The sequence below is a fragment of the Periplaneta americana genome, chromosome 4 (assembly GCF_040183065.1).
Source record: "Periplaneta americana isolate PAMFEO1 chromosome 4, P.americana_PAMFEO1_priV1, whole genome shotgun sequence".
Taxonomy (NCBI): Eukaryota; Metazoa; Arthropoda; class Insecta; order Blattodea; family Blattidae; genus Periplaneta; species Periplaneta americana.
Window position 1 is genome coordinate 73,503,244 of NC_091120.1, and position 144,179 is coordinate 73,647,422.

The 144,179-nt window shown below is 33.9% G+C and overlaps 4 protein-coding genes across 6 annotated transcripts; 2 read left to right on the forward strand and 2 right to left on the reverse strand.

The window, feature by feature from the left end:
- Positions 1 to 813: 813 nt before the first annotated feature.
- LOC138697931 (E3 ubiquitin-protein ligase COP1-like) lies at positions 814 to 71,357 on the reverse strand. Of its 2 annotated transcripts, XM_069823542.1 has the most exons (11): positions 71,218 to 71,357; positions 71,009 to 71,124; positions 26,314 to 26,474; positions 25,934 to 26,114; positions 21,851 to 21,953; positions 10,615 to 10,795; positions 6,584 to 6,730; positions 4,882 to 5,073; positions 2,867 to 3,016; positions 1,247 to 1,323; positions 814 to 1,122 (listed from the first exon to the last, which is right to left on the reverse strand). In XM_069823542.1, exons 1-11 carry the CDS (start codon positions 71,314 to 71,316, stop codon positions 964 to 966), a joined length of 1,566 nt encoding a protein of 521 aa, XP_069679643.1. In that variant the 5' UTR covers positions 71,317 to 71,357; the 3' UTR covers positions 814 to 963. The 2 variants fall into 2 exon arrangements, with proteins under 2 accessions (XP_069679643.1, XP_069679642.1); XM_069823541.1 differs by lacking the exons at positions 814 to 1,122; positions 1,247 to 1,323; positions 2,867 to 3,016; ... (4 more) ...; positions 25,934 to 26,114; positions 26,314 to 26,474 and adding an exon at positions 62,661 to 69,475.
- A 132-nt stretch (positions 71,358 to 71,489) lies between these two features.
- LOC138697934 (cytosol aminopeptidase-like) lies at positions 71,490 to 99,107 on the forward strand. Its single transcript, XM_069823546.1, has 11 exons — positions 71,490 to 71,647; positions 73,914 to 74,029; positions 78,909 to 79,069; positions 81,569 to 81,743; positions 83,323 to 83,425; positions 84,282 to 84,462; positions 87,222 to 87,368; positions 92,194 to 92,385; positions 94,844 to 94,993; positions 95,206 to 95,279; positions 97,526 to 99,107. The coding sequence occupies exons 1-11, from the start codon at positions 71,543 to 71,545 to the stop codon at positions 97,670 to 97,672; spliced, it is 1,551 nt and encodes a 516-aa protein (XP_069679647.1). The 5' UTR covers positions 71,490 to 71,542; the 3' UTR covers positions 97,673 to 99,107.
- Positions 99,108 to 102,310: 3,203 nt separating this feature from the next.
- On the reverse strand, positions 102,311 to 120,063 carry MED28 (mediator complex subunit 28). 2 transcript variants are annotated; one of them, XM_069823547.1, is made up of 5 exons: positions 119,940 to 120,063; positions 119,647 to 119,826; positions 113,205 to 113,570; positions 113,031 to 113,093; positions 102,311 to 112,016 (listed from the first exon to the last, which is right to left on the reverse strand). In XM_069823547.1, the coding sequence occupies exons 1-5, from the start codon at positions 119,997 to 119,999 to the stop codon at positions 111,810 to 111,812; spliced, it is 876 nt and encodes a 291-aa protein (XP_069679648.1). In that variant the 5' UTR covers positions 120,000 to 120,063; the 3' UTR covers positions 102,311 to 111,809. The 2 variants fall into 2 exon arrangements, with proteins under 2 accessions (XP_069679648.1, XP_069679649.1); XM_069823548.1 differs by lacking the exon at positions 113,031 to 113,093.
- Positions 120,028 to 129,629, forward strand: LOC138697937 (uncharacterized). The gene is made up of 6 exons (XM_069823549.1): positions 120,028 to 120,120; positions 124,804 to 125,163; positions 125,266 to 125,388; positions 126,030 to 126,270; positions 126,808 to 126,943; positions 129,474 to 129,629. The coding sequence occupies exons 2-6, from the start codon at positions 124,902 to 124,904 to the stop codon at positions 129,504 to 129,506; spliced, it is 795 nt and encodes a 264-aa protein (XP_069679650.1). The 5' UTR covers positions 120,028 to 120,120; positions 124,804 to 124,901; the 3' UTR covers positions 129,507 to 129,629.
- The last annotated feature ends 14,550 nt before the right edge of the window (positions 129,630 to 144,179 follow it).

Consider the following 144,179-nt stretch of genomic DNA (forward strand, 5'->3'; position numbering starts at 1 on the left):
CAAATGAAAGCCCTAAGTTTATGGTGGTTAGCAATTTATGGGGTTTTTGGGCAATTTCAAAAAAGTCATTATCATAAAAATGGGTTGTTGGAATTAAAAAAAATAATATTTAAAAATTATTATCTTATGGTATGGTATAAATATACAAGAAACTAATGAATTCCATGTTGTCACATACCAAAATAAATTCTTCAGTGGTTGATTTGATGTGGAATGACCCTAAAAGGTAAATTTGATTTGAAGTTACATTTATAACATTTAACCAACCAGTATTCAAATGTAAAGATTTTCAGTTGCTATATTTGTATTACTCCTTATAATTCAAAGTTACAGAATCTTCATTTAGATGTACGTACAATTTAATATTTCATTTTGATCCCTTGTAAAAAGTTTCAATCTATGTAACTTCCTTGTGATTTCCAGGTATCTAAACGTGTTTAATTTTTCATTGTTCTATACTATATTTTAGGAGTATTTGAATTTATTGAATATGTGCATTAAGTGAGGTTAGTATAAGAAAATGAAATGTGTAAGGAACAGATTTCTGTATGACCAATGAATGTTGTCATACTCATTCCATTTTTTAATTATAAATGATACGCATTTTTCGTGACAATGGATGAATGGAATTGTGGAAAACAAAGTCAACCTTTAATGCTTGCACTGTGGAGATAAATGACGGAAGTTTTTGGAACTCTTTTTTTATTTTCAATATCAGAGAATGTTGATAGCTAATGTGACTCCTGCATATTATGATATTCTCACAGGGACATAATTAACAGAATTATTTCAACACATTTAAAGAAAAGCACATTTATGCAATGCTGAATATTCTTTATTATTTGATCATTTTATACCAACCCCTGATTTCAGTTACAAAATATAATTTTCTACATTTATGGCATAGATACGGCAGTATGACTTCACATGAAAGTCTTTTGGTATTAGTTCGCAATAGTAAGACTAACAACTCTTTGACCCTTCTTCAAGATTAGAAATAAACTCTATCAGTGTTCGTGCTGGGCGTCCTGTCATTCCTTTAGACAAGTATGGCAACTTGTTTGATGTCGACATTACACCTGCAATGTCCATATGAATCCAGTTTCCACTTGGAATGAATTCCTGAGAAAAAGAGATAAGCTTAGAATTACACGACATAGCATCAGTACTCCGTGTATAAAATAGTGAGTAAAGAAAAATATCCTGTTAAGAAAGTGTGATGATTTTATACTATACTAAGTCATACCTTAAGAAAAGCAGCTGCAGTACATGACCCTGCACCAGCGACTTTGGAAACATTAAGCAAGTCTGCTGATTGAGTATCTGAAAACAGTTCAAGAAAGATTTGTATTAAATTATGTGTCTTAAAAGTGGACAGGAATTAAAAGAAATAAGTTTCCATATCTGACTTATTTTGTTGGAGTAATTTAAGTTACTTATTTGATATTGATTTAATTTCCTTTGGTTTATTTTATTGAGATTATGAATTTGTGTATTAATAGTTACAGCAAGAGAATCTATTTTTCGTTATGGTTATTATGAGAATGTATTATATAACAAAATTGCTTCTTCTGCTTTTTAGTTTATTGTTGTTTAGTAGGTTATTTTACGACGCTCTATCAACATCTTAGGTTATTTAGCCTCTGAATGAGATGATGGTAATAATGTCGGTGAAATGAGTCTGGGGTACAGCACCGATAGTTACCCAGCATTTGCTCATATTGGATTGAGGAAAAACTCCGGAAAAAACCTCAATCAGGTAACTCGCTCCGACCAGGATTCGATCCCGGGCCACCTCGTTTCGCGGCCAGGCTTGCTAGCCATTACTTCACAGTTGTGGACTTTTTAGTTTATACATCGTATTATATTGAAATATAGATTTTAAAATATTCGAGTAACTTTCACTGAATTCTGAAATTAAAATTCGCAAATAATTATTACAAAATTGAAACTTAATCACTCTGCAACTAGGAAATATTTAATACAATGCTATGCTTCAAAATGCCTCCCATTCATTATGTAGTGAAATTCGAAAATATGTATATAATAGAATTTAAACCACTCGTACACATCCAATTATGTGAAAACTGCTATTATCATCCTAATATTGAAACAGAATAAAGATAATAAAGATTGCATATCATACAGATACAGATGCAGATGGTAGAGGGGCAGAGAAGGCCTGATGACCTTATCTCTACCAGGTTAAATAAATACTACTAAATACAGATGAGTTTCACTAACATCTTGTCTTTCAAAACTCCTAGAACTCATAGTGAATCCCAGAATGGTCTAGTACCTCTAATAAAACCACTTTATAAGCTCATACCAATTTGGATTCCAATCAGCGCACATTACAACTGATACTCTACTCTATTTCACGGAACACATTTATGAGGTTTTAAGAACAATAAAATAATAGTACCAGTCATGATTGACTTTGAAGCAGCTTTTCATAATGTCCCTTCTTCTTCCTCAGTTTAGACTGCTAGCAAAGCGCTTAGGCATTAATGGCCCATTGTAAGCCGCATACATCAGAAATCAACTGAGGAGACCACAGTAGGTGACAAGCTTCATGATGCTACTAGATTTTATTTGATAATGCCCCACTAATTGTACAAGTACATGAGCGCAGCTCTGGATCAGCAGACAACTGTGCCTTCCACCTGAGCTATGCAGGTGGCTTTAACAGATAATGAAGATGAATAAAGAGATGAGAAGAAAAATTGCACTTCTGTCTGATTACCTATTTATTGAAATGTCAGGCATATTATTTATGTTAATTTAGTTTTAATTATATGTATTAAAATAGCAGAGAATTTGATGAACCTTATAAAACAGTATGTTTAATTATATTAATACATACCAGTCATGGCCTTAGTGTAATGTTGCCACAGTGGCATTCTCCAAACCCTGTCTCCCGTTAATGCACCTGCTTGTTGCAGCTTTTGGAAAAGTGGTGTAGAATTACTATACACACCAGCAGCTGCAGACCCAAGTGCAATTCGTATAGCACCTGTAACATGATTATCATTTTCAAGTCATCCGTCAACAACTCTTCATTTCTCGAAATATGTAATGTTTTTTTAACTGTGAAGAAAGTTATAAACATGTTAAAAAACAATGTCGCAATATAAGTGTATACCCTTCTTTATAATTTATTAATGAAATATTTGTAATTTTAATATTAGGAAAGTAAAGAACATTTCTTTCTTTCTTTCTTTCGTTTAACAACTCCCGTTTAGGTTCATTTATATGACCCATCCCACACGGGCCTTACAGGGCTGCGACATTTTTTTTTTATTGTCAGGAGAGGAATTAATCTATTGGGTCACATACATACTTTTTTGACCACACAAGGACATGGAGGGCCTCCTCAGATGTGGGATCAGTGCAATGCCAGGGCCACCTCTGATACAACACAAACATTTAAGACATTACACACCATTTACTCACATATATGAAAGGATTAAGGGAAGGATCACTATCCTTGGCCGGACTTTCAAGAGTTACAATCCCAGCATTTGCCTGAAAATGACTGACGAAACCATGAAAAATCTCAGGATTGCCAGTCCCTGGGATCGAACACACTACCACTTTGCTAGCCCACTCGGTCAAAGTAAAGATCATACAAAATATACAGATCATTTTGTACAGTTCAATGAGTGTCAAATTTTTCATCTGAACAAAAACTATACTGCTAAATTCTTGTGAGAGGGAGGTAGAGACTGAATTTCAAATTATACGGCACCAAATTTTTTAAGCGAAAACTCAATAGGGTGATCGTTACCCACTGCACTTGACTTTCACGATACAGTAAAATCTCAATATAACTCTGTTAAGGACGAGACGAAAATCATGCTATAAGCGGGAAAATTGTTATATGCGGGAATTTTTATTTAACATACGTTTTCAACATACAACACATAATGAAAATGGTAGTATAGGTATTCATGTTATTATTTCCAGTCCATGCGCATGTCATTCTCAATGTGGCAGAGATTACGAAATGAATCATCCTCCAGCACAGCTGACTTCGTTGGCAGAGACAGCAGTAACAGAATTTCACATTTATCCGGCGCTGAAAACATCTTTCTTTTCATTGCTGGCACCATAATGAAAGAAAAGCAGACAAACAAACAAAACCACTATGAACACAAACAGGTAGACTGGACTAATAAGCTGGCACCTAACAGTGGAATGCTGACGTCACTACTCTTGACACTACTACATTTACCAGACGTCCAGAAAATTCTGGACATGCCTTACATTTTAACCTTCTGTCCGGTGTCCGGTGGGAATTTCAGAGAAATCTTGAATGTCCTACACTTTGAGAAACAAGCATTCATCAGTTTTAAAATGGATTAATGACTTGGGAAAGAAAGGAATATTAGCCCCAACTCACCACTGCAACATGGCTGTCATCAAAAATCATAGTCATTCTTCCTTATACTGTGGTCATTCAGTAATCTTTGTCATATGGCAGTGGACACCAATACAAACACTACATTGGTTCATTGTTTTCTGGCTGTCTCAGACTGCTGAAGCACGAAACTTGTGAATAGTGGTTCAGTTGTAACAAGTGCGTCAAGATGTCGAAAATGTAAATTCATTGATGCATTAGTAAAATAGTATACATGTTCACAGCAAAGAGAAATGAACACGAAACATAGTATCTTATTTGTCCTCCAGCAACATAATTAGGCCTATGATCTTATTATGAAGCTTATCTCTAAATTATGTTTATGTTTTGGTGTTAATCGAGCCACATGGGCTGCCGCATTACCCACACGCACAGACACAGAGGGAGGAAGGGAGAGAGAGAGAGAGAAAACCTTTAATTATACATTTATAACACTGACACCTTCTCTTAACTCTTACCTGTGAGTGTAGCAATATCAACAGTCAACTGGGGATTAAATTCCTGGGCATAGCAAAGAGCATCTGCTAGTATCAATCTTCCCTCAGCATCAGTGTTGTCGACGATGATGGATTTGCCATTCATAGCATGCACAACATCCCCAGGCTTCGTGGCAGATCCACTTGGCAAATTCTCTGTTAGAGGTATCAGTCCTAATAAAAGACAGGAATGGGGAAAAATTAAGATTTCACCAATTTTTTCATTCCCACTCACCCTCCATGTAAAAACAACTTACGGTACTGAGAAGTCCACCATTGTGGAGTAACGGTTAGCATATGTCTGACCATGAAACGAGCAGGACTGGGTTCAAATCCTGGTTGGAGTTTTTTCCGAGGTTTTCGCTCAACCAATTGCAGCAGAATTGCTGGATAACTTTCAGCATTGGGCCTTGGATTTATTTTGCCATCATTAATTAAAATGTCATTATTATCATTACCATAGCCTGGGTTAAGTTCATGGAGGAGTATGTTGTATACATACATTAGTGCATCTGTTCAGTGACAAACTCATTCACATAACAGGAATGGTAAGCACAATAAGCCTCAGGCTGCAATGCAAGCCTTTGGGCCCTTCCTCCATAGAAAAGTACTGAGAACACACACAAGGTTGTCTGCAGTTAAATGCAGTTATTCAAAAATAAATAGTTTTAACACTTAAAAATTTGTTAGCTTTGCTTTCCTTTTAAATGAAACTTGTGTATCGGTAATATTCTGATTTGATGCGTCCCGCTAACATAATCACGTTAATTTTCATTATCATGCTTTGCAGTTTTAACTTGTCACAAATGAATTAATTTCTTTGATGAAAGTAATGAATGACTATTATTGATATCAGATCTCAGTGGTCATTTCTGATATTTATAATCTTTTCAGCTTGGAACATTTAGTGTGTTCATGTTTCTGATCTGTATAATAAATCTGGTATGAACAGTTTTTGTAAAATTTAAAAAACGTTTGCTCTGACTTTCTTCAGAAGAGTTCTTATGGTCGTGTTTAGCAATTTTTAACATTTGATTTACTTTAAAAATCTTTAGGGAAAACGTGAGTAAAACTGCATCCTATGTAAAATGTCATTTATTACAATTTTTCTTTTGAGGGAATTTATCCCCACGAAAGTCAAGACCTTAGTTTCTTCGAATCCTGCTTGGGTTTTTTCCCCTGCATTTTCAACTGTAAGGTGAATGTCAGGTAATTCAAACCAAATCTTCAGTCTCATCTCGCTATTAGCAATTCCACCAATGCTAGACAATGTTAAAGTTCATACAGAGTTGTTAAATAAACGATAAAACACTATAGACAAATTTATAAATAAATGGGCACAAACTCTGTACAATAATCGTGTGTGACAAAGAGTATGTAAGCCTATGTGAATATGTATGTATGAGTACTCTCTAATTCTATGTATGTAAACAAATTTTGGTCACATTTCGTACACACATAATGATATAGGATACCTCTGTGCCAATGGAACCTTAAATCTAAAAATGTGAAAAAATATTTCGTTTTCATCTTTTCTTTTTAGCATATTCAATTATGAAAATCAGGTTGTTAATTTTTTCAGATTGCTTTAATAATTAATCTAAATTTAATTTCTGTCTAGGTTGTTATATATTTTTACAGTGTTCCCTCTATTTCATATTGGTCTTTGTTTGCCATAACTCACCTATAAGATTAACTTTGAGTTTGAGGCGAGCAGCAGCATAAATAGCTGCCACAACACAAGCTCCTCCTCCCATGTCAGCCCTCATCTCATCCATTTTAGCTGGTGGTTTCAAGCTAATGCCACCACTGTCGAAAGTTACACCTTTACCTATATGGAGAATATGAAACACAGAGCACAAGAACTCGTGTATTATTTTGAACATGATTAACATATGAATTTGAGTTTGTAAATAATAAATGAAAGATTCAACATTTATAAAAAATATATACAGTCAACTCTGGATATAGTGAACCTTAAAAATTGAAGTTACAAGAGTTGTATCATGAAAAATTCTTATTTGAAGTCAGACGTTGAAAGAATGTGTTGAAAACAACATTTTAAGTTTCTTACTCCTTTAGTCAAAGGACAAAGGTAGGATTAGTGATTCCTAGACAATGAGCTGTACTGTAAATCCAGGCAACATGTGACATTTTTGCCTCACTCCACTGTCGAAGGGTTGCCATTCTGTTCTCAGGCACACTACTGTACTGTTATTTCTAATCCTCCACTGTCAAAGTATTGCCTTTGTTCTCAGAAAAATTTACATTATGATGGATAGCATTGAAATAACGGAAAATGAAACTCCTTTTATTAAAAGGGGATGAACATTATGTCCAGAGCGTAAATTTAAGTAAGATTCTGATGGCTTTCAAACTCCATCAATCCCCTCTCAGTTTCCATTAAGTGACCTGGGAAATTCCAAGGCAGAGTATGCAGTTATACCATAACAGCATTTGTCATTTCTACCTGATCAGCTTGTTTCTAGTGTTCGAACAGTGAATGTAGGTCTACTGTATAAAAATGTCGAAGCGTAAAGTGTTTTCTTTTGAAGATAAGGCGAATATTATAAGTGACAATGAACGTGGTCTTTCGCAAGTGGATGTGGGTCGACAGCACAGTTTAAGTAAATCAATTACGAGTAACAGTATACAATGTAATCCATTCCACAAAAATGAAATATTTTAATTACTGTATAGTATTTTATTTTCTTGTTCACAATTTCATTCATTCGTCATTTAAGGTTAGGGAGAGTCACTTCGGATTTAGTGAACCTCGGATATAGTGAACGAAATATGCAAGTCTGCAGAGGTTCACTATACCCAGAGTTGACTGTATTACTTAACAGCCTTCATTAAAAATATGACCGCGAAAATTAAAAGTACCTAATGTGAAAGCAACATACATTTTGAATCTATATAAAGATTATAATTTATGAACTGTTCCATTACAGAAAGGAAAGAAAGAGGATATTGTACTCCAAAATAAAAACGTTTCTTTTCCTGCTATTAATGGAAACTAAATGTAAAGTGTAACGCTTATATTTTCGTGTATTTCACTTTTTTTGCTCCTAGTGATAAATTCAATTTCCTTCGTTTTAATCCTTTAATGTTTTCAAAATAACCATAGTTATTAAATTAGTTATAATAATAAAGACATCCCTACCATCATAGCACAGACATCCCACAGACCAAATGTACAAGATCATAAGCATCAGTAAGACCTCTGACAAAGAAGCACAACAGCTTCAAAATGGCCATTGACACATTTAAGGTACAGTACATTACCTATTTTTTTTCTAACAGGCTTACTTTAACACTCTGAGATGTTAAAGTTGTTATCATATTTTATATCAAATGAAGGACGCAAGCTTAATTTTTCTTCTGTTTTTATATCCGTACCATGGTTCAAAATGGGTGGGTGTCCATTTTTGCCATTTTCTGATTTTTACACATTTGACACATAAAAATTACAGCTTTATCAGCTCTCTAATGGCAGTAGTCCAGTTCCTAATCCTTCTCGAGAAACACAGTTCTGCATGAGCTTATGTCCATTATATGGTTGAAGCACATATGACACAAATGGACTCCAGCCCTAATATCTTACTACCTTATGGACTCCCGCCTATTTATGATATAAATTTGTGGACTCCGTCTCTTGTGATCTAATATTTTGGTATTAATATAACATGCCCTCAACAATAGCTCAAACTTACGTTAGTTCAGCCGCTAACAATGGAATTCTCTTATATTTAATTTCTTTCAATGCAGAAGTGTGTCATATTCCATTCAGAACAAAAGTGCAACCAACTGAGAACCCATTATCATCAATGTCTTCAGAAATTAGTGCTGGGAAGGAGAAAATCATATCTGAGAACAGAATAGGCGAACATTTTCGTAATGAGTCCAACTATGAAGATTTTAAAGATTACTATTTGTTTGATGATGATAATATAGAGGACCAGAATAAGAGCCAAGTGATTCCACATCATTTGCTGACGATGGTAGTAATGGTTTGCTGATTCCTTTGGAAGACAAAACTAGAAAGACAACTGTCAGAAAGAGGAAAAAAGTCCACAAATATTGATGAAGAGGGAATGTTGTAAAGGAAAGAGATTTCAAGATGTTCACGAATCGTCCATGAATTATTTTGGAATATAATGCCCGTAGCCTCATATATCTCACTCTGAAAATTCGTCCGTCATTGGAAACCATCAATCACAAGTATCTTTTATGTCGCATTTGGAAGCTGATTCAGTCTATGCCATGAAATGGAAACTCAAGATTTTAATGATTTCACGTTCCTGATAAAAGTCATGTAAATCATCCTTTGCCTTAAGGAAAAAGAATGTTAATGGTGGAGCTATTCTTCTCACAGAGGTAGTGTATCTGCAAGTTGAAAAACAAGATCTTGGAATGCTGAAGTTCGAAACTGACTGAGGAGAATTTCAAAATAGCTGATCTTCGTAGGTCCCCTAGGAAGATATTTGTTTTAACCAGAATGCCTTCCTTAAGTGAGAGACGACTTGAGAGCAATAAGATGTATGAAGTACAAGGACCTTATGACTGCCCTTCAGTGGATCTCAAGAAGTTTCCACAATCACTACAGAAACCTTCCACACTCGAGAGACATTTCGGATATCCAGGAGGTGATGACTAAGTAAAATAATACAGTTTAAAATGTGTTTGGAGAGACATAATAATATTATTAATTCTTAGCGGACAACCGCCTTGTAATCTTAAAGTTATTGTAGGGCAGAAGTACATTTTTTTTCCTTTTAAGTAAATTTAAATAATTTTTTTCAGCATTAACTGAAAGGTGAATGTTGGTTTGTAAGTATACTGCATGAAAAGTTATTACTGTTTTAAATTAAACTAATAAAACTGCATTGATTTGTATGTTCGTTCCTTTTTTGCCTTCTGAAAACTTATAAAAGTAACACCTGCCCATTGTGAACTATGGTATGGATATCTTCTTCCATGGCGCTACATCTCATGGCTGAGACCCGGCTTCCTCAAGAATCTTACTCCATCCTCATCTGTCCATCGATACGGTCCACAGTTTTGAATTTCCAGAATTTTAGCATCTCCATCCACTCCATCAATCCATCTTCCTTTTGGTCGTCCCACTTTTCTACATCCTTCTGGTTGTGTTACTCGTATTCTTTTTGGAATAATCAGGCATTCTTTGTATATGGCCAGCCCATCTTAATCGACCAAGCTTCATAAATTTGACAATATCAGGTTCTTTAAACAATCTCCGTAACTCATCATTATGTCGTATTCTCCAAAGGTTTCCATCCCGTATTGGTCCAAATATCTTTCTCAAAACCTTCCTCTCAAATATCAGTAATTGACGCTTCAAATCCTTGGTCAAAGTCCATGTCTCCAATCCTTAGGTTACGACTGGTCTAATTAGCATTCTACAGAGATGGCATTTAGTTGCTCTACTTATTTCTTTATTTTTCATGTGTTTACTAAGTCCATAATAACATCTATTACCTGCTAAAATTCTTTGATGTACCTAAGGTACCATACTATTATCTGGTGTAACTATGGAGCCCAAATATTTAAACATATGCACGCTTTCGAAAATGTACTCACCAATACTTATATTAGTCATATCCGATACGGTATGGATATACAAACTCAAATTTTAAAAGTGCGATATACAACAAAGACAAAAAAAAACTACAATATGTTTATAAAACTTACCAACTAAAGCAATTGGTTTGTACTGGCTAGAGGCTCCTGTGTAAGAAATTTCAAGAAAAACTGGTGGCTCAGTAGAACCACGAGCTACACTAAGGAATGATCCCATTTTCTTACTTTCTGCCCAGCTCTTATCTCGAACAGTCACCTTTACATCATGTGCTGTCAACAACTCTGTGGCATTCTGGAAGGAAAAAAAAAAGTGCAAGAGTATATGAACTTGTGTACCAGGACTTTCTTATTCTGAATTGAAATCTGAGTGCTTAACTTTATGTGAACTGTAAAAGAGTTATAATTTACTACATAACCACTTTTTGTCCTTGATGGTATAGATGTACCTTGTTTGCCATTGGAGCAGAATTCTGTATAGTCAGAATTTCTTCCTTGTCACAAATAATTTAAAAACCTGGCAAGACTGCATACACAGCATGGACTGTTCTTTTAAAAATCTTACTTTTGGGATTATAAAAGTACCTTTTATGTGCAAAACAGAAAATAAGGTTTTCTTATTTGCAAGCAAAGTAATTTATTTCATTTCCATATATCTTATCAAGAGGCAAGAAAGGCTGTGGGTCACGGCGTGGCAACCACTGAATTCGTTTTTATGTGCCATTCAGAAAACGAAAATGTGTCTTCTCTTAGTGCACAGTAAATGACTTCACTGTATGCTTTTCAAATTATAGCCTAGTTTAAGCAAATAAACTATTAACAGTAATATTATCATTTATAACAAGATAAAAGAACTGAATTGTTGCGAAACCTTATAAGAAACTTTGGTTTTTTAACAGTGCTGTATCAGTTATTTTTATTTATGGGGAACACTAAAAGGTAGGGTTTATAGGAAAAATCCTCATTCTATAGATGAACTAAAAGACTATAGACGAGAAGAAATAGAGGCTATCAATGATATAGAACTTCAGAGTGTTGTTCATTCGTTTATCAGAAGATGTCAGTTGTATGTGACGGCAAATGGGGACCTTTTCAGCAACGACTGTGAACATGGTAAGTTCAAATTATTGAACATTTATTATTAGTACTGTTATGTATTGTAGAAATGCCAGAGAAATGGTTAAAGAACTCGCCAGAAACCATGCTAGCAGTGGGCTATGAGTCACCTGCCGTTTTCTCACCTCACGTCATAATAACATCTCTAGAACAGGTAATGAAAATGGGGTGCTCTCACAGCACAGCCTATATAAACGTAATTGGACCATGCCCCTTCAATTTATATTCCACTCCCTCCCTAAAAATCTTAGAGAACCCCATTCCCCCCGTACACTGGGTGTATTATAATAATCTCTGATTGAGATTCTGGCTGATATGTACAATAAATTCCATTAATGCCGTCACATTCTGAAATTGTGTTTACAGTCAGTACTCCACTGCTATGCTAGCCATTCCTATGAGCAGTGGCATGCTGCTGCACCTCTGAAATGTTGACATATCGACCCTCACAAGTATTAACATTGTAACTCACTTTCTTCCATTTTTCAGGAAAAGCAAATGAAGTTTTAAAATGATCATGTAAATCAGTGTATACAGATAGTAACAATAAGAGTTTACATACGATTGGGAAGGTTTACAGCTACAATGATAGTACTGGAAGAAAAAGAAACAATTTAAGACCATATTAACTAGCATAACTCAAAACCATAAAAAATTGAGTTACAATGTTAGTATTTGGGAGGGTCGATATATCGCAAGTGAATTCTAATTGTGTAGCTACTATTCTAGCATTAACACTAATGAAAACTGGAATAGGCCTACACAAGACAGACGAGTCAGCTACAATTCCACGGTAGGGGTTGGGGTGGAATACGGAGTTCTATTGTCAATATATAACTAAGGAATGAGACGCTATTAATGGAATTCAGTGTACATCTATTATAAGGCAGTAGGTACATCTCACTTGACGATGTGTGTTAGAGGAAGAACAATAATTCGTCACTAAAAAGACGAAGTGGCGTAAGCGACAAATGTGTAATTTTACAGGAGAGCAGTTGAAAGAAACGTGTGTTTATATGCGGACCTACAACTCAAAGTAATAAATTGACACGTCAAAGATAATACATTGATTCAGTTCGTTTATTGTTTCTCTTAATAAGGACTAATGGCAAACTCTAAAATTTTGATACCTTATAGGCCAAGAAGGCCTTAATTGGAGATACGTCTGTTCGAAAGATTTCACTCATAATAGGAAGGCACTTACACCATACACATGACTGATCGTATAATACTAATTTATGCTATTGCTTTGAGTTGTATTATTCTTTATTTATTTTTTGACTAATTTTATTTATTTTTTATTTTTATTATGCATTATAATTATTTGAAAGCCTAGGAAATAAAGAGGATTATAAACTTATTTTAATAAAGCAAAATCAAGAATTTTTTAAAATTACATAAAATTAATTAATGATGTATTTATTTGTTTACAAACAATTTTAAGAAACACAAACAACTATTGAAAATGTTCATGGGTTAATAATAATAATAATAATAATAATAATAATAATAATAATAATAATAATAATTGTACCCTAGAATTAATGTGGGAGTTCCTTGTAGAACGTTTTATAAACAACATCTCTTATTGCTGGTGTTGTCCCTTTGCGTAGCTGCTGCAAATCGTTGTACTTTTCAACCGAAATATTTGGAGAGGTAACATTAAGAAGAGGCAGAGGAAGCTTCAAAATTTCAGAAATATTCCGTGATTTCAGAGATAGCTGCTCATAATGTTCGTCCAAATGACTGGTTTTTACAAAAACGCAGTTAGGGTCGTCTTTGGTCACTCTGACTTCTCTGACTGTAGTCCAATCAATCTTATTTCCAGACTGAAATTCTCTCAGAGATCGGATCCGAAGGCTCTCTGAAATACTTTTGTAGTCAAAGAAATCTTCTACCCTCATAGAATGTACTTCATACGGAGCAGCACGTCGAGCAAGTCGCACAATAGGTACCAGCTGGCAAGGTATGAATATGTCTCCTGCCTGAGCCAGAGCTGTTGAGATAGTGCTGTGTGCTGAATCACCTTCGTTTTGACCATGGTTAGGTTCAAAGAAGCACAAATTGATAGACAGTAAATTCTTAGAGTTGCTTAGAATGTACAAAAGCATGGTCACTACAATGGTATTCTCATTCTGGCCACTGGAACTATCAGCAAACAGCCTGACATTCTTTACACTTTTGGCATCTAGTTCTTGGAGGTAGATTCCCATACAGGTTCCAATCTCAGAAGATCCCCTCTTGCTGATAGTCTCGTTCCACAGGAAGTAATGGCAGTCTTTGTTGGCAATGTTGTACACTGTGAAGTTATACACTGACAAACCCCATCGATAGAAGACTGCACTTTCTTTGGAAATAGGCAGTTGAATGACTTGCTGAAGATCAAATACCGCAGATGCAAATTCTATAGGATTTTCTTTGGCAGCCATTTTTGCATCGTTTTTCTTCTGTATGTTTATCGTACATACCCTGCAACTCAATTTTCTTTACATCATCAGCATCACGGTAAGTTGCACACAAACTGCACTGGTCCTTCTTAGGATGCTGGAACAATAGATTCATTGATTTGAAAATTCTGTAATAAGTCTGATAACTAGCCTTGGGCTGTGAGATGGTTTCTTCATTATACATAGCATGCATTTTAGACAGTGTCAGGTCTGGGTGTAAGTATTCACGAGACGTGGACTTGCGGCAATAATGGGATTCCATTCGTGGAAACTTATTTATATGAGCGACAACAGAATCTCTAAGCAGCTTATCTTGTAGTTTGAGTCTTTCATTTCGGCCTCCGCGGTTGTCGGGAGCAATCATACCTTCGGGAGTCTTCTTTTCAAGTGACGTGCGCATTGTCCTCTCTGAAATACCCAGAGAGTTTAGAAACATTGTTTTTCATACGTTAACAGTATCATTATTGTGAGGTAGACTGTAGATCAATGTACTAGACCTCCTAGAGTTTTCAGCATCTGTTCTCTTCCGTTTTACGGATTTGACTTTCACATGCCGCACAATGAACTCTCGTTGCAACTGTAGGCTTTTCGTTCCGTAGAAACTTGAATATTTACTCTCTCATCATCTGTTACTTGCTTACATTGCTTACTACACTTTTCATTGCACCGAGATTTTAATTGGCGAGCTGATACGAGTTTCTTTGTTTTAGTACTGGTGTATGCTTCACCTACAGTTCTTTTCTTGTGTGCCACATTCTTCTTGTTTTCACGACGAATCTTCTTTATGGAACTTCTCTCCTTTCACCCTCCACTGCATAGAGATTTGAAAGATGTGGTGACATAGATGTACTTGGAAGTTCACTATTCTTAACTACATTAAACACTTCTTTACGTGATAACTGTTGAAGTTGTTGTTCTTCAGAATATTGTGGATCACAGTCACTGCATCATAGTCACTAATTGGCAAGTCCAGCACGCGTCTTTTATTTTCTTCATGACAACACTGCTCCTTTGTAATAGTACTATCAGCAGTTTTAGCTTCTACATCGGCTTCAAAATTGTTTTGTGTGTGGCTTTTCAAAATACTGAGAGGAGCATCCATAGACTCCGATTCTGATTCTTCGTTCGCAGAATTTTCTTCTGAATAATCCACCAGAATCACTTTTCCGTAATAATATTTTTTCTCCGGTAACCAGCACATTTTAATTTCAGCTCCTACCTTCAATGTGTCACAATCAATACTTTCAATCTCATTAGATGATACCACATTAGTAGATCCATCTCTCCATTTTACTATTACGTCCATGTTTGATATAATGCAATGCCACTTTAATGAGATTGATATACACTATTGCTTTGCAGAGACTGTTTCTTTTTGTGCCAATTTCATACTCCAGACAGCTTAATAATGTTGAAATAGTTTGTTTGCTTGAATTTATAAATAAATTTTCGTTGTTGGCATCACGTGGCAATCCATGGATTATAGGGAGCCTAGCAATACACTGAACACATAGACGTAACGATCAATTTTAAAAATGGTAATACCTAACGAAGAGACGTAAGCGACTTGCGAGTCTGATACGCCAGTTTGTCTGAAAAAGAATGAAACAGCAATGGCGTTTACGACGATAACACGATGTTCATTGCCAAGTAATCATTAGAGATGGATGTACGCCAGTTCGTCAGAATATAGATATGGTCCAACGAAGTGTGCTGGCGAAGTATCTCCAAATTTTTGGTTTTGGCGCTTACGTCACTTCGTCAGATAAGCGACGAATTGTTTGTATAAATCTTACGTCTGATTAGTGAAATAGTACCGGCATGCTACTAGTCAGAGATGTATGCAATGGAGTGGGAAAGGAGCCGGCCACCCTACCCCATTATCTCTTGACTTAGTTGCCTTATTGTTTACACTTACTGAGGTTCCAACCTGTCTCCGGACAGTTGACTACACTGTTCTGATAGGCTAGTCTTTCGAGTTGAAATATAAAATCAAAATATTACGGAATTACCGGTATTTTTAGCACATTGAAAGGGAATTGTATCATAATAGGCGTGCTTTCGGAAAAAGATGAACAAAAAGTGAAACAATTTTGAGTTCCAAAATATATTTTTTGGGGGTCACTCAGGGTTCTAATAAAAAAAATCTCGGGAGAAAACGGGATGAATGAAAATCCTATCTTTTACACACATTTTGCTTACTAACATATTGTTTAATAAATAATCATTGCTTCAAGATCATTGTAATTACTTCTATATTATTTTCCGCCGTTATATTATATAAAATTGTGTACATCTTAATTGACGAAAGAACAACCCACAACATAACCTATTTTCAGACAATGACTTGACTTACGTAGTACGGTACTTTAACAACGACTGAATTGACCGCCGCGATATTCAAGTGTTTTCTTATGTTAGGAAGGATTGCTTGTTGATTCACTCGTTATTAATAAAATTATTTGTATTGAAATTTGTGTGGTGCCGTGTAAAATTATGTTACAAGAACATCGACTGCTTTACCGTATTCATGTCTTCAGTTTTTTTGTGTATAAATAAGGTATGTTGTCATACTATATATAGCTTTTTACTATTGAATTGTCTGAATTTAATAATTTAATAGAGGGCCCTCGACACATTCAACAGTGTATATTTAGCAAACTTACATTTGAAGTCATATTTGACGCATTAGAAATTACAACTACAGTCAGCATAAGAGACCATTGCCGAAAAAATAAACGCATATCCCATATTTTGTAATATCTTACCAGGTTAGAATGAATCTGTAGAATATAGCTAAATAACATTTGATTTGTCTGCATTGTACTGATATCGAATTTGAAAGAATATGTCATCTATGGTTTATTCTTTAGTTAAACATTTATTTTTAATCATTCCTTATAATAAATTGGAATAAGCGTGAGTGTTGTAATTGTAGAAGCATATGGGAGGGAAGGATAAACAATGAGGATGAGTGACTAGATTTGCATATATATACGTCACTGTGTACGTTAACAGAAAACCACAATTCCAAGTCACACAGAGATCGTGTGCACTCGATGTGGGTCTCTGGCGTTTCGTCAGCCGACGTGAGTTGTGTGGATATAAAGGGAAAAGTTGAGATGGTGTAGGGTGGAGTTCCTGGGTAGCTCAGTTGGTAGAGCGCTGGCACATTCAACGAGAGGTCCCGGGATCGATACCCGGCCCCGGAACAATTTTTCCCTTGAAATTATTCAAATCTGCTTTACAGGGAGCTTTACCTGAAAGACTAGATTTGCATAATATATACGTCACTGTGTACGTTAACAGAAAACCACAATTCCAAGTCACACAGAGATTGTGTGCACTCGATGTGGGTCTCTGGCATTTCGTCAGCCCACGCAAGTTGTGTGGATATAAAGGGAAAAGTTGAGACGGTGTCGGGTGGACTTCCCAAGTAGCTCAGTTGGTAGAGTGCTGGTACGTTCAACCAGAGGTCCCGGGATCGATACCCGGTCCCGGAACAATTTTTCTCTTGAAATTATTGAAATTATTCAGGATGAGTGAAGTTTAAGTCATAGAATGTCTTTTCCTATGGTAGGCCTACTGGAATGACCAGCATTTCCATTTAGGTATTACAACTATTATAGTGATGTTTTGAATGAATGAGCAAAGTCAAGTGCCATTGGATAAATTATATTATTATTGTTAATTATTTACTTTAGCTGATGCTTCGGCGTATTTACTAAACATTTTATTTAGAACTCTTCGATTTGGGGAATACATACAATTCGTACAAACTACTAAAACCAAGCGAAAAGCAATAACTTACTAAATAGATAACTCTACCCTTGTCGCAGTCCTCGGCCTCCTGTCACTTATGTATCCCACAATCTAATTCACTCTCATCTTGTCATAGTCCTCAGTCTTCTGTCACTTATTTACTCCCTCAACTAACCTCGATTCCTGGTCAGGGCAAGTTACTTGATTGAGGTTTTTTTCGAGGTTTTCCCTCAATCCAATATGAGCAAATGCTGGGTAATTTTTGGTGCTGGACCCCAGACTCATTTCACCGGCATTATCAAATTCATTTCATTCAGACACTAAATAACCTAAGCTGTTGATAAAGCATTGTAAAATAACCTAAAATAAAATAAAACTACACTATGGCATGCCTTTATTCCGTGTATGAACTTAACTTGAGCAAATGTGTTTTCGAGTTCATTCTCATCTTCCATATTAGATAGCGGTAATACACGAGCAGTTAACTTTATAATCGTTTTGAAAAAAGTCTTGTACCAATTTTTTAATCTCTTCTGATATGGAGTACAGCTGTTCACTCTCTTAGTTTTTGTTTGTTCTTCATTTTCCACACAATTAGCTTTTTCAGGACAACCTTTCTTTTGCATGGACTTGCTGGAAGTGAAGTGTGAACTCGTCTTACAGTTTTCTCAAATGTTTGTGATTTGTATGGGAAATGAAGAGCTATGGACATCTGCTTTCTAATTAGCTTTTTTTTCTTTTTTATATTACACACACAGATGTTTTCTACTTCTGCTTTCTCCTTGTTGAACTCATTATTTCTTTCTCTTTTTCTGCATCGTCTCATACCTTTCTTCGGCTATTTTATGTGCAGTCCTGAGTTAACAACTGTCTTGCCTTCTCCCCTTGGAAATCTTTGCCATGCTCTAACGACATCTGTTAGTTTATAACTTCTCAATATGAGGCGTGACTAACGTAACAAAATTTTAATGTTACATGAGTCACATTTGGATGTTACGTTAGTCACAGTAATATTTAAAAACTGTTTTTAAATTTAAAATTAATTTATGGCTGATGGCAGTCAGGATATGTAGTACTAAGAGAATGTTGCATTTTAGTTTAATAAATATTATACATATTTCAGAAAATGAGAAATATTTCATTTTTGTGACTAACATAACCCAAGATTTAGTTTGTATTCAATATGTTACAAGTACTTACGGATTCAGAGTAGTATGCAAACAGAACCACATACTACAACTAGAATACCTGTACTAACAGTAAACAGCATAGTTATGCAGACACGATCAAGTCATGTGGTTTTTATCGTGCAGTTAGCAAGGTTATCATCAGTTATGGTGCAAAACGTATTCATAACTCACTCCACTCTCCCAGAGGAATGAAGCGTCACAGAGTGTTTCTTTCACGCAGTATTATCAAATTAATGAAGTTCTAGTAACATATTTTATTATTAATAATGTTCAGTTGATGGGACTAGCACTTCAATTTTTTTATATTTATGTCTGCTTTATCGTGAAATGTCCCTATAGCAGGACAAAGTACAACTTACGAAAGAAACTGCAATGTTGCTTTTATTCTGTGAGATGGAACTTAATATGCCAGGTACAGAGGATGAAAACAGCTGCTATTATAAATGCCGAGTCTTTGTTAGCACTTTAAATTACCTCACTGTATGATCGAGAACACCTTAACATAACTTTTTAAATAATTAATTTATACACACATTTTCAGAGATGCTTTAATTTTATGCCAGACAACCAATTAGTATTTAATTAGCAAATTACTATGTCCTGAAAGTTTTTCGGGTGAGGTGAATGGTATTGTAGTTGAAATAATAAGATAAATTACTTGAATTCTATTGTTATTTTACACGTGTATAAAGTAAATTTAAATATCATTGGTATTGCAGCCAAATTGAACAAAAAACTATGAGCTAAGCACATTGTTACTTTATATTTCATACACAATGGACAAAAGATTTGCTGATAAAATTTGAGTACCTACATAATGAGATTATAAGCCTTTGAGGACTGAAGTTAAGTTCAAAATTTTACAAACTTCATATTGACAACAAAAATAATTCGTAAATAATTTTTGTTTTAATATTGAGAGACTCCTTGACATTTAATAATACCTCGCATTACCGTATAAAATGTTAGGCAAACATAATTACCTTTAGCTTAACAACTATGTACAGTAGTTTCCACTTTCAATGGAGAACTAAATTCGAATTATGTTATATCCATGCGGAATTTGTGATGAATGAAGATGATGTTGGGTAATTTAGCAGAGTGACTGGCAGGGTTGATGTGGTCAGGCCAAAAGTGGCCCGTAAGTGCACAGTCTATGGACTAATATTTGTGACATCATGCACTTGCCTGCTACAAAAGTCAACATTAATTTTCTAAAAATGTTCAGTTCTACACCTTGTAAAATGTTTGCTATGGCAAATCTGCAAATATCGTTTAATATTGTTACCAACTGAGGTTCCATCTTTTGATGTATGTAAGGGGGGGGGTGATGGGTGAAATTTCTATTTTACAGAATTTTTTAATTAGAGATTTTATATTTTATACACTTCATCCCCTTGCTATAAGTATTCTTGCATATAAGTTTCATTATGATGGGTGAATGGTTTTTGAGTTAAAAAAAAAAAAAAAAAAAAAAAAAAAAAAAAAAAAAAAAAAAAAAAAAAAAAAAAGGCAATTTCAAAATCTATCACCTCTCACAAAATTTAAGTTTCATACAATATTTCTGATATGGTTAGAAAATAACAAAGTATTCGGAATTTTAATTTAATTTACAAAACTTAGTACCAGAGTGGTCTGCCTAAATGACAAAGTATTCCTAAAAAATGTAACAATTTGAAATAATAAAAGAAGAACATAAACATGAATTTAGAGAACATATAATAAAAGTATAAATAATTGAAATTAGCTATGTGTCTTTATATAAATTATATTTAAAATTTTGAATAAAGGCCATAAAGCCAATTCTTTACAGATTGTCATTGGTAAACTGAAATGCCCACAAAAGTTTAAAAACAATTTGTTACTGTTCCTGGCTTACATCTATAAATGGAGAGAATTTTTCTTTTAAATATGAAACTTCAAAATTTAAATTTTTAGGCCACTAACTTAAATAAGTTTTATTTTTTTTAATTTCGAAAGTATTTAGTTTATAAAAAAAACCGTATTGTGTTTTGTTAATCACATTATATAGAACATACAGCAAAATTTCATATTCCTAACATCAAAATTATTAGAGCCTTTACACTTTGAACATGAAATGTGTTGAAAAATAAAGTGTGATAAATCAACTTGTAAAGTTAGCATGGAATTGAAATCCAAGGATGCAGCCATTAAAATATGACGTAATTTTTAAGCTTCCAAGACCTCAGAGCACTGAAACTTGCATAAGACATAAATCAGATCATCAGAACTTGCTGATTCAGGGGAGGGGGGACCGTTAATTGATTTTTTTCTACTGAAAATAACCACAATTTCACCTGTCTCTCCCTTAATTTATTTAAATAACAAATTTAGAAAAGAAAACATGTTGTTTTGAAGAGAAGTATAATGTTAATTTTCTAAAAAATGTACAAGAATTTGCCTTAGTTACTCAATTTGTAAAAGTTTTCTATGGCAGATCTGTAAATACCGTTTAATATTGTTATCAGTGTCTTATGTTCATTCTTTATTTATTTATTTATTTATTTATTTATTTATTAATATATTAAGGCCCTTCATCAGTAACATATTCACGTTACTGGCACTGATGCACCGAAGCTAAAGCAAGAGTCCTGTGTACACCTCATGCTAAAAGTACCCAATTAATAAAAAATAATATAGACGTAATCCAAATGGAACCAGACAGATATTCTTAGATGAGACACTCACAAAATGCCAAAGATTAGACAGGGATGCTGGAAACAATCTTAAAATTGATATTTGCATTATCACATTACTTTTTTATACTTTTTACAACATCAATTGTAATAGGTATATCAGGTGTATAACACTCACCTGAGCAAATATCCTTGGTGTCATATAATTAGCAGGGGTGTCCATTAGATTGCGAGCCACATTCTGTGCCTGAGCCTTGATCACACCTCTTTCCCATGCAGTCCTAGACAGTAACAGCACTTTAACATTCATATTCTCATAAAAAAGAGAAAAAGAAACTGTCTTAAGGCAATACTTGACCAGTAAATAACATACACTATTTGATGATTTTTGTGATGGCTGAGAGCACTGTTGGAGTGCTTTTACATCCCTTACTTGGATTGTCCCTATTGCCAGAGCCAAGAAAGATATCCTGACTGAATGTTTCATTTTCTTCAAAAGACTATTTTATTTTTAATTATTAGCAAATTTTTAAACTTCAATTTTTTTATTTCAATATTACGGTATTTCTGCTATTTGTATGTAGTTTTGCTCAAGACACGTCAAATCACAACCAGACAAAATGGTTCAGTACTTTTTCTGCATTAGAGAGAATTCTTTTCCTATTTAAGGTGTTGAAATTTATTATTCAATACTGTACTTTTTCTGCTGTAGAGGAAATTCTTCTCCTATTTCTAGGAGTTGAAATTTATTGTATCAATGGAGTACTGCCCTAAAATTTGTATTATTTTTGAACTCCCTTTGCCCCCTTTTAAACATCCATGCACATTTGTTTCAAAGAGCGATTCAGGAAAAAGAGTGAGACAAATACAGAGGAGAAAGAATGTGTGTTTATATCATATCTATACATGATATTTCTAAGTCCTAAATTCACTTATACAAATTTTACAGAAAGGAAATAGTAAGAGTTTCTTCCCATTAAGGCAAAGAAATGTTAAAAAGAAATTGATGAAAATAAGACGACAAGTTCCCTGATATTGAGATGAGTAAATTTTATGCTGCATATGTAAAATATCTTGAATGTTTCAATTGAATTTAATTGGAAAAATGTAAAATTTGAAGTGAAATTCAGATAAGATTGAGTATATTTGTTACAAACTTGACACATTCAACCAATAATGGTAATTTTCTTGAGCAAAATTTCCTCTCAAGCATTAGAACACAATCGTAATAAATTTAATTAAGATTAAGTGCTTGAAAAATGACTTACATTTTTTAATTCATGTAAAAATTCGGAACAAAATATTGCAAATTGTTATTACTCGCACAATTTTATTTATTTTTGCCTGATCATAATGATTAGTCTATATCGAGTTTGTCTTAAATGAATACACAATGGACAGATAAAAGACACAGGCTAAAATGACTAGTGTAATGTCAGTTTTAATGCAACATAATTTTCAGGATTATAAGTTACATAGAAATTCACGAGTATGTAATTAAATTCAGTAAAAAACTTATTTGCTTTGGGATTATTTAACCATTCTCAAATTGACTATGCTAATTATTATAAACATAATTATACAAAAGGGGGTAAGAAAAAAAAAACAGATGCGTTATATCAAGGTGTTCTTAACTTTTAGTTACTTGTACAGACCCAGAAACAAATTTGAGCAACCTGCTTACTGAGCATGTGCAGTATGTTATAACTGGAACTTGGAAAATTCAGGTGGCCCAAATTTTGTTTCTGTGTCTGTGTGACAATCCTACTCTTGCCATGCTTTGATGGTTTCCTTACAATATACAGAGTGGGCGAAAAGTTCCACTACACCTGTTTACTTTTCCTGCAAAACAAATCTGTTCATGAAAAATATGTTGGTGTACTCGTATGACATCTGGCAGATGTATTTTGAGGTGTAATCATGCAGAATTTCAGGGCTGTTTTGATAAGGTGCCACCAAGCAACGCTAACTTGTTTAAATGTGAGAGAAAAGCTTTCAGCACAGGATGTGTTAAAGATGTGATGCAAAGTGAGAGACCTTTCACTCGGCAAGAAACTGTTGCTATTGCTGCGGAGTCATGATGAACAATGTGTAACCATATGAAGAAAGACTTGAAAATGAAATATTTTCGCCTTGTGACTGTCAATGAATTAACATGCAGAAATTTGGACAGATGCATGACATATGACTGTATCACGTTATTCATGGTTTTTTTTGGTATGTGATCACTCGTGGACCCACACAAAAGCCACAAGTCTCTCCTCCACACTGAAAACTCTCCTATTCACCTCGTCATCTTACACTCTTGAAATGGCTGGGAATTTCTGTGTTATGATTTCTCTTAGGTCCTCCAGATGTCTTCTGCCATGACTACATCTCGAAATAAATCCACCAGATATTATACAAGTATCACAGACACACTCTGCATGCACAGATTTGTTTTGCAGGAAAATAAACAGATGTAATTGGGCTTTTCACCCACTCTGTACTATCATCTTCATCATGAGTTAGCGGAAACTAATGCACTTCATAACAACCGAAAGAAACCAATTCCACAAAATTACTATGGTGAAGTGTTTTCTGCACAAGAAACCACAGTTATTTCCTGCAATCTGAATCAACATCAGAGTTTTTATGTATATTATTCGTAAGAATAAACAAGCACACACAAGTTTTTATCGAGTTTCCAATGTCATGATAACTGAATCATGAATTACAGAAACCTCACATGTCCATGTGAGTAATTTTTTTCAACTGACTTTCTTAAAAAGAGTTGGTATTTTAAAGTGACTATTTTTTTTATTAAAGCATAATAATAAGTCCTAGTGTTTGACATACATGAACTTTTTTTTTAGTATTTTCTAAAAAAAAAAAAAAAATGCATTGCCTGGACATGTTTCTTTAAAACAACTTTTAGGTCAAGAAGACGAAGGAGGACAAGTTTCTTTATCTTATAAAGAACTTTAAGTTTATACTAATGCATTATGTGAGGTGAGAATTGGCACTGTCTGCGATTTTGTTGATTTGTCTATTTTACATAGTGATACATGGCTGTCATAATTTGAGGTGCTGTGTTCATTGATTTCAATGGTTTAATGCTGTAAAATTTTAGAATGTACTGCAGAAATCAAGTTTCATGAGCATATACATAATTCTCAAAGTTGTTGTAAAACTACCTCTTAAAAGGTCATGTACACCAATGAGGGTGAAAAAAATGTATATATTTTTTTTAAATTCTTTAAATGGCATTCGTTTTTAGTTTAGTTAACATGATGTATTGATATATAATTTTTTTAAATATCACCAATACTTCTCTACTTATGGCCTAAACTTGAGGATGTGTCATTAAGCAATACACATCTTCCATAAGTTTGTAGCTCATTTCCTATAACTAATATTTTTTTAAACGAATGACTTTGTGTCAAATGCCCGGGCATTAAATAAAATAAATAAAAAAATACTTTTTGAAATTGTTTCCCTGATAACTCCTACAATTTTCGAGATAGTTTAATGAAATTTTGCACGCATGTGAACGATAAACATAAATAACAACAATAAAAGAACAATAAAAATTGACCTTTATCACTGTTATAATTTTACTAGTTCTTATTTTATAAAATTTTTATGCACCAAAAAAAAAAGTGAAAATTCTTATTTCATTAAGGAAAAAGTAGAAGAAATATTTTTCATTCATGTATTGAAATGATACAGGTCAGTTTTGTTAAGACATTAATTACGAATAAACTGAAGTAAAAAAACATTTTTAAATATTGAAAATTATATTACATATTTGAGAAATGGTTTTTCCTAACACAGACTGCACCCACCAATTTAATGAACCGTACACTGTTAAAGATAAATTTATTTTTAATTCTAAACGTTGTATAATGATGTAGAATAATTGTGTAAACACTACACCGCAAGAAGTTCAAGTTAGGAAGTAATATATTTTTTAATATTACTAAATTTAGACAGGCTAGTGGTATATAGCTTTTCTCTCTGAACTTGGAGCGCAATGAATCTTATGTGTGGACATTTAAATCAGCTTGTTGTTTTCCCAGTAGAGTTGGCAACATCACAACTAGGCCACGTGGTACAATAACAAAACTTTCAGAACTGACTCGTTCTTTTAAAAACAGTACATGTAATGCTACAATATAGTTAGTTTTAGGATTTGGCTATTTCTTTTTATTACCATAAATTTATAATTATGTCATTTTTTTTATTGATTAGCTTCATAAGGTGAAAAAAAGGGATATACCTTTCTGCTTCATTTTCACTACACAACTGTATCTGTGGAGCTACTTTTTGTTTCTGTTTGTCTTTGAAACCCTGATACAACCACAGTCCCAATGTAGCTCCTTCAGCAGCTGCTTCTGGGTTGCCCATTCCATCCAATACAACTTTTGTGACACCAACTTCCTGTAATTTCTTGCAACCTTCTGTAAATTAATAAAATGACATAAACAACTTAGAGAATTAAGTTATTACCGTAGTTACGAAATATTTTATCATTACTTTTGGGAATATTAAGTCTCGCTAGTGTTTCATGAAATGCATGCCTACCATAATTGAAGTGTTATGTTAGCTATATGTTACATGACATTTAAATTTATTGTACATGTTTACTCAATAGTGTACCTGATGCTGCAATTCTAATATTTTCTAGTTTTTCATCAATTTCTTCTTGTTCATTGTATCCTGCATCTTCAGTTCCAAGACCCACAACAGCAGTGACAGGGAATTCTGAATCTTGGTTATAAAACACTTGGCCTTTTCCTTTCTTTATACTCGGTCCAGCTCTAGAACAAATAAAGATTTTGTTTTACATATCAATAGCTCATGATAAATGTGGCGGGAATGAACTACAAATTACAGAGTGATTCAAATAAAACTCATGCTTTTCTTTATTCATTAATTTGAAAAGGAATACATAATAGAGATGAGCAGAGGCTGGGCTTGGGCTGAGTTAATGCTTTACGCAGGTCAGATAAGTTGCATCATCATATCATGCAGGCTTGTACTATTCATGGTTGTTGCTCCGTGGGCTACAAGTAAAGCATACCTAAAAGGAGTAGCTTAATGATGTAGAGCTGTAGTTTCTGTTGTCAGTTCAGTAGTATCGACCATAGCAGGTAGAAGGAATGCAAACTATCTGCTCTTTCTTCACAGTAATTTGAAGTAAACGAGAAAGGTACATACATTAAAGAGCCTACAGTAAAATCCCTCGTATCCGGGACCCAAATAACCGGCAATAACGGCACTTTTGGTAGGCCAAAAAAGGTCATTTATGTGAAAGGGGAGAGTTGGACAAAGCTGTGAGTGGTTTTCGTGGATCGCACATGACACATACTGTGTTTACTCTTTACATTGTTCATGCGTGAAAACAGACAGAAAACCACGTTATGTTCCTTGGGTAGATCGAGTAGCGTTGATAAGTAAGAGAGAGCTAGAGTGATACTGGTGTGGAGGATTATAATAATAAAAATATAATAATGATGAGGAGAAATGTTCATTACCATGAGTAATAACTTAAATAAAGCTGCAGTGAATATTTGATGTTATCCAATTCATTATGCGATTTAGACATTCCATTGTAAGAAATTCATACTATGAATGTTAGTAGTGCCAGAAAATTGCCATTTCATTTATTCATTAACTTTCTATTGAAGAACTGATGTAATATGACATAAAATAAATGTTTTCTCTATATTTTAATTTTAATATTTGCATGTCATGTGAACATTTAATGTGATAATGCTAGTATATTATTTTCAAAATAATCAGAGTAACATTATTTATAGAAATATATTATGTTATGAATAAAGTAAAGGAATTTATTGTGTTGTTCTGCATTATTTGGAAGAAGATGGTTAATGTTGTACAAGCGAATCTTTTGACATAGTAATAGATCTATTGATGAAAGAGGAACAGAAAGAGGAAGCTATGCCATCTTTCGAGTTCAAACTGTGTGTGAAGGAATCGTTGAGAACTGCAGTCAGGCTTTGTGGCTCTGTGGGCTCTCCGTGTTCTCCCATCATTTCCTCCTCTTTATCGCAAAGAGGACAATTTGAATCATCTAGAATTCCTATTTTATTTATTTAACTAGCTAGCTAGTGAGTACAAATTTCATTTATAAAACAAAAATGTTTCTATGTTTTATTTTATTAAAATGTTTCCCTAAAAAATCATATCTCATTATTAGCCTGAATTTTGCTACAGCGGACTTCTGTGGAGCTTGAGGGATGGCTCAGTGGCACTTGATATACCTATTACATTCATTCACGACCAAATTATTTTGTGAGGCACAACTTAAAACACTAATACTGGATTAACTGATCCCATAGGTTCCTTATTGCACGAACATAGGCTTGTCATACTGAATAAATGCTAAAAATACAAATAATAAAAAGTAATGATAAAGAATGCATTCCTACACGAAACTTTCTATTTACAAATGAAGTCCATTCTTCGATCCTTTGCTCGAACAAATACTTTGACAACTCACTGGTTGAAGCTTGTTGAAATTCCTGCTGTATAATGGCCATATCAGGCTGGGATGGGCCTAAGTTCTTGGCACAAACTCTTGTCATGATTTAATTGTTTCCAAGCACACAACGAACACTAATATAGCTAATTTCACACTTAGAAAAAAAACAGCAAGAGAAAATTATTAATAATAATCCGTGGCGCTACAGCCAACGGAGGGCCAAGACCAACCAGCTGGCTGCTGGCCTCACGGCCACATGCCGAAGCAGAGGTGGAAGATCATCCAGCCAGAATGGAGGTATCATGTGGTTAGCATGATGAGTCTCCCAGCCATTATAGCTGGTTTGCGTAACCAGATTTCACTATCTATCAAGTGCATCACGATGCTGGGTGGGCACTGGTCCCATAAATTGGCCGAAATTTCATGAGAAAATTTCTTCCCCCATGAGGACTCGAACCAGTGCGCATTCCGTAATGCGAGTCCCAGGCAGAATGCCTTAGACCACGAAGCCACGGCATGGGACGAAAATTATTAATATCACTCAGAATTATTACCAACTGATATGAATAGCAACATGAGAACATGTATTTCGTATTGTTGTTCCGTCTACAGCAGTGTTACCAACATTATTTTTCCAGTGATTTAAATCAAACTTTAGTTTTTGCAGGTTACATGCTATGTGCATGTGCAGAAAATTGACACAGAGGCTTTTGTGCTGTAACGGTAGCTTCTCCTCTCATTCTCTCATCCTCCACAGCCAACACACAGCACTCTGCATGCACTTAAAACCATGAGTTATCTGCATGTACAAAAGATGGACGCGAAAATTACGGTGACCAGGCAAATGACTAGACAACTTACACCTCCTTCCCTCTCAGTTAAACCTCAGCCATTTGCTCACTATTGCATATAGAACTGTTCATACTGAAAGCATTCACATTTCGCAGTAAGTTTATACCTGTATGAAAACTCGTAAAACATTACGTTTTGAGCCAATAATTTCAAGCAGAAATGCTTTATTATTTTTTGTGGGTAAATAAAACTGAACAGAGGGCACATGTCCATGTGTTCCTTAATGCGAGCCACAACTGAAATGGCTTGTGGTCTGATGATAGCATTCTATTTTTTGTCTTTGGTCTTGTTTTACAGTTCCTGTTTAGTTAGGTCTTTATATAGGGTCCTTAATATATATGGCTGCTTAGCACGGGATCTGACTTTTGGGCAACAGATCATCAGCCAGTAAAATGCTGTCTACAAGGGCAGAAACAGAAATGGATTATGAAACCTACTTACAGTAGATGTTGAAAGTGTCCTCCTTTCGCTCGTATACAAGCTTAATCGCGAGAATATGCTGTCACTCATTTGTCTAAGCTTATCAACTAAAATTTTTCTTATTTATCTTCAATATTAACCTGGAGTTCCTCTAATGTGTGTGGATTCGTGCGAAGCATTTTGTCTTTCAAACTACTCCATAAATAAAAATCACAACTGGTTACATCAGGAAAGCGCGATAGTCACAAAACAACAACAATTACTCTATCATCGAATACCTCATTTATTTTATGTAATGATTCTTGAGCTGGAGTCCTGCTGAAACCAATCATACAATTTTTCCTCTTCAGTCAACTGTTGAAGAAATGGCATTCAGATTAGCATTTCATACCAATCTGCATTTATTGTCTCATGATAAAATATTGAACCTATTATTTTCCTTGCACTTATTGCACACAACATACAAATTTTCTGGTCATAATGGGGGGTGGGGGGGGGTTTCATGCAAAATTACAGGTTTTTCGAAAGACCAATACCGACAATTTTGTGAGTTCACACACCCATGTAGAAGAAACCAAGATTCGTCTGAGAAGAAAGGGAGCTGAGATCAGTTTCACCACTCTGAACTAAATTCAGAAACCAACTGAGGGGGTCAGCGCAACAGTGGTCTAGCCCTCCTCAATGCGAAAAATTAAATATTGAGCCTTCTGTGGATTTTGAAGTGAAATATCTTCCTACGAAGTGGAATAGACCAATCCACCATTATATAGCTTGTTAAGAAGCATGTAATTTTTCCCCCGAAAAATATCACTCATATATACTGTACATATAACTTTAACTACATTAAAGGAAAATGGCTTAGACCACTGTTGCGCTGACCCCCTCAAGTGCAATAAAGCGCTTTTTGAACTGGATCACCTTCTCGCAAAGCATTAACACATATATAGGTACTTGTATGATTTAATTTTTAGTAACTTTGTTGCATGTCTTGCAGAACTGAGAAACGTTTGTGTTGTACAAATTTAGCTATTGATTTTGGTGGTGAACACTCTAGACTGGCTCTGATTTCATCCAGTTTTTCCTCTGCTAAAACTGTTCTTGTTCGGAAATGTTTTTTGTCCAACACTGAATTTGTGGTTTCATATTTATCATTAGTCTTTGTGTAGCACTTCTTCAAGGGGGCATTCCATTGAGATAACTTTCAATCAATTCTCTTTGAACAGAAAGAGCAGAACTGATTTTACTGTAAAGTAACTTTCATAAAGAAAAATTCGTTCTACGGTACTAGATGCACCATTTTCAATACATGTCTTACTACCACAACAACTCTTTCCACTATTGCATGCATGCCAGTGAGTGCCAGTGTGTCCTAGAATGATCCTAAGATTACAGATTTTAATGTGAAGGAGAGTAGAGTAGGGAAGAAAGTGTAATGTGACTAAGGCCAGTGTCATTTCCCCAGGACACATATACCGTATATGCAGCAGCTATATATATTTTAATGATTCTGTATTTCTGTGTTATTAGTAGTTTTATGGATGTGAAGAGTAGTTGTTTGTTTTTGTTTTGAATTATATTGCAGCCTATTTTTTTTTTTTGTGTATGTGTGAAAAGCAACAAACTCGATTACAGTAGTGACACAAAGAGCATACCAGAGGAAATTTGGTGTTCGTGACTGTCCAGACAGGAACACAATATTAGAGTTGGTGTGCAGTCACTCGTAAAACATTAAGGCATCTGTCGCAAGAGACAGGTCTGAACTTCGGGGATTTACAATTAATTATTGAAAAGCTGAATCATATCTTTCAAGTTAGTTAACTGCAGCCAGAGTGGTGGTATCATTTTACGCAAAATGAATTACTGATCTCTTTTATAGCTGTAAGTGTGAAAACAGTAAAGAAATATATGTTAGTTTTATTGCTTGCAGTTATAATGTAAATCTTTTGTTTGGTTACAAGCTTTTTATTTTTGTACATATGACATTTTGTAGGCATTCAAGAGCGTAATATCTCTTAATTTTATCACATTCAGTAAACAAACATGGTGTCTCACAGAAACACTCTACTAAGTGTTTTTTTTATTTTACAACATTTATTAAGGTTTCTGTTACAGCAATGTAAAAAATGTAATGGATTTAATCACTTTTTATTAGTTTAATTCAATATAAACTGTAAGGGATGATGATATTCGTTATAATACATAACTATGTTCAAAGTTACAACCTAAATGACAGATGTTTGTAGGTGGCTAGGTTTGTTCTGGGTTTAAATGGTTCAATCATTGTATACACCGAAAGTTTCGATAATCGTCGCAGTGGAAAGGATTAATAATAATAACCGAAGCTCCAGTGTTCAAGAACATGACTGTGAATGTATAGGATTGCATAACTTCGTATAAAAAAGGCTCTGGTTATTTATCTGTGTGCGTGCGTGTGTGCGTGTTTTTTTTCTGAATTCGTGCATAGCTTTTTATTAATGTGTATTTTCTAAATTTTTTAAAACTCACGACGTTGAATTAGCTAACATATTACTTCTTTAAAATACGGATGTCTCAGTCTAATGTAATCTACTCACACGTCAGCTTTTATATGCACAGCAACATACAGCTATCAGTCATGTGGTGCGCTGAGTTGGTACCAGTAATATGTTATGTAATCACTCAATTTAACCAAAAACATACTGAGACTACCAGCCATCCTGTTCTATACATTTTTTGACTTGACATGTTCTCCATCACTCACTCAAGTTCCTGCCAAGAAAGAGAAGCAATTTCTTGAGGATATTATGTTTGAGATATACTTTAGTGCGTGGTTTTATCGTATACACTTTATTTTTTAGTGAACTCCCCCCCCCCCCTAAAAAACTAAAGGGGTGAGGTCGGCTGATCTAGAGGCCGCAGATTAACACTAATGATTCTGTCCTGGAATACTTGATTAATTTCCTGGAAGGAAGCATTAGCTATATGCTGTGGCAAAATACTGCTGAAAGAATACATACTTTCGTTCCATCTCAGTTAACTCTTGAAAAAAAGGGATGTAAAATCAGATTCACATACCTCCTTGTTAATTGTTTTTCGAAAAAAGAAATAGTCTGACATTTCTTTCTCCACTCATAGCACACCATACACCAACTTTCTCATCATGTAGGAGAGCCTTGTGAACAGTGTCTGGTGTTTCAGTGGACCAGTAGTAGTAATTTTGTAAATTTATGTAGCCATGAAGATGGAACTAAGTCTCATCAGAGAAGAAAATAAGACATGGGTCTATTTCTCCATCATGCACGTTATTCACAACCCATTTACAAAATGTACGCCCTTTTCCAGGATCACCTTGGTTAAAGCTCGTAACACACAATAATTCTGTTGATTTACTTTTAACAACTTGTAGCTCTATGCAGGAAAGAACGAGAAATTCCCGCTTGTTGAGCAAACCACCTAATGCATTTTTTGAGGAATTTTCCAAGCACCAATGCAGTTTAGTATATCTGCTGCAAGTTCATAGCTGAATCTTTTCTGCAGAGAACACATTTTGGTACTGTATACATTCCAATTCTGAATAGATGCGCTGCCAGACAGCCATATCCAGTTACCAGTCTGAAGAGCCACTACTGTTCTTTTTTGGAGAATTAGGAATTAAATTTGTTATTCATTTATCTTTGTTGTTCACTTTAACACTTATATAAAAATATAAAACTTTCTTAAAATTAAAATGTTAAAAGTGTAGCAGCCCTTTAATGGACCTCATTAAAGTACAAGTATTCATTAAAGTTCAGGTGTTCCACCAATCAGAAAGCACAACTGTAGCAATATGAAAGCGCAAGTATCGATTATTCTCAGATATGCAATCAAAAGACAACTAGCGAAACGTCACAGAGGCTGGAAATCCAATACTGTCGCAGAAGGTTATGTTCTGTTACTATAATAATCAGCGTTAATTGTCAATAATATTCAAATAAATTCAATTTGTCATCTCGTTTTTCAATGTCTAAACCAATTTCAAGGTTATATCAAGGTTAATGTTTATTTTACTCTCTAGATTATATCAAGGTCAATGTGGACATTTGTTCCTCAGAAAAAATCAATACTTTCGCGTCTGCGCACATCTCACAATTTACGAGCTATTGCACAAGGTCAGTTCCACTCCTCAGTCAGATAAGAATAAAATGAATACTTCTGAATAATTTCAAGTTAGAAATATGGTCGAGCATAAAAAGTCGTATGAAACTTGACTGTAATGGTAATTAAGACGCTCGTATGAAAATTATGAAACTCGCTTGCGCTCATTTCATAAACATACTCGCGTCTTTATTACTACCATTATAGGCTCGTTGCATAATGTACTAATTTAATATTGCTTGTTTATCATCTTTATTAATAGTTCTGCTGTGAATAATATGAAATCTCAGAATGAAATCTCTGTTGGATTGAGTTCCCTTTCTTTGTCAAAAAGTCCTGCATTTTCATTTTCTCTTAATCCATTTTTAAGCAACTATTTTTGTAGAAACTTAATTTTGGTATAGATTTCTCTCTCTCGCTCTCATCTTCTGATGTTAATGAAACAATAGCCTGAATTGCAGACCACTAATCATAAAATATAGCTGAAATGAAGACAAATTGGGAAGAACACTTCATGTCATGTCTGTGGTGTTGAAGTAATGCCTGGTATTATGTGGACATAAAGCATCCTTCTTTTCTGGCAGCCAACTTTCAAACAGGCTTTTCTTATGACTCGGATCGTTTTGTCGTTTCATGCATTAGGCACATGACAGTGTTCATGCTAAGTTCTTAGATGGCAGCATCAGCTCCTTTAGCACAGAAAGTGAACCTCAAGCATTTTTCTGCTTGGTCTCCAATTGTTGTCAATCTATCGACAAATCCATCAATTAGCTGTCATTAAGTTAGTTAGTCGTCAATTAGTCTATATATATGTGAATGAATGAATGAATCACGATAATTAAAGTAATTTTCATTAAGTTTCTTGGTTTCATCACTATAATATACTAGTAATCTTAAATAAATTTTAAGGTAAATGAGTGGGTATATTATAATAACAACCTCTATTATATTCATCACATAATTTTATACATATTTATACACACAGCTCACAAAATACATTTACAGGACACTGACAACTCACAAAAGGCTCTGAACACAATTCTGGGGATATAACTTACAAACACTTTGACAAATTAGCAAAATATCACCATCATGAGATGATTTAATCACAATCACATTACATTAAATTAATATGCCTCTAGTATATGTTATGATACGAACTTTGGAAAGATTAAAGTATTAAATGCTTAGAGAAATTTCATTTCATATTATAAACCTTGTATGATTTTATTATAAATTTAGTAAGATAATTCATGTTCTTGAATTTGGCACAATTCATGTACTACTAAATGTAAAATAATCTTACACTAATAGAAATATAAAAGCCGAAATCGATGTATAAAGTTTCCAGAAATGTCTTTATCACAATTTTCTTTCCACACACAATAGTATTCAGTCATATAGCTAGAGATATCAGTTTTTTTATTTAATTGTGATTTTGCGAAATGGAAGATATATGGAAGAAAGAAATAATTATCTATTTAAAGATTAATCTGTGGCACCACAGCCTTTGAATGGCCCAGACCGACCAGTCGACTGCTAGCCTCATGTTCACATGCCAAAGCAGAGGTGGATGATCATCCAACCAGAATGCAGATATCATATGGTTAGCACGATGATCCCTCCAGCCATTATAGCTGGCTTTTGCAACCGAATTTCGCTACCTATCGTAGCTCCCCAAGTGCATCACGATGCTGGGTGGGCACTGGTCCCATACACTGGCCGAAATTCATGAGAAACTTTCTTCCCCTTGAGGACTCGAATCAATGCACATTCCATAACGCGAATCATAGACAGGAAGCCTTAGATCACGACGCCACGGCATGGGACTCTATTTAAAGATACCATGCCAATAAAGTAAGGAAAACCACAACAGTTACGGCACCGACATTTTTAATCTGGGAAGGAGGCAGAACTTAGTTAAGGTGGACAACTGTTTCTCCTTTTGTTCCAACACCACTGAAATTGTTTTTGGGACTAAACTGGATATTTTAAATAACAAAGGTGCAAAGTGCCATCGTCTGTTTTCTAAGAACTAATACTGACTATACATGTTCATAAATATGAAACAGAAAAACTTAAAATTGTTATGCAGATGACTGCCTACTTTACTGTTTATTACTATCCCATTAGCAAAGATTTCGATAGGTAACTTTGCAAGAAGAACGATTAAAAAAAATCTAGATGTTAGTGTACTTTTATACTATTGTGTATAGTAAAGTAGAATCATATACAATTTTAAGTTCTTAAAATTAATTTCTTCCACTTTCTTCTTAAAGAGATCGTGAATGCCAGGACATTGCTATAGCACAGTAGATTCAGTTCATTTATCTTTTGATTTTTTATGCCTTACAATATGTTTAAAAAAAATATAACCATATAATACAAACTGTTCATACACAATTATGCACTGTCCATTAATGACACAACTAACTACAATAATTGATAATTAGGAAAAATGAAATAGTACTAATACAAAGTATAAACTTTGTTCCTGTTTATTAAATACACGACTTACTAAATTTGCATACTGTATCTCTTATACAAGTATAGGAACAAATTGATTATGAAATATTTATTGTGATGAGTAAGAAAATATATTTTGTATTAATTCATTCTTGTAACATATGTAAAATACATTTTTTTAAGTACCTGCACACTAACTCCCAAACATTTCTTTGTTATAATTTCCATATAACTTCTACCCCCCAGAATGCAACTATCACAATTCAGAACAGATACCAGTAATGATTTCTGTCTCTTATTACGACCATTTGTGGGTAGAGAGGTACCATATTTTTACTGGTACATCAAAATGAGGATGCCTAAAGTATTTCGACCATCAAAAATGAGAATACCCAAGCTACAATAGGCTATACACTCACTTCTGGATATGGAGAAGAAATGGACAGACAATAAGAAATAAAGCAGTGTTGGAAGAAGTGAGTGAAGAAAGAATGATGCTCGAACTGATCAGGAAGAGGAAAAGAAATTGGCTGGGTCACTGGTCGAGAAGAAACTGCCTTCTGAAGGATGCACTGGAAGGAATGGTGAATGGGAGAAGAGTTCGGGACAGAAGAAGATATCAGATAATAGACGACATTCAGATATATGGATCATATGCTAAGACTAAGAGGAAGGCAGAAAATAGGAAAGACTGGAGAATGCTGGGTTTGCAGTGAAAGACCTGCCCTTGGGCAGAACACTATGAATGAATGAATTTAAGTATTTTTTTAAAAAGGCATCACTTTGCTCCATGGTTCACAATATCTGTTTATCCAGTTTAATATTTCCATATTGTTAATACACAAATTATACAAGTAGTTTAGGTTAGTTCAAGTGCTCCTTTGAATCGACATAATTCTAAAATCAAATGAGTTAATTAGAGCAAAAACTATGCAAACTGCTGTCCACTAAAAAAAAGAAGTGCTTATTACATTTTCGAGACCTGACTTTTTTGTGTGAAAGAATACTTGTTACTAACAAACAAGAGAAAGTCAAGTGTTCCTAATAAACAGCATATATATATATATATATATATATATATATATATATATATGTGAAATAAATGTGCATCATACCAAAACTTTCAAATATATCAATCATAGTACTCTTAAAAAATTAATTGTGTGATACCAATTATTAATTAAAAAGCATTAATGGATCGTAAAGTAATGTGTCAACTAAATGCAATATTGTGAAATGTGAAACTATATATATATATATATATATATATATATCTGAGAATGCAAATTACATACATTCTATCAGCTAAAAGTAAATTCCGAAAAAGTCACTTTTCTGCTATATTGACATATTTTTCTTACTCATCAGAAAGAAAATTCTGGTGGAAAAAACTTAAAATATTGATTAATTAATTAACAGATTATAGATTCAAATTGAACAAAACATTTCAGATAACTATACAATTTATGTCTAAACAATGACACTGAACTACAGAAAGTTTTTAGACATGTATCTAAATGAATTTCTAATCACATCACAGGGTGGCCCCACATTCATTGTTGTATGACATCACATAACATTACAGATGGGAGCAACAAAAAATGAATTTAAAACCCAAATGTCTTTAAAATGAAGTTCACATACAGTATATTACCAATGTGTAAAAAAATATATATGATTATTATTATTAGCATTATATTATTATCAGCATTTTATTTAAATTGGCACCAAACTAGCTACGCTGTTGGTGTCTATAACAGATATGCACACATTAACACACATGAAGGACCAATTTCATAAGTTTAATTTATAATTACCTGTTCAATAGTTTCCTAACATTATTGAGGGAAAGTATAACTCGTGTGTATTAAAGAGAGTTATGTGAAACTGATGAGAAAATGTATTTTCGGAGGTTAAAGAAAATGCCTTTCTAATACACTGGATTGTCATATATTCAAAACAACTTTAACATGAAGCAACCCTTGATCACTGATTTTCCACTAATGAATTGTACACAGCATTAAATAACTACACTCCTGGGTAAAAATTTAGCTTTGCTTCATTATGTGATATCAGTGCTTCATTGTATGATAGTTGATAGTATGTATAGTGTAATAAAATATGATGTAGCTACTTTTATCATATAGCTACATGTAAATTTGTGCATAAATATCAGTTATACACAGAGTCTCTAAGATGCGCAGAAACTAACAATGTATGCTGCCTCAGCCGAAGATGGCATTCTCTCTTGTTAAATCAGTCCTGAAACCATGGCAAATGAAAACATACTTACCATATTTATTTACTGATTTTCATACATAAGATGCTGGAAATGCCTTCTTTTGTGTGCGATTCACAAGTGCACTCTCTGGAACTAATTTCCATTCACACGTCGAATATTTATTTACTGATTTTTTGGGTCACTTATGTTTTGTATACTCTGTGAGCTACACATTTTAAAGATTCTTGCAGATTGTTCAAGCTGGGCACCTATTTCATCTACTTTATTTAAGTCAGAATGCGAGGACTACCAGATTTTTCTTTATTCAGAACGGGACCTGTTTCTTCAAACTTTTCCACTGATCTACGGATTTTGGTTCTGTTAGGAATTTTTTCACCTGGAAACTCACGTTGATATAATTGACACGTTTGTATAGGAAGGTATCTTTAATACTTCTTCACAAGAAACACTTTCCCAAAAACTGTACATTCAGTATATGACTACCAGTTTGTATAACCAATCGTCTGCTCATCCTCCCTTCCTCCCACCCACAGGTGATAGTGAATGAATCATTCCGAGTTCAGTGCGAGTTATAAGCAGTGCATCACATTAGAGACTCCTTGTATATCCTGAAATAAAGGTACTCTTAAAAAACCGAAATTAATTTTACGCATGTGATGTGATATGGTATGTATGTATGTACAATATGCACATATACATACATGAACATAATTTTATCACACGTGTGTATCTGTGACAAATTTTGCTCAATGTTTAGCATATTTATCTAATCTGCTAGATGTCACATTTTATTTCAGAGGGATATATGAAAGGTCCTTCCTAGAGCGTACAAGAGGAATGGTGAATACATACTGCCACACAAATTTCAGCAAAATATAGCATATTAGAAGGAGAAAAAATAGTTTTATTCAGACTCAAATCACTAGTCTCCACCTTATAAGCTATAAACTATAAAGTGATTCATAACATGTTTATAATTTTCTTCGGAAAATAATATTATATTCATTTAGTACATTATTTTTATCAGAAATATTTTAATTTGACTTCTCAAGACTGCATCCAAAGTGACCCGAAATAATTTTTTGTGAAAAAAATATATTAAATTATTATACACAATTTCCAACTTTAACCTTACATTTTTCAAAATTTTCTTGATGGTATTAAAGATAAACACAATTTCTAATGTTTAAGTATACCATAAGAGATTTTCATTTAGAATTTTTGGAATAATCACAGTAAACAAACTTAAGGATGCAACAATTTAATAAAAATATTTAATTAATTCTTAAGTAAGCAGATTTCACACAATATAGTTTATGTAGAGATGGAGTCCATGATGTAATCTATTTGTGCTTATGTACAACTTATTGAGCCTTTTAACTATTTGAACAACGGGAAATATTTACATATTTGGCACAATATATAGATAGACTGATGAACAGTAATAAACCAACACTACAACTAGATTTTAACATGTAACAGTGAAACATACATTGAACATGATAAATGGAAGTAATTAATAATACGTCACATATAGGAAATATATTTCATTAAAGTATATTTATAAATGTAGTTAATCACAATCGTTAGGGTTGCCAGGCCATTGCATATGAAACTAAAAATTTTCTAATTAAAAGTTTGATTTCGTCTTGGTGTCTTATATATCACAATTTGGGGTGAAGAAACAAGATTTCCACCAATTCATAATATAATATAAGCATTTAACATTAAACAACAATTACAGACAAAGCCTACACATTAAATAATTTACAGTAAATGCGTCAATACTGTATATAAATTGTAAGATAGTATTCTTTGAACTGACAAATGCTAATGTATTATATTGCATAACAATTTAAAAGTTTTGTAATTATTGATGCTAGCTGGAGAGATTCAGCATTTTGTATTCTGTAGCTATGTTGACAGTGAACAATTATAGACTTACTAAATAAGGAAGACTAGGCAGAGAGAGGAATGGAGCATACATCACAACTTTGTACTCACAATTCCACTGCATGAATATACAAATGATCTGAGATATTGGAGATATTTTTAAAAATCTTATTACATTATGTGGACATTTTTTAAAATAGTGAATAACTAATAATATCTCCTTTATTTCTCCTTACTAAATTAATTATTCATCCTCGTTACAAAACGATGTTGTCCTTAATGGAAGAACTAGATTCGTGGTCTTGGTGTTATCAGTCTTGTTCATTCTTTTACATTGACATTTTGAAGTTAAGTACATTTATTTATATTCAGTTTAAAACATTTTTCTTTTGGTGGTGGCAAAAACAGACAGGCATCTGTAAATGATATTTTGTATATTTTATTGAAAGGAACAAGTTCATTAGAAAATAATGAATCCACTCAGCATTTATCTTCTTCATATGAAAATTTACCTGTGATGCAATGGATTGGAGAGTGTTTATTTCAATTATTTTGTTTTCTCTCTTAATCTTTATTTAGCTCAAGCTGCTAGTGAAATATCATATCCTTTGGCACAAAGTAGGAACTTACATCTCACCAGGCACTGGAGCTGGAAATATATTACGAGAGAAATAGAAAAAACTGTCAGATATAATACCCTACTCTGTGCCTATGGAGATGTTATGCTAGTTTAAGAATTGGTGAAATGGTTCTATGGGAAGTGTGCCCAAAGTAACCTTTTCCATCACGAATTCCAACTCTTGACTTCCGAATTTTACCAACTTGTAAAATTAACACACTAACCATTCATCTGTGAGCCACAGTCTTTTTACAGAAACTAATTAAAAATATAAGCATAACTTGTACGTCTATGATATAGTTTCGTGTTCACAAGACATAAAGAATTTGAGGATGATGGAATGGTTAAATATAACTCCATAAATTATAGACAATAGTTTGTATATTTTACTGTTCACGAATGTAATTCTAATGCATTTACTTAACTGTATACAATTTTCAAACATCAGGATAGTTTTAAACATTACTTAATGTAAAGTTACTACTAAATCTCAGTATGTTTATTCATTAAAGTGATTCTAATGACTGCTGGTGTGAAGATTTCGAAATGATGTTACTGACATGCTGATCAATTTAATAGAGTTTATTCTACAGAATAATTGATATTTACAACCAGTTTCTGAATTGATTTTATAACATATACTGATATTTACAAAACAAAGCTCGGAGTTATAAATGTTTAATATCAGTTTACTTTAAGATTACCTCATTAATTTCAATGTGCATGCAGTTCACAATGCAACTATTTGAAGCCAAAGTAAAATTAAAGAAGAACGAATAAAACATTTTTTCGGTTTCCTAACTGTGGCATGTGGGCCCTTTAATCTATACTGTGTCAATTTTTGCAATGTTCTATAACAGCTCCAGGTTAAGAAAATCATGTTTCTTCCCCAAAACACACGTTACTTAGTGGACACAATTACATTGTCTGGCAACCTTAATACCATCTCAATATAACGAACAATTTGTCAAGAATATCCTGTTGTTCAGCTATGGACAGAAAAACATACTTTATTGGATTAATAACAAAATATTGTACACATATATTTTCTTGCCTTTTCGAATATGCTGGTTCACTCAAATTTAGATATAGTTGCAGTTTAAAATGTATGAATAAACTCCTAGATGGAATAAGTGTGATCTTCAAAGTTCTTGCAGATTTTATGAAATGAAGTGACAAACTAAAGCTGACAGACAGGAATTTTTATTCGAACTTATTTCGTATTTTTAAGATGAGGAATAGCACCCCATAGACTAGTATTCAATGCTTTTATTACAATAGAAAGCTCTAAAATAATAATACATATTTCAAATTTCATTCTGTACAATTCCATAAAATTGTGAAGGTCACCAGTACATTTTACAATTGAATTGATTTTAATGCAATTTCGGGTAATTTGATAATTTGTCCTACCCAATTTCGTATATTCATGTTCTCCAAAAATATCTTACTCAATTCTAGTTCCATAATTCTTAAACCTTTATACTGTAAATCTGTTGATGCTTCATGATGAATATCTGATTAAAGTATAAGCTAATATTTGGGCAATGTTTTGTGATTACTTGAATTTCATATTCTCCAAGAAGAACATTAATTTTTTTCCAGTCACTATATATAGACTACAGTAGTAAAAGTGAGAGTTTATACAAATTATTGGCATCGAGATATTTCCTTTTCTTCAGTTGTAGTTTTCCTTCCTATCATGTCATAAAAGCTTCTTTACAGATCCTGTTAAGTAAACTGTTTCGAAACTGAATTGCTGTTTATTCCATATTATGAAGAAAGCAACATCTGACAGCTTAAAAAATATTTATTGGTATTAGTCTTCATCATGTTTTATAAATACTCCAAAAACTCTAGCAAATAAACTGGCAATCAATGACATTGCAGATAAACATTAAAATTTATTAAAGACTTTCCACTTTGACATATACTGAAGGATAGCTGCTTTTACCTTTCCATTAGTAGAGAAATTATTGTAATGTTGCAAATTTTTCTGAGAAATGCATGTATCCCTGATACATCGAAAAGTCATTTTGGACATGCTGTCTCTCTATGCACAGTGATTTCTCCTAAACTATTTGTCAGATTTTGTTCATATTCAGTACCATGAGTCAATTTATTTGGGAATGATGCACATAAAATATATAATAATTTTCAGTAAAAATTAATACGCCTTTATTTCAATTAAAAACAAAATGGCAATGAACTTGAAATCCACCCAATTTTTTCTTTAAATTTTGCGTCTTGTATAAATGAAGATATAAATAAATGGGCTGCCCAGAATGTCCGCACACTCCCATGTTTCAAAGAAATTAATTGTTATATGCAGAATAATTTTTGTAGACCTCAATGATAAAAATGTTTTGCCATGTTGTAAAAGTATTTGTTACATATCTGTGAACAATACTGAAATGTTTAGAATGAAAAGGGAGGGATTTCTTTGTATCTTACCATAAATCACTAATATACTTTCGACATTTAAATACTGATTTTCATAAATAGGTAAATAATTAGGAGATATTATAATACTTTTATGACTGACAGTGAATCTGCTGTGCAACTCCCTTGAAAGCTGTGTTAATAAATTATGGTTTAACAACATTGTAATCAAATGATTGATAGCATAGTGAGCTTGATCAAATTTAAGATAACAAACAGGACATTTATATGCAGTCATTTCTAATGCAAAACATTTCGAACTGCAGTATTGAAAACCTGTTAATATACATGTATGCTGTCAATCATCTGTTTTATATTTTAAATTTTCCTTCCTTCACCACAGCCATAAATAGAACAATTTCCCGACAATCATAACCTCAGCACATTTGTGGACTTCGGTCCTACGTTCATAGACATCTATGACGTAGTGCAGAGGGCGGCCACTAGAGGGAACCCAAGAGTTGGAGCTTAATCTGAGACGATTCTATCCGACGCCGGGGTTGTATCCGGTGTGGCTTAGTGGATAAAGCATCAGCACGTAGAGCTGAAAACCCGGGTTCAAATCCCGGCACCGGAGAGAATTTTTCTCCGTTCCATTACTCTTTCATCGTATAATCATAACTGTGTTCTCTGGTGACACAAAGACACATTTGGATAAATGTGGGATGGAGACTGAGATCACCTCACATTTTGCTGGATTGCCCTGGTCTAAGCCAAATCAGGCATCACTTTGCCTTCCAAGCAATTTCAAGAAATTAAACCCAGTAACATGCATAGCTGGTAACACATTGCTATCTTCTGGGTTGATTTACAGTTTATGGGGTGCACAATGGGCCTAAGTGCTACAGTAATAGTCTACACCCTTAATTTAGATGAAGATGACACAAAGACACAGGCAGATTTATCTATATCAATAGAATACATGAGTAAATGTGAGTCTTGATGATTGAGAAAATCCAAAATTAAATATGAAATAAAAATACGAGAACACAAAGAAACCAAGAAATAATTAGTACATTCTAAATTCATTGCGTGTAAAAGTATGGAAGTCTTCCATACTTCATTGTCACAATTTTCACAAGAATATTAAATTTGAAGCTAACTGGCTTATTCTGAGTTTGTTTACAAACAACTGTTTAAATAGTAGTAGTAGCAGGCAGAACCAGAGACAACATAAATAACTACCGACCAATCAGCTTGTCCTCAAACCTCTACAAACTATTTATGAAGATTCTAAGTAAAAGGTTAGAAAAAATACTGGATGACAACCAACCAACAAAACAAGCCGGTTTCAGGTCCGGTTACAGCACCATCGACCACCTCCAAACTATGTGTCAACTAACAGAAAAGATACAGAAGTTCCAACAGCCAATCTACATCGCCTTCATAGATTATAACAAAGCCTTTGACTCCGTGGAGCATGGAAGTGTGTTACAGGCTTTAAAACAACAAGGCATCCCCATCAAGTACATAAGATTGCTAGGGAAAATATACAAAACCAGCTCAGCAAAAGTAAGAACAGAAAGAGATGGTGAATGGTTCCAAATAAAAAGAGGTGTGAAGCAAGGAGACCCTCTATCAGCAAAACTATTTACAAGCGTGCTGGAACACCAATTTAGAAAACTGAAATGGGAAAACACACACAAGGACTAAATATAGATGGGCGGAAACTGACACACCTCAGATTTGCAGATGACATAACTCTGATAGCAAGATCAGCAAAAATGCTAGAGGAAATGATCATTGAAGTGGACAAAGTAAGCAGCACAGTAGGACTCACAATTAATCCCACAAAAACAAAAGTTATGACCAACGGAACACAAGACCCTATTCAAATTCAACAATCACCACTTGAGTATGTGCAGCAGTACGTGTACCTCGGGCAAAGCATCTCCCTAAACAAGAACAGAGAGAATGAAATCAAACGCAGACTAGGACTGGCATGGAACAAATTTTGGTCGCTCAAATTCCTACTCATGGACAAATGGCAAAAAGCAAGTACGAAAGCTGAAATCCTAGACAAATGTGTCATGCTGACATTACTCTATGGCCGTCAAACGTGGTCCTTGACAGAAAAACAGCTACAGGTTTGTCAAAGGAGAATGGAAAGGAAGATCCTAAATGTTTCACTAAGAGACAGACTCAGAAACGAGGAAATAAGGACAAAAATGCGCGATGTGGTAGAAAGGGCAAAAAACCTAAAATGGAAATGGGGCAGCCACGTAGCACGCATGGATCACCAGAAATGGAAGAATCGCATCACAATGTGGGACCCGAGAGAAGGACGACGGCATGTGGGACGACAAAAAACCAGATGGGCGGACTATTTCAGAACCAGAGCGGGAAGTCAATGGTCGAGAGTGGCATAAGACAGAGAAGTATGGAGGGAGCTGGCACCAAACATGAATCAACAAGCACCAGATAGGACAGAAAGTCAACGACAGTGAGTGTAATTCGTGTGAAGTGATATGAGGAAGTGTGGGAGATGATTATAGTAGAAATGATCGAAGAGGGAAGTCAGGAACAGTGAAACGAAGAAATATCAGTAATATGACCAAGCTCCCAAGGACTCGCTCACCTTAGGAGCCTACTTATGAGCAATTCCCTGTGACAACAGGAGGCCCTTGCCCTTACGGGATATGTACGGGCTAAATTTATATAAATTTATAGTAGCAGGCTAATGCTCGGGACACTTGACTTAGTGTCATTCATTGTTGGGCTTTCCAATATAATGCTGTTACATATGTTATTGTGGGAGACACATCTATCAATTCCTTGCACTGAAGGAGATGGTCCTTATTCATAGTTGTGGATAATTCGTTATATAAGACGCAATAGGGCAATCCAGTAAAGATAGCCTTTGCAAGTGTGCTGCCAAACAGTCATGCCCAGTCTCTATTAGAAAAACTGCTATGTACTGCACCTCTTTTTGGTTCATCTGGAATGGCATTTGGGTTGGTGTAAAGGTGAGGGTTTCCGAAGGTTTTTACTACATATGCGAAAATCTTCGGTTATAACTTGCCTTTGTTTTTTATGTGTAAAATGATTGTGTGCTATGGTACATTAATTGTATTCCTCTGAAGTACTGTGGTAATCTTCTCTGCAAGGAGTCTGCTTCTGTGCAGGGATCCACTGGAGGACCATCTTTTTTCCAAGTTTCTGTAAGGCTCTTATTGTCGTTTTGAATTCTAGAATTCAATTCTAGGGGAGATCATGTTATGATGGATATTTTACATTAAAATTATTGATGGAAAAACACAGGGAATTCAACTTAGAAACATATACTGCTTTCATTGATTTGGAAAAAGCATTCGATAGGGTGAACAGAAATAAATTATTAAATGTATTAGCCACAGACCATGTTCCACAACAACTTATAGCAACATATTTAATATCTATAAAACAAGTCTTATTGCAGTAAGGTGTGACAAATTATCGCAATGGACAGAAATTCATACAGGAGTAAGACAAGGTTGCAGCCTTTCATATATATATATATATATATATATATATATATATATATATATGAATCAAATAATTAGAGAATGGAAACAATTACCTCACGGATATATACAACTCAATAGACATTTACAACTAGATTCATTACTTTCTGCAGACGATTTGGTGGCATCCTCAGAAGATGAATTACGATGTTCAATTTTTAATTTTAACAAAATTGGAATTAAATATGATATGAAAATCAATAAAGAAAAAAAATAAAATTACCCTGTGCCTAGCAAAATATATTTAGATTAAAAAATATTAGAAAGAGTATATTATTTTACATATCTCGGATACACATTATCTTTTTTCGATGAAGTAGACATTTCACAGAAAACTTCTAAATACACCAAAACAATAGGAATAATTAACAATAAAAGGCACAGAAAATGCAACATTTAGTTTAACTGACAAAATTCTGGAGGCAGTAAATAAAAAATTACAAGTTGGAGGGATTTTCTGTGATTTATCCAAAGCATTTGACTGTATAAATCATAAAATGCTGCTAGATAAATTAGATTATTATGGAATTAAAGGTGTTGCACACCAATGGTTTCATTCATATCTCATAGATAGGAAACAGAAAGTTGAAATCAATACAACTATGAAATCTACATCGACATGGGGAACTATTAATAATGGAATTCCTCAAGGATCAATATTAGGTCCCCTACTTTTTCTAGTGTTTATAAATGATCTTGCCCCCCTTATAAAAGATGTAGGTCATCCCATATTATTTGCAGATGACACAAGTATAGTAATTACAGCCAATAACTCCAACACATTCCAATCTTCAACAGAGAAAATTCTCTTCAAAATATGTGACTGGTTCTCAGTCAATAAATTAGTATTAAATTGTAACAAAACTAACATAATTCAATTTAAATCCTGTCCAAATTCAACGTCGCAAATTTCTAGCGCAATAATTAACAATAGATCCCTATTAGAAACAACAACAACAACCAAATTTCTTGGCTTAAAAATCGATAATGTGTTAAATTGGAAAAATCATATTAAAGAAATTGCCCCCAAACTAAATTCAGCTTGTTTTGCTATTAGATCTATGCAAAAGATAGTAAATATCAATACCTTAAAAACAATATACTTTGCATACTTCCACTCGGTAATGAGTTTTGGAATAATATTCTGGGGAAATTCCACAGATAGTAACAATATATTTCTATTACAAAAAAGAGTAATTAGAATAATAGTAGGTGCGAAATCTAGGGAGTCGTGTAGGACTGTTTTCAAAAAACTACAAATAATGCCCATGGCTTGTCAGTATATCTTTCCATTAATAGTCTTCCTCGTATGTAATCGTGAAAACTTTGTAACTAATTCAACAGTTCATAGCATAAATACACGTCAAAAAAATGACTTTCATACTCCATCGGCAAGTCTATCGTGCTATCAAAAAGGAGTGCGTTATATGGTAGTAAAAATTTTTAATAGCCTCCCTATCGATATAAAAAATGAAACTCAAAACATAAAATTATTTAGGGCCAAATTAAAGAAGTACCTAATTTCTCACGCCTTCTATTCTGTAGGTGAATTCATGACATTCAATAACACTTCATGAAATTGATACTAAAACTATGTGTTGTACTAGTAGACTATATTGTAAATCTCGTCTGTATATATTTCATCTAGACTGTGACTATAAATTAAGATTTTATAATAGTATTAAGTTTTTTGACTTGTTCCATATTCTAGCTGTAAGCATGTATGAATACCATGGAATGTTAATAAATACAATACAATACAATACAATACAACAACTTTATGAAACCTTCCCTATTACAAAGGCATACTAGAATTCGCCTATACAATACCTTGGTGAGACCTGTACTTTGTTATGGCAGTGAGGCATGGACATTGAGGAAGAAAGACGAAAGCAGAATAACAGCCAATGAAATTAAATTTATGAGATACACAGTGGAATATATGAAATGGGATCACAAATGCAATAAAGATGGAATGGAAGAAATACAACTAGAATCTGTGATTAATCACGTAAAACATTATCAGAACTGGATAAATCATCTGCATTGCATCCATAGAGATAGAATCCCAAAAGTCATGCTCCACTATCGTCCAAACGGGAAGAGATCTCTCAGTTGTTCAAAGAAGCGCTGGATTGAAAATTCAACTGTGAGATCGTAACAGGCCATATGGCCTAATACTTGAAGGGAAGAAGAAAAAGAAGAAGAGGAATTCTAGAATTTTCTTATTTTCTCGGGTTATATGGAAGAAGAGGCCGAAGAAGAAGAAGAATTCTAGAATTTTCTTATTTTCTCGGGTTATATGATTTACTGTGGCTTGTATGGAAGATGTAGACTCTAATAAAATAACAGTGTTATGAAAGGAATTGATGTGTGATACGAGTTGTTGAGCAGCAGTATATATGTCTTGAAGTTCTTCGTCATAATGGGTCACATGTTTACTTACTGGGATATAATGTGAAAATGATTTGCATGTGACTCCTGCTCCTGCTGAGCCTTCTTTATCAGTAAGAGACCCATCGATGTAGATGTGAAACTTGTGAGGTTCTGGTTAGAAACTGTGAATGACAAGATTATTTGTTTCATTTCACCAATGGATGACTTGTGATTTGCTGATTGGTTTAGTTCCAAGTTTTGAAATTGGTTTGTTTAGTTTCAAGTTGTAACTTATGTATTAAAATTTCAGTGAATTCAGTAGATGCTAGACTTATGCTTCAGTTGATTTATTTTTTGGACAAATTCTATCCGAGTTGTAAGTTTCTTGGTAGAAGTTTTGTGGGTATTTTAGAAGTTTCTAAATGGGAATCTTCTTAATTTCTCATATGGGAGGAGGCCTGTTTCTTCAATTCTATACTGTATTGGGGTGTTGTCTGTCAACATTCCCATAGTTGCTAATGGTATGCTACTCACTCCCCAACATTAATCTTAGGACTTGGGTTTGTGATTTTTCCAGTTTGTCGAGGTGAGATTTATGGGTCGTTAGTAAAACTTCGGTTCTGTATTCCAGTAATGGCTTTATACAGGTTTTGTATGTAGTGTTTAATGTGGATCTTGCACAACCTTATTTAGTTTGGATAACTTTTTCAGAAGTTTGAACTGTTTTCGGTTGTTAGTTTTTTTCTATATGTGTTTCCTAGTTTAATTTTTGGTTCAGCATAACTCCCAAATATTTTGTTTTCTGGTTATGAGCAATATTCTGGCTCTTGAAGTGAATGCTAACTTCTGATAGTTTGTGTCAGTGCTCATTGTTTAATAAAATCTATTAATGTTAGCTCAGCTTTATTTGGTAAAGCACTACTAAAATGTGCATGCAATATAAAAGTAAAGCATTCTTTATAATGAATGGTATTGCCATTATGAAAGTTTACTGGTTAATTTGGTACCGTTGAAAGAAAATTTATAAATTAAGTTCATATTTCGACACGAAACACTGTACTATCAGTGGAGAAACTGTTTTTTTTTTCTTTCAGTATCATCATAATCAGGTACAAAACATTCACCTATTTCGATGGCAACAGGTGACAGACAGTAATAATATAATTGTCACATGCTATTATGAATGTCTGTAATCAAGCAGCAAACATGTTACCATATCTGCTGACACAAGATTCGTAAAATCATTACACTAAAATTACAATTGACCTTATCACATCTGCAAGTTTTTTCACAATTTGTTGTAAGACATCCAGATGTTTATGTTGGGTAAAGTATAGACTGACTTCAGTAGTTGTTACATAATTTATGTTTAGCAGTATAAGTAAAACGTGTTTAATACAGATGTTTTATAGCCTATGCAATGCAAGAATTGCCTCTGCAGTTCAGAAGAAAAAGGATTTGCAGAAAAGTACAATTTTCTGTGTAATAACAGAGGTTCATTATCCGACATTAGTGCAGAAATGGCAAGAAAATATGTGTGTATATTTTTAGTTTCAAACCAATGAAAGTAGTAGTCAATTATTATATTGTTATTTGCATAAGTTTACTATTCAAAATATAAGATGATCTCTCAGAATTTAAAAATTGTTTTTATAAAGCTATAAATTTAATAATGTTAAAAACAGCTTAATTGTGTAGAATTTCTAATATATGCTTTTAAGATATGGTTGATACTACTCAGGACATAAAACATGCATTACACATAGGTATACAGACAGACATCCATTGACTAGAAAACTTGGGAAAATCCATCAATGTAAATTACTTTCACATTTAATACAGAAATGTTATTGCTAAATGTTCCAGTGCTAATTTCTTCATATTGTATTACTTCCATGTGAAGTAGCTTTTCTTAGGACCAATTACCAACCTGTATACCTAGGAACAACCACAGTACTATCAGTACTTCAACATTAATATCCACTAAAACAAAGCATGAAGTCAGACAGCAGTAATAAAATGAAAATACTATTAATGGTAATTTACAAAAAATTCTTTCAACCCATAATTCAGAACAAAAGCATCCAACTCACATTTCTAACAATTCTATTTGCAGCATACTACAAATATCGTCTCATGATATTGTTTCTATTTTCCAATGTGAAATGTTACTTCATTAGTTAATTCTTCAGTAATGTATTGGGGATCTTCATAGACTATTAGCACATTCACTTTATTACTTTCTCCAAATGCAATGAACTAATGATTATAAATATAAATTCCTGTAACATAGTTGAATATATTTCAATGACTTCGCTTATCAAATTCCTTATTCTACCATGAAAAGGTAAATTATCGGTAAGTTTCGGATTCCATGTACTTTTTGTACAGTTTTCACCCACAGCATGGGAACAAAGCCAATAGCATTATTAAACCTGCATACAGTCAAATCTCGTTAATCTTTGCACTTTGTCAACTTCTTACAACTTTGAAAAGTCAAACTAACTAATTCCTTAAAGCGATGAGAATGTAGCGCAGAAATTGAATAGAATAAGTTCACTATGTATTAATTTATGCATACTTCCAAACAAGTTATTACATAATGACGCTGTTTTCTACCGAACATATTTTTCATGAATTTAAGTAAAAGTTTATGTGTAGAAAAAAATCGTTCCCAAATTATAACTTGATTGTCTGTCTAGTAATATTTCAATAAACATGATTAAGGTATTGCAATTTCTGTACGAAGTTACGTAAAACCTTTGATTTAAAATATAGTATTATAAAAATATATGTAATTTTTATCCTTTAATCGAAAGTCAAATAGAAAAGAATATCTTCATTCTTGATTACACTCTTTAACACTTATATAATCTCTGATGAACTATTAAGTTATTTAAATTTAATAAATAACGACTTCACTGTGTTAACTTAAATCATGGTGTTATTTTACCTGATTGACCAGTTTCGATGTTATTTCCATCATCTTCTGAATCTTAGTGAGTTACAGCATTATCTTCAGGTTTCCTGTTATGGTGGGGTGTGTTCATAATTGTATAAAAAAGTGTGTTTTCTGAAACCTGAAGATAGAGCTAGAACTCACTGGATTCAGAAGATGATGGAAATAACATCGAAACTAGTCAATCAGGTAAAATAACACCATTATTTAAAATGTTAACACAGTGAAGTCGTTATTTATTTAATTTAAATAACTTAATAGTTCATCAGTGAGAAAAGAATAATGCAACACAAAGACAATGTACACTTATTGTTTGTTATTTCCTCTTACAGTAATCCATGTAGGAATATAAACACTTTTAGTGAGATAATATATTGTAGAAGTCATTAATAGTTCTCCATGGGGAAACTTAGAGTGGATTCACATTCAGATAGGATATATCAAGCGATTCATTGGCACAGAAAGTTTATGACCAGTCTTACTTTTATGGAATATGATTCATCTTCACAAATCCCAACAACAGATATATCCTGATGGATGACAATTCTGTTTTCACTCTCGCAAGTTCATGCTTGTACAATCTAACCCGATCTTTTGATATTTCTGTGAGAGAGAGGGAGGATGTGGAAGCATTGTGAGAGTAAAACAAAGATAAAAATATATACTTTTTTTAAAATAAATGGTATCAACTCCGTTAATTTCTTTTGCAATTTATCATCTCTCTGTTGAAATACAAAATTTAAATAAATTTGACTACAAGTTCTTATGCTCTTCAAGTAATAAGGATTGATCTACTTATTATACCCATTACCAGTGTTCTTGTGTTGGCAACCAGTGTAAATGCACCACTTAATTTCGAAAATTAAAAATGTGCACATATTTGCTTCTGTCATGTAACTATGTAACATAATGATTTGTAAAAGTATCACTGCTGTACATGTATTACAAAACTTAAATTTTCAAATTATTTTTCTCCCGAACATTGTTGGTATAATTTCAGGTTAAGAATTTTTTTTTCTATACTCAATTTTGTACTAGGTTCCAAAACAATTGCCTAAATATGTGAATAATTTGCTACCATAACCTTTTGGGGCTTTGACGGAATACATTTTTGTGAAGTGTATATACATTTGATGTTGCATTACAGTCTAGTACATAGTCACAAAGCTTGAGGTGATTTTCTGCATTTCTCACGACACAGCACTCCAAGCGGCTAGTGACTAGGAGATACTAGGAACAATAGATTGTGCTGTATTTCACATTGTTGTGAAGAAAAGGAAAAGTTGTGTAAACTGTGAAATTTTCGTTACTAGTTGTAATAAATGTTAATGGCTAAAATACAATAATTGGAATAATAATATGGGACAAGGTGGAGACGTTTGTAGTGCTATAAATTGTAAGAAAAAGAGGCCAGAGTTATCCTTCTTCCGAAAGATTCAGCAAGGTGAGTTTATAAAACATACTATATATTTCATGGAAATAATAAATAAACCTTATGTATTTAATATTTCAGTAATGGAAGGAAGGTGTTAATTAAAAAAAAAACACGATAACGAAAGTATAATACATTCTGTTGTCTGCTAGGGGAGGAGTCTGTGATGAGGCGATAGTAACAATTCTAGTGGCTAGCAACTAAAGTTCAACTGTCAATGGATGCATATTTCCTACATATTGAGCTTCATGACTGTATGTACTAGACTGTGGTTGCATTGTGACACAGTAAATGTGACAGTCATGAAATGATGTATACATGTTAAGTAAATGTAATAATTAGTGGATTCACATTTTAACTAAATGTTGTTGTTGTTTTCTAATGCCAGGCATTTGACAATAAAGTCATTTGACCTCTTGCACTCCAATATTTTTCAAAGATATTATCATGGCCAGCCACTGAAGCACAGATTTTGAGGTGTTCCGAATCCATTTCTTGGTTTGAGTTGCACAATGGGCAGTTAGGGGACTGATATATTCCAAATTATAACTAAATGTTCTGTCCTAATTCACTGATTGAGAAGTAAGTATTGTACACTGTAGTTCAGTAATTTCTCATTGATAAGTTTGTGCAAAATTTTAGCATTCTGCATGTCAATCTTGGCATTTGCATCAAAGCAAATTTATTCTGGAATATTTCCTGATATAGTACAAAGTGACAAATTATACAATTTAGACTGTATGTTTCCAAAACTGTGTGTGAAATGTACCTGTTTTATGCGTATATACGTATATATTTACAGAACCTATGTAGTACTCATAATTTCTGTATCTTTCCTGGATTGCAAACAAGGTTTTGGATGCTGGGTACAAACAAGTAATGCTTTACAGTGATCGTGCAACAAATAATTTTACTGTATTGCTTCGAGGGTGCTATCTCACTGTATAACTTAAAGAAAATTGCAAATCATTACTGTGTAGATAAACAATTACGAATTTAAGATCGGTTAAACTTGAATACACAACTACATAAAAGTGTTTTTCGTTTACATTATCATACAGAGAAATATGTTTGTTTTCATGTACCTAAGTTATTTATTGTGTTAATGATTACTTCTGCTGACTATAGCAACTTGGTACATTTCTCCACATTTGCGAAATAAAAAATGCTGATAAATAAAGAAATAAGATCTGAGAGTTATTATTTTATTAATACTTTACAGAGATTCCTAAAATTCTAAAAATTTAAGAGAATACTTTCAGAAGCAGATTAGAAATACGGAAACTTCATATGCCATTTACTACACCTTAAATATTTATTTCAGTACAAATCTAACCATATGTTTTGAAAAGATGTAGTAGTATACTGTTAAAAAACATGTTCCATTAGAATTTAAGTTTCAAGATATAATTTCTACATACTGCACAGTCTGCCGAAAAGAATGACTTAATTGTACTGAACAGTCTAATAATGAAAAATCATATTTACTAAAAGATATTCTAATTATCATAAATGACTTCTTTAAAGGAATATTAAAACTAGACACTGCTTTATGTTTCAATAGCATAGTTTGTGCTACATAAGGTTGATCATAATCTTCATATGTTTAAAGGTGTATGACTGTCCTATATTTTTATTCAGTGTATATCTCTAAATTAATCCAATGACGATTCAATTTGTGTAGCTTTACACTCTGAATGAACTTACATTGCATAAGCTGTACCAAATTTCTATTAACTACCTACTAATGAAAAGATTCCACATTAACAAAGAAAGCTGAATCGCCATACTTTCTATCACTCCTGTATGACTACAGCATATTATAGTTTATTCCAACAGTTTCCATCAATATCTTGCTATCTGATAAATCTGATATCTATTGCTGACTTTGAAAAGCTACATTATTTCACCGGAAAATAACTGTAATCCATAGTACACCCTACATTGACACACAAAGCTTAGAGTAATAAACTAAGCATTAAAAAATAAGATTGACTGTAAACTGGAAAAAGCTGAGCAATACAATGCGAGTCTACTTTATACTTACCATCTTTTTTTTAATATTTTGACATTTTTTTTGGTAGAATGGGCAGAGTTAAAATGGCTGGGTATCTATTAAATTTGACATTTATGCATATATGTAAGTTTAAATTGTATATTACCCGTGCCAGAAACACTACAATATATTTATTATACCCGTACATTGCATTAGTTCCCACTTTTTATACATCCGGCATATTGGATGTAAATGAATACATTTTATGAGTAATAGAAAGATAACATTACAATGGTGAATCTATTTCCACAATGAAAATTACTTGTTCTGTTTATATTCTCGTTTCATGTCAAATACCGCAATCATTTATAATTAATTTAACTTGAATGACTGAAGACAGTTTAATAGCATATTATTACAAAGACTTGTAAATAATTTTTCTTCATATACAATATGTTAATAATGTAAGTTCATAGCTGATCTGACATACCGAGTTTGTATATTACTGCTGGGTATGATAATGCAACAGTATTTTCATTCAATTAATGTTCATGTTACAGTACAATTTCTAATGCAAAATTAAAATAATGGTGAACTCTATTTTATTGAGAAAATGTTTCTTTCATTATCACTAATAACGAACAAAACCATAGTAGGGTACAAGTAAAGGAACTGAAAGAAAAATCTTCTTGATATATGTCTTTTGTTATAATTGAATATTACAATTTCGAAATAGAAAAGCTGTTTTAGTAAATGTGAATTGTTTGAAGTTTGTCAGTTTTTTGAACAGGCCGAATCTTGAGTAATATTCATGAATTATGAGGAGTAAGAATGAATCTGAGAATTTCAGTGGTCATGTTGATGATGTAGTTTTGTAAGAATTACATAATTACGATGCTATGGTTTAACAATTTTTTTCATACCATCAGAGTTACTATTATATGGGATAACATCAAGAAAGGAAATTTTCCACAAATATTTTCGAGCAGTCAAGAGACAAGCTTATGTAAGATCGTGATTGAAGGAAAGGGTCTTAACAGGGTTTAATTATATTAAAATATAAAATAACAAAAATTTGACCAATTATGACTTTTTATATAACAAATAGCTTCATCTATGTAAATATCATTAAAGGAAACCATATCATGATATGAATTCGAAAGCTGATGTATTATTTTTAAGTGGCCATTCTGTTCTCAGAACATGTAACTTTATAAATGTTTTCTCTCATTTTTGCAGAACAAAATTTTCTACATTTTTTTAATTTTCAAAATGCAATAAATCTGACACTATTAAGGATATTCACTTAGTTTGTATGATATGTATAACATAACTTAATGAACAATTCCAAGTGGAGAAATGTTTATATCTTAATTTTTGTATGAAATAGAAATTTTTGAAATTAAAGAAAAAAATTAGACATTAAAGTGATATTTAATAATTTTTAAAAATTCTCAATGAAGCGTTTTCCAAATTTCCTCACTTAAATTTGTTACACGATTCATAAGCTTTCATTTGAGCTGTAGTACATGCATTTGTGTCAAAGGATGATGTAGTTAGCTCGTTTTATATCAATACCTCGCTTTTCTTTTGTGTTTATGACCCCTGGTTTGTCCAAAAATTCAAGAGCTAACATTTTAATCTTAATTTCCAAGACCTGACATCATTTCTAGCCTTTTACATCATTTATAGGTGCAAAAAAAAAAAAAAAAAAAAAAAAAAAAAAAAAAAAAAAAAAAAAGTCTTCACAGATCCTGCCCCTTAAAATATAACCAGGGAACTGTAATTGAGCTTATGTTAAAGCCTCTCCTCAAACTGTGCACAGTTAATCGCAACAGCAGGCAAGACAAATATAAAAAGTTGTCCATGTTAACTGTAAAGATGAGAAAAATGTACTGGCAATGTTGCATTAAAAAACAATGACCCATAGTTGGAAAGAGTAATTGAATATTGCACTGAGGATCATTAAAAAACCAACAGTCTGCAGCCCAACAACCAAATTATATGAGGAGTTTTGTCTTATAGCAACAGTTACTAAATTCACAATCACTACTTTAATAAAACAATTAACACTTACACACTAGCATTGTTTGCCAGTTAATATACCTGTACTACAAATGACTGCATTCAATCGCAAGATTAAACAAAAAATATTATTTTTGCACCATGCACACAGAACCAAAACACTTGGCTGCATTCAACTTGTTCACAATGTTCATCTTTTTTTTTTTTGCCCGTAAAAAAAAACACTCCTCTGTGTTAGGAACTCTGTCAGCCATTTTAATGTGTAATTCGTAGCAAACCACGAACATTTTTATCATGTCACAATATTCTGAAGAACAAAATTGGAAATAATAAAGAACTGCAATTTTAGAAAACTATCTTTCTTAAAAGGTCAAAATGTAGGTTTTACTTGCAATCAATAGTTCAGTCAAATACCAGTGAAGGGATTTCCATTGACAAGATTATCGAGAAGTTGAATTTTGTATAATTTTGTATACTGTGCCAGAAAGAATTTGAAGAAGTTCACTGTCCTTTCAGGAAGGGATACCTTCGTCGTTGGGGTCGTTGTATGCAGTCTAAGAATCCAAAAGTAGGACGCACTTATTTCGTAGAAATGAATAAAATGCTTCTTGATGCCACATTTAAAATTCTTTCTTGCCCATTTTTACAGATTTTGAACCCTTGATAATTAATGTCTTCTGCTTTGGAACTATTTTGCTAACTGTAAGACCAAAGGTTCCTGTTGGTTCTTGCACTACAATGAATAGTTTGGGAAGAAAAAAATCCATAATAATGTTGGGCATTGTGTTTAACTGTAACTAAGGAAGTCTGTCTCCCACCTTCATTAAGCCAAAATTTTACTACTTTTACTGCAGTTATTTCTGTGGGCTTGGTTCGTAACTTGCAGAAAATTACATATAGCCTACAGTGATTTACTTACAATAGCACTAAATTCCACCGATTCTTTATACAAAGTGCTCATATCACTTTCTTTACCAGATGATTCTTCATCTTGAACATCTAGAGACGTTTCAACAGACAGACTTGCTCCTAAAAAGTGATCCTCTGTAAGCTATAATATATGCATTTCTTTCTTACTGATTTCACTTCAAGCAGAAAATATATATATATAATATTTTTTTTCGTAGAAACAGTTTGTGTTGAACAACAGAATGTTCACAGGAATCTGTGCTTGAGTAACCTACCTACAGTGTCATGCATAATTATGCATTCAGCATGCAATGTCAGCTGTACTACTCAAGGTCAGGGCTACTCAATGTTTAGATAAATTTTTATTCAAGCTTTAATTTTTGCAATCATAAAGTTGGTATGGGCAGCTAATTTTTTTATATTTGTCTGTGTAGAAATAAAACAATGTCTGTAGTTTGAGGGAGATTTTGACACGAGCTCATTCACAGTTCCCCTGTAAGAAATTATATCCATGATTTCCTTATATGTAGCTTATAAAATAATTCACAAGTTGTTATACTGGAAATTTCTGTATATGTATATCCAGGTTATCCGAGAATGAATGTATGTTTTCATGAGGTTACTGTGAAATATATATTATGTGTAATGGATTGTAAGTGTTTTTATTTAATTCAGTAACTCAAGAAGATTGACAAATCAATCAGGATAGTAGACGTGTTTTTGTGATGTTTACCATACAAGAAAAAGCTGTGCATGTCTATCACTAATCTGTGATTCTGGTACAATGATGATTCAAATCCACAAGAGAACAATATTCGGTGATGACACAAACAGTTTCAGGAGAACAATATTCGGTGATGACACAAACAATTTCAGAAGACCGACAGTGAGCAAAAGGGAAAAATTGCAGGAAGACCTAGAATATCAGAAGAAAATGTGGAAAGAATCCGACAGTCCTATGTTCGGAGTTCTTTAAAGTCCATTGCATGCTATGGTCAAGTAGGTCTTCCTAAATCGACTGTGTATGATAATGTGCAGAAGAGACTGAAGTTACATGCCTATGAAATTCAACTACTGCATGCAATCAAGCCACATGACAAGGTTTGTAGTGTTGAATTCAATGTTAACATGTTACTGTACAAAGAAATGACAATAAACCAGGATTTCTAGGTAAGATTCTCTTCTTGCATGGAGCAATATTCCACATCAGAAGTTGTGTAAACTAGCACAATTGCTGCATTTGGGGTTCTGAAAAGCCATACCTCACACAAACACATTCGAGATTATCCTAAGGTCAGTGTTCAATGCAGCCTAATGCATAACCAGATTTTTGGACTCTTTTTCTTTGCTGAAATCAATATCAACCACACTGCATATATGAAAATGCTAGTGAACTTTGTTTCCTCAGATCGAGGAAATGAAAGACGACAGGTTTCAGATCATTTTTCAGTAAGATGGAACACCACCTCACTTTGTGAATTGTGTGCAAGAAGAGTTGAATCGTCAATTTCCAGAACAGTGGATAGGCAGAAATGCACCCATCCTGTGATTTGCAAGTTTGAATCATGTTGCCCTCAAGGAAATAATCAGACAAGCAATTGCAAGCATTACTTCAGACGTTATTGTCAGTGTGTGGACTGAAAATGAGTATCGTTATAACATGTATTGTGATATTAATGGAGCACATATATTGAAACTTACAAGTTCGGAATCTTTTTGAGTTACTGAATTAAATCAACGGACTTTGATCCATTACACATAACAAGTACTTCAAAATAGTCACATGAAACCCACAATTCAATGTTAGAGACCATTTATACTCTATATACAAAACAGTCCTTGGTGCAAGAGTCTGTGAAGGATCAAGGACGACCAGCCAAATGCTGTATTCACGTCTACATGCCTCAGCAGATGTGAAGAACATAATATATATTTATAAAATTATTAACTTTGAACTGAAGGAAAATACTTAATGTAACTTCTTTTAATTGAAGAAGATGAGTAAACTTATTCTGCAAACACTAATGTTCTTGAAGTCTCGTGCCGTAGCATTGTGGTCTAAGACATCAAGCCTAGGACTCACATTACAGAATGCGTGCTGGTTTGAGTCCTCATGGAGAAGGAATTTTCTCATGAAATTTCGGTCAATATATGGGACCAGTATCCACCCAGCATCATGATGAATTTTGGGAGCTATGATAGGTAGCAAAATCTGGTTATGGAAACCAGTTATAATGGCTGGGAGAATCACATGATACCTCCATTCTGGTTGGAGAATTGTTTACCTCTCCTGAGGAATGTGGACATGAGGCCAGCAGCTGCCTGGTAGACCTTGACCCTTCAGTGCTGTTTTCCCAAAGATAAAAAAAGTAATGTTCTTAACTCAGTATTTGTATTTGTAGATGTAAAAGTATTTTTGTATAGGTTTTGCAAATATAACTTCCAATTAGAAAAAAAAAAGATATCATAAGTATTATACAGTCAGAATTATTTTAATAAGTTCATATTATATTTTAGGAACATCGTCATTCAGCTATATGAAGCCAGTTGTTTGTGTGGACCAATTTACTAACAAAGTTGTTGCCCAAGGTGAGCTGTAAGAGCCTGGTCTATGCTACACCTGCGATGAGATGATGATTGTTGGGATGCCAAAGGGGAACCGGAGTTCCCAGAGAAAACCCTTGCATTATTTGGATCACATATAGCTATACATTTGGAGGAAATTGTAAACATTTACTTTCTTTAAATTTGCTGTCTGTCAAATACTAGGCCTAATTGGTGTATTACTTGACTAAAATGAATCTCAATACATCATTAAATAATGCACTAAATTGAACACAATTACGAGCTTCATAATTAGGGAAAACTTTAATGAAAATAAATTCAAGTTCACTGAGAAAGAATGCCACTTATATTTTGAACCAGTCTGTCTCTACAGACAATATAGGCCTTCGAATTTATTTAAATAGTTTTAATTATGAATTGTTTTCAGAATAGATTTTTAACATTTTCAAATTACATTTTATATAATGGCAGGAATTTTAAAATTCAGGATTGTGCAATAAGACCAATGTGCATAGACGATATAGTTTAAAGGGACTTGTTAAGGCTCTGTGATGGTTTCAGTTGATTATATTATTATCTTTGGAAAGAAGGATAGACAACACAATTTCCGAGCAGGTTGTTATGAATGCTTGAATTTCCCTTCCTAATACCACTCATCTAAAAAGAGAAAATTTGTTACATCATGGTACATTACTATAGATCTGAAAGTCTGTATTTTTTTTACCGAGACTAAAATTCTGTAACAGTCTCATTGAATATTAGAAAATTAATTTTAATGTGAAGGTGGCTTTTACTTATTACTGTTATTAGGTATCTGAACTGTTCCAATTACACAGAACATTATTCAATACCCGGCCCCGGAACAATTTTTCCCTCGAAATTATTCATTATTAACATTGCCCAAAATGGTCGAAAGTAAGAGGACTGTACACGGAATTAAATAAGTTGAATCAAATTCAAGTAATGCATCAAATTCTTTCCAGATCTCTGATTGTACCGTTGACTGCATTTCATTTTTCTTACAATCACAAAGAGTTCTGTCTTATGCATTTCTTACATTTACTACCAAGACATATATTAAATTATTTTAATGTAATTCTAACAATAAAATAGGTTTCCTTTTCCAATTTCTTATCAAGAAATCTATTTCTTTTGAACACTTTTTCAAATTAATGACTTTTCATCTGCAAAAATTATGTTGAATAAAATGTAGTTTTAATTTATTTAATTTGCAAGATAAATATTAGGTTTATTTCCAATAAATGAAAAAGCTAATTAATTTTCTCAGTTTTAAGCATCAAACAAAAATGTGTTCGCGTAGGCTTCCGCGGCTGGTGTAGATGGTCTGTGGATAAGCTTCGGGGCTTCTACCGCGTTGTCCTTATCCAACTGCTCTGAAGATGACCACAACACAGCAGTCAAAACATCAGCCACCAACAACAAGACAACGCGGTAGAAGCCCTGAAGCTTATCCACAGACCATCAAACAAATATGTTTATTATGCACTGTTGTATTTCATACCCTGGCATCAAAATAACGCTATTTCAAAGTATATAATAAAAAATACACGTTTATATAGAGACTTTGGAAAACCTTTTACCATTTTGTACAATCAATGAACGTAATTTCTTTACAAACAGTAGTACTCTTTGGAAAGTAACAAGTTACACAACAATAAGACAATATTAAACTCAACAGATATATTTGTTCGTCAATCATTTAACAAAAAATTACAACAAACAACAATACTAAAAATAATGTCTTTTCTAACATACAGCATATAAACATCATGTTTTATTGTGAAGTTACCATTCACAGACCATTTCAGCACAAAAAAATGGATGAAATAGCTACACATTACTCGCAACTGTATAGGAAACAAATAATGTTAAATAATAGGTACATTGTAATGGACTCAGTAGTTTCTGAATACAAATATTCTTTCCTTAATATGTAAAAAATTTAATGCACATTTTATAATCTCCAGAATTATAAGAACAAAACCCTAACAAAGCAGTTCTTCAATGTGCACCATACTTCTTAGAATTAGGAATGGAGATATTTGTACAAATCTTTTAGTCTTCAAATGAAATTATTGACATATTGTTATAGGCTGAAGTGTGATGTATTAAGGCTTCAGGACAACATTCAACAGTTAAGCTTGAGTACAAATAGTACATAATTGAAATGATGCTACTGTAATGTTCTATGACAGGTAACTTCGTAATTGCCACAACATGATCAAGTGTAACAAATTCTTTAAGATATCATTTTATATTTAAATCCAAAGTAATTTTTGGAAATACCATAAAATTAAACTTTTCTTTAAAAGAAATTTCATTTATACAATGAAATGAATAGACGGATACAAATTTCTTTTGCAAATATTTTCTCAAACCAATTCTCTTGATGTACTAATATTTCATCAGTCATGGAATAGCAATTTTGTTCCTCCTCACTTTATTACAACAAAAAATGTATATTCACTAGAAATCCATTCATTTTTTATCAATTATGTTTGTTATCTTTTGTACACTATACACATACTACTAATCTGGGTAGTACGATCTTACACAAAACTAAGTCTGTGATCACCCTGCAAGTCAAGAATGACATTCCTATCACGTGAATGTTATATTCATTAAATTAAATATTTACTTAAAAGGTTTAAAACTTCTTCCACTGCTGGGAGCATGTGTATAATGTATTATACAAACAATAAAAATTCAATTTCACCTATCTTTAATAATTAAAATCACAACTTTGAGCCAATTATCCAAAACTCTATTGGGATCCAAAAGACAGTAGAAACAGGTTGCTGAAGTCTGGACTTGTTAATCTCTAATTCCAAGTACTTAATAATCTTAACAACTAAGTCAATGGTCTTAGCTTAAATTATACCCATTTTCAATTTGTGTGTACCTTGTCTACGTCCATATTATTTGAGTGCATAGAGCAGGCAAGAGAGTTATTTTTGTGATGCAATCTTAAACAAGTATGGACTTCATAAACAGAATACACCATTAATTGCTAATGAGTCACATTATTGAGATGTTTCCATTGTATGTGTGTGTGTTTTTCTTTCACTAATGGCAGGTACTTGACCATAATTCATACATATGAATTCAGCTGTATACACCAATTTACTGATAGTCATCCAGGGTGCCATAGGAAGCTGGTCTACTCTACACCCATGATGAGATGACGTAATTTTGTTGGGATGCCATAGGGGAACTAGAGCTCCCAGAGAAAACCTCTGTGCTACCTGGACAATGGACTTGCCAAACACAAATCATAAATCAGTGACATGCAGAGGATCGAACCCGAGTCCACAAGATTATGAGTCCAGCACTCTAACCACTGCTGTGGTAGCCAGAGGCACTCAGATAATGGCCAACTAGCATATCAGCACAGTCATTACCTAGATGGCCAGGGATCAGCAAAATTATAAAGTAACATGTTCCAACTTTTTCCCATTGATGTCTCTACAATTATTTACACATGTTACCAAGAACTGAGAATGGACCAATAACATGCCTGAATGTAGAATTTTTTTGTATTTATGAAATGGTTCTTTCACATGCAGTAAATCTACATGGGGCCAAAGACTTTACTTTCTTACTAGATGGAAGTCACACTTGATATTCTCTGCTTAAGAGTCCATTAATGGAATCAAATCTACAAACCCTGGATCCAAAGGTGAGAAGAGCAACCACTAGACCACCAAAAACATCTAAATATCCATCCAAAGAAAACAAATATAACTAATGGTAATGCATCCAATGCAATAATAAAATGCACTTTAGAGAGAAAATACTCCTTAGTATATACAATCAATAAACCGTACAACTATAAAGCAAACAGCACTTTGCAACAAATAACCGATTTGTCAAGTTTCATACTAAATACTTCATGAAATTCTAGAAGTTTTCATAGAGATGACACATTGAAGTATTTTTTAGATATCTTTGTAAAAAAAGTCGCACTGTGGTATGACCATGAAAATTCGACATATTGTAAATATATCTACATACTGTAAGTGAAAACTCTCTGGTATGTACTTGAAATGCTTGAATTGTGTATACACACAGAATGTCAGAAATAACGTTTTTTGCTTGAACGAAACTAGAACACGAACTTTCAAAACCACACAATTTCCTTCATAATGCTGTAAATACAAGACAGAGAAATGGGACGGAGAGAATCTCTTAAATAATGGCGCATATAACTTATTATAATTATTCCAGATGTCAAAATTACAAAATTGAAAATTTCACCTTTCATAAATAGAAGGGATTATTTCTCAGAGAAATCCTCAATTCTATGAGTGACAATAATATTCAAATCAACATTTCAGTGACCAATTGAAAATCTCTTGAGATTTCTATGGATTTTACGTCCAAATATTGGGAAGCAAGAAAGAAGATAACTTCATTGTTAAATCCTAAGCATTAGATACACATACACTTCAGTGACCTTACAGGATACTAAGCTTGAGATATGAAAATAAATACTGAAACAGGTGCCAAAGGATCTTCATCATCCATTCAAAATATTCATATGACAATATGAATTTTATTACTTCCAAACTTTAGTTTACCAGTCATTTTTATCAAATGGAATCTGTGAAATACGAGAAATCACGAATACTGTAATTTAGTCTAATATGTTACACTTGATCGTAAGACTAGGTTTAAGTACAACAAATTATTTTACTCTTTCCTGTTATGAAAGAGTAAATAAGCAAACACATTAAACAATGTTACAAATTAATATATGACTTACTAAAAGGTTAGATAAATTAGCTTCACAAAAGAATTACCAAAAATAATCATTGATTGTTGCGATGCTTGACTTCAATGGCAACTTTTAATCTTATTTTAACATAATTTTTATATAATACTTTTTGTTCCTATCATGCCATGATGAAACCTATTCAGATCACAAAGGCAAAATTGAAGTGAAAGTCTCTGTAGTGTAACTCTGAACTCTTCCATTCGGGAAAATGATTTTATTTTCTTACGATTATTTACAGGGTGGAAGAGGACCAATGCACCAAAATTTAAGAGGTGATTCTACATGTTAAATATAACAACATTTTTATTACAGTGTTCCTTCGATGAAGCACAGTTAGGCAGGAAAAAAATAGTCTTTGCCCAATGTTTGCAACGCTCTATTGTTTTAACAGCCCGACAGAAATGGCTGATTGCTATACAAGCAGATAGGTAAAAATAATCTGAATAGTTAGTGTCTGGAGCCTTTTTTGCAAATTAAACTGTTCAGCCATGAATTTAAATTGAATAATTGTGAAAATCGTTAAAATAAATCTTGCAACGTAGTGCAGTGTCGTATACATGTGGCAGTCCAGCAGAGGTGGAATGTGTGCTTGAAGATGCACACAAAACCACTCAAAATGGAGTACTGAGAAGGGTCAATTAGAGTTTACGACATTGTCAATCATGTGTCACTGCCAATAGAGGACACTTTCAGTATCTCCTGTAACTGCGTGTAATGTTTTTGAGAAAGATTTTTTTATTATTTGTTTTCCCTTTTCTCATTTGGCCTAGATGTAGAACATTAACTTTGACTTCCAGTTTCCACGTTTTGTTTTCAATTTGGTACATCATTTAAACAGGAAACATTTATGTTATGTTAACATTTTTCAGTCTAAAATTACATGTAAATAATACTGTGTGTTGTAATAATTTATTTTCAGGAGTATTAATTTGGTGTAAGACAAATCATGTCAGTAAAAATTATTAAAATTTATTTCTGATAACACAAGATGCATATTTCCGTTTAAAATTGAGATCATTAAATCACGAGTGCATTACCTCATTCCTTTCCTACTCTGAAGAGTGAACTATTCACTCAGCCACTAGCGTAGCTCTGTCAGCTAAGGCACCTGCCTGCCGATCTGGAGTTTCGTTCGGGCACGGGTTCGATTCCCGCTTGGGCTAATTACCTGGTTGGGTTTTTTCCGAGGTTTTCCCCAACTGTAAGGCAAATATCAGGTAATCTATGGCAATCCTCGGCCTCATATCGCCAAATACCATCTCACTATCACCAATCCCATCGACGCTAAATAACCTCATAGTTGATAAAGCGTCAGTAAATAACCAAGTAAAATAAAAAATAAAACTACTCACTCTGCCCTGCCACAAGCAGGCTGCACTTGCTAATTATTGCAGTAACAATGATGTTGCCAAATATTTCATAGAAACATAACAATTTCCTCTAAAATGGTGAATGTTAGGAAAAAAAAAACTTATTTAGATTTTTCAAACGTCTGCTCAAGATTTATTACCAGTTTCATTTTGGTGCAGTGGTTATCTCCCACCCTGTATAGTTATTACAAAGGCTTTCACTAGGTCTTGCCTGGAACCACCATAATTTTTGGTAATATCGCAACTCACACCAATTCCAAAACTTTAATAATTCCTTGACTGTTGGCTGCTACAACAACACTTGAGTGCTGTCTCCAGCAAACAGCTGAAACAAATTCATTTACATCGTCCTCCTTTCTCTCCTTCTCGAGAACACTTCGCACTGCATCAAACTTGAAGCTGAATAACTGTTTGGTAAGTCCCTTATAGTACACATACAGAGCATTGTTTTCTGAGCCACATGCCACATAATCACCATCGGTTGCCAACCCAACAAAATTCTTCTCGTTTATGTGACCAACAAATGATCGTAAGCAATGTGGGTTATTAATATTCCACATCTTCAACTGACTATCTGTAGAGGCTGAAACAATCTCTTCTTTGTTTAGAAATTTTACATAGGAAACTGCTTTGCGGTGACCTTTGAAAATTGAAAGAGCCTCTTTCATGTTTCTTAGGTCATAATAATGTACACAATGGTCTGCTGAACCGAAAGCCAGATGACAAGAACTGCGTGGATTAAATTTAACGCAACACACATTTGCTTTGGCTTCAAGTGATGCTACAGAGTGGTCGATGTTGAGAGACCACAATTTGACTCTTGCGTCATCTGACCCCGATGCTATTAATCTAGTGTCAACATCATTAAAATCGACACTCCAGCATCGTTTCTCATGTTCCTGAAATGTCTTTGTCCTTTGTCCTGTAACAGCATCCCACACAGTCACTGTTCCTTCATAGTCACTGCTAGCAAGAATACCTTTATGGTAAGAGTTCCAACTAACACATGAAATTTTTGAGCTCGAGATCATTTCTACACACGGATAATGGATATCTACTGTGTCTCTGATCACAGCTCCATAGTCAAAAACCTTTATTCGCTTAGTAACACCAGCTATTGCAAAGAATTCATTATCTTTATCAAATTCAATACTAGAAACAATAGTCGAATTGTTGAATATGTCACTAGAGTAGTTTAGTGTTGCCAAAGGTCGTAGAGTATTATATCGGGAAAATTTAACTAAGTTTTCACGGAAAACATCTAAACCAGAGCTACTACCTATTGAGCTGTCAGTTGATGGTGTTTTGTCAGTACTACCAAACATCATTTCTTTTGCTCGTGAAGTGAAGTAGCACTGCACAAAGTCATCAAAATGGGCATGCATTCTTTTGCGTCTCATAGTAAGTGTTGTCACTGAATTATCAGAGGTCTTCTGGCTCCCATTAAATCCATCACTACCACCAGTACCATCTCCAACTGTGTTTCCTGATTCCTTCTTCTGTGGTGTCCCAGTAACATTGTCAGCATTTTGACTGTCTTTCTTTGATGAACTCGAAGCCACAATACCAGAATCGGCCTGACTCTCCTTTTCCAATTTTGGACATTTGTTCTGAACATCTTTAAGGATGTTCTCCACTTCATCCATGTCTTTCTTTATAAGTGACACTTCTTTCGTCAACTGACTCAACTGCTCTTCTTTCTGTTGCAAAAGATGCTTAAGAAATTCATACAAAAGTTTGTTCTGAGCAACACAAGATTCAGCTTCTAACAAGTGCTTTCTCTGAGTAAGAACCTCCAAAATTACATTCACATCAGGCAGTGTCAGGTTTTGAGACTCAGTAGCTACAAAATCCCGAAGACCATCTGCAGGACCATGAAGGTTGTCACTAGAGCCATCACGAGATAATCCCAGGTCTCCTGATCCCATTACACGAGATTTGTATTTCGATACGAGTTCATTGAGCAGAAAATTTGGGAATACATTTTCATGTCCTCCCAAAGCAAAACTACATTTTGGACATCGGCCACTTGATTCCAGAGACTTGGAGATGCAGCGGTAACAAAATGTGTGACCACAGCGTGTAATATGAGCTTCTTCGATCAATTCAAAACAAATAGGGCATAAGAAGTCATTATTTTTGTCCTCAAAAGATCCTCCAATACCATTCAGCACTGCTGGATGTTGACGCTTCATTGGACGAACTCTCTGTGGTGTTGTTGAAGATGATGCACTGCCACTACTACGGCTGGAGGCCATTATGTCAACTTGGGTATTGGACAAATTTGAGATGTTGTAGTTGCAAAACGATATTAATGATCAGGACAGCTTGGCCTGAAACAATAAAATAATGCCAGTAAGCCAACAAAATAATTTCAAACTCTGTGTAAATAGTTTCTACGTGTTTTCATCACATAACAAAATTAATAAACCTACACAATAGCTAAGAAATTGTTGGCAGCATTATTATAATTGTTTCAGGTCAATTTCTGCCATCTTTTTCACGTAAGAATGTTAGCTCTTCAACTCAATATGGTGTAATATTACTCTACCCTTCAATTAACACATTATAAAATAAATAGCGTATGTTGTGGTCTCAAGATAACTAAAATAAGTAGGCTCTATTATTTTTAACTAATACTAGGCGAATGTAGTTTTAGTTGACAGGCTACTTTTTATTCCTTCTTTCCTTCCCCCTCTCACATTCAAAGGACAGTTTCTCGTAATACTTCTCATTAGTGTTACTTTTTTTTTTAATTATACCGAATTGTATAAGTTCAAAAATATTCTAAAGACTTATAAGATGTTTTAGGTCTGAGACATCTGCAGAAGGCATTAATATTCTTGCTCTAATTTGGAATGTTTAAAACATGATTAAGCAGTATCATTCAAGACTTTTTAATAGGCCTACTACGCAAAAATATTGTCATTTTTTGCAGTATTTCAAATATCAAAATCGAGTAAAATTAAGTTGTCTGTTTCATGAGATATTTAATAATAATTTATGGCAAAAATTGACTATTACTGCAGGAGTTAAAGCAATGTACAGTCATTCCAAGGAAATAAAAACAACACGTAAACTAAAAATAGTCTATTTGGTATTTTGTATTCTTGAAATGTAGTAAACTCATAAAATTCTGTATTCAATCTCTTTATCTGTTTCAAAAGACGAATTTGTGACAATGAAGACAAGTGTACGATAAAGATACTCAATTGTGGATTCGGAAAGTTTAGTTTTGAACTAATTAACTGAAGACAGATAAGAAGTTAACGATTTAAATTAAAATAACAAGAAAAATAATTATTTGTTTGGATTTTCAATAATCTGCCTTTATTGGGGAAAATTTCAGAATACGGATTCCTCACTTACAATTATATCTTAAAAAAAAACAGGGATAAACTCCAGACGATGGATTGCACCCTTCCCCGAATGCTCATCATCATGCTTACGAAAAGGCACTTTTCAGTCCCAATAATTTATTTTGTGTTCACAAGGTTGGAAGTAGGAGCACAGTCTGTACACAGTCACGAAGCTCAATACGTATGGAATATGCATCCATAGATAGTTGCTAACCACTAGGATCGCTACTATCGTCTCATCACAGACAATGCGAAATAGTACTGGCACAGTCTATTGTTCCTAGTACCCTCGCAACCCAAGCTTCGTGGCTGTATATACTGGACTGTGGTAAGAGGGAAAGGAAGGAATCCGTGTTCTGAAATTTATTCAACTTATTGTATCGTAAGAAAATAGATGCATTACAGCAAATACTGTACTAGTATTGTAAGCTGCGAATAATCTAAGTTATCTGCGCGTAAAAACCGGATGGTGTCCTGGTATTTTATTTCGAATAAATAAATACTCACAGCTTAATATGTTGTATTAGTTGTCCATTTGCTTTCTCGTTGAACGTCTGTGCCGTCGATGTAAGTTTCATTTGCCCAGTTGTATCGGCTGTGTATACTCCAAGCACCAAACCAGCCTATATAGGAGAAACATAATGCAAATTAGTAATTCACTAATCACCAAGTACTGGACAAATATATCATTTACGGACTATAAACTAAGTACTTACCTTTTCTTTAAGTTGCTCACTTGAAAACATTCTGAAATAAAAGAATTTGTAAGGCTTACATTTACTCAAAACTCTGTATGTTGCCATGAATTTCGTCATCAATACTGCATCCGCTTAATATACTCTGCTGCTGCTCTCAGTATCCGGCTTTCGTGCATGAAAACATTTATTTCAATTTATAAATTTAGATTGTGTGCTCACACTTTGCGTACCACCATAAATATTTAATATTAAAAATAATAACAATTAATTCATAATGAACTTACACTGCAAATATACCTTCAATACTACTTTATTTTTTGCTTAGCGGCGTGATTTGAGCAAGATGGCGTTGTATAGAAGAACGCAAGTATACTGTAAACACATTTATTCTCAGAAATATAAATGTGCAAGGACTTTCAGCTATAGCAAAAAGATTTTAAATGAAAAGGTATTGAGTGGAGACTATTTAAAACAGCAAGCAGTTACAAAATAGTTGGTGTCGAGCTGTACAAATAGTATCAAAGATGGGTAGGCCTAATTGTAAGATGACGTGTCTGTAGGTCTTATTTAATTGAAAGTAATTTGTATACTGTTAATGAGTAGCCTACTGTACTTAATCCAGTTATAGGGATATTAATTTATCCTAATTTGACGAAACTGTAGACCTTTTATCGAGGGAAGAGAGCTTTAGGAGAAACTTTTAAGGTTAAAGTAAGTCTCGGTGGCGGGCTGTCATTTTGACAGGGCTGCGTTGTGATGTTTACAAACTTAGAAAAGCAAAATAGCATTGACAATTTGCCAGAAGAGTTAATGCCGCAGGACCCACTCTTCGGGTGAGGAGAATCACATGTCACACATGTAAGGTGACCATATTTTTGGAACAAGAAAACGGGACATTTTAAATTTTTTTCCCAATGAAACAAGGGACAAAAGAGGATGCTTAAAATTGTTTCGTCATAAATACGAAGGTTTGGAAACTAATAACAAGTAAATAATGTGTAACTTACATCATATAGTAGCACTGAATTCGCTCCAGCCAAACAATTCTGTAGAATTATTGGGCAGGAGTTATTTCTCATTGATAGGCCTATTTTGCTGATGAATGGATCTTCTTCAGTAAGTTCACTTTATACCACACTACACTGTATAATAATTTACGCAAGTGTGGTTAAAGTTTACCTTATTAGCCTAATCATAGTTTTCAAAGTCTGTACTGAAAGAGCGTTCTTATCATTTGTCCAGAAACCATTCATATGAGAAAACTCTCGTTCAGTGGGGGCATTAATTCCAGATAAAGGAGAAATTCGAATATTTTAAGAAAATTGGTATAAGGCACATTGTTCATATTAAAATGTGAAATAATTTCTACCCAACAGTAGCTAGGTGATGTTTTTTCTAGTTTCCATTTTTCCAATATTTTCGGTGATATGTACTGTTTAATATGTATACTCATCATACAGACCAGTATCGTATATTATAGTCGAAGGAGCCATTTCCCTTATGAAATCTTCAGTCTTTTGTAGGCCTATATCCTTCTATTGCGGTACTCCTGCCTGTCACCCAACTGCAGTCCCATAAACTCACAATGGTTTCAAGCCATTTATTTAAATATTCAGGTCCAGTTTGATAAAATGTATGGGCATACTGTTTAAATTTTGCAATCTCTGATGATAAACCCTCATTTTCCAATTTACCAAGAATTGATCTGATAGCTGATATTATGAAACAGGCTTCACCCTTGGAAACTAAATTAGCTTTTAAATCATGTAATACAGGAATTACTTCAAAAACAGTGAAGGTAATTGCTTGACCTTCTACTCTTTGAACTGCAGTATGAAAAGTTTATGCTCGGTTGTGAAGAAAGTATACAGCCAAACTTCTGATAAAGGATTTTCAAAGAATGATTTGATAACAAATGGACATTTATTTTGAGATTCAAAATATGATTTCAGAGGAACAAACATAGTCAGAAGACATTCGACTGCAGGGAGTAAAGCAAGCCACTTTGTTTTGCTATACCCTATAACTTGTTTGTACTCCTGGTCAACAAATTCACAAAATTCTTTAAGGTTTTTAACCCTTACAGTATACACATAGAAATAAGAATATATTTTAGAAACAATGGCTTCAACATCAATAGGAATTTGTGAGGTTCAGATCTGTCTTCGGACAGTTGACTAAACAAGAACAATAATAATTTTATTTTTTTAATTAAAAAAAAGTTCCTTTTTTGTGCAATCCAGAAGACGGAGTTTATCTTCTTATTTAAGGATCTTAGTGAATTATGTATGAAACATGAAAGAATTGAATTGTTGCAAAAATGTGTAATAAAAAAGTATTATCTTCATAACACTTTTTTATTGCATGTGTGGATCTGGAGCAGATATAGGTCTATTATCATTTAATGTTAATAGCCTATATCTCTACTGTTAGCTGAATAACTAGCACATCAAGTTTTCATACTGAAGATGTGAGTTCAATTACCCTGACAAATTTGCTGATAAAAAAGCCAAACCGTTTTTTAAACAACCATCTTTTAGTAAATCTTGAAGGATATCGGTTGATAAAACGTTGTTTTTGCCCAGTTCATTTACAACATTGCTTGCAAAGAGTACAACGGCCTTATAAAATTACTGTTTAAGTGATTTGTTAATGTAAAGCCTTTTATAAGAAATCTATAATGTAGAAAATAAATTGAGTTAATAATGTTCCAGAAAGGATTGGTGGTTGGAGTATATGTTACTGATAATGAAGACGATCTGAAATTTACACCAGCATTCAAAAAGATTAATGAAAAATGTGGTGGGAAACTACTGGAATGTACTAAGTTGTAAGTTTTGCTCATGCATTAATACAGAATGTTTGCCAGGAAACAGGTTTCTCTCAGGTAAATGCTGCAGGCCTTTTACTGCTACAGATGAATGCAACTGGCAAGAAAATAGTGTGAACATTTCCCTTGGGTTGAGCATGGGAAGTTTTTTTGTTGCATAGTATGGGTAAATATTACAGACTGAAAGGACGTCAATGCTAGAGCAATAGTATACAGCTGATTTCCATTCAGTGTAGTTAAGTTTTGTTCGTAGCAGTACAAATTAGAACAAGAATCTTGTGTAGGCATTAAGAAGAAATCGTATAAGTTAAAGGGTAGGCCTGTTGTTGTGCTATATCTCTAGTAATTGACAATTCCATCACTTACTACTTTATAATATACGCCAGTAAATTAGCTACATCTGTAATGTAATGTATAAATCGCTTGCTTCTATTGCCAAAAACTGACACACTGAATCACTGCTAGTTATTACTTGTCCCTGTCATGTTTGAATGGTGCCATACTCAGAGAAACTGTTTCCACGCCTGCACCTGTTTTTTGTTCAGTATAGCAAAGTTTATGAATAAACATCTTGATTACATAGGCCTAGGTCTACATTAACATTTGTGTCACTAATGATTTGTTAACTTCGTTAAACAAACAATTTTTTTTAATTTCCCTGTGTTTGAAACTGTTAAGGTGTTTTACCTTAATTAATGACTAGTTTTAGCTTATTTCCATCATCTTCAGATTTCTAGTTCTTGTTTATTTAACAAATTTGACAAATCATTATTTATGGGTTGACGGACTATATGTAATTCCTAGCACCTGTCAGTTGTTAATAATATGATGTGTCTTACCTGTTATTTTGTGTATTACAGCATGCACTTCAGTGAAATTTCTGTCACTGCTTTTCCAAAGGGTTTCAAAATGAAGCTGCTTGCTGAAGCTTAATTGGGGTTGCTATTATTTGAGTTGTGGGAGTGCACAGCTATTCCTTCAGACTTTGCGGTATGTGACATCTACTTCTGCTTTGCATTTCAGGTGTGGGATTCTTTCATAGATAGGGGTGTGATTTTTTGGTGATTATTTTTACCGTGATTTCAATGATTGAAATGATTTAATTTTGGTGAATATTTCGTAAAAAAAAACAAGGAATTTCGTGCATATTTCGCACCCCAAAAGAAACTTAAACAATTATTTAATAAATCAGTTTTCAAATTATTATTGAAATAATCCCATTGAAACTAACAGAAAATTGTTTGCATCATTAATTAAATTTATAATTCAATTTCATTCTACTGTGAAGAGGTTATGACATGAGTTCATCTCATGAAGACAATTGTTGCAGGAAGGAGAAATCACTTTGTCTGCTTGTGCTGCTCCCTAAAAATAGTCCCTGACTATGCATGCATTGTTACCAGATGTCACACGCTTGCTGAATGATCAGATATGTAGAAATGTTCATGTATATTTTATAACAAAGAACATTTTCACGTTTTATTTGAAAGAAAGAGTAATTTTTCGTGCGAATTCTCCATGAAACCTGTTTTTTGTTGAACATATCATGATTATAAAGTAATTTCGTGGATTTCCACCAATTTCGCGAAAATATGCGGATTTATTTCACTTAATTTTGGATTTATTTAGGGATTTCCATTTCCCATGTGTAAAATTAAATTTTAACATTTTTTACGTATATCATTAATACTAGTGTTTAAAGCATCGTAAAATAACCTACTAAAAATACTAGTGTTGTGGGATTTAATCGATTAATCTAATAGATTAATCGATCAATTTCTGTTGTAAGATTAATCGATCAAAAATATTTAATCGAATAATCTAATCAATTAAAATTATTCGGTTGTAGTTTATATTAATTATTATTTTGTTAATACAAACTCGTACTAAAAATTCCGACAATATTCCTCTCTCGGAAAATGCTTGCTTAAAAGCACAATAGTACTGTTATTTTCTAACTCCTAAGCAAGTAGCGTAGGGAAAATCTTTGCATAAACACTTCAGAAAGAGATGGAGATATGAGGACAGTGACCTAGTCTATCTTTATTGAAAGTTGAAACACAATGCGAAACTCTTATTAAGTTTCATGGTTTTCCAAGAAAACTTCCACCTTATTGTCAGCTCATCTTCCTAGCATATGAAATACATACTTTTCTGGGATTCATCCCCCTCATCCCTTATGAAATAGCCATGTCTACACTGTGTGCAAGTGAAAGCGTAACTATCTTCTTCTTTTTCTAAAATCTGGTAATTCGATTATAATAGGGGCCAATCTTCTGTTTCGAACACAGTACTTTTGCAGTTGCAGTTTCTGTACTGAGTTTGTATATGAAGGTTGTGTGTTTAGTTTGCTAAAGAAAAAAAAAAAATCAGTTTTCTGTGGTCTGTGAAAAGTGTAAATTCCATTACGTCACATGAGAAGTTGAGAGGTAAACTCGGTGAACCATTTGGATTTAAATTGAACGATCGTGGAGAAATGCTTGACAGAAAAAAGTTTTTTCGTGTTTAGTGATGCAGGAAACATTGTTACTAAACATAGAGGAGTACTTAATTCGGAGCATGTGAATGCACTTGTTTAAAATCATGGATGAAGCAGTGTTAACTAGGTGAGTCTTCAAACTTTTTGTTATTTATGTTTGTCTCAAAAATTCCCGGAGAAATTGATACAATAAATTATAAGCCTCATAATAAATATATTAGTAAATAAATAAATTAAAATAGTTGTTTTGTAATATAACGATACAATATATACAGACATACAACATTTAATACTTATGCTTATCACCGTACACAAGTTAAATTTAACAGTAATTGTGTATTATAGTATAACAACATTTTTTCAAATCGATTAAAACTCGATTAATCGATTAAATTCAAATAGTTAATTGATTAAATATTTTGATCGATCAACAACAATTCCAAAAACTTACACCCCTGATCATAGCTAAAAATTACATTGACTTGTCTTTTTCCTCTTCTCTTCATATCTTAAAATTTCAAAATAATTATCTTTATAAGAAAGACATTTAATTTTATTAGTCACTGGAGAAACAATTAATTGTATGTGTGTGGGTGTGTGAGAGTGAGTGTGCCTATAAGTACTTTGCTACATTTTAAAACCATTGAACATATATTGCATTTAACATGGTGTAGGAAGGCTTTCAAATTAAAACTCTTTCAACTAATGTTTCAGCTGACATCATTTCTTCGAAATAATGTGAATTTTTTTAGAAAGTCAAGGTCTTGGACTGATTCAGCTATGAAAATAATGATTGACTACGTGTATTGGTAATTTATGTGTTGGAAACTTTAATTGATGGATGAAATACACAGAGTGAACCAAAAGAATTTTATACTTTTAAAATGATATAGAAATTATGTGATGCTAAATTAAAAACTTAGCCTGCATTTTCATCAGTCAGTAGAGTAACTCTCAAATTTTTGTTAAGATAGTTTTGGTTATTATTGCTGTAATTATTTTAATGGTATATAAAATGGTTGGTTAATGAAAAAAGTTACAGAGTGTTTGCTTACATAGAGTAAGTCAACCAGATGGTGTGCTACTAGCACGAAGCCCATTCAACATGCTGCACCAGTGGTGGACTACCAGCACAAAGCCCATGCAACACGCGGCAAACTGTCTTTCGCATGCTTGGCAGTCCAGTTCAGTCTCTCTGTAGTCGTGGTTATGTTGACTTAGATTGCGTGTTATTCTTCTTTCTTATTGACCTCGTCCGCTTGTGAGAGGTTTTTCTCAAAGCAGATGGTTGGATCTAATACCGTGGCCTTATTCTTAACCCTGTTGATGGCTAGGATGTCCGCGTGCCTGTTGGAATCTGCATCCGAAATGCAAAGAATCTCTTCATGAACTTCCCAACCAAGGTGTCTTAGGACTTTTGCAATACTTGTCCTCACTCTATGATGTCTGTTGTTCCACAGTAGCTCGCTTTTCCTGCAGAATCCCAATACGTGACCAATAGTTTTTGTCTCGTTGCAGCCAGTATGCCTACAATGGGTTGTATTAAAGGACCTGTCAGGAACAGATCTTACAGGAATAAGATTGCAAGAAAGCTTCACCGCATTGACATATTCAGATGTTGAAAGAAGTTTTTTGCTGGACATCCATGAATTAGCTATAGGACACTCAGCATACATAGTCACTCCTTTCCCTTTATGTGGCAGTTGATATACACGCGCACGCACGCACGCACGCACACACACACACACACACACACACACACACACACACACACCATATGTGTCTGGAAGTCCACACCTGTGGAGTAACGGGTTGCGCGTATGGGCATGAAACAAGGTGGCCCGGGTTCGATTCCCAGTCAGGGAAGTTACCTGGTTGAGGTTTTGCCCAGGGTTTTCTCTCAACACAATATGAGCAAATGCTGGGTAACTATCGGTACTGGACCTGGACTCATTTCACCAGCATTATCACCATCTCATTCAGATGCTAAATAACCTAAGATGTTAATAAAGCATCGTAAAATAACCTACTACTGTGTGTCTGGGGAAATGACATTGCACTCGCCTGTAGTCACATGAGATCTGGAATAAGAAAACAATTTTTCCATCTTAAAATGACAAAAGATTGTGTGTATGTTGAATGTATTATGAATTTCTTAACCTTTACAAAAGGCTGTTATCTGTGAATAATAAATGATTTTTCTTAATTATATATTACAGCTCATTTAACGTGTGGCTGTCTATGATAGTTACTTCATTACCTTTATGCCCAGTGGTGTACATAGTTATTGTATTACATACTTTAGAAATACAGGCTAATAGTATTAAACTATATAATTATACTGTTATTTTAAGAACGTATGTAGGATACCACTTTAAAACTTTTTTATTACTGTTTTAGAGCCATATCAGGTGTGAAAGTAGGTAAAGGTCAGTTGTTTTACAATCTTGACCCACAGTTTCCAGTTGTCTCTGTTGTGGGACTCGGAAAAGAAGGTACTGGTTACAATGAACAGGAAAATATTCACGAGGGAAGAGAAAATGCCAGAATTGCAGCATCAGGTATGATTACAAATTACAGTGTGTGTTAAAAGTGCATACTTTCCATAATTAAAAATTACATGTAAGACACTGAAGAATAAATTGTACAGTTTTTCTGTTTACTGCCTGGAAATGTAGATGAGTAGTCAGAGAAGGAAAGAAGGTTGGAAAATATGATTGCAAAAATGGAGAAAACTTGGCTATTAATTGTTTTTGCCAGATTGTGTAACAGTGGATTTCTTCTGGATTACTAACATTTGCATACTTTCGAGTATCCAGTCACTTGCCTGAGTGTTTTGTAATGTTGTGAGTCACATGGCCAAATCTGGACTTCGGGGAATTCCAGTCTTGAACTAATTATTAAAAAGTTGGAACATAGCTGTCAATAAAGTTTGTTTACTGCAGCTAGAATGGTAGTTTTATTTTACGAAAAATGGCTTTAAATGTGAAAATAGTAAAGAGATCCAGAAAGGTTACTCCTTCACAAGTCCAATGAAATACTGTTAGTCAGTACACACACTATTTGACTCCACTTTTCAACACTTTTCAACAATCAAACGCACCCACACAACAGGCAGAGAAGTACGAGATGACGCCGAGATCTAGTAGGCTCTGAGGATGGTGTGATGAAGCACCGAAACAGCTGTAAGCCGCACAGACTTACATAATTAACACGAGTAATTCCGCTATTTAATCAATTACTATTAGTGTTTTAGAGACAAGTAAACGAATTGTGGACATGAGCTGTGCATACAGAATTCCATGTACAGCCGTAAAAAAAGAGAAAAAGAGAGAGACCACACTCGTGAACAGCAAATATATTCTAAGTCCACTTCGGATCATGGTGATGTTACACAATGCATGTGCTTGTAGATGCGTACTTGAAGCAGTTTTGAAACTATGGTGTTTAAGCAGGAGTCATTCGATATCTGCATCTCGTAGAGCAGCAGTAGAGTGCTCATTTAATAATTCGAAGGTTGTGAGTTCGATTCAAGTTATAATTTTATTTTGTTATTGTTCATTAGCATTGTAAATAATATTCAAGTTATCATTTGTATTCTGTTATTGTTCTTTAGTGATATGAATAATATTCAAGTTATCATTTATATTTTGTTATCATTCTTTAGCAATGTAAATAATATTCATGTTATTGTTTTTAGTGATATAATAATATAAAGTTAATGTTGGGTTTGGAACAATACAGCTGCATAATACGAGTGTTAGTATTGTCTTCTGTTATTATTACATTATACTATCCTGTAACACAATAAAATGACAAGGACTGACGAGGATTTGAACCTGAGACGTTGATATCTAAATTCCGACGTTCTTCCAACTGAGCTACGGCATTTACTTGGTACCGGTACTGGTGTAATGCAATACATTTTCAGAAACACTACAATGTAACATTCATTTAGATTATATTCTGAATATTTAATAATGATATAAAAAGGGTACATTTATGACAGTAATATTTATAGTCTTTCGAAAACAAATTACTGCTCTGAGGTCGAGATTATGAACTATATTTCGTTTTAATTCTGTGGAATTTATGTTTATTCAATGCCAGTGCCAGGCACAACTAATCGATATAAACATATGAAGACTTTGTCAGCTATGGATGATCTATAATTTATTTCCTACAATTTATAATGCTAAGATGCCATAAAGTGTTGTATCCAACTCGTGGATAATCTTATTATGACACCCGTGAAAATTGTCGCACATATGATAGTGAGTGCGACAAACATTCACTCATTCCATAATCATCAAGATTATCCACTTGTTGCATAAATAACTATTATGATCCTTAAATAGGAGGGAAGTTACATGCTTTGATTAAGGTATAATTTTATTTCAGAAAATTATATATATTATATATGTTTTAGTGGGATATCTGAAAATGGATGTGAATAGTATGTTCTAGTACCTACATATCTATATATCATGCAGAGATTCATTGTCATTTAGTTTGCTATGATTTTTTTCTCATGTCTTAACTATAACATTATAGTTGTTGGAGGATTCAAGAAGGGATAATCCGTTAATTTACTACATGTCAATTTATATGTCAAGGGCATCATGCCAGAAGGGTATAAGTGCAAGTTTACAGTAGAGTCATATAAATATGGAATGATTTTTCATATCCTTGTCTATGTAACAAGATATTTTCTTTGATTCTTTCTCATGTCAACTGTAATTCTCACATGACTGTTTTGAAACATAAATAGGTTCTATTAAATTTTTTCTCATTATTGCAAAATTTGTTGATATGACCTTCTGGCATGATGTCCTCAATATGAAAATTATTTATATAAAAGAAAGTGACTGCTTTGCGTCTACCAGTGCAAATGTAGCACTGGTAGTATAGGCTCTTCCTGAACTGTTGATTTCGGTTATTGATATGGGATTTATTTAAATATTTATTTCCCTCTAATAGTGAACACTATTGGTAGAGGATATTATTTGGAGAATTATATTTCCTGTTAGCATTTTAATTTTTTTTTTCTTTCCCTTCAGTGGGCTGTAGACAACTGCGTGACATTGGTATTACCAACATTGTATTGGAGGGTTTGGGTCATCCAGAAGCAGCTGCTGAAGGTGCTACTCTTGGAGTATGGCAATATGAAGAATTCAAAAATGAAAAGAAGCAGATGAAGATACCACAGTTAGAGTTACTTGAGAACGAAGACAAGTGAGTATTTTCTTTTTTTAAACATACATTTATTTAATTTTATTCAATAAATTAGGGAAAATGTTCCAAAACTGATATGGCCATGTTTATGAGTAGTTTTATTTTAGTCCTGCTCAGAATCTTAAAATTTTATGATTCTGTGAAGCCTACCTTTTTTTTTTTTTTTTTTTTGTATAAAAGTAAAGTTTTCTCTCATGTGTGTTAATGTATGTACGTGCTTGATGTTTGTGTGTGCACCATGCTGTGGTGGCACTGAGATAGGGATTTATATATCTAGAACTTCAGTGTGAGATGAAGGTGAACGGCTATAGTGCTTTCAGAATAAGAAGGCATATGACCTAAGCCAATAGTGTTCTGGCAGCAGTAGATTACAGTGTTCACACATAGTGCATAAGCTAAGGACAGGGACAGCAGTTATATGTGGAACAAAGACGAAAGTAATCATCTTTGCAGTGTATGTCATAAGAGACCTGTTTCGTTAATAATTAATTAATGTTATTTTCACTTTCTGTCCTATAGTTAATTTCTTTCATTTAGTCGCCCTTATAGCAATGCATAAACAGCATAAATTAAAAAAAAAAAAAAAACTTTGAAACGGGATCCACACAACTCACAAGAACAAAGCAGCCACTCTCGGAAAGCAATGCAAAGCAGAATCATAAAGAATAATGTTGCCATATGGCGCCACGTTACTATCAATTGAAATTAACTATTGTGCATGCCAGTTATTGATTATTGAAAGTCAAGTCGATATTTTGGACTTGGTTATCACAAAATCCACTTGAAAATTATTCCTTAAAAGCGGGAATTAATTACATTATTCTTATGGTAATTTGGCTGGCACTTAACAGATTATTCTTTTAAAATGGAAACGTTAAAATGGGGTTTTACTGTATGTAGTAAGAATTTTTGTAACCTTATTTTTGTGTACTGCAGAATTAATACCATTTAATTGGACTTGTGTTGGTTTAGCTATATAGATATAAAAACTTAAATTGACGTTTTCATTTTTAGTATCAGCTTTCATTATGATGAAGACTTTAACATGTATGCATGTATGTTACAAAATTAATCAAAAAATCTTTTCTCCATAACATTGTATAAATGAATTCAAATTACTTCTTATTGGTAGATTAATTTAATTTATTGACAAATTTGTGACCATTCGTGTTCAATTGCATTTGTAATGTTTTTTTTTTTCTCGTTGTTTGGTTGTAAATGCATAGAATTGGCTGTTAAAGATTACTGTCCTTCATGTACCCCACTTTCTCGAGGATGATCTTGAGACTTCAGGGTCAGGCACATAAATATAGATGAAATTAATTTTTTCACAATATGCTGTTGGCATACAGTCCAGTACGAAACATGTTTGATTCCTTTCTTGTGTATTAATTTGCTAGGATGAGTTCAGTGGGTAGTCTGAATTTTGCTACAAATTGCTTCTCAGAAAAGTTCCAGAATTAGGTCTGATGTTTTTATTACATTGCAATACGCAGTATGTGCTTGTAATGTATTTACCTATTGCAATTTATATATCTGTTATAAATGTATATTACTCTAATTAAAGATTGTTCTTCAGATGTTCTTGGGAAAGAGGCGTAATAAAGGCTGAGGGCCAGAATCTGTCTAGAAGACTGATGGATACACCAGCAAATTGGAAGACTCCAAAAATTTTTTCTCAGGTATTAACTGTGGGAAAAGTCTCCATATATAATTTTAGCAGGTTTACCAAATATTACAAGAGTCCCTGTTGGCTTATTTTATTTTTTTTTTCTGATTGCCATCCCTTCATCCTTTTCCCCTTTAAGGGGGGAGATCCACCATTGGCCTGCAGAAATTTAGTGACATTCATTTTTTTTTATATCTCAGCTACTATAAAAGCTAAATGAACAAAACTTTTCATGCTTAATATACATACATTATATTTTATAAAACACTATTCAGAATATTTTTACTAATGTTGCTCATGTTTGCTCTAACTGTTAATCTAACACTGTTCAACAATAAGCACGAACAGAAGGAAATGCGTACATAACCTCGTGCATGCAGACAAATGAGAAACGAGGCTAGCAAACAGTAAAAATAAAATTATCCCCCTGACATTGGCACTCTAAATACCGCCGAATGGATGCTGTGCTCGTGATCATAACCTTGAACACCAGAGTCGCTAATATACAACGCCTGCTTTATTGTGCGAAATTGGGTTGGACAGGCCTTGGTCTGTGTGATAGTTTTGCACTTACATATGTAATTAATGAGGTGATTCCAAGCATATTGGGAATTCAGTCAATTGGCTTTCCCAAAACAAGCTATGAAATGTTTCATATAAAACATTTTTATCTGGAAAAGGAAGCACAAACAGGCGACATTGTATTAAACTTTTTTGTTTGGAATATCTCAAAGAATAACACCCTAAAATTAATGACATTACTTACTGTTCACTCTGTATACAGATCATACTTGTAGTATCTTTTTCCATCATTGGTGATTATAAACAAAACATGTTATACCAACAATAACTTTTTTTTTTTTTTTCAGATTGTTACAGAGACACTGAATATAGGTGGTGTTGATGTGATAGTGAGAGATAAATCTTGGGCAGAAAATAAGAAAATGGGAGCTTTTTTGAGTGTAGCAAAAGGTTCTTTAGAGCCACCAGCTTTCCTTGAAATTAAATATATGGGTGATCCTAACAATAGTAAACCTATTGCCCTTGTAGGTAAGTACAAGAGTTGAACTAGTATTTTATTGTAGAACGTCTCTTGAGTCGAGAACCTTCTTCATTCGAGCAATATTAAAAATATTAATGCAAAAATTTTAGCACATAGTGAGCTAAGCAGTTTTCAGAAAGTCAACAAGTCATGTTAATTTTCTTGCTTTTTTTTTACTGAGTTTATTAAATAAATATTAGTCTTTTAATATGTGCATTAAAACCTAAATTTAATGACTCTCTTACTCTAAAAGGAGATATTTCAAGAATTATCAATTTATTAAAACGAGTTCCACTATTATAGTGATATTTATCAATTTCATTTGCTTTACTTTTTCACTTAATGTTTCTAGATTTTTTTTATCAAGATCATCATCATCATCAACCTCCTCCTTCTCCTCCCCCTCTTCATCATCACCATCATCATTGTCGAAAACATTTTAACTTTGTTAGTAGAATTTCATATTTCTGAGTTAAACTAAATCCTTCATAAAATATATTTTGTGTTTGAAGTAATGCTAATACCGAATTAGTACAAGGGTGATCCAGGAAATAGCTATTGTTTGGCAGGTCAATCAAGCTCTATTCAAAGTTGACTGGTTCAACCAATACCTTTTCTCAATATTCTGTGAGTGCAGGTTGTAACAAGTTATGGTGCATTTTATCATCATCATCAACAATACGATTTGGGCCCATTGGCCCGTTTCGTCTCCATAGCAATATTAAAATTGGTCTTTCCAGCGTTTTCTAGGGCGTCCGATTCGTCTTCTCCCTTGGGGTTTATAATGGTGTAGTCGGTATGGAATGCGAGTTGGTTCCATCCTACATATATGTTCATGCCATTTATTCCTATATTCTGTGATAGTGTGGTGCATTTTATGAGTGTTCAAAATGAATTGTATTATACAAAATCCCGCCAACTGTGGGGTGGCAAGTGTTATTCGATTCTTGAATGCTCAGAAGTTGAAACCTGCAGAAACTGATATATGGCTGTCTTATATGACCCCAAAGAGCAAGTTGCAATCACTTGAGTGGCATCATCCCTGCTTATTACTGAAAAAACCACGAAAATTCAGACATATTCTGTCAGCGACTGTTTTTTGGGGTTGTAAGGTTTAATATTTGAGGAGAAAAATTCGCTCCGGCGCCGGGGATCGAACCCAGGTCCTTGGTTCTACATACAAAGCGCTCTGACCACTGAGCTACACCGAATTCAATCCACAGCACCGGATCGAATCTTCCTCCTTCAGTATTTCCCTTTGTGGCCTGACTCCAGGTTAGGCATATATGTTGACGTATATGTCTAGTGTCAACTGCCATTATACTAGGAGCGCACTTAGTTGAGTGACTTATTTGGCCGGGATTCCGCAGTTATGATGCACTGCTAGCTATGAGAATATTATGGATTTATCAATTTGTCCTACAGAATAATCTCTGTAATATTGACAATTAATATTTGAGGAGAAAAATTCGCTCCGGCGCTGGGGATCGAACCTGGGTCCTTGATTCTACGCACCAAGCGCTCTGACCACTGAGCTACGCCGAATTCAATCCACAGCACCGGATCGAATCTTCCTCCTTCAGTGTTTCCAAATAAGTCACTCAACTGAGTGCACTCCTAGTATAATGGCAGTTGACACTAAACACATATGTCAACATATATGCCTAACCTGGAGTCAGGCCACAAAGGGAAACACTGAAGGAGGAAGATTCGATCCAATGCTGTGGATTGAATTCAGCGTAGTTCAATGGTCAGAGCGCTTGGTACGTAGAACCAAGGACCCGGGTTCGATCCCCTGCGCCAGAGCGAATTTTTCTCCTCAAATATTAATTGTCAACATTACAGAGATTATTCTGTAGGACAAATTAATAAATCCATAATATTGTAAGGGTGTTCTTTTGGTGGATTTCATGCCAAAGAGCACTACAATGAATGCAGAATGGTATTGTGAGACACTTAGAAAACTGCGATGAACCATCAAAAACAGATGGCGTGGAGTGCTTTCTCATTGTATTGTGCTTCTCTATGATAATGCCCGCCTTCACACTTCTACTAAAACCCAACACTTGCTGGATCAGTTTGGATGTGAGGTTTTTAATCATCCACCCTACAGTCCAGACCTTCTAGCGATTTTCACTAAGCTCAAAGAGTTTCTATGCAGAAAACATTTTGGAAATGATAACATGTTGAGGAATGCAGTGAATAGACTCCAACTTAATAGATTGGAGATAGCCAAGTACGACAAAGGGTTTCTGATGCTCGTGGATTGGTATGACAAATGCTTAAATGAAGGAGATGATTATGTGGAAAAGTAAGATAAGCTTCTTTTGTGTAAGAGAAATCATTTTTTAAAGAAACATTTGTTTGTAAAGTTATTACAGCCAAATGGTCGTTACTTCTCACCCTCGTGTAAGCTTCAGTTTCGTATGGACATTTGCAGTTTTGCTGAGTATGGCTGAATCTACGAAAAATCATCTTAAAAATATTGCTACACACTAATAAAATTACTGTAATCCCTATTATCTCTTCATGTTATTTAGAAAAAACAATTTTTAATCTATTTTTTACTTCTCTCTTGGATACTAATGTTCCAATGCAGTGACTTTGGATCTTCTTCAGTGAAGAAAAGAACTTCTGAGTTAATATTACAGGAAACAATACCTATAGCGATTCACACTTGTGCATGGTGTATGTGTGTTTTCAGATGAACGTTTGATCAAGTTTTTATTATCCCATTATATATACTTTTTTTTGTTGCTGCATATAGGTAAAGGTGTGACTTTCGATAGTGGTGGCCTCAGTCTGAAGAAGGCTGAAAATATGGATCTAATGCGAGGGGATGTTGGAGGAGGTTCATGTGTTGTGGGAACAATATATGCAGCAGCTCGTTTAAAACTACCTGTCAATATTGTTGGTAAGCTGTTGATTACAATGTTAATTGTACATTTTATTATAGAAAATTATACTTCACCACATTTAAGGTAAAATAATGCTCCAATGTTTACAGGATTTTCATAAGGTTGAATTAATATACATTTAATATAGCACATATTTATAACTCTCAACTTGCTTATATATTGTGGAAACAAATTTCCCTTGCCTTCATAATCACAGCATAGAATGAAGCTAAACTGATTAGAGAAATCATCTGTCATGATACTTATGGGCGAATTTCCCAGAACTGTAAAAAATATAAATTTTAGCATATTCTGATTTTGAGATGCATATTTTTTTTTCTGTCTATATGTTCGTGTCACATTAGTGTTATTAATTAAGGTATTGGCAAACTCGTTTGTGATATTTGTGGATTTTATGAATTATTTAAAATTTGTACAATACTTGATATTGGCGTCTAGAATTTAGTAATGACTCAGTGCTCCTAGGAAAAACTTCAGTTAGGTTCAGGAAATTTCAGTTGGGAATAATAAAAAAAATGGAATATAAATAAAATACTTTGATGTCTCATCAAACAGCTAAAACATTTTTTTTCGAATTATACATTTAAATTACTCACCATGCCAAAAATATCAGTTAATATAGATCTAAATATTTAGGACATCCAAATGTTACATGACACAGGTCAAAATATGAGTTCAATGTGCTAAGCTTATTCTGTATGTTGCCAGCCAGATCCTTTACAACTTGGTAATGATGGAAAGTGAGGTTTTAGCATAATGACATGGAGAGAGTTGTAACTGAAGGTACGGTCACATGTCGCTACTTTTGCAGTGCTGCAGTACAAAAAACTGCTACATGTGAACAACGGTGCAACCTGAAAAGTAATGGCTGCTGAACCTGCTGGTTGCTACTTTTTCATGCTGCTTGCACCTCAAAAGTAGCGATATGTGAATAGGATTCTCAGGGTTGCAGCCGCAGCATTTTTTATATCGGTTTTGTTGAAACTTTGCAGCATTTGCGACCAGTGTTGCCACCGAAATGTGCCAGTGATACTTTTATTGTTTGGCTATATTTTAATGTTAGTTGTGATGAAAATGAATGATTTGTAACAGTTACTAAATGTACAATACAATCAGAGTATGATATGATTACTTTTTTTAATTTTTCTTAGCGTAGTTTCAAACAGGAGGGTTGCCAACATTGCTTACATGAATATGCTATTGGTTATCATTTAAGTATATAGGCGTTTTTTAATAGTTTTATAGTAAAAATAATGCCAATTTCTGAATACTAGTTAGAACAGAAAAGCAAATAATAGATAAGTAAGCTATCACATGAGTTTCATAATCTGAAACTCAAATGCGAACATAACCACAAAATGTATATTAAAAAGTCAACATGGAAATGGAAAACTACAGCTAGACTGCAGCTGCAAAAGTAGCATCTTATGTGTGAACAAACTCGCAACCTCCAGTTGCAACTTTTGCAGCACTCGGGTTGTGCTGAGCACTACTTTTGGCTTATGTGTGAACATCGACACACAACTTTTGCATCTGCAGTACAAAAGTAGCAACGTGTGACCGTACCTTAAGGCTAAAATTTAATAATTCTTAGAATATGAAATTATCAACAAACTACATCCATACAAATAACATATTATAGGTACAGCTGATGTAGATTTTTTAATAAAATGTCTCATGAACTTGGTAATGATGTCAAAGTAGGTGACGAAACTAAATGATGTTATAAATATGGATAAGCTTAAAATTGCATAAAAATTCCTGAAAATCAATACAATATCATTTTTACTAGTAATGTGATGACTAACTTAATTAGTAATAAAATAATGTGTGTTTAGTTTACGAAGAGAATTGTAAATGAAGTGAGTCTAGGACACAACTTGATAATGACATTTCACCTATAAGGATCTCAATAAATGCTAAAATAAAATGTAACATTTAATAAAGTTTTAGAGATGTGATAATTTCGAATACTGTGGTGGTGTAGATTTAAAAAAAAAAAAATACAATTTATATTTGTTTAAATTTCATCAGGACTGAGATTTGATACGTTTGAGAAAATGATGTTGTTGTTTTCTAATGCCAGGCGTTTGACAATAAAGTAATTTGACCTCTTGCACTCCAATATTTTTCAAAGATATTATCATGACCAGCCACTGAAGCACAGATTTTGAGGTGTTCCGAATCCATTTCTTGGTTTGACTTGCACAATGGGCAGTTAGGGGACTGATATATTCCAATTCTATGCAGGTGTTTGGCCAAACAATCATGGCCTGTTGCCAATCTAAATGCAGCTACAGACGATTTTCGTGGTAAATCGGGAATTAACTGTGGATTTTGATGCAGAGAGTTCCATTTTTTCCCTTGGGATTGAGTTATCAAATTTTGTTTGTTGAAGTCTAAGTATGTAGATTTAATAAATCTCTTCGCAGAGTAATATGTAGATTTAGTAACAGGTCTGTAAGTAGCAGTGCTGCCCTTCTTTGCTAAAGCATCCGCATTCTTGTTTCCCAGGATTTCACAATGGGATGGTATCCATTGGAATACAATTCTTTTATTGAGTGATATTAATTGAGAGAGCATTTTAGTTATTTCTGCTGTTTGAGATGAAGATGTGTGTTTAGAGACTATTGATAGAATAGCTGCTTTGGAGTCTGACAATATAACTGCATTCTTAAATTTATTGACGTGGCATAGAAGATTCCTGAGACATTCACTTATTGCAATGATTTCACCATCAAAACTTGTTGTTCCATATCCAAGAGATCTATAAAGTGAGAAGAGACAGCACGTGACACCTGCACCTTGTTCTCTGAAGATCAAGAATCCGTCGGTGTATAAATGAAGCCAGTTTTGTGGAGGGTACCTAATATTAATTGTCTCTAAAGACAATTGTTTCAGTATTTCAGTGTTTACTTCTGATTTCAGTATTTCTTCTGTTATATTTAGATTATATTCTATATTTAATAGGGTTAAAGGGTTTGGTTTAATTTGTAAGTTTTCTTTTAAATTCGGGATATTGATTTTCTGTGTTAATTCTTGAACAATGGATATGAAACTTTTTTGAGTTTTCAATCTACAGAGAGGACTGTATGAATGCCAATTGTTTCCTGGTAATCTGATAAGTTTTTCATATTGAATCAGTGCTTTTTCTTCTATTGTCATTTTGATGCTGTTAATATTAGTGAGGAATCTCATAGAATCTATTGGCGTTGTTTTGATTCCACCAATAATGAGTCTGAGAGCTTGGTTTTGAACATATTCTATGTCGTTTATGAAAGGTGAAGTAATTAAAATTTCTCCGCAGTATGTCAGCACTGGCTGTATAAACATTTTGTATGTAGTGTTCAAAGTATTCCTAGAGCATCCCCATTTCTTTCCTGCTAGTCTTTTTAGAAGGGAGAATCTTTTACGAGCTTTTTCAGAAATGTATTTCAAATGGTTGCTCCATGTTAACTTACTATCGAAAATAACTCCAAGATAGCCTATTTGGATTCATAAGTCCTGGGAAGGTGTTGGCCATTGTATTGGATATTGAATTCTCTTTCTTTTTTACCGAGTGAAAATATTTGGTAGTTACTTTTGCTTAAATTGAGTGTCATCAAATTTGATGTATTCCATTCATGTAGTTGATTTAGAGCTTTAAGAGCAGAATTTTGAATTTTGTCTCTATGTCTGTAAGATCCGGAAGTCCACAGAACTATATCGTCTGCAAATAGTGCTGTTTTCATGTTTGATTCCTCTAACAGGGAGGGTAAGTCATTTATATAAATATTGAATAAAGTTGTGCTGAGGACAGTGCCCTGAGGTAGACCTCGATATGTTTGTCTGTAACTAGAAAGTGAGTTATTGAATTTAGTGGCAATGAATCTTTGACTAAGGAATTCTTATATCCATCTGAACATATTGCTGGAGATACCTAATTTCTGGAGTTTTAGTAATAATTTATTTCTCCAAACAAAGTCATATGCTAACTGAAAGTCAATAAATATTGCCAAGGTATCTTCTTTCTTGTTAAAACTGTCTTTTATTTCTTGGCCGAGGCATATGACTTGTTCATTGGTAGAGTGTAGTTGTCGAAAACCGGCTTGTCTTGGTGATAAAAGATTTTGGGATTCTAAATACAAGTTAAATGTTTTTTTATTAATTAATAGGCTGAATGATTTCCAGAGATATTCAAGAAATTTTATGAAGGAGGCTTTCTCCCTTCTTTTTGACAGGAATGGAATTCAATATTTGTTAGTTCATAGCTATGATAAACTAATATTGTTGCCTTCTAAGGCATAGCTATTATCATCCTTGTTTCTGGATACAAGTATCGTCAGTTCAAACCCAGTTGATATTTCGAACAAAACATTTCAAAGTATGACTTTCCCCAGGAGGGAAGTAAAACTGTGGGTTTTGTGACACACCAAGTTTGTGGTAAATAATAAACTTTAAGACAATAAAAAAGTGAGGAGGGGGGCAATTTTTGCCTATCTACCACAGTTCTTACTGTTAGTTGAAATGGATCTAGTGACTAACCCTTGATTATGATTTCTGGATCAAAATGTAAAAATAATGTAAAAATTCTTAGCAATACCTCTTGCTGAGATATGAATAATCCTACGAATCTCTTGCATACCATGTGATCTGTTAATAATAAGCAAACTTACTTAGACATATCAAGCACCAGTAAAAAGCTAGTATTGTTATTAGTATTATTATAATGTACAGGAGAAAAATTAATAAATAAAAAAAAAAAATTGCAGTGTAAAAAAATACTTTTTATAAATGAGATGTCATGTCAGTAGCTCTTCCAGTTACATTTTCTTTTTCCAGGTCTTGTTCCATTGACAGAGAACATGCCAAGTGGTTCAGCCAACAAACCTGGAGATGTGGTATATGCCATGAATGGGAAATCCATTACTATCATTGATACAGACTACGAGGGACGGTTGATTCTTGCTGATGCTCTTTGCTATGCACAAGAATTTAAACCTAGATTTGTAATAAATATGGCTACATTAACACGTATGTTTAATAACAAAATATATTTAAGTTGAATAAAATTGTTTTTATGTTCATAAAAGTATATAGAAGTAATAACTTAAATATTTCACTTCTATCACTATTTCTTTATCATCACTATTACTATCGGCCCCATGTTCACTCACCTGATTGTTATTGGACAATATGCAATCCTGCCAGACCCATTGTTACATTATTTTATACATTAAAACTGTTAGAAAAATAAATTCACCTAATGAAAAATGTGTAAAGGTTGGCTCTTGAATACAATTTAAAATAAATTGTGTGCAGTACAATGAATTTTATAGTCTTATTTTTAATATACAGAAGAATTCCTCATATCTGGCAACTGTGGGCAAAACCAATGCCAGATAACTGATTTTGCCGGATAATTGGAAAATACGTTTATAACTTACATAAAGACACACTATACTGCACAAACATTTTTTTCCATGTTTAAATTTAGTAATTTTCATATAGATATTTAAAAATAATGTTTTTGAACTGAATCAAGATTTGTTGGAACATGGGACTTTGTATAGGACATGTAATGGCCAAGGTTGCTTGCGCATCTTACAATTTTTCTGCCATTTGGCCCATAATACAAGCATTCCTCGTAAAATGAACCATCTGTATAATTGAGCCACACTTTGCAAAACTGACATCCACAACATGGACAACCTTATAGAAAAAATAATAAAACTGGCTTATTTTTCACAGTAAAGACACGTTTCAACATAAAATAACTTTGTATTTGTGTATTTTCAGATTATATTCAAAACTGAAACTAAATTTTTATGTCACTGTCAACGTATTAAGGATGCTTAATTCACTATATAATCCAAATATTAAATATTTAAAGTGTGTAATATGTCATAGGCCTAAATTATGCAGAACATTTTTGGGAGTCTGGAAAAATGAAGCATAAGCTTTAAGGGGTCCGTGATATTCAAAATGTTTGGAACCACTGTAGTAGTCGTTTGTCAAGCTATATTTCAGTATATTGTATGAAAGGAAAATTAGAAATAGGTAAGAAATCTTGGAAGGTTAATATAAACCTTATTTACGACTTTTAAGAAACCTGCAGGTTCATTGCCACCCTCACATAAGCCAGCCATCAGTCCCTATCCTGTGCAAGATTAATCCAGTCTCTATCATTGTATCCCACCTCCCTCAAATCCATTTTTATATTATCCTTCCATCTACGTCTCAGCTGATATCAACCTTATTGTTATTAATTTAGTTATTTTAAATGCTAATTATTTTAATTATGTTACTTGGAGAATCTTACCCCAGATACTTTATCTTGTGCTTTTGTACCTTAATCTGAAACAGTAGTATTGTAATGTCTTCCTTTTCAACAGAATTTACTTATTTCTACTTATAAGCAAAATGCTAACTTTCATATGATTAGCCACGACTGGTTAGTCATAATCTTGTTATACAGGACAGGCCACAAAGCTGTTACAATTTATATGATATGTCGAAGTTACGGTTATATATTTTTAGGTATTTATTTTCACGTAGTTTCTCAAAGATGCAGTAGTTCCACTCAGTTCAGTCAGTAAAGACCTTCACCATTCTCAATGCACACATGCATCTGTCGAATCATGCTCTCCATGACTTGGTGACACATAAAGACAGGCACGAACTGAAGGTCGTGCAGATCTCTTGGTTTCACAGCATAAACACGATCCTTCACCATCCCCCATAACCAAAAGTCACATGGTGTGATGTCGGGAGATTATGCTGTCCATAGCAAGGGCACAACTCTTTCAAACCATTGTTTTCCAAATATGTGTCTTTCACGTACCAGTGAACCACCAGAGCACAGTGAGCTGGTGCACCAACCTTTTAGAAGTAACCTGACTGCAAGATTTCAGTAGGATGTTTCGTTCCATGAAAGTGCACAGCATGGCAAGGTATCCTTCGCTGGTAATGGTATCTTGATCAGAAAAGAATAGGCCCACAATGCCCAGTTTAGAGATACCATGTTTACTTTTGGTGCATCACATACATTTTTCCGGAGTTCATGCTGATGTTCCCTACATATAACATGTCTCCATATAAAATATGTTGTTGTTGTTTTCTAATGCCAGGCATTTGACAATAAAGTCATTTGACCTCTTGCACTCCAATATTTTTCAAAGATATTATCATGACCAGCCACTGAAGCACAGATTTTGAGGTGTTCCGAATCCATTTCTTGGTTTGAGTTGCACAATGGGCAGTTGGGGACTGATATATTCCTATTCTATGCAGGTGTTTGGCCAAACAATCATGGCCTGTTGCCAATCTAAATCTAATTATATATAAAATATATAACTCAACCTCCATATAAGTGGTAACACCTCTTAATTTAAAATTCTTTTTAAATTAGAGACAAGTAAGTCTGTGTTAATCTTAAAATTAAGCATTATATCTATGCTAAATGTAGGTGAATTTTTTATTTTATATGAAGTGGAGATACTAATTGCACTTGGAGCATCAGCGTCTGGTGCTTACAGCAATTCGACACCCCTTGTTGAGAGCCTGTGTCAGGCAGGAGCGCTCTCTGGAGACAGAGTCTGGAGAATGCCATTGTGGCGTTATTTCAGTCAACAGGTGACAAGTATGTAAAGTCTGTGTAATTGGTTTAACTATTATGTTATAAACTTGATATGAATATGAAAACTTAATTATTTTTTATATTGTATTTATAGCTTTAATTATCAAATCTGAAGTATGTGATGTACTTTCATTTTAAAAGAAACATGGAAACAGATTTATATCGGTTTAGTAAAGAATGTCTTTCTCGATATGACACGTTTTCTTTTCTTCCAGATTCTCAGTATTCTGACCTTATCAATTTGGCAGGACCTATGGGAGGATCCTGCACTGCAGCTGCTTTTCTGCAGGTAATACACTGTAGTTAATGTTTACTATCATGAATTTGATACATGCTGCCATAGTGGACAAATTGTATCATGAGTACTTAAGATTAGGGTATTTTGCATGTAAACTAATGTAATCGTATTAGTCTTTCAAATAGCATTGTGCGAAGAACAATGAAAAGCATGTAATAAACAACATATGTATTGAGCATGTTCTTTCCCATGACATGTTTAAATAAAACATAATATTATATTATTGTTTGGAATATTTTTAGCTGACACTTGTGAAAAAGTAATCTAAGCATAGTTATTATGTGTATTGTTTTGTGTACACTTTCTGATCATTCTGCTGTGTGCATTAGACTGTGCAAAAGTTCGAACAATATGTATTCTGATTTCCATATTTTAAAATAATTGTAGCTCAGTTGGTAGAGCAGCTGGCTATGGACTGGAAGGTCCGGGGTTCGATCCCAGGTGGTGACAGGATTTTTTCTCGTTGCCAAACTTTCAGAACGGCCCCGAGGTTCACTCAGCCTCCTATAAAATTGAGTACCGGGTCTTTCCCGGGGGTAAAAGGCGGTCACAGTGTGGTGCCGACCACACCACCTCATTCTAGTGCCGACGTCATGGAAAGCATGGAGCTCTACCTCCATGTTACGGGGATACCTTTTTACCTTTACCAAGATGAGTTAATATTACGCACATAAAGATTTTTTTATTAACTTAGTCTGAAATTAAAATTAATATCTATTTACTTTGCATTTTATTATGTATGAGTGTTGATTACATTTTGTTTCTGTAGTTTACTTCATTTCAGTAAGGAGAGTTTTATATGTTAGTGTTACTTTAAGTAAAGGGTTGATTGAAAGAGTTGTTCCCTACCATTTTTGTGAAACCATTATTCCTAACGTCTGTTTTTCCGAAATTTACTTTTTTTAATCCCTTCCAAAACAATTATTTCTAATCTACATTTTTTCGAAAGGAAATTCTTCCGTTAATCATTATTTCTGCATAAGAAAGAAAGAAATTCACACAATTGTACCTACATCGATTTCACGTTTCTGATAATCCTACTTGTCTGTGGTGCAATAATCATGATGAAGATCTGGAACACATTCTTCTATACTGTCCATCCATAAACCACAAAAGAAGTAAATTAAAATCATCAGTACCAGTTGCAGAAGACACAGCCCTGCAGTATATATTGACTATACCCCAACTCTGGCTACTAGCAACAGGCATCTATAATGAACACCAATCAAAATACCCCTCATTTCTCGTGAGAAACAACTGAATAGACTACAGTGGACTATAGTTGATTTTATGTTGTCAGCAAACAACTGGATACATTAAGAAGATTGATTGATTATTTCTGCATGAGAATTCATGAAAGTATAGTAATATTTTAGCATTGCTAAGTACTGCTTACATTACATTTCGAAGTAAAAATGTTTGTTTTATTCACCTATTCACCTACAAAGAAAGAGAACCAGCAATAATTACATTTAGGAGAGGAATGAAATTGCTATTAAATATATTTGTACGTTATAAAACAAAGAACTGAAAGACAGGGAAAAATTCATTGGGAGTGCAAGTGACTTTAAACAAAGAAATGTTCTGCAAGAGCCATCACCACCGGCAAGTGCTTAGGGATAACTATCATACCATTCTCATTCTCCAAACCGAGGAGAAACAGAGATAGAACTAGTAAAACAAAATATGAAGTGTGCAGCCCAAGAACATTGGGAACTTCTTTCATCATAAGCATTGTGTTTTGAACTACAGTGAATTTCTTTTAGTGTGATACATTTTTTGCTCAAATGGGAAAATTGAAAGAAATCACTTCCAAGGGAGAGGAGATGTGATAAAAAAAACTTTTCAGAGTAAGAGATTTCTATCATTTGATTCATATCTAGAGGAAGATAGTAATGGAAGCCAGGTAATTATGTTTGGCACAAAAGAAAATGTACACTTTTTAATGAAATCTCACAAATGATTTGTAGATGACACATTCAAGCATAATCCCCCTATATTAAAGCCAATAATGTATGTGTATGCTTCTTAATTATTATTAACAGTTTCCAGTTCAGAATTATTGAGTTTCGGAAGAATGATTTTCGGAAACTTGGACATAGGATTACAGCCTTTCAAAAAATGTATGGGAATCTAGATGAGCTCGTATGTAATTAATAATGTGAAAATCAAAACATGCACTTATACCTATTTATATATCTGTGTATCTTAATTTCGGTTTTCTGTCCTTCTAATAGGAATTCATGCCAAAGGGAGACTGGATACATCTGGATATTGCTTCAGTCATGGGAATAGGAGATACAACCCCTTATCTTTCAAAAGGCATGACTGGTCGACCAACGCGTACTTTGATAGAATTTATTATAAAGCAAATCAATGGCTAATTTGAATAGTGAGGTAACAGGGTCAATTACAATGTTTGTTATTGTTTGATTATCAGTTTAGATCAAGAGCATTTTTTCTAAATATTGCAATAAGGTTTTATCATAAACATTTTGAATGGATGTATTGTACTCTAATAATAAAAAGATATTTGATAGGTGAGGTTATAATGAAAGAGCATGACTGTATTGAGGACGTTAATCTTCAAAATGGATATCATAATCAAAGGTTTATTGAGAATAGGTATAAGTGCTTTGGAAGTACATATGTGTCAACATTTATAATTTCATAATATGTATATTCATTTTAATAATCTCTCTAAAAGAATATGTATTCTTATATACACAATACTGGGTGTTCATTTCAAAGTGTGTCATGACGTCACTGTTGTTGGGTCACCGATTTGAAGCGAGTTTCAGCTGATATGTTAGAGAAGTTGCCTATTATTTAAGGCGTTCTTCAATCTGAACTTGAGAACATGTACGGTATAACTTGAACGTCGTAGCAACAGATGGCGGTCTGTACGGTCTGTGTGCTACCATAACCTCTTTCGAACTATGTTTTGCGCCGGCAAGTCGTACGCAGGGTATTTTGTTATCATCGGTTGCGTACGGTAACATTCCACAACACAAATCAAATGCTCCGTGTTCATGTTGACCATCGAAGTTAATGTCAACAAATACGTAAGTAATCATCTTAACCCTCTCCCCATATCCCGACAGTACGTATTTCCAAACAGTTCACATTCCTGCCACTACCGGCGTTACCGTACGTATCGGCACATACTCTTCAGAATGAACGCCGTACTTGCTAGCCAACTTCTCTGCCTCTTAGATTATACACCTGAGCTGCGGAAGTGTAGGAAGATTGAATTCTCTAGGCTCATCAGCTAGCCACATGACGGCATACAGCGAGCCAAGACACATTTTGAACTGAACACCCAGTATAAGATAATGGAAAAAAAGAACAAAGGAGAGGTAAAAGAATAAGACAGTTAAAATTGTCAATTTGCATACTCAGGTGCCTAATTCTTGCCTAATCCATGACAATACAAGAAAATGCATACATTTTTCTATACGTACCACGTGTGTGTGTGTGTGTGTGTGTGGTACATTGTATTCCATTTTATTCATATTTATCGTGTAAGAGCTTAGTTACATAAATACAATTTAGGGAGCAAGATAAAAGTTAATTGCAATTCTCTTTACAGTTCATTCGTGCTGAATTTTAGGGATACTCAAAGAGTAATTTGGAATCTAACACAGTTGTTTTAATACATACATTTATATTTTTTATTTTGAATCTTTATATTTCATAGTAACTTTTTTACATTTATATTAATTACTTTTTCAAAGTACTTGTTATAATTGAATGACTGCACACAATCATGAACTTTGTAATTTTTACAATAAAGTTTTTTTTATTATAAAACAGGAATTCTTGCCTTCACTTTCCCATAGATGAGTGTGACTATTATGTAACACGACTGCAGGGTTACTAGATTGTGCTGAAGATAAGCCCAGAGAACAATGATTACTATTTTGTTATTATTATTATTATTATTATTATTATTATTAGTGATTTAGATACTTCACAAAACTAAGATCACTGTGGGGAAGAAAAGATGCTGACAATGGTTAACTTACTGAAAATGAAATCATAAACTGTTACCTTAAAACTTATATTTTTTGGAGCTCCATACAGGATCCAAAGTTCGTTTGTTTTCCAAAACTGTATTATAGAATTCACAGCACGTCATTTTCATGTTCATGTGAATACAGATTTCTGCATTTATTAGTTCTTTCAACATTGTTTCTTTTGTTTGTCCATAATGCATTCATCATGCAGTTTTTACTCCTGGTTGAGTGTTAGAGAAGGCCGTATGGCCTTAACTCTGCCAGGTTAAATAAATCATTATTATTATTATTATTACTTATTCTACTGGATGTTCCTGACTGGAATGGCTAGCAAATACTGTCTAATTTTCAATAGATTTAGCATCTTGGCTTTTAAAAATGCAGTTACATTTTGGAATTTTTATTTTGCTTCCTATTGTTAATTGAAGCGTCGGCTGGAACAACATTGTAAGTTACAAAATTTTCATTCGGCGTGTTTCTGTGTAATAATGTTGTATGTCATGTTACTTTGCTATACTCCTTGGCTTGCAACTGTCCATCAATGCAGTACGTGAAATTTGTCCACTCAAAAGTTTGCTACCCTCATAAGAACAACGTTGTACATGTACACATTATTGCAGCTCCTGTAAATTTTACCAAATGTAAGTTATAACGTTGTTCCAGCCGACACTTCAATTAATGACATGTTGGTAAAACTGTCTTTAAAATGGACATTCATTTTATAGTTCATTAACATAGAATTCAGAAAGTACTTGCAACTTATTCATAATGTTAAGTAAATCACTTATTGAAAACAGATGAACTGCAAAGATCGAGGACAGAAAGGCTTTTAAATATGTTACTGTGGCAGAAGTCATACCATGTTACAAGATACAACAATCTATTATAGACAGTCGACATTTTTCTCTATGATTTCCTGTACTGAATGACAGATTTTCTAATGACATGTTCACTTCGCATCCAAAAAAATTGTCCTCTCTACAATTTTCGATTTACTTTCACATTTTAACAAGGTATCTATACGACCATAATCAAAAATAAATTATCATATCTTTATGAAGACAAAATCACTGAAAAACAAAATGGATACCGAAAAGGAAGATCACGTTGTGATGGCTATTTTACTACGAAGATTTTAATAGAAAAACATAATTTGTTTAATATCGAAACACACTTAGCATTTATTGATTTCGTAAAATCATTAGATAAAGTTAACAGAAATAAACTTTTAGAGATTTTATGTCATGATACTGTATCAAATCAAGTCATTTTTTCCATCAAAATGAAATTGCCATAAGAACTGAATATGGAACTCCTAGCTGGACTTCAATAAACCAAAATGTTAGACAAGGGTGCAGTCTTTCCACTCTTCTATTTATCATATTATATATGAAGCTCCTATTTTGTACATTTGGAGGCAAAGTCATTATGCCGAAATTCAAATTAATCGAAACACATCCTTGTATATTTCTTTCACTAGCCATTCCTCACGAAAAGAACAAAAAATACCTCTTAGCTGCAAGCCGCCATGATGGTCTAGTGGCTAGAGTGCTGGACTTACAATCCTGTGGACCCGGGTTCGATCCCTGGCATACCTCTAATTTATAACTTGTGTTGGGCAAGCCCATGGTCCAGGTAACACAGGGGTTTTCCCCAGAAGCTCCTATTCTCCCTATGACATCCCAACAAATCTCTTATCATCTCGTCTCAATGCAGGTGTAACGTAGACCGGACTTCTATGGTGCAGCCTGGGCAATGACTCTATCAGTAAATTGATCAACACTTCTGGCTTCATATGGGTGAATGACGAAGTCGAGTACCTGCCATTACTTAAAAACAAAACCTCTTAGCTGCATTCATATTACATTATTATTTCAACTCATCACACAAAACAGCACTAATTAATGTTTCACATTGTCTGACAGCTTTATGTTCAACACTGAACTGTTCCTGTTGGCAAAGCAGCAGTGGGGCAGGTGGAGGATTAATGACTAATTTTGTATTGATGCACAATAATGACAACCAATGTTTGTTCATCTCGCCAACAGAAAAATAATTCATAAATAAATTTAATCGTGAACTTCATAAGTTTTTTCAGAACATGAATATCGCAATTTACATCTCTGGAAGACTTAAGATTATTTTTTAGCCTGGATAATATTTTAAAATAACCACACACTCTGAGCGATCCCCAGAGATCTGACAATTCTAGTCCTCTACCAAGAAAACTCACAGGGATAAATAAACTGACCATTTGTCCCGTATTTGAGAGCCTTGTCCCCCCTTTTTTTACGGGTCTGAAAAAAAAAATTGTTCTGTATTTTACTTCTTGTCCATACTTTAGAAACCATGGAATAATCATTGAAAATTTTATATACCACCGTATTTTACAATATTTATATGGGTTGTAAGGACTAGTGAAGTGCATTCCATAACCTCTCCTACTCAATTCCCAACCTCTCCTTCCCGTGGTGCAACCTGTTTTTAACAAATGAGGCTCTGGGGACCAAGTCACAGCGGTATAACTGTTCCACAAAAAAAAAAAATGGAGGAAATGCCATTTCACCATGCTGATCTACCACAGTATCAATGCGTTTCCTAAATGGCAAATAGGAAATGGATATGTGATGACAATTCTGACTAGGTTGAAGCAATCTGCTGACCAATGGTAGATGTGGTAATTAGACGTAATTTAGCAGCTATAGAAGAAACTTTTACATATCATATCGTGCAACACAATCATTATTTTCCATCCACTGATTGCACTTCTAAATTGGTTAAGAAGTGCTTTGAACAACAATATGCGTGGGAAAGAACAAAATCTCAAGCTATTGTGACAAAGTATTTGAACCTGAATCTCTGAGGTGCTTGTGTTTTGATCTGGAATGTGTTTACTCTCATTGTTATAATTATGGAAGTACTAAATTATGTTCTATTCTACTTAGATATTTTAAACCAAGCTGTGGAATTAAATTGAAAATATTAGAAATGAAAGAATTACAGTAGGTGGTGAAACCCCAGATATATTATCTAGCTACATTCTAGAGATCTTACAAGAAAACAACATAAAACACAATTTGTTAGCATTGTGTGTAGAGAATACTAATTGCAACTTTCTTCAAGATCAGGTAAAAACAATGTGTTTTCAAAATTACAATAACAACTGGGAAGAAGTTTAATAGGTGTAAACTGTGCAGCCCATATCATACATAATTGCATACAAACAGCTACAGATTGCCTACCTACAGATATTGAAAATATTGTAGTGAAGGTGTACAGTTTCTTGTATGTATGTATATTGTTAGAGTTGAGAAACTAAAGGACTTCTGTGACTTTATACAAACAGATTATCAGAGATTACTAGGTTACAGTAAAACTAGGTGGTTAGTGTTATTACCAGCGGTAGAGTGCATACTAAAAATGTTCCAGCCCTTAAAATCATATTTTGTGCATCAAGAAAAGTGCCCCAATGTCATTAAAACCTTTTTTGAGAGAATATATTGTGAAATATAGCTCTTCTTCATCCATTCACAGTCTCAACCTTTCATGCAAATGTACTGAAAATAGAGTCACAAGATCTTACAATGAGTGAAGTGTACATTATCTTGAAAAATCTAAAATTTAAATTTGTAGGAAGGAAGAAAGAATAATTTCTACCAATTAATGTACGAATTATGCTGGAAAAACTACATGAAAATGGAGATATTAGTGACATCTTGTTTCAAAGAGTGTCTTTCTACTCCGCATGCATGGAATATTTAGATTGATGGACCCAAGAGTTCAAAGAAATAAAGTCTCTTGATTGGTTACTTCTTAACCACTAAACTAGTCAGAAATTGAATCAGCAGTGGATTTTAATACAAGTAAGAAAAATGGCATAAGCATAACGACAGAAATCTGTTTGACGAAGTATGTTGTGTTAAAGAGTTACTTCAGTGAAGATAAACTTAAACAGTGGGAAGAAGAGAACACACCAGTTGACAGAAAATAGGTAGAGATCTTCGACAACTTAAAGAACAAAAATATTTCACATGGAAACTTGCTCAAAGTCGCTGATTTTTGCTTTTGTTTGCCTGGATCCAATGCTTCAACAGAAAGGGTGTTCTCTTTTATGAACAATTTATAGGACACAAAACACATTAAAGTTGAAACATTGAAAGCTCTGCTAGTAAGTGTAATTATGATATGACATGTGGAATTCTATAAGTATATCAGACATAGAGACGACATTCTGAAGGGAATCCATTCTTCAGACAAATATGACCAGCGCAGCTCTGGAGCTATGTAGACGTCACATCAAAAGCCTATGTTTTGCAGTTACGTTGGTGAGTTCATAATTATTATTTTTATTATATTCACTCACTTTATGGGCCTAAGTAGAAAAGTAGCTAAAAGATGCGAGTTCATTTGTGTATTTTTTATTTTTGTTTGCCTATTAAACATTTTTTTCTTAATTATTGTGCATTACTTTGTGATCCATCTTCTGTTATTAACCCCTTACCACATAGGACAGTTTTGCACACACTGATTTTATATTAAAATAACTCAAGTAGTTCTATATTTCTCAACTGATGTTACTTATGGTCAAATCCAGTTATTGACAGTCTGCTATATCTGTCCCAGTATGCAGTTTGAAATATTATACGCTTATATTATAAGTTATATGAATATAAAACCGGTATGTGCCAGTATGCTGTAAGGGATTAATTATGCCAGCTGACAATACCATAAATTCATTTTGATTCTTAAGGCTAACAAATATCTTATATTACCTTCTCTCTTCTCTTCTTGCATTTTGCTATTAGTGTTATTCTGTAGACTGAAATGAATTCAGTTTAAGTAATGATTCTCTATGAGAAAAAAAAGTCAAATGGTTGGGAAAGTCTACAACTGATTTGATTATAAATCAGAAAGCAAAAGGTGGGAAAAACTGTGCGTACAATAGAAAATTTCACAGAATAAGGTATAATAACAATTGGATATGTGGTTGTGAAATAAAGAATCTCTTTTCTGTTTCCCTTGTCTTCTCTTAGGTAAATGATTCTAATTCGTGCAGTAGAATGGGGGTGACTGATTTAGGCTACCTATAAAATAACACAATAAATTAAATTATGATTTATTTAATAATGTAACTGTAGAGGTTATATCAGCATTGCTGGTGTGCCGGGATTTTGTCCCGCAGTTCTTTTACATGCCAGTAAATCTACTGACATGAGCCTGTAGCATTTAAACACAAACATCGACCTGAACCGGGATTGAACCCGCAACCTCGAGCACAGAAAGCCAGCACTATACTGACTATGCTACCGAGGCCGACATAAAATAACACAAATTATATTAAACTCATGCACAATGTTGAATCTCAGTTCTATCGGCAGTGTAAGTGTAGCAGCACAGTTAAGCCATGCATACCGTGATGAAATATTGAAAAACAATCAACAAGTGGAAAGGTATGTGCTTTCCAAATTTATCGATTGTACCAAGTTTTGCAGAGCTTTTGAGCTTACTTTGAGAGACCACAACGAGATTAATAATTCTGAAAATCCTGGTAATTTCGTAGGACAGACAGATTCCGTGACGAGTATAAACAAAGCTGTACAGGAACACATGGACTCGAACCAGATGTTTAAAGGGACTTACAAAACTATACAGAACGAATTGTTACTGTATGTAGGAAGTTTGCTGTGAAGCAATAATGCAGGAAATGAAGCAGACTTCGTTGCAATAATGTCAGATGAGACAACTGATATCTCCTTTCAATCACATTTAGCACTGATTTTTCGTTACGAGAATAAAGGCAAGCCATTTGGAAGATTCTGGGGATTTTTCATCTGGAGGGTCGAGTGCGCAGATGCAATTTCTAAATGGAGTAAATTCTCTGTTCAATTTCTAAATGGAGTAAATTCTCTGTTCAAAGAGAAACCTCACAAAATAAGAATACAGACTTATAACGGAGCTTTTGTAATGTCTGGTGAAAGAGATGAGGTTCAAGTGAAAATAAAACTCATCCAAATGCGTACTTCATACATTGATATAGGCCTACTCACCAGTTAAACTTAATTATGGAACAAGCTACTTCACAGAACCAGCTGTGGCGTAAAGTCTGGCATGTATGACCATGAAATGAGTGGACCCACATTCAAATCTTGGTTGAAATAAGTTATCTGGTTGATATGTTTCCGGAGTTTTCCCTCAACTCATTAAGAGTGAATTCTGTGCAAATTTAGGAGTTGGATCCTGGACTCATTTTCCTGGCATTATCACCTTTACCTCATTCAGATGCTAAATAACCATAGCAGCTGATAAAGCTTCGTAAAATGAATCAATTAAAAAAAATCGATCCACAAGGGTGTTTTTCTTTGATTTGTCGGCTTCCTCCACAATGTTTGTCAGCATTGGAATCAGTGGTGGATCGTAGAATTCTGAGATATTTTGCGACTAGGTGGAACTTTAAATCAAGACTGTTAATGTAGTTTCTGAGAACAAGAGTTTAGAACAATGTTTGCTGGAATTAGAGAAAATGTCACATAACAAAACTTGTTACGGATCTGTTAGTTTACGGCAGGCCTGCAGAACTTGCAAAGTAGGGGAACTATGACATCAGCCTCACTTCACTTCTATTGGGGATGATAGACTTCCGTCCCGAGAATGAATGTTGATGCAGCCGAGCATAACTAGAACGCCGTGACCACACAGGTAGAAAAGGTGGGTGGGGTAAAAGAGGGGAGGAAAGCAGTCGCTCTCAAGAGCTACAGTTCTGCAGGCCTGGTTTACGGCATTATTTGGAAGAGGAAGAATTTCTGTACTGCTTATCATTTTCAGCAAAAGAATTGTCACATGTAGACATTTGATACAATCAGTTACAAGCAAGATCGACTGATGTAATTCAAGCAAGAAATGAAGTGACTTGTTTCAGAGGGGTTGTCATGCAGATTAGAGAATCCACAAACCACATTCATACTGAAACTGAGTCTTCATCAGCTAGTAAGCAAAGAGAAATGGAAAACAGGCATATTGACGCTAAAGAACTTGTGATAGAATTGTGGAAGAGGATCACCAACATTTCAAGTCATTAAGTCATCTTGATGTGGCAAACTTGTTAAACTCTGCCAACTTCATTGACAATCTACTAGATACGTTTTGCGAAATAACGAAACTACTAAAGATAATAAACCTTCTTAAGGAACACAATGTCCCAGGAACTTGTCACTGCACTTGCTATACTATCGATTGAGAAGATGATGGTTAAAGGCATAGAAGGATTCACCATCAGAGTAATAGATACATTCTGCAGTAGAAAGGAGCATTGCATGAACTTCATTTTGGACATTAGATTAGTTGCATGTTACATTTTATGTGTATAATGAAACTGTAGCACACTCGATATTTTGTCACCAGCCACCCCTGACACTAATACGAGTATTTACATTTAAATGAGTATTTTCTTTTAATACAATTTTGTTAGAAGTGCATATTGTTAAATCACAAATGCAAATGGTTAAATATTAACCAAGTGGTATAAATTATCACTAAACAAAAAGAAATGAGTTTTTAGAAAAGTTGGTGTGTCCAATTAACACAATGTGTTACTGCCACAAAAGTTATTATGCTTTGAAAAATACTGTGAACTTCATACTTACTTTTTCTTTACTAACGTAAGATTGTATACATACATAGCTTTATAGTTGTTATTATTTGAATAGAAGAATGCGATTGTTGGATATTACTCTTTTTTGAAATTGAATTATAAATTTTAACATCTACATCCTCTGCTATCCCCCTTAGTTGGCACTCATGGTGGATTCAACAGAATTCTATTACAAGTCATACTGGATATACCATGTTTGAGTTGCAGTGCGTTTGAAGACTGAATAATAAGTCGTGTTTTGAGCCCAGTATATTCACGCCATGATTTTTATTTGTGCAGCCACACAATGAACCATTTAAGAGTACAAACTTTACACACAATATTCATTACCACAGAACAGAATTTTTCACACACACGAACACACATTTTAATCCTTCAATTAATATAAATTGTTATGTTAAAAAATGTTCCTTCTGGAAAAGAAATTTGTCAATAAAAATTCAATGTTTTCTTACAAAATTTTCACACGTGCTTCGATGCATAAAACCAACTGAACATACATGAAATATCTTTACATCAATGCACAGTTTTGTTGATAATGAAGTATGTAAATGGCTGTGCTGAATGAATTATTAAAGATTAAGATTCTTGAGAGCAGAAAAAGACATTCCTCCTTTTTATACCACTTTCGTGATAAAATTTTAAGTGTATTGTGGAGAATGGAACAAATATAACTAACTATCCTATATCAGTATTTTAGGAACCAGGTATCAATAAGTCATTTAAAGCTTACAAATCTGTACGAAAATATTTTATTTATGAGCACAAAAATGTGTGTTTCTCGGGCTTAATCCCTCCCACCCCCCTTAAGATCTTACTTAATAGCGAGCACAATTTATACATCTAGTGCATATTATTTGCATGTGTCTTTAATCTGGCTAGAAACCTTACTGATGTGATCAAATTAATGTCACAATAACAATTATTTTCAATTTCACATCATAATATGCCTCTCAATGGTTCCCATTACCATCTCTAATCTGATTGTCTTATTACATCTTTGGGCTTGAAGTAAAACAAATATTTCTTATGGAACTATATTGCAACAGACCACTCTGAATGTAACTAACGACTTTTCTTCATTCACGTAACAATACATTACACAATTCATTCTTTATCTATAAATCTATTTATATACGTAAACCTATTTACATGCTACTTGGAAGAAACCCGTAACTAATATAACCAACAGGTAGAGAGACTTCACGTTTCTGGTCCACCATCTCAGTTTAGAAGTGTCCACTACGTTCACAACACCTCAACAATTTTAACTCTTCTTGCAGCAGTCGGGGGTTGTGAGAGAGAAGCCAGCAGTAGTAATTTCTTGAGGTTCGGGTTGCCAATTGTCATGAAATAGGTTGTGTGCTTTCTTTGGTAAGAGTAACTGCTAACAGGTTTGCTCAAAGCTCTACATGCAATGCCATTCTCCTATATTGCACATTTCTTACCAATTTCTTACAGAGGATATTATATGTACTCCAAAAGTGATAAAAGAATTGCAATAATCATTTTTACTCCTACTTAGGATGAATTACACAAAACTGCATACAGGGCACCTATTACTAAGTAATGACGTTCATATTATTATCTTAATTTACATGAAGTTTGCTAGAAAAGGATATAAGCATAGCCATCTTAAATTAACAAATCATGTTCATACACTTGGCAAAGGTGCTACTCCAGCATTTGTTGGTCTGATTGCAGAAAACAAGCAGACAACACATTCATGAAATATGTTTAAAATTTCGTTTTTAATAACTTAATAGTAACTGAAAAAGCTTATGAACGATTTCAATACCAATAATAATGACGACAGGCTTTAAAAGAAAATTGTATTAGACAATAATTTGAAATTTACACCATATAAGCTTAAATTTAAGTGATGGAATTGACTGATAAATTACAAAAGTACTAACTGGGTAATAACCTAATGTAGGCCTACTGTTCTCCATTGTACCACTGTGTAATAAATTGGTGAAAATTATGTTCGCAAACACAGAAAACTTTTGTGAATTATTACATTAAATTGCTGCCCATATACACACTGTTAAAATTTCAAGCTAAACTCTGCCAAATGAATAATACGCACATCCGTCAGATCATTTAAAGGAATCTCACTGTTTTTTAAGCCTATTTTTGAAGTTAGGTTGTTATAAATCACAATGCTCTTACTGCACTTATGCCACTATAAACTTTTACTGCCATCATAGTTTAATTTGCATAGAAACATTTCGTTTAAGGAACCATTTTCACTTTCACAGACTTGTTGTTGTTTTCTAATGCCAGGCATTTGACAATAAAGTCATTTGACCTCTTGCACTCCAATATTTTTCAAAGATATTATCATGGTTAGCCACTGCTGCATAGATTTTGAGATGTTCTGAATCCATTTCTTGATTTGAGTTTCACAGACTTAAATTTGCAGAAAACTCTTCCACAAAGCTATTAAAATCACTTATTACACCTGTTTTTCAATACCTGTTCTTCTTTTTCTTTATTTATTTTTTTCTATGGCCTCTTTTCTAGAATTTGGGTTAGATCCATACCTTTCATTTTGGAATTTACAGTACTATATTGTTCGAAAGTTTGGCATACCAATACCGGTACCTAAGAAGTAATTTCATAAGTGTGCCATCAGGTAGTCTGTATTAAGTTACCATAAAAAAATCTTTTTTTTTTTCGTCAAAGTGGTTGATGCACACAGTTGTTGAAGAGGTAAAGTCTAATCTTTTCGAGATACTTCACGAATCCATGCTTGTCTTTTATCCTCACCCTTGGGGAATGAAAACATTGTTATATGTGTGCTAGATTTTAATGTACCATCATAGTTAGACTTGCATTCAGCAACACAGCATCATCTAGGCATTTAACATCTAAGTAATTAAAATTTAATGATACAAATATGTGTGTCTAAAATGAAATGTCAAAATATTTAGGTTGGGTAAGTTAAATATAGAAATAATTATAATAATTCTTACCATAGTACAATAGAAAAACAGAAGCAGCTGTTAAAAACAATATCTACATGTAAAACAACTGTTAATTTAAAGCCTCACTAGATCATTCTCCCACACTTTACACTCCAGCTCGGAGTCTGATTCTGCTCTATGCCAACATTGCGAATTCTAACAGGAGCATGGCTTGTTAATTTATGATGGCTGTGATATAAGTAAATTAATTATAAAGTCGTCTTAATGGTATTTCCATAATTTTTTAATACTGGCCAAAAAAGTTTTTGTATGTTTGGAAAAATATAAATTCAATGATATATGACACAACATTTTCTATGTTTTGTAGTTTTGTCCCCCATACTAATTTACTTCTTATTATAACATACATCTTTTAGAAATAAAAATAACGAAAATATTTACATAATTTCATGTGCCAAATAAGCTTGTATTGTAGTTGTAATCCCCTGGTAGAGGGGCAGAGAAGGCCTGACGGCCTTATCTCTACCCGGTTAAATAAATACATACTAATACTTTCAGAGACCACTTAGTAGTTGTTATACTGACACAAACTATGGAAATGCATTCATTTTGCAATTCATGTTTAATGTTCCAATAAGTTATACTGAAAAACAAATTGTATGATTATGGAAATGTAGTTACACATTTTTCCCAACTTCAAATCAAGATTTGCTGAAACAAAGCTACCTCTGCCATCACTTTTGTTGAGCTAAAGTGTCCTGACTGTAGAGTATTTCGTGTACTGCTGTTGAACAACAAAAGATGGCTGATAAATTGAATGTAACTTTGTCTTAGCTAGCAAAAATTTTGTTTTCATGTGAATATCAACACTACAAGTTTTGCGAAATGGAAATTATTAATGAACATGTAATGATCTCTAATGAAATTTCATTTGGGCTTCACAAATTCAATTTCTATAAAGAAACAAACTTTGCATAGGGACTACTGAACTTTGTGAATGAACAGTAATATTTATTCGAGTTTGTATGTACTTTGCAAAAGAAATATTCCTTTACTGAGACCTAAACAATAGCTCGTGTATCAAGTGCCAATAAGTATACCCAGTTAAAAAATAAATGGGTCTCAATCAAATTCCATAATTTTTTTTTTCTGCAGTGCGCTAAGAACTTATCCTTCTCTTAAGTATGTTAATACTGAATGTCTTACTGCAGTGCTGATCTGTTACATTCCTGATATTATTATGTAACCTTTACTCTTAACAGAACAAAAATAATAGAAATTTTATATATATAAACGCTTGTACTATGGCTTCTACCAACATCCTCATCTGTTACTGATACATGGCACAAGTGTTTGATAAATTTCATTCTCTTCAAAAAATCTAATACTTTAAATCAATGCTATACTTTCACGGAGTTCATAAAATGAAATGTATAAATGTTTAGTTGTAAATGCAGTAAAAAAATACATTAAGAATACCAATTAAATGTTTAATAATGATCCCTTGCTTACTATCTCATTATAACTTTCCTTTTAATGATTTCCTTTTGAGATTGCCTTGAACAAAAAAAAAAAAAAATAATAATAATTTGGGGTTAATATATATTTCTATACTGCAAGTAAATCTGGCCTATATATGGAGTACATTATAAAGAATCCTCAGTGTACCAAATTGTGTACTTCCCATCTTCCAAACAGAGCATTGTTGTAGTCTGAACACAATCACGAACATTGTCAAAAAGTTACTAGAAGTCTACGGTACGATGCTCCATCACCATGTTCAAATCGCACAAATCCCAAGCAATGAACCGCACCGAGTTCCATCATGTGGGAGGGTTTAGGGGGCAGTCCCATAGTCCAGTGCTCCGCGTCCTCTCCCACGCCCTCTTCCCCTGCCTCTGCCCCGCCCCCTCCCCCGCCCCCGTCACCTACGTCCCTCTGGCATTCCTATGTTGCTCGTGGTCTTCTCCAAGAATGCTAAGGGGCCTTGTAACACTCCACCTGGTCCTTGAGTGGGGAAACCAGACGGACCTCGTGGGCCTGCAGACTGCTGCATGAACATCGCTTGTTGGGGTGACACCATTGGTCCAGGACCCCCACTACCAGATGCTACTGAGATTCCTGGTGGACCCTGCAATCAAATGCATGCCGTTTCAGTGAGAAACCCACATGGGGCTCACTGAAACATCCAAACACAAATAAAAACTCTAAATAAAAAGTAAACATCAGAAACTAAAGAATAACTTATAAAAATGTAATTAAAAATAAAGTAATATATAATATAATTAAAAATAAATCAATGCCTTGAATTAAGACAACAAAAAATAAATAAACTTTTGTTATATAAAAACTGAAAGGTCATAAATGAGAAAGTAATACAATTTAATAAAATCAAATATTGAAGTTTTATCACTGATACACTGATATGTAATTCAATTACTATTAGAAAGTTACCTATAATATAAAGATAGTTATAGGAATATTATTTTGATTCATCTACACGTTTTAACTACAAATCTTTTTTCTTCACGTCATTATGCATGAATTCATCTAATCTACTTTCTTTATAATCTAGATATTTAAAAATAAGAATGTAACACGTACATTTTGCTGGATATGTTATATTTCAAAGGCATTCTGAATAAGGTTAATTGTCTGAATTTTGGCGTTAATATTTCTGCGCTAATTAATTTTCGATAGAAAACGTGTTAACTTATATGGCGAAAATCATGTCCTTATATGTTTCTTTGTAACGATTACATTTGAGTCAAATGTTTATTTTTCCAGTAAAACGAATTATGCGAAAAAATATATTTAAAACAAACTTAATACACATAAATTATTTGATTAAAACTATTTCCTTTTTAAGATACGTAAAATATAGACATATAGTTCTCCAGATATGAAAAATGTATGTTTAATATTTCCTATGTTAAATGTAAAACAAGGTTAGTTCCTAATCACTAAAATTGTGCAGACTGATCTAGTGCATAATAACAATATCTAACTAAATTCCCTGAACTATTTATCAACTAGAAGCAGTGGGTGATGTTAAAAGTGCTATTACTTATAAACTGTGATGAATTATCAATATGTGCTAAGATTAATACATACATATTACAGTAATTATGACATAGATAATTACTTTTCGCAACGCAGTTTCCATTTCGCAATTACGGTGACTTGGGGCATATCGGACGAACTTAAACTGTTAAAAGAATAAAAGCCAAGCAAAATAAATTAGAGAATGTCGTAATACAAAATAAAGTGAGGGATGGAACAGTGTTGCATTGTCCTTTGTTTTCCCCCAATATGCTACCTGTTGTTGCATTTGTTGCTGTTGAAGCTGCTGCTGTATTTGCTGTTGCTGTTGTTGCATTTGCTGCATCTGCTGTTGTTGCATTTGTTGTTGCTGTTGCTGCTGCTGTTGTAACTGTTGTTGTTGAAGCTGCTGTTGCATATTATTAGGCATAGTATTAGGTTGTGGGGGTGCACCAGTGGGAGGTGCAGGAGGTTGAGGTCCCGCATTTCCATTTGGTAATCCAGTAGGAGCTGGACCCTGTGCAGGTGACTTTGCCCAGCCTTGAAGATCAGCCAGTAAATTCTGCCATACAGCTATTTTTTCATAATGTCTTTTTATCAGGTCTTCTTTTCGTACCAATTCTAATCGAAGCTCATTTGTATCCTGAACAAATATAAGATTTGACATTAATAAGATAATGTCACAGTAATATAATAATGCTTACTGACTTTAATGTTTGTTAAGCACAGATGAGGAGGATATGGACATGAAACACCTTGCAAATTGCGAATATTTTGAGACTTTTCTATCTTATGTAAAGATACTGAGAAGCAAGAAGGAAAATAACTTAATTTCTAAATCCTAAGCATTAGATACACACAATAATGTAATCTAAGAATCACATATACAAATATAGATGTGATAAGCTATATACAGATAATAAAAAAAAGGTCTCCATACAAAATCCATTTTTTCTGTAGTACTGTATTGTATTGTATATATTAACATTCCATGGTATTCATACATGCTTACAGCTAGAATATGAAACAAGTCAAAAAACTTAATACTATTATAAAGTCTTAATTTATAGTCACACTCTAGATGAAATATATACAGACGAGATTTACACTATAGTCTACTATAGTCCCGTCCCTCTAATTTCCGGCAGCCAATGGCATTGCAGGTCAGCTACATTTAAACGTGTGCGTCTTGTGATTCGCTGTGGAAGACGTTATTCATTTCTTAAGGCTCTTTTATTGGCGTTTGCAGAAAGCACATGAGGACGTTATTTGCCGCTCAATTATTTGCTGAATTACAGTCGTTTTATTTATTATCATAGGAGCTACGACATGATGTTTAACGGTGTGGCAAATAGATTCCTAATATGGTAGCTCGGCAATGAAAGAACAAACTACCTAACTAGACTTTATAGAGCCTTCACTTCCTCAGACTAAGCAAAGAGGAGGAGTCACGCCGGGAATAACAGCGTCGCGACTATAGTACAACACAAAGTTTTAGTATCAATTTCATGGGAAAATTTTAGAACACGGATTGCACCTACCAAATTATGTCTTAAAATACTAAAAGGTGCAGATTTGTCTGCGTTTGTAGAATGCGCATCATTATATTTACGAAAAGGCACTTTTCAGTGCCAATAATTTATTTTGTGTGCACAAGGTTGGAATTTTGAAGTAAGAGGGAAAGGGTTCAATCCATGTTCTGGAGTTTATCCCAATATATTTTCTGTACAGACGTTACACAAACTGATAGTAAAACTAGACAAACAGGAAAGCACAGAGAGAAATAGCATGGAAAATGTATTAAAGTATCATATCCTTTAGTTCATTTACATATGAGGAGCATCGTTTCAAAACGTGTTATGTTCCCGAATTCTAATTTTACAGGAAACAATAAAAAAGTTTTTCTCCTAAAGTGTTTTGAATATGTATAAAAATGAACTGCCATCGTGTTAATATAGACATTTATAACTAATACTGATAAAATCTGAAATGTGTTTCCTATCACAATGCGGAGCAATTTCACTTTTAATTTGTTACTTAATACGTTTTGAAACAACACAAAGAATTTAATACGTTTTGATCGAACACCTTTTGTTTCTTACACAATGCTGTTTCATTTATTTATCTTTTTCACAGAGATGCCATTTATTATTTGTTATAAAGTAACAGAAATGGTTGTTTGAGATTAAATATTCTGTGTTCCGCATTTATTATCAACAAAATAGGCCTATCATAAGTTATACTAGGGCACTAATAAAATTGAAGGTACATTGTATGACTTGAGGCTTTCCCGGCGTTTAATGTAGAATAACTCTTCTCGGGTTCTCAGCCAGGTGAGTTGGAGATTAGCTTCCAAGCTTTCGACGGCTAGCTCTGCCATCTTCTTCAGGGAATGAAGTGATGTGGGACCATGTCTAGCCGGTATATATGCAAAAGTAGGGCTTCCTGCTGTCAGACAGTTGGGACCAGCAAGTAGCTCCTGATTGGCTGCCGCTTCCACAAACCAGAATGCTCCTGGCGGTCGGGACTAGGAACTAGCTCCTGATTGGCCCGCAGCGGGAAGCCCTACTTTTGCATATATACCGGCTAGACATGGTCCCACATCACTTCATTCCCTGAAGAAGTTGGCAGCGCTAGCCGTCGAAAGCTTGGAAGCTAATCTCCAACTCACCTGGCTGAGAACTCGAGAAGAGTTATTCTTGAAGGTACATTGTTTTTTTGAGTATCCTTTAGTCTAAAATGAATACACATAAGTAATATAATTATGAAAATACAGTCTTTCAAAACCTGATTATTCAAGAAAATGTTCACCATGTTCGTTATTTTCAGTAGAAGATCCTGTATCATTGCTGAGGCAGAAACATAGAACCCCACGTCATCCAGTTTTTCCTAACTATCTTCAAATCTCCTTTTAGCAAAGTATCCACATTGTTCTTCTTAGCATCAGTAAGATTTGTGGCACTGTTATTCTTCTTACTCCTCGTTTTATAATATGAGTGCCTACTTTGAAAGGATTATCATATCTAAATGTGGGTTCCATTTTCAAAGTAACCTCTGATTTTCCATTTTTATAGATCCTTTTTAACGTAACCCTTTTAATATCCTTGATTGCGTCCGCCTTTTTGTATTGTGAAGCTAGAGATTTGTAATCTCGAATTGTCCAATTTTTTCCTAGAGTTTTAACGGAAGCCACTGTTTCATAAAAAAAAACCCTATATTCATTAGGGGTAATTATCTCGGCTTTTTTACTTATTTATTTTACTAAGTTATTTTACGATGCTTTATCAACATCTTAGGTTATTTAGCATCTGAATGAGATGAAGGTGATAATGCCGGTGTAAAGAAAAAGAGTCCAGGGTCCAGCACCGAAAGTTACCCAGCATTTGCTCATATTGGGTTGAGAGAAAACTCCGGAAAAACCCTCAACCAGGTAATTTGTCCCGACCTGGCCGTTACTCCACAGGTGTGGACTCTGCTTTCTTGCGCAACGTTTTCTCTACGATTCAGAATGGCCCCACACTGGAAAATACATTACAACTTCGGAAATATGTGGGGTGCCTTGCTTTGGAGCCAGAAAGGAAGGACATGTACTATGTGCATGTTTTTGTTCTGCCCGCTGCATCTGTCAAGAAAAGTCTTATGCAAGTAACATCCTGCTCAAAGCTGAGAAATGACATTCCTCCTGATGCCACTTCATTTGCCCTCTTCCAGACTGAATCTCGTTGCATGCATAGAATGTAGGGAACTTTGAGGGAATGATGCATAGTGAATTGGAAACGATTAGTTGTAGAAAGGTCCAATTTTCCTTATTGTGTGTAATTGGAAATGCATGTACTTTAGAAGATAATATTATCTCAGAATGAGATATTTAATTTAGTTTATTGTAGTAACACAGCTGATGTATTTATCTTGTTTCGATTTCGCGATTTCTTTTTGTTTTTGTTGTCAGCCTTTTCCTGATCCTCTTTGATCTTTCTCCACTATTGAATAACCATTCATTTTACACAAAAGTAGTAAGCAACCGTTATTCATTACATCATGCACATCGCTGACAACTTAGGAAAAAATGCGGCATTTCGTTCTGGTCAACCAACGAAAGGAAAACAGTTGGGAATTTAATACGATTTGAACCGATCAGTTTCGCGAACATAACACGATTTTATCCGACCGTTGCTTACGAGATTACACAAGCTGGCGCATAGCACGATCGAGAGTAGGTCTCTGTGAGTCATGACAATTTCTGCCGCTAGGTTCGCCTCGCTGTCCTAAGAAATGTTGAATAGTACCATTAAAAAGCATTGTGTATCGTGAAAATAGTTCGATTAATTGTGCATTACTGATTGAGTACGAATATTATAAATATGCCAAGCATATTACAGTGTTATTTGAAGTTTGTTCAGCTAAGTTATATTCGAAAATTGGCAGTTATCCGTCACAATTCTAATTACTTTAAATCCAATATCTTCCACTACTTTCAGGGCTTCCATAGTCAATTTTGCCAACTCATCTAAGGTTAAATTGTGTGTAAAATAAAATGGCACTGGTATTCTGTACTTTGTAGACAGACCCTTGAACAGAATGCACAGCAATTTATTGGCCAGCTTATTTTCAATCCCAATAACATTTTTCTCAGTGTCTGTCATTCCTATCAACATATCCAAATTTCTGTCATACATCAATTTCGGTTTAATACTCATTTCGTCAATAATGAGAGATCCAACTTTTTCATTTTCATGCTCCAAGGACTTTTCCTCTGCAATTAGCCGAGCCTTTATCAAAGAGGTGACACCTGTTTCTCCTTTTGAGTGACCAATATAAGTTTTTAATGTCTTTTGATGGGGTAAGTGTAAAATACCCAAGTTTCTTAGTAATCTATAGCCGGTAGATGACCTGTTAGATAGCAATATGCAGATTTTCAGTGTGTTTTCATGAAATTTACACTTTTGTTTTCCGAAAGCCTGAATTTGTTCAGTCAAAAAGCTTGCTTTCAAACTACCTTCTTTTGCAGCTTCTTTTATTTTGGTAAGTTGCTTTTCAATTCCTTGTTCTTCCTTCTCGTTTTGTTTCTGTAAACTCCAGAGCTTGCTTTTTAAATTAGGCCTACATATTGTCTGTCTTAGTTTTCCAATAAACTGATTTTGTTTCCGAATTGTCCTAGTAATTTTTTTACGTTGTAATGTAATGGCTTTGGGAATTTTTTTACTTTCAATTGAGCATTGTGTGGCTATAGTTTTTTTATGTGCTTCATAGATTTCTTCAATTGAAACATTTGCTTCATTGAAAGCTGATGTACTATGTTCAACATTGGGTTTATTTTTCTTAGCAGGATGGATGTTATTCACCACTTCTGTTATCCTTCTTTTGTTGCGTCTATTTATGTTTGAAAAATTTTGTTTATGTTTTGGAAAATCATCAAAGACGGATGGTACCAAATTAGGAAGCAAACGTTTTATGTTGTGCTAATGCTAAAATCAGCTTCTTTGAAATGTCTGCTGCAGACACGCGATTTCTTGTTTGGCGTCCAAAGAGTCCTTGGTTTGTCCCCTTCGCGAGAAATGGCTACACACCACTTCTTTCTTAGTCCTTCATCTTGTGGAAAACAATGACACGAAAAATCACATTCTTTATTCTGGTTCGATTTGCACAATGGCACACAGCAGTAAACCATTTCAATCACACAAATTACAGGCTAACTTCCTAATTTAATAAATGCTAATTCGAAATAGATTTACACGCACTAAAATACTACAGCGTTTACTATTACTATGCTCAATAGATTAATCAGTAGGCCTATAGAAATGTTTTCACCACTGCAAGAAAAAATCGCGCAATAAATTATACTTCTCAGTTATTGTGACGTTCGTATTTTTTTTAAAGAGAGGGAAAAGTTAGGCCTTCTTGCAAATGCTTAATTATGAATTCAGGGAAATTAAAGATAATGCAGTACCTTAATTAGTTGCAATATCTTATTTAATAACAATATTAATAATATTAGGTGAAAAGGGTAGGCTATAGTGCGTATATGTAAGATGTCAAGTTAATTTATTTCCGGAAATGTTTGGTGTATCAACTGAAGTACAAAGCAGACAGTCCCTCAGTTTATATGTAATATGTTTTAATATCAAGAATGACAGCCTTTTATTGTAATATAATTGAGGAGTAGAAGTTTGGAAATTACGTCTCTTGTCCATAAAATATTGTACGAAGCATTTAATAAGCAATGGTGAGTCCTTTAAATGTCCCAAATGTTAATGTCATTTAAGTGTTCTGCTATGAATATTTAGGGCAGAACAGCGCTCAGAGCGGCGGAATTGGCATTACGAGGGAACCACTTCAGACTCGTTTTTCAAGCGCTATGCGCCAGCTTGTGTAATCTCGTAAGCAACGGATCCGACGCATCAGAAGGCGCATACAAAAAATACAGAATATAATATGAACTGATCCAATTTTGTTATGATATATGATGAAGACATGCTTATAAGTGAGAAATCGCATCAAACTAAATTTCGATAGAGGGGGGACTTAACACGTTTTGAAACGACACTCCTCATATAGGTATATAGACTGATATGAAATGAAGTGTTTGAAAAACAGGAATAGAACGGGATAATTACAACCTCAGTGTGAGTGTAGCATATATATATATATATATATATATATATATATAGGCTACACAGATTTCAATGAAAGTGCCCATAAGCATATAGACGAGCAATTACCTCTTTAACAACCAACTCCGGTTTCAGAGCAGACAAAAGAAACCTCTTTTGTAGAAAGAAGGCTTCCATTTGACGTGCTAAATCAATGAAACGTAAAATTGTATGGTCAACCTCTACCCGAATTTCATCTTTTTCCATCGTTGGCAATGCTTCTTCTTTGGTTAATACTGTAAGACATGACTGGAAAGAAAAGAACATATTCAGTTTTATTCCAAGCGTAATCATATTGAATTAGACTCCTTGTCAGTCAATTAGTTATTCTTTTATAGCAAAATAATTAAATAAAGCCATACCTGGAAAGCTTCCTCAAATTCATCAACTAAATTACCATTTCCATTTGTTGTAGCCGCCATCTTGGCGCAGCGAATTAGCAGCGACTAGGAACGCGTTCCACTAAGTACTCATGCGCGGAAGTGACGTCACAAGCAGACGATACGTTAACCACGCGGACGTTACCAGAAATTTGCAAATGTGGTGTGTATTTCACTTTTTTAACTATATCAGTGATTCGGTTTCTGCCAAACAGTTAGTGCAGTGTATTTATTAGAAGATTTCTAACATCTACAATTACTAGGAGTGCTTTTAATACATGCATATTGATTTAATTCTAATTTTTTCATTCTATACAAAGAAATTGGCTTTGTTTATGTGGTTGTTAAGGACATTTTTTTCTCTATTTCGTATATTAACTTCTTGTGTATCGCTGAATATTATTCTTAACTGTTTTCATAACCCACTACTCTATGTTATGACATCTGTTTCCGCTACATTTACTACGGATGATACTGTTTCTGAAATTTCTTCAACCTTAACAGATAGTCTTCATTCATTTATATGTAACTTATGTGGGAAATCGTTTACAAAACGTGGACTAAATATCCATATAGCTCGTAATCACAGTCTTAAACAAGATTCCCCGCCTGTCGGCATTAACCTTCATGATACTTCCTCTTCATTCAAAAGTAGCATCCAAGACTCGGAAGCTAAAATTTTTAATGGAAAAAAAAATAGACCCAGAAGAATCAATTTCAAACTCTACATGCCCTCACTGTGGTAAATCATTTCGTCGTATCAACCAGTGGCGGCTGATTGACTGAGGCAAGTGAGGCCGGGCCTCAGTCACTTGGCTTAACTGAAATCAAATTTTGTGTTTTTATATAATGTATTAGTTATTTGAATGAAGCATATATCTCTGTAGTAGCATTTGAAAACTTTGATGTATTTAGACCTGTTTTGCAGTAAAATTTGTTCCTGAGGCCGGAATCGCTCCTGCCGGGTCTGCCTTGTGATGTATATAGACCTGTTTTGCAGTAAAATTTGTTCCTGAGGCCAGAATCGTTCGTGCCGGGTCTCGCTTAATGCATTTCATGTCCTTTCGCGGGCTTTGAGTTTACGCTTAAAACGTTGTAGCTGAGCCACAATTCGGCTGGCCTGGTCAGGTTTCACTCGTCCCATCCATGGGCCGGCCTCAAGGGTAGAGTGGGGTGGGAATAGCAGTGGTGACTCGTCTTCCTAACTAGGCCATAAATAACAAAATTCCAGCTCTTTGGCAGGCAGAGACCCACTCGATTCTCTCCCCTTATGTCTCAGTTTATGACATAAGCGAGGGTGTTCTTCTATTGTACTTCCGGTAATGAATCTGGGCCAATGTTGTTATGTATTTTGGGAAAATATAAACAGAAACAAATGAGAGAAATAATGCTGGTGCAGTTAATTCATTGTTGGAGTGTTCTTTTTCGAGAAGAAATAATACTGAAAGAAAGGAAGTTTTAAATAAAGGGAGAGCCTACCGAGATACCTGCGACATCGCTGATAATTTTTCTAACACATAATCTTAAAACGCGAGTTTCTATTGCATCCTGGTATGGGCAACATAAATGGTTATGTGATAATGTGATTCAAAACAAACTTCTCTTGGCCTTGTTTGTTGCTGTCAAAGGAAAAAAATAAAAAGAAAAGAAAGGGGAATTTCAACACATAATGTGGGATGCTTCATCACACTGAAACAATCACTGAAACTCAGAGCATGACAGCTTATTTGGTGAGTGAAATTATTATTATTTTTCATTGATAGTAATAAGAATAGACTAATAATAGTAATAATAATAATAATAATAATAATAACAATAATACAGTAATAATGATATTAATAATATAATAACAATAATAATTAATATAATGAATAAACATTTCCTATCGGAGGCACTTAAACTAAACTTAGTTGCATCTGGCCTCACCGAGGATTTCGATCTTCGGCTGCTACTGGTATCAACAGTCATATATCTCGTGTTATATATAGACAAAATATGACTCGAATCCTACAATTCCAAATGTTAATGATTGCTTGAGTCAAGATAGTTCATCTCTTAAAAATGAAGAGGACTTAAAATTTTGGGAACAACAGTTTTTAAAAATATCTAATGAATTTAAAGATGATAATAAATTTGATGACAATAAGTTTGATGAACTTATATATAGTTTCCTTACATTTCTACGGAATGCTAAAGCTCAATGTAAAGGTCCTGAACACCCAGCTGTCAAATACTTTCGAGCACGGAAAGCCAAGAAACTCAATCAGCAACGATCAAACTTTTCTCAGTCCAGTAATCCCACATGTCGTGATAAACATTTTCGAGAAAGGAAAAAACAACAATATAATTATGATCTCGTTCAACATTATTATTATTTTAGACGTAAGAAGGTAGTTCAATCTATAGAGCATGATACAGAGGCTACACAATGCAAAATTCCCATTTCTAGTATTTATGAATTTTATTCTGAAACATTAGGAACAGAAAATGTTTCCACTTTCCCTGAGAATGATGGTATAAATGATTCTCACCATTTGATATCAATTGAAGACATACAGCATGCCATGAAAGGAATGAATGTTGATACGGCACCTGGCCCTGATCGGATATTACTTAAGGTAATAAAAGAACTAAAATGCTCTAATATTATTTGCATTATTGCCAACATAATGCTTGCTTGGAATTATGTTCCCAAATCCTTTAGAAGAGGCCGTACCATCTTAATTCATAAATCTGGAGATCCGAGTATAATTACTAATTGGCGCCCCATAACTGTTTTCTCTATTTTACGCGGAATTATTGAAAGGACCTTAGAAAGAAAAATTCGACCTTTTCTGGAACTATCTTTTCAACAAAGAGGATTTGTAAGAACTCCGGGAACATTTATTAATTCTTCACTGGTTAACAGCTGTCTTCAACACTCTAAATTAAAGAAGAAAGATTGTTGTATCACGTTTTTGGACGTTTCCAAAGCGTTTGATAATATTGGATATCAACAAATTGAACAGTCTATTAATTCGACCTCTGTTCCTCAGGAAATGAAATCCCTAATAAAATCTCTCTTAACTAATAACTCTGTCTTCATTGAATTAGATGCAGCTACCCGTACAAAAGACATCCCCGTTCATAGAGGAGTTGCTCAAGGATCACCTTTATCACCCATTCTGTTCAATCTGGCTATTGATTTCATTTTTAAGGAATTAAATGATCCTGAATATGCCTCTCAATTTGGTTACCAACTTAGTCCATACTGCCAGAGCTTAACAGCTCTAGGATTCGCTGACGATATTGCCCTCATATCAAATAATGTTGAATCAGCTATGTTTCTAATTGACACTACTAATCAATACTTACAGCGAATAGGTCTACAACTTAATGCCTCTAAATCCAAAGCCATTGTTATAGAAAAAGGAAATCTAAAAACATCTGACATTACAACAATAAGTGGTTTGAATATAGTGTCAACAAATAGCAATGACACCATTAAATATTTAGGCGTCACATATAAAGATGAAATCATTTTAGATGAGAAAGGCATTATGAATAAATTACATACTAGTATATCCAAACTAGTACATTCAACGCTTCTCAAACCAGATCAAAAGATAAATATAATAAACCAATATATATGGCCAAGTCTGATTTATCCTCTACAATGTGCTCCATTATCAAAGCTCAAACATAGTTTTTTGCTTGATATTGATAAATTGATAAGAAGTGCTGTCAAGGAAATAATTGGATTGCCAATCGATAGCCCAGATAGTATGCTTTATAGTTCCAGAAAAGTTCGTGGTCTGGGGATTATGAAAGCTTTGTGGGAAGCATTCTTGCAACATATTAATGTAATGCAACCTGTTAGATTCCATTGATGATCCTCTTCGTGCGACTACAAGAAATTTCGCACAAGAAATAAGAGCCAGTATACAACACCTTGGTTTCCCCTCTGAGGAACAGCCTAATGTGCGAAATCTACGGAAGAAACTACGAAATCAACAGTTTGAAGAATGGAAAAAACTTAACCACCGTGGTAAAGGTGTTTCGCATTTTTCAGAATGGTCAAAATCAAATTCCTGGATATCAACCAAGAAAGGCCTTTCCACCTCTCAATGGACTAACGCTATAAAAATGAATTGCAATGTCATCGCATTACGTAGTGTCCCTGGTAGGAGCCAAGAATCCCGTTGCCGCCATTGCAACGAGTACGAAACCCTTCCTCATGTTCTTGGTGTCTGCAGAAAAGGGGAACTGTTGCAGAACAATCGTCAACACTGGGTTAGAAGCCGAATTGCTGAATGTCTCAAGAAGTCTGGAAAGTTTGACATTTATGAAGAAGTACATTGTATTTCATCCACTGGCTCCACCAAACGTGCCGACATCATAGCAATTGATAACAATCAAAAGATTGGCTTCATAATCGATCCCACTATAAGATTTGAGGGTGCCGAATTCCAACCACAAGAAGTAGATCTGGAAAAAAAAAAGACATTATGAACCCTGCTTTCCTTATCTGGAAGAGAAATACCGCATACCCGTTTGTCGCTAGGAAGTAATTGGCTTGCTCTTTGGTGCAAGGGGCACTATATCAAGATTTTGTATCAATTTCTTTCATTGTTTCCATATCGATCTTTTGGAACTTCAAGATATAGCCATTAATGTTTTAAGACATTCCTTGCTAATTGTAAATAACCATCTGTACAGCTCTATATATGAAAAATAAATTATTCATGTCGAGGATAGCTGCCCTCCAAAAATAAATTAAATTAAAATAAAATTTAAATTTAAAATAGAATATTGTTGTTCTACAATTAATTTAGGTGCTGTTACTGCTCGCTACCCTTTTTTCAAGGGCAGCTATCCTTTTTGGATTCTTCTCTCCTGTCTGTGACCAGAACAGCACGCACCACGTCGATAGGCCATTGTATCACCATTATTCACGCGACACGTATGCCACGTGGACGACAAATGGGTGTTGCCTGCTTGTTATGTAACAAGATTTTTTCAAACCAGACTAATGTGAATAGACACAAAAGAGAAGTTCACGATTGTAGAGAAAAAGAAGTCATTGAATATGACAAAGATGTTTCTGTCTTCAAGTGCTTGGAAGGGTGTGAGGTATCGTTCAAATACAATTCGGATTTACGAATTCATTTACAAAAAAAACATATTAATCAAGAATGTGAGGAGCAAGAATTTTCTAGTTTTGAAGGTAAGCATATTTTTAGACAATATAAATAATAATAATAAAAAGAGAAATCTTGTAGTGAAATTCATTTAATTGTATAATAATTATTGAATTTCTTCTATACAGAGTTCATGGCATGGATGGCGAGGATAGAGAAAGAACACTTGGTCCAGTACGAGAAAGTGACTGGCAGTAAGGGGAAAAGAGATCAAAATATTGAAAGGATATACTTTGAATGTGTGAGATCAGGTATGGGTTCACTATATGAATTAATGATGCAAATACTGTTATAATTCAAGCAAATAAAAACTTCAGTATACGGTTACCTCACTGACAACAATTATTTAAAATACCGGTACTTATAAGAACAGATTGTCTGTGTTTGTCGAATGCGCATCATCATGCTAACGAAAAGGCATTTTTCAGTGCCAATAATTTATTTTGTGTGCACAAGGTTGGAATTTTGTGGGAAGAGAGGAAAGGAGGTAACCGTGTTCTGAAGTTTATCGAACTTTCAATTGGAGGCAGTGATGTGACAATATTGAGAGAACATACTTCGAATGTGCGAGATCAGGTATGAGTTCATTATATGGAATGGATATATTAATTAGGGTATGCAAATTACTGTTGTAATTCATGAAAGTAAACTTTCAGTTAGGAATAGGGAGGTCAAAATATTCACTTCGAGTTCAGGTATGAGTTCATTATATTAATTAATAATGCAAATATTGTTGTAATCCTAGAAAGTAAACTTTTAGTAAGAGACAGGAGGTGAAAATATTGAAAGGACATACCTACTTTGAATGTGTGAGATCGAATCTGAGTTCATTATATTAATTAATCATACAAATATTGTTATAATTTATAGAAAGAAAACTTTTTTTTTTCAGGAAAAACACGTCAATCATTAACAGTACGTAAAAGAAGTTTGAAGTCTCAAGGATCTTGCAAATTAGGTAGATTTTGCACAAGCCAAATAATAGTAGTACATGATCTTACAAATAATAAGTGCAATGCAAAGTTTTATAAGACTCATTATGGCCATAAAAATGAGTTGCAACATTTGACTGTTCCAAAGACTTATCGCATGGAAATTGCTACAGAATTGATTGAAGGAATTTCACCAACAAAGTAAGTACCGACATTTTCCTGGCTTTTTTTTTTTTATATTTGTGATAGAGTGGATCATGAGCGTGGTCATGGTTATGGATGATAATAGAGATAAATAACTCTGAATGAGCAAACATTGTATGGTATTCTAAAGAAATAGAAGTTGCATTAATTCAAGAATAATTACAAATTGCATTATTTCATATACACACTAGACCTCTGCATTCTCTTGAAAACAGCCGTCCGAGCTCACTGATTAGTCCTCAGTTGTGAAGAAAGTAGCTGGGAAATGATATGCTCGAGCACATACAGTCGAGAATTTATAACCGGCCGGTTGAAACATTTACTTGATCTGTTGCATGCACTCGAGGTTATTGCACTACAATTACATCACCTTTTATTGCTTGATATCCAAAAAAAGCCTACTTAAGAAGGTTACAACTTTGTTTTTATTTCAGATAGCACGAAAATTAGGAAGTACCATATGAACATTTAAACAAGGAAACATAATTTTTAAATAACACAATTCTTTAAATGAAATAATGCTTTATATATCAGTGGTTGTCAGCACTTGCTGAAATGTGCAATGGGTACGTGGTGTCGTCCCGTGCGCACCGTCGTGCAACAGGGAGAGAGAGGGAGAGCATACCCGCTAGCAGCTACGAGAGCATATAGTGCACTGCGTTTTCTGCGGGTAAGGAGCCTAGCCCCAGCATGCTCTGTGCTGACGACCCCTGTTTTATATTATCAATCAGTAATGTTATTCAGCATCCATCTTGTCTAATTCATTATATCAGTAATGAATGTTTAATGTGGCTTATTAAATATATGATTGCTTAAAAAGAACAGAGATCTTGTGATGCGTCTCAAATTTCTTCAAAAGCAGATATAATCTATTTTAGTTACAATATTTAATAAAAATAAAGCAAATATACATGCTCACTTTGCTTAACATTTGTACAATAATGTATTTTAAGAGACGGTTAATCGCAGACAGTGATTGATGTTGCAGCTACTTATGGTAAGGTGGATGCAGATTCTGTTATTCCACATTCAATGATCTTATCACGAAATATCAAGGATGCACCAAACATAATTCATTCTGAAGTTATTTCCGAAATTAAAATAATGGAAAAATCGCCATTTGTTTTAAAATTAATATATATATTTTTTTCAATCTTATCTAGAATTTCCTCTTTGGTTTCTTTAATGTATTTACTTTTGAATTGTGCCATTACAAATGCAATGTTACGAATGTTACAAAATATTATAAGTTAACTGTTCCATTGAACTAGAGGAGAAAGACTACAAAATTTTTTTTATAATTTTTTAGTGCTGCTTATACTTTATATTTATATTCTGATAGAAAACATAGTTTGTTAAAATTTTATTTTATTTTATTGCTTTATTAATTTATTATTATTATTTAAATATTTTACTGTAATTTTTATTCAGTCTGATAGCCTGTATGCCTACAAGGATCACTAATCATGTGACAGAGCATCAAGTAGTTTAACATTTTTATAGCGCATACTATAAACGCACCGATCAAAGACAGTTTTCAGTCTATGATACTCTTTGAGCAACTGGGACAACCAGTCGGCTGTGATGCTTCGAGTGTTTTGCTTTCTGCAGAGTCAGTACACATGGCAGGTGGTTACTGTGTATAGTACGAAGTTTCGATTTTGTATATATCATGACTCTTAGATGGTCGTTTTCAATGAAATGCAGAGTCTAATACACAAATTTCAATAACATCTACTTACACAAGAATTAATCTATAGAACAGAAGGTATGTTTCGATATAAAGGATTTTACTTGCTTCTTGAAGCTGTGTTTGCTTTTTGTTTCCTTGATGCTAGTTTGTAATTAGTTATTAATGTTACTTCCCTATTAAATAAATTTTGTTTATATATGTTATACGGAATCCATGGCATAACGAATGTGATATGGGCCTGCCCGCAAAAATAAAATTTCGGGCCCCCTAAAATAAAATGTATCAGTGCACCCAAATGTATAACCTATCAATAACTAATAAAAAAAAAAAGGTAAAGGTATCCCCGTAACATGCCATGAAGGCATTTGGGGGGCATGGAGGTAGAGCTCCATGCTTTCCATGACCTCGGCACAAGAATGAGATGGTGTGGTCGGCACCACGCTCTGACCGCCTTTTACCCCCGGGAAAGACCCGGTACTCAATTTTATAGGAGGCTGAGTGAACCTCGGGGCCGTTCTGAAAGTTTGGCAACGAGAAAAAATCCTGTCACCACCTGGGATCGAACCCCGGACCTTCCAGTCCGTAGCCAGCTGCTCTACCAACTGAGCTACCCGGCCGCCCATCAATAACTAATAATGACATAAATATATTTACAGCTGATAGAAGTTCAACTTTAATGCGATATATTTCCAAATTATAAGAACAAGGAGATTAATCGTTCATTATTGTAAGATTATTAAAATAATAACAAATATTAATAAATTTTATTAAAAAGCATATAATATATATACTATAGTGATTGAAATTAAGTAGGTGGGTAGGCCTGTCATTAAGTATATACTTCTATCTGCTATCTGCTGTTTGTTGTACTTACAAAACTTTACTGTACTCACATTGAACTCTAGTGAAACTGGACCATGCAGCGTGCTTTCTGTGATGCGAAGGTATTGATGATATCACTAACATCAATGGATCTAGCCCTTTCACATTCGATACTGAGGAGGCTGAGTTCATTAAATCTGTCTTGGGTCATAGAATTCCACAGATAGTTCTTTGTAAGTTTTAGCTTCGAAATGATCGTTCGGCCGAAGAAACAGTATCCGGAATAGTTAGAAATAGGTAAAATGCCGTGCATAAGTCTGGAACTGTAGCAGCTACGATTGAATTTTCTATTATAGATTTGTTAATTCAGATACAGAAGTTAATGAGGCTATTTTTTTCAGAGCTTTTCTGAAACCTATTACCTGGTCTGGGAATTCACTGGATAAATCTTCCTCATATTCATTTTGAAGAACCACTGCTGCATTATGAATCTCTTAGTCAGAAGCAGAATTTAGAAATTCTGGGGAAATAATTTTGAAGAAATGGTTAACATTATGCATATCCTCAAATCTGTTTTTTAATTGAGCTACAATAATGTCCAAATAACCATTAAAAACAGTGGTTCTGAAATACATCTTTGGATCTACTAGCCGCTCATTGACAAATATACTTCTATTTGTTACAGTACCCATATGACGCTTTGTTTCGCAGTGAGTAATATTGCTTGGTTGACAATGCTTGCCGTGAGTACCTCTTCTTGGCCGAGTTCTTCATAGTACAAAGGCCACAAGCCCTAGAGCTCTTTAATCAGATCCTGGGGAAAACACTGAATCTTTTAGTGGTAAGATTCTTACAAACTATTATTTTGTTGTTGAATTTTGTTACAAAATGTTGTATTATATAAAATGTACTGTTGACAATTACTGAATCCATCTTTTAAATATTTACTTTTGTACTGGAAGCTGGCCATTTGCTTCCTGGCAAATTAATCTTACCTGATCGTAGTAGGGCTAATAATTGTCGGTGGAACAGTGTTTACTATGTTTGTGCATAATATGATTAAAAAACAAAACATACAAATTATTTGACTAATGGCAATGTTTATCAACCTCGGTTAAAAACGTAGTAACTATAGGTTATGAAATTATGGTTAAAAGTAACCGGAGTTAAAGTGTAATTTTGGTGCACCATTTATAATCACTGGTTACTTACATATGGTTAGCTGAAATATAATTTAATTAGGGCAAAGTCTGTGATGATCATAGATCACACATGTTTCTATAAAGTGACTAAAGGAAAGGATCCATTCCTCTGCAAAGATGATAGTCAACGTCTAAAAATGACTGTGCTTACTCCATTCTGCATCAAAACAAATATATAATATATTTTCATCTTGTATTTGTTTGCCTTTCGGCTCTATTATGTTCCTGGTTGCATTTCTTTGTTTTTCAGTGCTTTAATTTAGAAACTGTATGCCTTGAATTCAGTATGGGATATTTGTCTGTTGTGAATTTCTGTCGTGTATTGTTTACAATGACCCCATTGATAAGAGAATCCAATGTTGTATTAATGCAGTCAGATTAAAATAATCCAAATATGCACTTGATGGGAGAGACTGAAAGATAAACAAGAAGTTTACTGAAGAGTAATAAGATTTTTATTAATGTATGCATCATAAAAAGAAATCTGACTTTGTCTGTACACTTTCTTACGCATACAGAAAAATCTGGAGACGTTTGTGCAAGATTGCTACGATGCCATTGCCCTTTTCTTGTGTATACACCTTATACTGAGATACCAGCTAATGTGCCACAAACGAGCAGTACCAGCATTAGATCGCTTTTGGGACACCCTTCAGGCTGTTATATGGCCAAGGTATGTGTGTGTGTAAATGTTTCCTTTACTATAATCTTCTAATGTACTCTTGGTTACGAAGATTTGTTGGTCTTCTCCTTGGTGTAATGGTTAGCTTGTCTGACTATGAATGAGGCACTGGGTGTAGGGCCTCATAATCGCAAAAATTAGAGAGCTATGATAGGTAGCGAACTTCAGTTATAAAAGCCAGTTAATAACACCTGTGGAAGCTCACAGCACTGACCTTGCAGCACCTCTATCTCATCTGGTAGTTATGCCAGGACTTTTGAAATTATTTCTTAAAAAGAGGAATATTAGAACGAGATTTTATTTTGGATCAGCAATTATAAAGTCATAGAATGTACTGTATATATTGGATGAGAAATAGTTGCACAAGGTTGGTCATTTTGTTTCAGGTTTGAGTATATCTTCCGATTGAACATTCAGAGTATAAAGAATTGTGATCCAACAAAGTTTAACAAAGAACTGGGACCACATTATGTAAGTATTGTATGTACTTCAAGTACACATATGCTAATAAAGTAATTTGTTACTACTCTTTATACAGAATGCATGATAACCATAACACTGAAACATAATGAAAATTGAAATTAAATTTTGTCAAACTTACATGCTACCAGTTGTCAGTGGTTTCCAGAGATGGAATGGTAAAATGTGTGTAAAATTGAAGAGTCTTATGTTATAAATGTGCTATAACGTTGTGTCCATGGTTTTTCTGGTTTGTGGCTGCTCAAGGACCCACAAGTTTCTCCTCCACACTGAAAACTCTCGTATTCACCTCGCCATTTTGCACTCTTGGAATGGCTGGATATTTCCGTGTAGTATGGTTTCCCTCAGGTTCACCAGGTATCTCCCACTGTGATCACACCTTGAAACACCACTGTCAAGATCGGACACAATTTTCATGTACAGATTTGTTTTGGAGAAAAAACAAACATGTGTACTGGGACTTCTCGCCCTCTCTGTACTATAAAAATGTCATGCACAGTTTTCTAAAAATGCAGATGTTTCTTTAAAAAATTGTACTGACTACAATTTCTGATGATGAAGTTGTGAAATTTTTTCTTGTTGAAGGATATATTCATGTGAACAAATTCGTACACGTTTTTTACGTTTTTTATTTCACAGTTACTGGAAAAGAAATCTTGTTTCAGTGGCCAATATTTTTCAAAATTTAAATTTTCAAATTTGACATTATTTTGCACATGCTAAACCTGAGCCCTGAAAGTATAAAGTATATTATATAAAGAGAACTCATTTGTGAACGTTATTACAAATTTTGCCAGTGTCTCCTCAAATTTGGCGGTAAAATAAATGTTACAAAATACTACACACTCTTTATACTAATTACATATGACACTTATGCACTGGAAAAATCGATATAAAATTTATTGTTGATTGATAATATCGACTTCTGTCAAAAGAAGAGACTTTCCTTCATAAGTTGGCATGTTGTGTTGATATCACATGATTGAAACAGTAATTACGAGTGTGTAAAAATTGCAGCTGGTGAATCAACTGGTGATAATACAGTGTATAACATGTTGTTGTTGTTGTTGTTATCTAATACCAGGCTTTGGCAACGAAGCCATTAGCGTTCTTGCTCTCCAATATTTCTCTGTGGTGGATCCATCAGGTAGAACTTCACAGGTTATGAGATGATCTTCAGTCATTTCTTCTTCTTTGTTGCATAGAGGGCAATTTGGATTTGTGTAAATTCCTATTTTATTCAAGCGTTTGGCCAAATAATCGTGTTCATTCATTCATTCATTTATTTTATTCCATAGATCTTACATGAGCAATGAAGCTTTAAGATGTGGAACATGTCAACATTTTACAATATTACAATTACAATTTTTATAGTTTTACAATTTAGTAATTTTCTACAATTTTTACAATGTTGTACAATTTTTTTACATTTTGGCGAGATGTAGTGTTCTGTAAGTAGTCTGAATTTTGCTACTGCAGATTTACATGGGATTTCTGGAATAATTTCTGTTTTTTTTTTTTTTATTAAAATGCTCCATTTTTTTATCTTTGGCTTTGGTACATAGTGCTTGATTTTATATTTATTTTTAATTAGTCTTTTGATGGATGTAAAAGGTAGGCTTGTATTTGTATTCTGAATTAAATTGGATCCTTTTTTGGCAAGAAAGTCAGCAGTTTCATTTCCAGCAATTCCGCAATGTGCAGGTATCCATTGCAATTGAATTCTTTTCTGTAGTTTTTGAAGTTGTTGGATCATTTTGTGACATTCTTTAATTTGGATTGACATCATTTTATATGGATTTATTGCATATAATGCTGCTTTAGAATCAGAGAGAATGACAGCATTTTGAAATTTATCTATTCTGTATAGTAGGTGTTGGAGTGAGATATGAATAGCCATTATTTCCGCATCAAAATTTGTTGTATGACGTCCTGCTGGTTGATAAAATGAGAATAACGCACACGTAATTCCTGATCCTGAGTTGTTATCAATAGTAGACCCATCTGTGTAGATATGTAACCATTCTTCTGGTGGGTATCTATTGTTCACAGCTTCTAATGCCAGCACTTTTAGTACAGGTTTGGTAGTTTCAGATTTTGTAACTGGTTTTTCTAAATCTAGTTGAATGTTAATTGGTTCGAAGGTTAGAGGGTTTTTCTCTGCTTAAAATGTTTTCTTTAGATTTAGGGAGATTCAATTCTGTTTTTATTTCCGTGACTTTGGACAGGAACTTGTTTATGTTTTCAACTTGGTTGGGTGTAACAGTCTTTTTTACCATTTTGTTGTTGTTAACCGTAGCATTTTTTCATGGTGTGTTAGTGCCTGCTCCTCTAGAATGAGATATATTGGAGGGTTCTGGGTTAGGGCTTGCATTGCTGTGATTAGGGTTGATTTTGCTGCACCAGTTATTAGTCGCAGGGCCTGATTTTGGCATACTTCTAGTCGATTCAGGTTGAAATTATTTGCTGTAATTAATACCTCCGCATTGTAGAGAAGTATTGGCTTGATGAATGTTTTGTACGTGATGTTCAAAGTCTGCCGATTACTACCCCACTTGGCTCCAGCTAATCTCTTTAAAATTGGAAGTCTTTTTGTTGATTTGTTTACTACTGCTTCAATATGATTTTTCCAAGATAATTTTGAATCAAAAATTTTCCCTAAATATTTCGTTTCATATGTTTGTCTCAGGTTTGTTTTCTTGAACTGTAGATTTAGTTTTGGGATTTTTTTCTTCAAGCTAAATATTTGAAACGTTGTTTTATCAGTATTTATGGCCATCAAGTTGTTGTCAGTCCACTTTTCTAATAGGATCAGAGCCTTTTCCATTGAAGTTTTGGATTTGACTATTTGTGGGGAAGATGTCCACATGACCATGTCGTCTGCAAAAAGAGCTGTCTTTATTTCTGGGCTTGAAACAGCTGGGGGGAGATCGTTGATGTAGATGTTAAACAAGGTTGTACTCAGTACTGCACCTTGTGGGAGGCCCATTTTTATTTGTCGGAATTTGGAAGTACTGTCATTGTATTTTGTAGCACAGAAACGCTGGGAAAGGAAGTGAGTGATCCAGTTTAGCATGTTGTTTTGAATGCCTATTTTTGTGAGTTTTTCAAGTAGTTTATACCTCCATACTGAATCGTATGCTTTTTCAAAATCAATTAAAACTGATAGCGTATCTTGATTTTTGTTGAAAGATTCTTTGACATCTTGGGAGAGCTGAATTGTATTTTCTTTTGTAGATAGGTGTTGTCTGAATCCTGTTTGTGCTGCTGTTAGTATGTTATTACTTTCTAAGAATCAGTTTAACCTCGCTGAAATCATACGTTCTGCTGTTGTTGCAATGACACTTGTTAAAGAAATTTGTCTGTAATTATTTATATCATCACCTGTCTTGTCTTTTTTTAGAATAGGGATAATTATTGCTTTTTTCCACTCTGTAGGTACAGTAGAAGTCCATGATAGGTTAAATAATTTCAGTAGTGCATTTCTTCCCTTTTGTCCAAGATGTTTCAGAAATTCTGCATGTATTTTATCAGGTCCAGGAGATTTTTTATCTTTTAACTCATGGATTGCAGAATCTAGTTCTCTTATGGTGAATTCTTTGCGGAATATATTGTTTGTTTGTTCTTGACACTTCTTAAATTTTTTTAGATCTTTTTTGATCTGCCTTTGCTTCTTTTTAGCTTCAGGAGAAAGTTTATGTTGAGAGCTATAATGCTTATTAAAGGCTTCGGCAATAGAGCTGCTGGAAGTGAACGTTTTCCCATTAAATTTGAGTGGTTCTTTCCTCGTTTCTCTCTGACATGTGATTTTATTTACATATCTGTATACTTTTTTTGCATCTTTTCTATAATCAGCTTTTTCGATAAATTCACTGAATGCATTTTTCTTGGCTATATAGATTTCTTTTTTTAACTTTGCTGCCTTTCTTCGCCATTCTTGTGTATCTATTGGGTTGTTGGACAATTCTGCTTTTATCCTTGCTATGTCCCTTTCTTGTTTTAACTTTGATAGATCTGCATTCCAAAAGGGTTTATAGTTTTTAATTTGTCCTCTTGGAATCCAATTTTTTGCTGCTTCGAGAATTATGTTTGAGATTGTATTGTTGAGTTTATCTGTACATACTTCGTATTGAATGGAGTATAATTTTTGTTCGGTCTCTTCTGTAAATTTTGCCCAGTTAGCTTTTCTAAAATTCCAAGAGTATTTTGGTTTTGGTTTGCTATTATTTTGTTTGTCCTAATGTATTATGGATGCAATAACTGCTCTATGATCTGATCCTAGGTCTTCAATGATTTCACGTGTAGTCTTATCTTGCAAATCTGATGATACTAACAGGAGGTCTGGGTTTGTACACTGACCATTATAATGTAAGTATGTAGGACAATCGTCGTTCCTGTAAATAAGTTCTAAAGTGTTTGAATTTAATAGATCTTCAATAGTTTTGCCACTAGCATTATAGTCTTTGTATCCCCATTTAGGTGAATGACCATTAAAATCGCCAATCAAAATCGTTTTTCGGTGTATATTTATTATATCCAGACAAGGGTTGTTATTAGGTGGATTGTATATTCCATATATGGTGTATAACATCAACGGGCTGATAGATTGGCCTCGTGGCTTTAAGAGGGTTAATTTATTTTATTCAGGAAAGCTCAATATTAAGATTTGTAGAATATGATATATATGTATGATATGTATTTCTCAACCTATTCGATCTCGCTGGCCCTTCACATTTCTGTATTTGGAGCAGCAGTTCCTTACTTACACTGTTTACAACTTTAAACACAGACTTATTTTGACACTTGAAGCCTCTTCTTTCTATGTCCTTCATATACCTTCACTTTCACTTAACCATTCCTACCTTCAACTTCATTCCCTACTTTCTCATAACTAACTTAGTACTTTCTTCTTGTAAATAACAATACATATAACTTATTTAATGTATGAGACCTAACCCTTGTTGACTATTTCACTAAAAACTTAACCTATGATTATATTTGCTGTCTAAACACTTCTTACACAACACATTAGTGCTCGTATCCTAAAACATTGGTTTCACCCAACTGTTAGATTTGAGATGAGCCAGACCCAACCATCCGAGGTCAACAAAGAGAAACAACAAATTTATGAGCCTACTATTCCGTATTTTCGAGAAAAATATCAGCTGGAAGGCACCTGGGAAGTACATGGTTTAATGATCGGAGCAAGTGGCACCATCCCATGATCAACTATAAACACTATCAAAACATTTGGAATCCATGACATCATTCCAAAAATAATTACTTCAACCATTAAAGGGTCTGTGGCAATTCTGAAAAATCATTTATACGGAATATCATAATCATCCACCCCTTTTCTATTCGTTAGTGTGATTGTTACAAATATATGTACAAATTTATTTTTTTATTTATTTTATTTTTTTCGTTGTTGGTAACTCTATAGCATATATTAGATGCTTTAGGTTGTGCTAACAGATGGAGTTACTTGTCAACAATGTGATGCTGAAACGTGTGTACAGGTTACTGCCCAGCGACAGTCCTGACGTATTTTTTTTACATTGTGATGATTGGTTAATTTATATTAACCCGGGACACTCACAATCACACTCACATTCATACAAATTTCCAGACTCTAGACACCCAGGGAATTCCTCTTCTTCAAGAAAAATTCACCGAGAGCCTAGCCCGGGAATCGAACCCGGGACCTCCTGATCTGGAAGCCAGCATGCTGACCAACAGACCACGGAGGCAGTCACAAATTTATTATTTCTTAATTTTAAGCTCCTAGTTCACATTTCAATTTGACTCATCTATTTTACTGTAATAGTTACTATTCTTATATGTGTGTTATTCTGTGTTTTTGGCAACCCAGGATGCCTGGGCAGACTATTTCTTGGAAATAAATTATATATAATACACTATTTTAACAAAACTATTATTCTATAACACTGAAAAAGTGCAACAGTTCAATTCCATTTATCCATTACATAACTCGGCAGCCGGAAGGAAAAAGATCTTAAGTAAAAATTTTATACTGTTCAAGAGAGCAGTAGAAAGATTGAAATTGATGTCAATTATAGAGTTTTTTTAATTAAGAGGTTTTTCCTGGATATTATTTGTTTATATCTCTTCTAAAATAAGTAATGTTGCTCATTTAACAATTTTCTTGATTATTACCAAAAATAGCCGCACTTAAGCCGTTTTAAGACTAGAACCCAAACTGAGAAGAAGGGACAATTTAAACATAAGACCTTTTTCATGTCAAAATAAATGGGAAATGTAAATTATTAGGGATGGAAAATAGGTCTTAAACAATTTAGGACTGTTTACCTGGTGCTTAAAGTTTTAAAAGGGAAGGGCATCAGAATGTGATAAAATAGCTAAAATACAAGTTAGACCTTTTTAATAGGGAAGCATGGAAAGTAAACCTATGATGTTTGTAAGGAATAAAGTATTAACTATTCTTAAGTCTTTTATTCTGTGTGTGCTAGATTCAAAAAGTACTTAGGACATTTGGTAATGCTCTATAAATCCAGCCAGGAGTTTTATTTGACTTTAACAGTTTTACCAGATTGTAGAGAATTGTTTCAGATTGTAGAGAATTGTTTCTGCTTTCAGAATATATAAAAATCTCATTTTCACAAAAAATTGACTTAAGACCTTTTTCCTTTCGGCCACAGAACTAAACCTGCTATTATTTCAACCCACTGATACACCACTTCCTCAGATTATAGAAAGTTTTGATTTGTAGAATATAGAATACAATATTTTTTTTAATCCAATGCCACCAGGTTGTCTTTTCGACATTTCTGGTCTTCTCTCCTGGCTGTGGCTTAATTGTAACCCACTTCTGAGGTTGGGGCGCCTGGAAGGCGGAGTTACATTACCCCGATGATGTGGTAGGATGAGAGGTGCCAGGAGAGGTCTTAAATCTAAACTTAACCTAAATTCCAGACCATGGACGAACACAGGAATAACCCCTTTAAGGAAAAATTCCTGTGCTCTCACCGGGAATCGAACCCGGGACCTCATGAACTATAGCCAGAAGCTCTGACCACTAGACCATGAGGCTGGTCTGACTATGAAATGTAAAATTACTGCTAAATAATATACCTAAATCTTTATGTTCATTTTCTGCTGGTAAAACTTTTGCCTCTATTTTATATGAAAATTTAATTTATTTCACTTTAGAAAAGGTCATATGTATACACTTATTAATATTAAATAACAATTTATTATTAATACCGTACTCCAAATATGTAATTTTGTAATATCTCTTTGAAGTAGCTTACAATCTGATATAGTTTTGATTTCTTTATACAATTTAATATCATCCGCAAATAATAAAATTTTAGAATGTTGTACACAATTCACAATATCATTAACAAACAATAAAAACAATAATGGACCAAGATTGGAACCTTGAGGCACACCAGAATTTACCGTAAAAGGCTTAGAAGTATGTCCATGAAAGTTCACAACTTGTACTCTTCTTTTCAAGTAAGATTTAATTAACGATAGCAATGAGAAAGAAAATCCAGATTGTTTCAATTTTAATAAACGAATATCATGGTCAACCTTATCAAATGCTTTCTTTGATAGAGTGTCTGATAAAAAATAAATTGTTTTAAAAATGGTCAAATATCAGTATTTTCTTCTAACACAAATTTAATATATATATATATATATATATATATATATATATTAAGGAATGTATAGAATACAATATACTGTAGTTACTATATTTGCCGTCTGAATGGCTTCATATTTATACAGATGAATCTCTGCTTGATAAACACAGTAATGCTGGAGCAGGACACTACAGTGACATTTTTACTTTTATATATTTCTTGGAACACTATCCACTCATTATGGTGGTGAATTAGAAGCAATCAATACAGCCCTGAAATAGCTTTTTCATCACCTACATAAATTTAACAAAGTGGTTATACTTAGCGATTGTAAATCTGGACTCCAAGCACTAACATCAAGTCCTTCAGAAAACAGACGAGTAAGAGAAATTCTTTCTGCTCTTATATCCCACCTCCCTCAAATCCATTTTAATATTATCTTCCCATCTACGTCTCGGCCTCCCCAAAGATCTTTTCCCCTCTGGCCTCCCAACTAACACTCTGTATGCATTTCTGGATTCGCCCATACATGCTACATGTCCTGCCCATCTCAAACGTCTGGATTTAATGTTCCTAATTATGTCAGGTGAAGGATACAATGCGTGCAGCTCTGTGTTGTGTAACTTTCTCCATTCTCCTGTAACTTCATCCCTCTTAGCCCCAAATATTTTCCTAAGAACCTTATTCTCAAAAACCCTCAATCTCTGTTCCTTTCTCAAAGTGAGAGTCCAAGTTTCACAGCCATATAGAACAACTGGTAATATAACTGTTTTATAAATTCTAACTTTCAGATTTTTTGACAGCAGACTAGATGACAAAAGCTTCTCAACCGAATAACAGGCATTTCCCATATTTATTCTGCATTTAATTTCCTCCCGAGTGTCATTTATATTTGTTACTGTTGCTCCAAGATATTTGACTTTTTCCACCTCTTCGAAGGATAAATCTCCAACTTTTATAGTTCCATTTTGTACAATATTCTGATCACGAGACATAATCATATACTTAGTCTTTTCGGGATTTACTTCCAACCCTATCCCTTTACTTGCTTCAAGTAGAATTTCCACATTTTCCCTAATCGTTTGTGGATTTTCTCCTAACATATTAACGTCATCCACATAGACAAGCTGATGTAACCCGTTCAATTCCAAACCCTCTGTGTTATCCTGAACTTTCCGAATGGCATATTCTAGAGCGAAGTTAAAAAGTAAAGGTGATAGTGCATCTCCCTGCTTTAGCCCACAGTGAATTGGAAAAGCATCAGATAGAAACTGACCTATACAGACTCTGCAGTAAGTTTCACTAAGACACATTTTAATTAATCGAACTAGTTTCTTGGGAATACCAAATTCAGTAAGAATATTACATAAAACTTCTCTCTTAACCGAGTCATATGCCTTTTTGAAATCTATGAATAACTGATGTACTGTACCCTTATACTCCCATTTTTTCTCCAATATCTGTCGAATACAAAAAATCTGATCAATAGTCGATCTATTACGCCTGAAACCACACTGATGATCCCCAATAATTTCATCTACATATGGAGTTAATCTTCTCAAAAGGATATTCGACAAAATTTTGTACGACGTCAACAAGAGTGATATTCCTCGAAAGTTACTACAGTTAGTCTTTTCCCCCTTCTTAAAAATAGGTACGATTATGGACTCCTTCCATTGTTCTGGTACACTTTCCTGTTCCCAAATTGCAAATACAAGTTTATAAATTTCGCTACATAATATGCTTCCACCCTCTTGTATTACACACTGTGGAATACTGGGCAATGAGAAGGCTGACTTTTTGGCCAAAAAAGGAACAAATCTCAGAAAAACTCAAAATAATACAATTTCTTTTCATGCTTCAAAAGTCAGGATCAAACACATAGTCTAGTTCTTTCGTAAACAGGAATTCCTGAAGAAAAGCGAAGGCAAACCTTGGAGCATTCTGCTAGACAGTAATAACATCCCAGATTTACCACGAAAAAAGGCTGTTGCTATATTTCGCTTAACAACCGGACATGATTCTCTCGCCCCTGATCTACATCGAATTAACATCTACCAGCATTCACAGTGCACCTCTATAGAAATAAGAAATCCATCGTGGATAAAGATCATTTGCTACAGTGCCCAGCAATAAGGAAAATAGATGCTGATTACCATCGCAGCTCGCTAAATACTATTGGGATGCCCATAGGAAAGTGGAAGAAATCCAAGATGCTTAGCATTGGTCAACAACAACATATTTGCTGTCTTATCACAGAAATAATGAATTCTTTTTTACAGGTGCAGTGACACTTCAGAAGTGGAATTTTTTATTCTGTCACGTATTTTAGGTCGTAATGGACCATATCTGGAGGCATTTGAAACAAATTTAACAAGCATATTGCATTTCAAATCATCTCTGATTGTAACACAGAGTCTGATGGGGTATTGCACACCCCACTATCATTCATATTTACGTAGTTTATGAACAAATAAAGCGAAATAACACAAAAATAAAACACTCAATTAAATAAACAGTTATTATTTAACGTTTTCAACACAAAAAACTCAAATGCAAAACACTTTATATCATTAATTATTAAATTTTCTCTAATAGAAAGCAATTTCTACACTTTGTTTATCGCGCGTTGTCACAACCCTGTGACAGTGATGTTACAGTTTTCGTATTAATAGAATCTTTATGCTAGATGGCAGCAACACTAAAGCCGAAAAATAGAGATGTGTATTGTTTTATTAAGTCTTGCTGCTTTACACTCTGTTCCCTACTCTATTCAGTAAATATGTTAAAGGTTAAAAAATAATTGGCAAAAAATATTAATTTACAAGCTGTCCGACAGGGAATATGATTATTGTAGGCCTACTAATCGAAACCAAGTAATTGCAAACAGAAAGAAAAACCATAATTCTGATGACAAAACATAGGCCTATTCTGGTTTCCTGAAATATAATGATTTAACATAATATACCATTTTATGAGGTCAAACATTGGTCTGAAAATGTCGACTCCTCAACATATTCTCAAATACTTGAAAACAAAATCTCATCTAGCTCTGATAGAAATTAAAAATCAGAAGAATTCAACACAAGGCAGTAACACCAAGCCGAAAAGTTATGTTTCCAATAATATTGTACAATGCAACAGATATTGGGGCTCATAGCAACACTTCATTGAAGAGGAACAATATTTCAAGATATAATTCTCATAAATTAGATTCCACTTGTGTAGATCCCATTATGTAAAATTTATCCTCCAACATTTTGATGAATTCTGAAAAAAAAAAGCTAATGAACAATTTTATAAAACAAAAAATACAACAATTAAAGGATATAATTAGCCACCTACCCATTATCTCCTGGCTTAGTTACTTCATAGGTGGTTCCTTGTCTGTATCACTTGTGAACTGTTTTCGGACAGTTAACTAAACAACAACAAAACAAGGGATATAATTATGCATTTATTGTTTACAATAAATTATATTCTTTGAATGTAAATTAAACATCCTTCAAGAGCTTACTTGTATATTTTTGTGAATGTAAACCAGAGACCTGCAAGAGAGCGATGCTTAACAATATCTGAGATCGGTTTTACCGAATGCTCTTCGTGTGTAATCGCTCGAGCATCGGGTTTGGCCTCCGCTCGCTCGAGATCGCCCGGGAGATCGCTCCCCAGTCAGAACGAGCGCTCGCTTCAACCACTGTACGCGAAGCAGTAAGCTACAGTACTACGTAATACAGTATTGGTAAAAATCGAATGAATTCATTCGAATTATTTGATTATCAAAACCATTCGAAATAATAGAAGTATTCACAATATCACTCGATTATTCATTGACTTTGCTTACCACCACAACAAGCCATATGAAGTTATACAAAATATGTACTCGCATAACAGAATATGTTCCATTTTATGATAATAATAAGAGCTTCGAGTTCACAATCATATGACGCAACAATAGAATGATAAGCTTCGAATGTTCTGTGTGAGTGTTGCGTACCGACTCTTCTAACAGCCTCAATATCTGACCCTGATCTTCATTAAATTAAACACCGGACCTACATGGCGATAAGAAAAAAGAGCGCTGCTCTCAGGCTATAGGCCTACGTATAGAATGAGTAATCAATATACTGCAATTTTATTGAACAATTCATTCATGCATTCGAATGATTTAATCCTCCAATGGAATAATCATTATAGAAATCATTCGATTGTTCTCAACAATTATATGTTTTAGTGGAAATTTAATTAATTACACATTTTTCTTTGTTTAGATTGAAACAGCCTGAAATGATTTTCTGTATAAATATATTTCATTCCTACTCAGTTTAACATTTATTTATTTTTTTAGTAGGTTATTTTACGACACTTTATCAACAGCTTAGGTTATTTAGCGTCTGAATGAGATGAAGGTGATAATGCTGGTGAAATGAGTCTGGGGTCCAACACCGAAAGTTACTCAGCATTTCACATTTAACTTCAAAAACAAACTGAGACACAAATTTAATCGTGATAATTACTGTAAATGCAAATGAAATGTTTGGTTATATTACTACAAAATGTATATAAAACCGAGAAATTACATTTAATACGTGATAACTAAAAATGTCTATCGAAGTATGAAATGCAAATAATAAATTAGTAGCAATATTTGTTTCATCTTGGACGTAATATGAACTTTACTCATACTAACTTGGGAATATTTTTATTTTTTATTTTAGTAGTTTATTTTACGACGCTTTATCAACAGCTTAGGTTATTTAGCATCTGAATGAGATGAAGATGATGATGCCGGTGAAATAAGTCTGGGGTCCAACACCGAAAGTTACCCAGCATTTGCTCATATTGCGTTGAGGGAAAACCCGAAAAAAAGTCAACCAGGTAACTCGCCCCGACCGGGAATCGAACCTGGGCCACCTGGGTTCGCAGCTAGACATGCTAACCGTTATTCCACAGGTGTGGACACTTGGGAATATATGTGTCTTGCAAGAACAGGCGGCCCAGCTGCCTTTTTGAAAATCTTAAGGGGAGACTGTACGTCCTATACAAGCAATGTTAAATCAGCATAGTTTAGGTACAATTTTCTCAGAAACTATTTGTGATATGTTAACCAAATTATCTGCAATGTAAGACAAATATTTTCAACATTTTTACCCAAAATCAAAATTGAGTTATGACTGTTATGGGTTCAAGAGCTTCCAAAAAATGACAAAACATTGTCAGATGATACACAAACATGCTCTAAAAATTTCATGGCTCTATGACCTATAGCTCCTGAGAAAATTGTTCCTTAATGTCACAAAAATAAATTTTCGGAAAAACTGGATTCAATTTTCAACATCTTATGACCTTAAAACATTCCTGCTCCGTATGCTGGGTCATCCTCATTTTCTTCTTCT

Bases quoted from the DNA above. Each gene is read 5' to 3' on its own strand.
- LOC138697931 (XM_069823541.1), bottom strand. From the start codon at position 69,400: ATGGCCTCCAGCCGTAGTAGTGGCAGTGCATCATCTTCAACAACACCA.
- LOC138697934 (XM_069823546.1), top strand. From the start codon at position 71,543: ATGGCGTTGTATAGAAGAACGCAAGTATACTGTAAACACATTTATTCT. The intron at 87,369-92,193 runs GTAAGCTGTTGA...TTCTTTTTCCAG, and splicing joins ACTACCTGTCAATATTGTTG to GTCTTGTTCCATTGACAGAG. The intron at 92,386-94,843 runs GTATGTTTAATA...TTTTATATGAAG, and splicing joins AAATATGGCTACATTAACAC to TGGAGATACTAATTGCACTT.
- MED28 (XM_069823547.1), bottom strand. From the start codon at position 119,999: ATGGCGGCTACAACAAATGGAAATGGTAATTTAGTTGATGAATTTGAG. The intron at 119,827-119,939 runs GTATGGCTTTAT...TTTTCTTTCCAG, and splicing joins AATTTGAGGAAGCTTTCCAG to TCATGTCTTACAGTATTAAC. The intron at 112,017-113,030 runs GTAATTATCTAT...ATTTGATTGCAG, and splicing joins TGGAAACTGCGTTGCGAAAA to GGTCCACCAGGAATCTCAGT.
- LOC138697937 (XM_069823549.1), top strand. From the start codon at position 124,902: ATGCCACGTGGACGACAAATGGGTGTTGCCTGCTTGTTATGTAACAAG. The intron at 125,389-126,029 runs GTATGGGTTCAC...TTTTTTTTTCAG, and splicing joins CTTTGAATGTGTGAGATCAG to GAAAAACACGTCAATCATTA. The intron at 126,944-129,473 runs GTAAGGAGCCTA...TATTTGTTACAG, and splicing joins GTGCACTGCGTTTTCTGCGG to TACCCATATGACGCTTTGTT.